We start from the raw sequence: 131,976 nt of genomic DNA, 5'->3' as shown, positions 1-131,976 counted from the left end.
TTACAAAGAATTACATGGATGGCAGAGTGGTTCGTACTCCTGCCTCACAGCACCAGGGACCTGGGTTCGATTGTGGCCTTGGTTACCTGTCTGTCTGGAGTTTGCGCATTCTCCTCGTGTCTGTGTGGGTTTCCTCCGGGTGCTCCAGTTTCCTCCCACTCTCCAAAGATGTGTGGGTTAGGTGGTTGCCCCTTTCTGTCCCAAGATGTGTAGGTTAGGGAGATAAGCAGGGTAAATATGTGGGGTTACGGAATATGCCTGGGTGGGATGGTCTGAAAGGCCTCCTTCTGCACTGTAGAGATTCTATGAATACATGAGATACACAAAACACAAACAGGCCAGTCTAATTTTTAAATTCATTTTTAACGGGGTGTGGGCGTCGCCGACTGGGACAGCATTTATTGCCCATCCCCAACTGCCCTCCATTTCACAGGGCATTTGAGAGTCAACCACATTGCTGTGGGTTACATGTAGGCCAGACCAGTTAAGGCCAGCAGATTTCCATCCTTAAAGGACATCAGTGAACCAGATGGGCTTTTACGACAATCAACAATGGTTTCATGGTCATCATCAGACTTTTAATTGAATTTAAATTTCACCATCTGCTGTGGTGATTCGAACCTAGGTCCCCAGAACATTATCCTGGGTCTCTGGATTGCTAGTCCAGTGATAGTTCCACTGTGCCACTGCCTCCGCCGCCACCCCTCACCCCCCCACCCCTGCCCTGATCTGTACTGGAATTTCTAATCCACACAAATCTCCTCTCATTCTGCTCACCTCAACTCAACTTTTTAATCCCTTTTCTCTCATGTTCTCATCTGGTTTCCTTTTTAAAGCATCTAAAGTATTTGTCTCAACCACTTCCAGTCGCAGTGAGTTCCATATTCTAACAAGAAATAAATATCTCCTCCTGTTTGATTTATTCATCTCTGTTGTCTGTTCATGGTTCCCAGTATTGGAAACACCAACAAGTGGAAACATTCCATTCACATCCTCCGACTTATCCCATTCAGAAAGCCCATATCAGAAGAGACAACTCTTGGTTTGAGCTTGTGTGTAAATCCTCCCTTTCTAACCCCCTGTTTAAGAAAAAGTGTCCAAAATCCATCACGATAGAAAATCGCAATATTATCTCAGGTACAAGTAATTCAGAAAGCTATTATTTATTATGAGGGGAATTGAGTAAAAGCAGTGAAGTTATGTTTCAGTTGCACAGGGCATTGGTTAGACATATCTGGAGCAGTGTGTACATTATCGGTTTCCTTATTTAAGGAAAAATATGAGTGCATATTATTCTTTAACTGCTTTATGAGAAGCAGTTCATAGTAGGTTTAGTAGACTAACACCTGGAATAGGTGGATTGTCTGATGAGGAGCAGTGAGACAGTCTCTGCTCGAGTTTAGCTTCTGCTCGACTTCAAAAGAGTAAGAGGCAACTTAATTTAAACCTTCAAGATTCTGAAAACTCTTGACAGGGTGGATATGGAGAGAAGGGTAAAAGCAAATTACTGCGGATGCTGGAGTCTGAAACCAAAAGAGAAAATGCTGGAAAATCTCAGCAGGTCTGGTAGCATCTGTGGGGGAGAGAAAAGAGCTGAAGCTTCGAGTCCAGATGACCTTTTGTCAAAGCATAAAAAAGGCATAGAAAGTGGGAGATGTTTACACTGTGAGGGAATGAAAGATGGGTCCAAGCCACAGGAACCAGGGGAAAGGATGCTAATGGCAGTCCATAGAGAGAATAGAAAGCGTGAATGGCCAAACAGCAGAGAAGCTGAAGAAGTTGTGATGGATGAAGATGGGGGGGGGGGGGGGGGGGTGGATTGGAGGGAGGCAAAATTGAGAAAAAGGGGGAAAGGGGAAGCAAAGGGGGAGAAAAGGTGCTGCCTGACCTGCTGAGACTTTCCAGCATTTTCTCTTTTGGATCTGGAGAGGATGTTTACTCTCAGGGGAGAATCGAGGGAGTCGCTGTTTTAAAAAACAGCATTGCCCATTGAAAACAGAGATGAGAAGTTTTTCTCTCAGAGGGTCATGAATCTTTGAATTCACGTTCTTCAAAAGTGGAAGTAGAGTCTGATTTCAATTAGATAAATCTCTTGGGGCGACAGGGATCAGGGTATTGAATTTGATAATCAGCCATGACAATAATGAATGGCGGCGCATGCTCGAAGGGCCGAACGGCCGACTCCCAGCTTCTATTTTCTGTGTATGTTTCTATGTAAGAAGTCTCACCAGGTTTACTTGGTAGCAAATACAAAATAAACCTGTTGGACTTTAACCTGGTGCTGTGAGACTTCTTACTGTGTTCACCCGAGTCCAACGCCGGCATCTCCACATCATGTTTCTATGTAAACATGAGGAGCCTGGGGCTGAAGTGTAACCAAAAGCTGTGTAACCGCTTTAGGTAACTATACAGGGATTGCAACCTCTCACACTGAATATGGACATGGCCCATGGACTCATCGAGGCTGCAAACAGCAGCTGCAGCCTGGGTGGGTGAAGCTGTTGAGAAACCTATTGCTCATTGTGCTATAAAACCGGGAGCTAGGACCTGGAGGGGAAGCAGAAACGTGAAGCCCCGCCCACTCGCTGTTGCGTCACCAAGACACCGCGCATGCGCTCTCCTCCCTGCTGAATCAAGATGGCGGCCGTTAACCTGAGCCTCGGCTCGGGAAAAAGACCGGAAGCTGCAAACACAGACCGACGGGCTCATTTTCGAGATTTGAGGCCTTGACCAGGTATTTAGGAACCCTCTACGTCCATCCGCCGGTTCCATTACTCCCTCTATGTTTCCGCATCCTTACCGGCTGCTGATGAGACAGAGGAACTTCGCTCCGATTGCTATCACCCACATTGCGCGTGCTGCAAACGCCGTTGCTTAATGCGCATGCTCCAGACTGTAACATTACTGCGCATGCGAACTACTTCCCGTGCGTTGTATGGGGACGCCTCAGCCCCGCCCCTCATTCACTCCGATTGGCTGGAGGACCAGCCGCTCCTGTTGGGTCCTCCAGACCCGCCCCTCATTCACTCCGATTGGATGGAGGACCAGCCTCTCTTGCTTGATCCTCCAGCCCCGCCCCCTCTTCCTATTGGTCCGAAGCAGCCGTCAATCTGTCCCCGGGGCATTGTGATGTGGAGCATGCGCAGTGTCATTGCTGTCCTTGGCGCTTGTTTGTCCCGGAGAAGCGGAGTCAGCGTTAGGCGGTGGCTGGGAGGATTTGGAAACACTTTGTGGATCCGCAAACCCTTCAGAATCATTGTCAGCTCCCTGGTTTGCAGCTGCGGGGCTTCTCCCTCCCTCCCTCCCTCCCTCCCGGGAACAGGCCCAGGTTAACGGCCCCATCCTGGCTCAGCCACCGTCTTTTACCAGGACCTCCTCACTGTCTGGAACAAGGTCGCCTTGCGACGCAGCTCTCCCCCGTCAGGAGTAGCAGCTCTCGTGCGAGAGCCGCTGCTCAGGAATCCGCTCCTCCAGCCGTATGACTTCAGGTGGCTGGCGGAGAGGAGGGCTGTGGACGCCGGGGTGACCTGAATTGGGGACGTGCTCGATGGCGGAGGGGTGGGCTGGATGAGTCCCCGTGTGCTGGCTGAGCCCCGCCCACCCCCACGTGGGCTCGGGTTCCGCCCCCTCATTGTCCACATGCGGCAGATTGACCAATGGCAACGCCTGGAGGACCGGATGAACGCTGGTCCTCCAGCCAATCAGAGTCCGGGCCCTGTGTCAATGGCCGCGCGGAGTTTCCTGTGGATATGAATGTGGGGGTTCGATCAGTGAGTTTGCTGATGGTCCAAAAATTGGTGATGTGGTAAATAGCGAGGAGGAAAACCTTAGATTACAGGATGATGTGGACGAGCTGGTTAGGTGGGCAGAACAGTGGCAAATGTGATTTAACCCTGAAATGTCTGAGGTGATGCATTTTGGAAGGACTAACAAGGCAAAGGAACTCGGCCTTTTGGCTGAGATCGGGTGTAGTGTGGTCGGCAGCCCATGGTCGGCCGCACTTGGTCGGGGTCATTGGGTTGCGCTGGGGCTTCATGTGTTTCATATGAAGCAATTTTTTAAAGCGTCATCTCGGCCTTTTGGCTGAGGTGCAGATGGGTTCAAGTCTTGGAGGAGGAGCCTCCCCCTTCTCCAATCAGCTTGGCTCATGTGGATCGGGCCCGGGACAGGGTGGTTTGGTCGCTCGCCCTGTCTTGTCGGCCTGGATCTGGGGTGTCTCAACTTGTTGGGACTCTGAATTGGATTTGATTTGATTGAATTGGAAAAGTATTAAAAAAAAGGAACAGATAATGAACAATAGGACGCCAGGAAGTACAGAAGACCAGAGGGACCTTGGGGTGCATGTCCATTGGACCCCGAAGACAGCAGGACAGATTGATGAACTGGTTAAGAAGGGATATGGGATACTTGTCTTTTTTAGCCAAGGCATCAAATATTTCAGCAGGCAGGTTATGATTGAGTGTATAAAATGCTGGAGTACTGTTTGCAGTTCGGGTCGCCACACTTTAGGAAGGATGTGATTGCACTGGAGAAGGTGCAGAGGAGATTCACCAGGATGTTGCCTGGGCTGGAACGTGTCAGTCATGAAGAGAGGCTGGTTAGGCTCGAATTGGTCTCCCTAAAGCAGAGAAGGCTGAGGGGGGGGCCTGATTGAGATGTACAAAAATATGATCCCTCAGTCCACTGACCTTTAGTAGCTGGGTCAATATCCAGGGACATAGATTTAAGTGAGGGGCAGGAAATTTAGAGGGGATTTGAGGGAAAAGATTTTCACCCAGAGGGTGGTGGGAATCTGGAACTCACTGCCTGAAAGGGTGAGAGAGGTGGGAACGCTCAACATTAAGAAGCATTTAGATAAGTACTTGAAGTGCCATAACATATAAGGCTGCTACTGACCAAGTGGTGAAAGGTGGGATTAGAACAGATTGGTGCTTGAGAGCTAGCACAAATACGATGGGTCAAAGGGCCTCTTGCTGTGCTTTAAAACTCTGAGGACAGAATTATGACAGTGTGGTTATGTGATAAATATTGGATGGATCTATAATAAAGTACATTTATTATTATTTCTTGTCTTGTAATGTAGTACTGTAGCTACGTTATATATTTCTAGTCAGAGTCATTACAGCAGAGGAGGAGTCCATTGGACAATTCGAGGCCCTGCTGACTCTCTGTCGAGCAATTCTGTCAGTCTGGAGAGGGTCCCATTCTGTACTCCTGCAGCACCCATCCAATCTCATTGAGAAATTACTGATCATCTCTGCTTGACTACCCTCACAGGCAGCAAGTTCAGGAGCATGACTAATCACTACCCCCATATCTTAACCAACTTACAGATTTAGGGGAATGAGTGGGGAAAGAATGTTCTATCGAAACTAGAATTATCTGTTCTGAATTTTGATCCCGTAGTGACTCTGATGTCTGCTGCAAACTCCTTTTATAGGATATCAGAAGGTTAGGATCCATTGACAGAATCCCAAACCATATGCCACATCAAGATTTGACAGTCGCTCAATTCATCTGGACCTGAATACCATCGGCCTTTGCATCTAGAAGGAGAAATGTTTCTCTGTTCTGTCTGCTTCAGAAGGCGTTAAACGTCAGTGTGACTGGAAATGCACCAACGCACACACACCCGAGTGAGAGTGTTCCAGTGCACTGACTGTGGAAAGAGCTTTAACCAGTTATATAGCCTGAAAATACATCACAGCATTCACAGTGGGCAGAGACTGTACCTGTGTTCTGTGTGAGGTTTAACTGATTGTTTAACCTGGAGAGTCACAAGGACACCCGCACCATGGAGAAACCGTGGAAATGTGGGGACTGTGGGAAGGGATTCAGATTCCCATCTCGGCTGGAAATTCATCGACGTATTCACACTGAGGAGTGGCCATTCACCTGCTCTGTGTGTGGCATGGGATTCACTTATTTCTCCAAGTTGTTGAACCACAAAGTCACTCTCACCAATGAGAGACCCTTTAAATGCTCCGACTGTGGGAGCAGCTTCAAAAGGTCGCAGGAACTGCTGAGACACGAGCGAATTCACACTGAGGAGAAACCGTTCAGCTGCTCTCAATGCTCAAAGAGATTTAGATCAACATCCAACCTGCAGGAACACCAGCGAGTTCACACCAGTGAGAGACCCTTTAAATGCTCCGACTGTGGGAGTGAATTCAAAAGGTCTCAGGATCTGAGGGACCACCAGCACATTCACACCGAGGAGAGGCCGTTCAGCTGCTCTCACTGCACAAAGAGGTTTAGAACATCATCCCACCTGCAGAGACACCAGCGAATTCACACTGGGGAGAAACCATTCACCTGCTCTGTGTGTGGGAAGGGATTCACTGATTCATTCAACCTGCGGGAACACCAGCGAACTCACATTGGGGAGAGGCCATTTATCTGCTGTGTGTGTGGAAAGGGATTCACCCGGGCATCCAGCCTGCTGACACAGCAGCGGGTTCACACTGGGGAGGGGCTGTTTACCTGCTCTCACTGTGGGAAGGGATTCACTCAGTTATCCAGACTGCAGGTACACGTTCGAGTTCACACTGGGGAGAGACCATTCACCTGTTCTGTATGTGGAAAGGGATTCACTCAGTCAACATCCCTGCAGAGACACCAGCGAGTTCACAAGTGATGACAGGAGTTGGATTCTGCTGTTATTGTTGCTGTTAACCACATCCAGGACTGAACCATGTTCATTCTGACACTTGGTGAAGTGGGAGGGTCGGAGGGTTTCTTTCTGCTGGACTGGCCGGTCTCACAACTTTGCTTCCAATGGGCTGATGCTCTTTGAGCCTGGGAGAGCACATTTCCACTGAAATGATCCACAAAAGCTGATGGAGGACATTTATTTTATCCTGGATAGTAAATAGTGTTTTTCCTACCACTACAGGTAGATCAAAAATAAATACAGAAAGAACTGAAAAAACACAGCAGGTCTGGCAGCATCTGTGGAGAGAGAAACAGAGATAATGTTTCACGTCCAATGAAACTCTACTTCAGAACTAAAGAGAGGGAGAAATGTGATGGGTTTGATGCTGCTGAGAAAGGGGGGAGGGGCAGGGAGAACAAAAGGGAAAGTCAGGAATTGGTTAGGGGGTGGGTGAGATTAAATGACAAAAATATCCCGGAACCCAAGGCAAAGGGAGGGGTAATGTTTGTGGTAAAGAAACAAAGCATTGGTCCACAGTAAGTGTTAATGGCAGAATAAAGGACAGCTCTGTCTGGAAGCAAAAAACATGAAAACAAGGTGTAGACTGGCACTCGGCAAAACAAAACAAATCGAAATGTAGGAGAGAGTTCAGGGTGTGAAGTTGTTGACCTAAATGTTGAATCCAGAAGGCTGTAAAGTGCCTCATCGGAAGATGAGGGGCTGTTTGTCCAGCTTGTGTTGGGCTTCTCCGGAACATTGCAGCAGGCCGAGGACAGAAATGTGAGTGTGAGAGCAAGGTGGTGAATTCTAATGGCAAGCGGAAGGTCAGGGTGATGCTTGTGGGCTGAGCGGAGGTGTTCCACAAAGAGGGCAGGGAACAGGCTACAGATGAATTAAAGAGAAACCATTTGTGTCCAGAACATTGTGAACATCCTTTTACTCTGGTTGTCTTTGATCCTCAAGTCATTTTCTGTTTGTTTTAACCATGTTCTGTTTCATTAATAAACTTTTATCAGTAAAAATATTTGATTTTTCTGGACTTTTCCTGATGAGATTGATGCACTTTAGGGAAAGTGGGTGAGAGGGGTTGGCAGGCTCTTTAACAGAAAGTCATCCCTCTAAGGAATTGGCAAAGGAGCCAGAGGGGGAGATGAGATTTTATTTTTTGACACTGAGTTGTTCTGATCTGCCTGAAAGCAGATTCAATAGTTTACCTCCAAAGGGTAAAGACTTGAGTGGGAAGAATTTGGGGAAAAAACAGTGCAGTTGGATGAATCAGAGAGTTCTTTCAAAGAGATAACAGGAGGACGATGGGCTGAATGGAGTCCTCCTGTAGCCTGTCAATCTCATCCTCCAGCTTTTGTGCGTGTTAAAAGGGGCAGATTTCATTGCAGCCTCTTCCCTGTATATGTATTTAAAGAGACGAGTTTCTCTTTAGCTCTGAGTGACCGATATAACAATTGGTTGGAGGCCCATTTCTCACTCAGTCCTCCAGCACCTTCCTGTCTCTCGATTACTGCAACATACATTGCAGTTTTCCAACTGGGCCGCAGGCCTCATTATTCTCAGCTAAATTCAGCCCTCAGCTCCGTCGCCTGGCTGTCATTGACAAGAGCAATAGAGAGACAGAAAGGTGCCCCAGGCTCAAATGGGAAGTCAAAACACAGGGCTTTGAATGAATTATTAGGATCTCTGTAATGATCAATAATTTAGAGAAATGAATTCTAAACTCAATGAGTAAATCAAAGAATCACATGACAAAACTTCAAGTTTTATGACTTCTCCTCCAACAAACTGGAAGCAACAATGACTAAACACTTTTTTGTCGGGAACATAACCCTTAAACTGTAAAATTGAACTTTGCCCTTTTACTCTTAACACCATCAAATGTCGCACTCAATGGGTATATTTTATTCCATCTTGGAATGTTCACACTCAATTCTCCAAGAATGAGCCCAAAGTGATTCTTTACTCCCCAAGAGTTTATTTCCATTGTTTTCCTTTTCCAATCTGGCAACCTTTTAATCCCAGAACTGTCCTTCACAGTGATGGTTCTCCTGGACATTTTCCCACGAACACAAGCAAGGTGAATCTTCCAGCCTTGTTTCACAATTCTCAGAAATTTGTGACCAACATTCGACATTGGAGCAGAAGTTGGCCATTTGGCCCTTTGAGTCTGCTCCACCGTTTATTTACATCATGGCTGATCTGTTTGTGTTGCGTTGTGGGAAATTTACCACTTCGGAGTCAGACTTGGAGGTTCAACAAAACAGTTTTATTTCGGACAAAGCTTTGGGAGAAAGCATTGGTACTCCGCAGTACTTGGCAGCGACCTTCTCAACTACACAATGGTAGTTGAGCATCTTTATACCTTTTAGACAATAGATAGTACAGACATTAGCCGTTAACACATCGTTACAAGTTGAGTAGGCAGATACGGACATCGACAATTAACACATCGTTCCAAGCAGACAGGTACGGACATGGACAGTTAACACATCATTATACATAGAATGGATACATTTATGCAGTTATGTCCTCTATCAATGACTGGTTTCGATATATACATTTATGTATTCATGTCTCCATCAGTGGCGGATTTTATCAAGCTCATTGTTCTGGGTCTGCTCTTATCTCAAGTCTTAAAGTGCCCCAGGTCTGACCAGCTTCCTGCAGCAATTCAGATACTGCAGGTTTTAACTCTTTGTGTAACTGTCTGTGCCCAAAGCCAGTGCCTTTTAATGTCCCTTCCCAGAGTCCATTTTGTGTGCCAGGTAACCATTTTGTGTCCATCATTTTAATTTCACCATAACAGTTGCGTTCCACATTCTCGTTCCACACCCGATATTTTTGATGCCCTTATCCAACAACAGTTGGTATAAAGGCAAAATTCTGCTGTTGTTGGAATCTGAAACAAAAACAGAAAATGCTGGACAATCTCAGCAAGTCTGATATCATCTGTAAAGAGAGAATAGACACAACATTTTGAGTCAGGATGACTTTTTGTCAGAGGTGAAGACAAGGAAAATTGGACAAAATTTATCCTGTGAGGGTCAAGAATTGGGAAGCAATCTATTAAACCTCCTCTGAACCACTCTCAATGCATTTGTATCATTTCTTAAATAGGAGACAAAACTGCAGCCCCTATTCAAGATGCAGTTTCAGCAACGCCCTGTATAACTGAAGCAGAACATCTTTACTTCTCTGTTCAATTTCTCTCGTAATAAAAGATTGCATTCCATTTGTAAGAACTTTGATTTATTTGAACTAAGATTTATGGGGGTTCTCTTGTTTACAATAATCTCCCTAATCGTAAATCACACCAGGTTCCAGTGTCTCAACCATGTGGCTAGACAGAACAATTTAAATGGTGAATTCAGAAAGTTAATTAACCATTAAAAATGTAACAAGTCAGAATGATAAAAGGCAAAGTATCGATTAACAGTTAATAGAGAAAGCTTAACATTAACAATTGAACAGACTTCTCTCCATCCCTCTCAGACCAGGACATGAAGTGATGGCTCTGAAAACGTGGATAACTTGTAAAACCAACAGCTCTCCACACCTCTCTGTAAACATCTCTCCCTCCACCTCTCTCTACCAAATTGCCTTCTCAAGACCACTTTTTTATACTTTAAAAATGTCAAAAGCCCATCTTAGCCAATTCCCATAAATCTTCAATTATAAACTAAAATAGACACGAGTTTTCAGATGATTTGAAAAGAAATGAACTGTCTGCTGAAAGGGTTAACTTTTCTACAGAACCTAAAGGGATGGGGAGTGAGCAGAAAAAAATTGGCACACAATAATCCCACTTTACACAAGTATAAAAATCAAAACAAACTCGATTGTAAACTTCAGCTCTTAATTTTTTTGTTATATTCCACAACCTAATTATTTTTATTTGATCAGTTTTTGTTAGGGATGGGTAACTTCTGTTCTTTATAAACTGGTTCACTCATTTTGTTGATTCTCCATGAACTCGGAGAATCAGAACCCAGACTTTATCATCCTTATCCTTTTTCTCCCTTTGCCACCACTCCCTCTGTTTTGCGGGAGGGTCGTGGGGATTCCAATCAGAACTAATCATTTTATCATAAAAGTTAAATACTGCAGATTCTGGAATCTGAAACAAAAACAGAAAATGCTGGAAAATGTCAGCAGGTCTGACAGCGTCTGTGGAGAGAGAATAGAGCCAATGTTTCAGATATGGATGACCCTTTACAAGAGCTGTTATGAAGTGTCTTCCAGACTCGAAACGTTGGCTCTATTCTCTAATAATTTTATCGATAAGTTTCTTGTTCTTAGTTTCCAAATAGCAGGTAAGAGATCTGTCCAGTCCCCACTCAAGTTCTGATTTTTCACTGGCCATGCTTGGGTCAGTTTATAACCATTAGAATCTACTCTGAGGTCTGCTTTTCAGTCCAGTGCTATTTGGAGTATACCGTTACTTCACCGACTAACGGGTCACAAGTCCCTCAAAGTTCTTATCACAAATTTGGGATAAAATAATTTAAATAATGCCTGAGAACGCTTATTAACTTCTTAACCAACTATCTGCCACTGTTTGTTGATTGGTCAGACCTCCTCTTCACAGATTCGGGTATCTCAGCCGCTGAACACCAGCCGGTCCTGGAACAAGTTTAATTCTAACTCATTCTGAGTAAATATTCTCACCAGCTCCTCTGTCGGGGCCCTGCTAAGCAGCTTTAATGGTCCGTGATTGCAGTAACTGAGCAGTCACAGGAATGTGGTCAAGATAGTCCAGTCCCATAATGCCTCACATTCAATCTGCAGTCCTTCAATTATAACAGAATATGTGGCTGTCTGTAGCTGCCTCGGCCATGGTCAACCCCAACACTGCCTTCTTGAACTGTTATAATGCCTGAGGTGTAAGTACACCCACAGTGCTGTTAGGGAGCGATTTCCAGCTACACATTCCAGACTTTCACGAGACTGTAGGTGGATTCCAGATTGATATATTCCATTCAACCACACCCAAGGTGAGTTATTGCAATTTCTTTATTGTCCAGGATAATATATTCACAATATCTTTAAAACAGAAATTAAACATTCCCATTTGATTTCAGGTATTAACATATTCTGTTAGTTTGTTCTTTATTGTCAATGTCAGGCTGGGGTTGTTCCCCTTGGAGCAAAGGAGGTTGAGGGGAGATTTGATCGAGGTGGACAAGATTCTGACAGGTTTAGATAAGGTGGACAAAGAAAAGCTGTTCCCATTAGCTGATGGGACAAGGACGAGGAGGACACAGATTTAAGGTTCTGGATCAGAGATGCAGGGGGGATGTGAGGAAGAATATTTTGATGCAGCGAATGGTAATGACCTGGAACTCGCTGCCTACGAGGGAGGAGGAAGTGGAGACAATAAACAATTACAAAGGAAATTGGATGGACATTTGTGGGGTTTCAAACAGAAATGCTGACTAATTATCTCTTAACCTCCAAATAACCTGTCACTCTGTGATCCTTGTGAAATCTGAATCCAGGTATTCACAAAAGGCTCAAAGAGCATCGGCCCCCTGGACGAAAAGTCATGAGACCGGCCAGTCCAGCAGAAAGAAACCCTCTGACCCTCCCCATTGATCAACTGTGAGAATGAACAAAATGCAGTCCTGGATGTAATTGAGAGCAGAAACAATCACAGCAGAATCCAACCCCTGGAATCACTCGTGAACTTGTTGATGTTTCAGCAGCTGAGATGAAACTATGAATCGCTTCCCACACTGAGAGCAAGTGAACGGCCTCTCCCCAGTGTGAACTCGCTGGTGTCTCTGCAAGTCTGAAGACTGAATGAATCCCTTCCCACACTGAGAGCAGGTGAACGGCCTCTCCCCAGTATGAACTCGCTGGTGTCTCCGCCATTCAGAATACAAAGCGAATTCCTTTCCACACTGAATGCAGATATACGGCCTCTCCCCAGTGTGAACTCGCTGGTGTGAATGCAGGTGGGATGATTGACTGTAATTCTTCCCACACTGAGAGCAGGTGAACGGCCTCTCCCCAGTGTGAACTCGCTGGTGTGTCTGCAGGCTGGATAACCGAGTGAATCCCTTCCCGCACTGAGAGCAGGTGAATGGTTTCTCCCCAGTGTGAACTCGCTGGTGTTGCTGCAGGTGGCCTGACTCAGTGAATCCCTTCCCACACTGAGAGCAGATGAATGGTCTCTCCCCAGTGTGGCTGCGCCGATGAGCTTCCAGCTCTGATGGGGCTCTGTATCTCTTCCCACAGTCTGCACATTTCCATGGTTTCTCCATGGCTCAGATGGACAATCAGTTAAAGCTCCATCCACACACAGAACACGGGTAGAGTCTCTTCCCTTTGGGAATGGTGTGATATTTATTCAGGCTGTGTAACTGGTTAAACCTCTTTATTCAGTGCACTGGAATACTCTCACTTGAGTGTGGCAGTGTGTTGGTGCTTTTCCAGACTTACTGGTGTTTGAAATCTTTTCAAATCGGCAGACTGGATAACCATTCCTCCTTCTAGACTCAAGGCCGATGATATTCAGGTCCAAAGGAATTTGACTCTGTCAGATCTGGACATGACGTTTGAGATTATGGCCTGTGATTCCTCTTTCAATATCCTGTAATATCCTCCTCCTAGATTCAAAGGCCGATGTTAAGGTCCCGATGAATTGGGAGACTCTGTCAAATGTTGACTTTTGTCTGTAAATCCTCACCTTCTGATATCCTGTAAAAGGAGTTTACAAAAGAAATCAGAGTCAGTACAGGATAGAAATTCAGAACAGACAATTCTAGTTTCTATTGAATATTCTTTCCTTTCTCATTCCCCAAAAGCTGTAAATCTCCATCCCACACACTCTCCCTCAATTCTCACTCTGCTGTATCTAATATTCACCCTCCCAATTCTCCTGAAGGGACCAATTCTTGCTGACCAACAGATCCATGCTCACCGATTTTATGTGTTAACTGGACTAAAAAACCCATGTAATACACAGTATTGTGTTACTGGATATATGGGGGATGAGTGGAAGAACTTGATTTCAGCAGCATGTGGAAGTGGAGGTAGATGGCACCAGAAGGTAATAAACTGGCAAATTTACTTGCAATGGGGATATGGAGGGGTAACGGGACTGACTGAATGTAACCAGGACTTGAAAATTATGAGAGGCCGAGAAAGGGTAAAAAGGACTGACATGTTTCCCACAGTCGAGGAGCGATTAACAGGGAACATAGGCATAACACTGAAAATGTCAGAGGTCAAGAGTCTGATGAAGGGTCAACCAGACTTTAAATGTTGGCTCCATTCTCTCGCCACTGATGCTGTCAGACCTGCTGAGATTTTTCAGCATTTTCTGTGTGTTTTTTTCAGATTGCAGCATCCGCACTATTTTGCTTTTTTGCATAGATTTAAAGTGACTGGTAGATGGTTTACAGGGGGCAAGAGGAAAAACCTTTTCTCCCAGAGGGAGGTCAGCATCTCAAATGCAGCCGAAGTTGAGATGAAGCTGAAACGAGATTCGGCATGGACTTGTATTACTGAATGAACTCCTTCTGTGCTGTAATGACCAAGACTGGAAATGTATAACATATCTACAGTATTATATTACAAAACCAGACATAATAATAAATGTATTTCATTACAGAACCATAAATAATACATCTAATCTGTCCCATAAACAACACTAGACATATCTCTGTCCTATATTAATTTATTGTCCCCTTAAATGTCAGTCATCTCCTGGGGAAACCAGCGCTTTAATTCGGAAAGAGACCATGCTTTGAGCCAGACAAATAAATGTGTCAAGCTGCGGGAGCAAAGGATGTCAATGTCTTTGAAAGAGAGAGACCTGGGCCAACCTTTCCAGAGTCTGCAGCGTCCCTGGATTCACTTCGTTTCCCTTCAGTTGCTGCAACTCCCCAATTTCCCCCCAGAATGAGAAAAGAAATGGAAAGGGGGAGAAAAGAAAGTGTTTTACTCACAGATGCTGAAGACAGGAGGAAGTTTGAGTCTGTCTGTACTCAATCTTCATTCACAGAGAGAGCAGCAGCTTTCCGGGTGAACAAGCTCACTGTCCTGTTTCCGCGTTCAGACAATGGGGAAGGTCTGGTTGGCGGCAGGAGAAACTTACTTCCGGTCCTCCAAGTCTTCCCATTGGTCAATACCTCAGCATTGACGTCGGGGGGGAGTGGGCCGATCTCCGCACATGCGCAATTGCCCCTCTCCCTTGGACATGCGCAGTCCCTGGTAGTGGGGGGGAGATCACCGAGCGGCTTCTCGCTCTGGCCGGAGCCGCCAGCCGGTTGCCTGGAAACCTTGGCTCGAGGAGGTGCTGGGGGAGGGGAACATGGGTGGGGGCGGGGTTCCCGCGTCCGCTCGCCGAGCCTGCGCACTGGAACCCCAGGACGTCATCGCGGAGCAGGCTGATGTCTATTGGTTGATTCAGGCAGGGCTCCGTTGTGACGTCACCGTGCGGATGTTGTCCAATGAGCTTCAGAGTGAAACTCCCTCCTCTGCACCATCTGGGAGGAAATCAATGTTTTCCCCCTTTCCATTTCTTTTCTCATTCTGGGGGAAATTGGGAACTTGCAGCAACTGAAGGTAAAGGAAGTGAATCCAGTCTGTACATTCCACACATTGTTACTCCAGTCATATAGACATATATCTGTCTGGCCGCCTGCATGGAGATTTCCAGCTCTCTGTGTCCAGGGCAGGCGATTCCCTTCTTTTTGAGGTCTGCCCATTTTGATCTGTCCCACATTTAATTTAATTTGGTCCACTTGTTTTGCCAAAAAGATTAACAGAATAGTTAGTGATTTCTTTCAAGTTTAATTGTTTTGCCAAAAAGATTCAACAGAATGTTTATTTGTCCTCAGTTGATTTGATTTAGTTTAATTGTTTTACCGAAAAGATTGACAGGAAGCAGTGAGCATGGATCTGTCAATCAGCCTCAATCAGCACCTTCAGGAGAATTGGGAGGGTGAATATTAGATACAGCAGAGTGAGAATGGAGGGAGAGTGTGTGGGATGGAGATTTACAGCCTTTGTGGAATGAGAGGGGAAAGAATGTTCCTTAGAAACTAGAATTATCTGTTCTGAATTTCTATCTTGTACTGAGTGATTACTTTTGTAAACTCCTTTTACAGGATATCAGGTGACAGAAATCTCAAAGCAAACGTCCCGTCCTCACTCAATTCATCAGGATCTGATTATCATTGGCCTTTGAATCCAGAAGAAGAAATGCTTCTCTGTACCGTCTGCTTCAGAAAGTTTTAAACATCAATGGGAGTGGCAAATCACCGAGACACACACATACTCGAATGAGAGTGTTCCAGTGCACTGACTGTGGAAAGAGCTTTAACTAGTTACACAGCCTGAAAAAATATTACAGCATTCACAGCGGGAGAGACTCTACTCGTGTTCTGTGTGTGGATAAGGTCTCAACTTTGAATCAAAATAATTCTGTGATTTCTTTTACTCATTCGTGGGACATGGGCGTCGCTGGCTGGCCAGCATTTATTACCCATCCCTAGTTGCGGCACGGTAGCACAGTGGTTAGCACTGCTCCAGGGACCTGGGTTCGATTCCCGGCTTGGGTCACCGTCTGTGTGGAGTTTGCACATTCTCCTCGTGTCTGCGTGGGTTTCCTCCGGGTACTCCGGTTTCCTCCCACAGTCCAAAGATGTGCGGGTTAGGTTGATTGGCCATGCTAAAATTGCCCTTAGTGTCCTGAGATGCGTAGGTTAGAGGGATTAGTGGGTAAAATATGCATGGGTATGGGGATAGGGCCTGGGTGGGATTGTGGTCAGTGCAGACTCGATGGGCCGAATGGCCTCCTTCTGTGCTGTAGGGTTTCTATGTTTCTATGGTTTCTATGAGTCAGAAGGTTTTTGTTTTAGTTTAGTTCGGGCACCATGATCGGTACATCATAGAGTACATATGGAGAAGGAAAGGAGAGGGATTCAATGTAGAAGTATTGAACAATCTGGAATCAGTGCTTATAAGAACATAAGAACTAGGAGCAAGAGTAGGCCATCTGGCCCCTCGAGCCTGCTCTGCCATTCAATAAGATCACGGCTGATCTTTTCGTGGACTGAGCTCCACTTACCTGCTTGCTTACCATAACCCTTAATTCCTTTACTGTTCAAAAATTTATCTATCTTTGCCTTAAAAACATTCAATGAGGTATTTATTTTGTTTGAGACTCTCCCACTCGTGAAAATATCTCACCATCTACCTTGTCAAGCCCCCTCAGGATCTTATATGTTTCAATCACCCCTTTGTCTTCAAAACTTCAAGGAACACAGACCGTGACAATTTCCTCCCTCTTGATAGGACAACCCTCCCATCCAGGAATTAGCCTGGTGAATTTCCTTTTGGACTATGTTGAATATTACTGTATCCTTGTTTATGGAAGGGGATGAAAACTGTATGCACGATTCCAGGTGAGGCATCACCAACACACTGTACAGTTGCAACAAAACCTCCCTGTTTTTAAACTCCAACCCCTTTGCAATAAAAGCCAAAATGCCATTTTCCTTCTTACCTCATGTGGGACCTGCCTGCCAGCTTTTTGTGATTCATGCACAAGAACACCAAGATCCCGCTGTACTTCACTCACCGGCAGCCCCTTTCCATTTAGATCATCATCCTGTTGATTCCTCTGACTGAAATACATGACCTCACACTTTAAACTCCATTTGCCATGTTTTGGAGACAGAGGGGTGACTTTATTGCATCTTCCCCAACTCTTGACTCATCTTTCCCAGGCCCTATCCCTGTAGCCCCACATTTTCACCCCACTAATCCACCTAATCTACATCTATAGGGACACAAAGGGGCAATTTAGCATGGCCAATCAATCTAACCCACACATCTTTGGACTGTGGGAAGAATCTGGAGCACTCAGAAATCCACACAGACATGGAGAGAATGTGCATACTCCACACAGACTGTCACCCAAGGCCGGGATTGAACCTGGGTCCCTGGCACTGTGAAGCAGCAGTGCTAACCACTGTGCTGCCGTGGCGCCCTTTTTAAATAAACTACAAGTACAGATTTCTCTTGATCTACCCTCCTTCTCACATCCTCAAACAATTCAAGGAAATTTGTCAAACATGATTTACCTTTCATAGAACAATGTTGACGAGGTTTGATTATATTCAGCTTTCCTAAATGATTAGCTATTTGCTCTTTGGTTATTGACTCCAGCGTCTTGCCAATAATAGATGTTAAATTAACTGACCTATAGTTCCCTGCCTTCTGCCTTCTCCCTTTTTGACCAAGGTCATCACATTGGCTGATTGCCAATCTTCTGATACTCTCCCGGAATCTAGGGAGTTACGAAAAATTTCAACAAAATTCTCCACAATCTCTTCAGCAACCTCCATTAAAAGCCTAGCGTGCAGTTCATTGGATCCTGGTGACTTGTCCACCCTTAGCCACTGAAGGGAAAGGAAGTGAGCCCAGTCTGTATATTTCAGACATTTTTGGTCCAGTCAGAGGGTAGTTCCAGCTGATTGGAAAACGGCTACTGTTACGCCGCTGTTTAAAAAAGGAAGTAGACAAAAGGCGGGTAACTACAGGCCGGTTAGCTTAACGTCTGTAGTTGGGAAAATGCTGGAATCCATCATTAAAGAAGGAATAGCAGGCCATCTGGATAAGAATGGTTCGATCAAGCAGACGCAGCATGGATTCATGAGAGGAAAGTCGTGTTTGACGAACTTACTGGATTTTTATGAAGATGTGACTAGTGCGGTTGACGGAGTGGAACCAGTAGATGTGGTGTTTTTGGATTTCCAAAGGGCATTCGATAAGGTGCCTCACAAAAGGTTGCTGCAGAAGATTGGGGCACACGGAGTTGGGGGTAGGGTGTTAGCGTGGATTGGGGATTGGCTATCTAACAGGAAGCAGAGAGTTGGAATAAATGGGTGCTTTTCTGGTTGGCAGATGGTGACTAGTGGCGTGCCGCAGGGATCGGTACTGGGGCCTCAACTGTTTACTATTTACATAGATGATCTGGAGGAGGGGTCTGAGTGTAGGGTAACAAAGTTTGCTGATGACACGAAGATGAGTGGGAAAGTGAATTGCGTGGAGGAAGTGGAGGGTCTGCAGAGAGATTTGAATAGGCTGAGTGAGTGGGCGAGGATCTGGCAGATGGAGTATAACGTTAGCAAATGCGAGGTTATCCACTTTGGAAGAAATAATAGTAAATTGGTTTATTATTTAAATGGAAAAAAATTACAACATGCTACTGTGCAGAGGGACCTGGGGGTCCTTGTGCATGAGTCGCAAAAACTCAGTCTGCAAGTACAACAGGTGATCAAGAAGGCAAATGGGATGTTGGTATTTATCACCAGGGGGATAGAATATAAAAGCAGAGAAGTCTTGCTGCATCTGTACAAGGCATTGGTGAGGCCGCAGCTGGAATACTGTGTGCAGTTTTGGTCCCCTTACTTGCGAAAGGATATATTGGCCTTGGAGGGAGTGCAGAGAAGGTTCACCAGGTTGATACCGGAGTTGAGGGGTGTAAATTATGAGGAGAGATTGAGCAGATTGGGTTTGTATTCGTTGGAGTTTAGAAGGTTGAGGGGTGATCGTACAGAGGCATATAAAATAATGAAGGGGCTGGATAGGGTAGAAGTGGAGAGATTCTTTCCACTTAGAAAGGAAGCTGGAACTAGAGGGCACAGCCTCAAAATAAAGGGGGGTCAGTTTAGGACAGAGTTGAGGAGGAACTTCTTCTCTCAGAGGTGGTGAATCTCTGGAATTCTCTGCCCACTGAAGTGGTGGAGGCTATCTCGTTGAATATGTTTAAATCACGGAGAGATGGATTCCTGATCGGTAAGGGAATTAGGGGTTATAGGGACCAGGCGGGTAAGTGGAACTGATCCACTTCAGATCAGCCATGATCGTATTGAATGGCGGGGCAGGCTCGAGGGGCTAGATGGCCTACTCCTGCTCCTATTTCTTATGTTCTTATGTTCTTATAAGCTGCAGGAAAGGATGTCCCGAGGCATGGTACATTGGGGAGACAATGCAGATGTTACGACAACGGGTGAATGAACACCGCTCGACAATCACCAGGCAGGAGTGTTCTCTTCCTGTCGGGAAACACTTCAGCAGTCACGGGCACTCAGCCTCTGATCTTCGGGAAAGCGTTCTCCAAGGCGGCCTTCACAATACACGATAACGCAGAATCGCTGCGCAAAAACTGATAGCCAAGTTCCGCACACATGAGGACGGCCTAAACCGGGATCTTGGGTTCATGTCACACTATCTGTAACCCCCACGACTTGCCTGGACTTGCAAAATCTCAGTAACTGTCCTGGCTGGAGACAATACACATCTCTTTAACCTGTGCTTAACCCTCTCTCCACTCACATTGTCTATACCTGTAAAGACTTGATTACCTGTAAAGACTCGCATTCCAACCATCATCTTGTAAATTGAGTCTGTCTCGATGTATGCCTTGTTTGTGAACAGAACTCTTCACTCACCTGAAGAAGAAGGAACACTCCGAAATCTTGTGCTACCAAATAAACCTGTAGGACTTTAACCTGGTGTTGTCAGACTTCTTACTGGGTTCAATCGCACAGTCACTGGTTCCTCTCTCTGTCCCTGATGCTGATTATTCACTCTTTTACAGAATGATACAGCACAAATAGAAACCATTAGGCTCATTATCTCTGTACTGGCTCTCTGGAAGATCTATCCAATTAATTCCACAGCCAGAACAATGTATATCTGCTGTAGTATTCTGAGGCCTTAATGGAAAAGGTTTTCCAGTCGGATAGTTCTCAGACAAAATCAGTCCTGTGGAAAGATTGATTGCCTAATTCATTGAGAAGATATAAAGTGCCCATTAAGCACATAAAGTGCCTGGCAGAGTTTAATTGTATATTTCTGCAGACCCCAAATACGGCAGTGACATTATCCTAAAGGGCCAATGGTTGAATTATGGAATTACAAAGAAAAAGCGTTCACGTCCTGAATCTTCATAATTATTACTTGGCTGGGATGTTTCAGTATGAAAGAATCCTACGTCTCAGTCAGGCAAAAGGGGTCATGTCCGATGGACCTGTTAAAGACAAATAACTATTACATTGCACTGGGGTTTATGTGATCATGTGTTGGTTTTATGAACAAGGTTTGTATCAGAGTGGAGCTGTGTGTTTGATTCTCCACAACAATTGTAGTATCCTTACTAAATATCCACCATAATCGCAACAGTTAGCCCAGAACTCTGAGGTTATTGCGGTCACAGCCGTTCAAACTGTTACCGACATAATCATCAAATATTCTGAAAGCTACGTTGGTTGTAATTCCCTCAGAAAACCTACCCCTCTGGGGGAGGAAACACAACTTCTCCACAGCAGAAAGGAAACCACTGCTCACCACTCCAAACTCTGAATGATTGGGAATGTTACTGGATGTCCAGGACAAATTGCTATTTGCCAGGTGAAGGTGGATCAGCAGCAGGAGTTAGTGAAGGGAGTGACGGTAATAACCAAGCAGACTGACTCACCAGGAAAGCTGCTCTCGAGGAGATTCCATGGGATCCACCCAAAACACAATCGTTGGGACTGGTACGACAGACTCCAGTTAAATGTCATTTAAAAACTTGTCAGGACACTGACCTAAGATGACTGTGGGTAAAAAGGGTTGGCACCATAGAGAAAACTTTCCCTCATCATTCACAGCAAGTAAGGACTCACTCATCTGACACAATGAAGTTTTCTTTCACAAATATGGTTTAACTTTGACTTCAGTCACAACTCGATGGCTTAGAAAGGAATTAGTATATTTGATGGATCAAAGCAAGGCGTATTTCTTGTTTTTTGACTCCTCAATATTATACAACATGATCACAATATCAGTGGCTGAGGAGACATCAGAATGTCCATCAGCACCTGAAGCTGTGCCTCATGTGTTCAAACTAATCAGATTCTGCAAAATGCATTGTCCCAATTAACTTGTTCCACATTATTGATGTTCCCTGGGAAACACTGCAGCTTGATTATACAGGCCCACTCTCCACACTAAGAGGAGACTGGTAGATCCTGCTAATTACAGCGATGTTTACCTGGTGGATTGAAACCTTTCCTGTTTGTAAAAATGATGCAGACACAATAGCTAAAATCCTGGATGAGGCTTCCTGAAATGGATGGAGAATGACAATAGTTCTCATTTCACAGCAGAAATAGTGTAATCGCTCTCCAAAAGGAAAAATCCAGAAGAATAATTTTGAAAAAAAGTTGATTAATTTCATATTTATCCAGTTGAGTTAGGATGGTTATTACTGTCAGAAACAAAACCTGACTCTCAGAATGAACATTGTTCAGTCCAACTGGGTGGCATGGTGGCACTGTGGCTAGCACTGCTGCCTCACAGCGCCAGGGGCCCGGGTGTGATTCCCGGCTTGGGTCACTGTCTTATGGAGTCAGCACGTTCTCCCCGTGTCTGCGTGGGTTTCCTCCGGGTGCTCTGGTTTCCTCCCACATTCCGAAAGATGTGCTGGTTCGGTGCATTGTCCATGCTAAATTCTCCCAAATTCAGTGTACCTGAACAGGCAAATTTAGCAACCATACCTTCAATTCCTTCATCTGAGTCATTGATATAAATGGTAAAAAGGTTGAGGTCCCAGCATTGATCCCTGTGGCACACCGCTCGTCACATCCAGTCAACTAGAAAAAGACCCATTTATGCCAATCCTGTTTCCTGTTAACTCGCCAATCTTCTTTCCGTGCCAATATGTTACCATTCCCCCCGCCCCACTAGGAGTTTTCATTTTCCACAATAACCTTATAAATGCATTCTGGAAATCTCAGTACATTCACCTTTCTGCACCTTTGGTTCCCCTTTATCCACAGCACATGTGACTCACTCAAAGAACTGAAAAAATAGGTTGAATATGATTTCCCTTTCTCAAAACCATGTTGACTCTCCTTCATAGCCTGGATTTTTCTCACTGCCATGCTGTAACATATTTAATAATAGCTTCTAACATTTTTCCTATGGCATGTTAAGTTAACTGTCCTGTAGTTTCCTGCTTTTTGTCTCTCTCCTTCTTTGAATAAAGGAGCTGCATTTGCTACTTTCTAATCTAATGGAACTTCCACCAAAACTGGGGAATTTTGGAAAATTAAAACAATGCATCAACTATCTCACCAGTCATTTCTACCCCTCTTCAGCTAAAGAACAGCCATGTGGCCTCGAAATGTCAACTCTGTTTCTCCCTCCACAGGTACTGCCAGACCTGCTGAGTCTTTCCAGCATTTTCTGTTTTTATTTCAGATTTTCAGTATCTGCAATACTTTGCTTTTATCTGACGAGCTGCTTCTTTTCAGAGCCGAGAATGAAGTCCATCAGGGTCCGGGATTTGTCAGCCGACAGCTCCAACTATTTGCTCAGTACCACTTCATAAGTGACAGCAGTTTTCCTGAGTTCCTCTCTCCCTTCCACACCCTGATGAGATATTACTTCTATCCTCGATACTATCGGGTAGAGTACTAAACTATAGTGAAGACTGATACAAAGTACCTGTTGAATTCATCTGCCATCTCCTCACTTTCCATTATTAATTCCCCAGAGTCACTTTCTCTTGGACCAACATTCACTTGGATAACTCTTTTTATTTAAATATCCAGAGAAATGTTTACAGAACAAAGAGAATTACAGCACAGGAACAGGCCCTTCTGCCCTCCATGGTCTTGCACCGACCATGCTGCCTGACTGAACTAAAACCTCCTACCCTTCCAGGGACCATATCCCTCTATTCCCATCCTATTCATGTAAAGTCAAGACGCCCCTTAAAACTCACTACCGTATCCACTTCCACTACCTCCCCCGGCAACGGGTTCCAGGCACCCACTACTCTCTGTGTAAAAAATCTGCCTCGTACATCTCCTTTAAATCTTGCCCCGCACACCTTAAACCTGTGCCCCCTAGTAATTGACTCTTCCACCTTAGGAAAAAGCTTCTGACTATCCACTCTGTCCATGACTCTCATAATCTTGTAGACTTCTATCAGGTCGCCCCTCAACCTCCGTCATTCCAGTGAGAACAAACCAAGTTTCTCCAACCTCTCCTCATAGCTAATGCCCTCCATACCAGGCAACATTCTGGTAAATCTTTTCTGTACCCCCTCCAAAGCCTCCACATCCTTCTGGTAGTGTGGCGACCAGAATTGAACACTATATTCCAAGTGCGGCCTAACTAAGGTTCGATAAAGCTGCAACATGACTTGCCAATTTTTAAACTCAATACCCCGGCCGATGAAGGCAAGCATGCCGTATGCCTTCTTGACTACCTTCTCCACCTGCATTGCCACTTTCAATGACCTGTGTACCTGTACACCCAGATCCCTTTGCCCATCAATACTCTTAAGGGTTCTGCCATTTACTGTATATTTCCTATCTGTATTAGACCTTCCAAAATGCATTACCTCACATTTGTCCGGATTAAACTTCATCTGCCATTTCTCCGCCCAAGTCTCCAACTGATCTATATCCTGCTGTATCCTCTGATGGTCCTCATCGCTATCTGCAAATCCACCAACCTTTGTGTCGTCCGCAAACTTACTAATCAATCCAGTTACATTTTCCTCCAAATCATTTATATATATTACAAACAGCAAAGGTCCCAGCACTGATCCCTGAGGAACACCACTTGTCACAGCCCTCTATTCAGAAACACTTCCACTGCTACCCTCTGTCTTCTTTGACCGAGCCAGTTTTGTATTCACCTCGCTAGCTCACCTCTGATCCCATGCGACTTCACTTTCTGCACCAGTCTGCCGTGAGGGACCTTGTCAAAGGCCTTACTGAAGTCCATGTAGACACCATCCACTGCCCTACCCTCATCAATCATCTTCATCACTTCCTCGAAAAACTCGATCAAGTTCGAAAAATATTCACATCGTGAATATTTTTAATAACTCTAATACAAGTCAGTTCCTTTTGAAGGGCTCTCCCCTGTTTCCTCTATCCTCACCTCCAACAACAAGTGTGAGGAGCTCATGGAAGTACTTTGTCACTAAGATTGAGATAATCCAATCAGCTGTCTCTGTTGCTTTGCTCCATTCCATTAGCCCAATGGGCCAAACTGTCTCTAAACATCCCTCTTGTCTGAGCCCCGAACTCCCACTTTTCTCCATCCAGTCTCCACACACACCAGTGGGTTCATACTGAAGAGAGAGGATTTAAATGCTGAGACTGTGACAGGAGCTTTAAAAACCCACATTCACTGATGGTTCACCAGTGTATTCAGTCCGTTCCACTCCACTCATCTGCTCTCAGTGCAGGGAGAGGTTCAAGCGATTGTCCATCCTGCAGCAACAGCAGAGAGTTCACACCAGGGAGAGGTCATTCACCTGCTCCATGTGTGGGAAGCAATTCACTGATTCATTCGTTTTGTTAACACACCAGTGAGTTCACACTGATGGAATGTGTTTCAAATGTCTGGATTGTGGGAAATGTTTTAAAATTTCTATGAATCTGATGTGCTATCAGCAGGTTCACACTGACAGCAGACCATCCAGAGTCTCTCACTATGGGACTGGGTTCAGCTGGACATGTGAACTCAGTGTCCACCAGTGCACTCACTCTGGGAGAGGCTGTTCACTTGCTCCATGTTTAGCAAGAGATTTACTCAGTCATCCCACTTCACTGCACATCAACTTGTTCACACTGATAAGGAACTTTTTCAAACTTCTGACTGTGAGCAGAGATTTAAATGCAAAATGTATCTGCTGATACACAAACACATTCACAGGCTGTTCACCTGCTCCATGTGAGAAGAGATTCATTCGGTTACCTCACATCCTGACACACCAGCAAGTTCATAAGTTACTACAGGGGCTGGATTCTGCTGTTATTGCTGCTGCTGTGAATCACATTCAGGACTGGACTATGTTCATTCTGATATTTGGAGTTTGTTTCTGATTATGTTAATAATCCCTGTAACTGGGCTGGAGTTTAATATTCTAAATAAATGTGAAATAAAACAGTGATATTTGAATACATAGTTGCAGATGTTCATCTTTCCCAGCTGAATGTTTAACATTGCCGGCTGGAGCTCAGAAGGGGCAATCTGGGGGAGGTTCACACAGCAGGAACAGAACTGCAGTCTGTTCCTGCCATAGGGTCACACTGAGAGGGACAAACAGCACTTTGGACTTTCTCATCTCTCTTCACTGACAGCAAAGTGGGTTAATCCTGAGGTGTGTCAGAAATGTGTCCCAACTGCTCTTTTCTATAGTCCAGAGCTCCTAAACATGGAACAGAAGACTCTTTTATAACTATGTTTCGAGTCAGGTGAACAATTGTGAAAGAAAATCAAAATATTACAGATGCTGGAAATCGGAAATAAAAACAAAGCAGGTTTGGTAGCATCTCTGCAGAAACAGAGCTAATGTTTTGGAACTGAAGAGTCATATTGGACTGGAAACATTGACTCTGTCTTTACAAATACCGTCACAGCTGCTGAGAGTTTGCAACAATTTTGAACAACGGTGAAGGCTGAAAACATGCTGTCAAATCAAAGTTTAGTGTGAAACTGGGACGTGTTCCTGACTGAAAGTGAAAGAGCAAGTTTAAATTCCCAGACTGACAAATGATTGTGCACACTATTTCAAGGAAGGTGTTAATTAATTTAAAATAAGCCTGTTTAAATATATTTTCATAGAAAATAGGAACAGGAGTAAGCCATTCTCGGCCAGGCCAGTCATTATGATCATGGACCACAAAAGATGTATTTGTATTTGATAATATCAAGTGGCAATGGCGGTGCCATTACCCAGCGTGCACCGAGAGGGTGACGATACCCTATCTTCAATACTGGAGATCATTGCGCAGACTCAGTGCCTCTCTGACTGGTGCATGCGCAGTGCGGTGTAGGCAGTGGTCGGATGGGGTGGTGTCGGAGCAGCAGGGAGAGTAGAAACTGATTGGAGACACCGAGTGAGTGAGGTTAAATGGAGCCTGAGAGTCAAAAGGGAGGACTCATAAGCACCCGGTATAGGAAGCGGAGCTTTCATAAACATCGGATATTAGCTTCAAACCACAAATAAGACGCCCGAGGCCCTGCCTGACCGATTTTGCAGCCTCCATCTTTCGAGAACAATGGGCAGCGTGACCGCCATATTTATTGGGGGCAATGGACAGCAGGGCGGTGGCCATCTTTATAGGGGGCAATGGGCAACAGGGCGCATGTGCAGCCGCCACCTCGATTGGAGGCAGTGGGCATTGATTCCAGAAGTTAGTTCCTGGCCTCCAGAATTGGTCTCTTTTTCATTAAGCCACAGAAACATTGAATTATTACACTACAGAAAATGACTAACCCATCATGCATTTGCTGGTTCTCTACAAGGGAATCAGCTCATCCCACTACCCTGTCTTTTCACTAACAAGACCAACAGAAAATATTTCCCATCCCCAAAACGGGCGGCACGGTAGCACAGTGGTTAGCACTGCTGCTTCACAGCTCCAGGGACCTGGGTTCGATTCCTGGCTTGGGTCACTGTCTGTGCGGAGTTTGCACATTCTCCTCGTGTCTGTGTGGGTTTCCTCTGGGTGTTCTGGTTTCCTTCCACAGTCCAAAGATGTGCCGGTTAGGTTGATTGGCTATGCTAAAATAAAATTGCCCCTGAGTGTCCTGGGATGCGTAGATTAGAGGGATTAGCGGGTAAAATATGTAGGGATATGGGGGTAGGGCCTGGGTGGGATTGTGGTTGGTGCAGACTCGATGGGCCGAATGGCCTCTTTCTGCACTGTAGGGTTTCTCTGAAATTACCTGTGGAGAAGATTATGTTTTATCTTCTTGAACAGCTGCAGTCCATGTGGTGAAGGTGCTCCCCTTTAGGTCAAGAGTTACAGGCTATTCACCCAGTGATGATGAAGGGACAGTGATACATCTCCAAATCAATAATTACAATGTGTATTTATACAGCATCTTTCATGTACTGGAGCATTCTGAGGCGTTTCTCAGGTGTGTTATAAAGCAACATTTGACATAGAGTCATGTGAGCAGACATGAGGGTGGATGGGTAAAGGCTTGGTTAAAGAGGTAGTTTTAATGAGTATCTTAAAGGAAGGATGACACAGAGGGGGAGCAGGGGGGGGAGTATGACACAGAGGGGGAGTATCTTAAAGGAAGGATGACACAGAGGGGGAGCAGTTTAGGGGGAAATTCCGAAGATTATGGCCTTGGTAACGGGGAGTGCGGACACGTATGATGGAGTGATTAAAACTGTGAATGCTGAGGAAGCCGGAATGAAAGGAATGCTGAGATATTGGAGGGTTGTGAGGCGAGAGGAGGTTACAGAGATGGGGAGGGGTGAAACCATGGAGGGACTTGAGAACAAGGATGAGAAATTTAAAATGTTGATTCATAAACAGGAGCCTTTGTGGTGGGTGAACAAGGTTTGGAATGAGTAAACACGTGGGCAGCAGGATTGTGATGACCTCAAGTTAATAGACAGGTTGAGTGAGGGAGACCGGCCAGGGGTGTGTTAGAATCATTAAGTCTAATGGTAACAAGCACTCAGAACCTGCATGGATCAGCTGGCTGGGGTATTCGCAGACATCATCAACCTCTCTTTACAACAATCTGAGGTCCTATCTGCTTCAAGAAGATGACCATCATCTCAGTACGAAAGAAAAGCCAAGCAGCGTGCTTAATGGCTCTCGTCCGGTGGGTCTAACATCCATCATTATGAAGTGCTTCAAAAGGTTAGCCTCTCGGACTGCCTGGATCCGATACAGTTCGCCTACCGCCCAACAAGTCCACAGCAGACGCCAATTCCCTGGCCTTGCACTCAACCCTGGAACATCTAGATTACAAAGATAGCAATGTCAGACTCCTATTTATTGACTACAGTTCAGCCTTCAACATCATTATTCCCACGAAACTCATCTCCAAACTCCGTGGCCTGGGTCTCGGCACCTTCCTCTGTGACTGGATGCTGAACTTCCTAACCCACAGACCACAATCAGTAAGGATAGACAACAACACCTCTTCCACGATCATCCTCAACACCGATGCCCCACAAGGCTGTGTTCTCAGCCCCGACTATACTCCTTATACACCTATGACTGTGCGGCTAAATTTCCCTCCAACTCGATTTTCAAGTTTGCTGATGACACCACCGTAGTGGGTCGGATCTCCAACAATGACAAGACAGAATACAGGAATGAGATAGAGAATCTGGTGAACTGGTGCAGTAACAATAATCTCCCCCTCATTGTAAACAGAAATGAAGGAGATTGCCATCGACATAAGGAAACATAGTGGAGAACGTGTCCTGTCTACATCAACGGGGATGAAGTAGAAATGGTCGAAAGCTTCATGTTTTTAGGTGCCCAGATCATTAACAACCTGTCCTGGTCCCCCCAAGCCAACACTATAGTTAAGAAAGCCCACCAACACCTCTACTTTCTCAGAAGACGAAGGAAAATCTCGCGGGATCCAGGGTGAGGTAGCTAAATGGATACAAAATTGGCTTGATGACAGAAGCCAGAGGGTAGTTGTAGAGGGTTGTTTTTCAAACTGGAGACCTGTGACCAGCAGAGTGCCTCAGGGATCGGTGCTGGGTCCACTGTTATTTGTCATTTATATGAATGATTTGGATGAGAATATAGGAGGCATGGTTAGTAAGTTTGCAGATGACACCAAGATTGGTGGCATAGTGGACAGTGAAGAAGGTTATCCAGGATTGCAACGGGATCTTGATCAATTGGGTCAGTGGGCTGACGAATGGCAGATGGAGTTTAATTTAGATAAATGCGACGGATAGGGTTAAAGAGAATCCTAAGGCGTTCTATAGGTATGTCAAGAACAGAAGGTTGGTTAGGGCAAGTTTAGGGCCAGTTATAGATGGCAGAGGGAAGTTATGTGTGGAACCGGAGGAGATTGGTGAAGCATTGAACCAATATTTCTCTTCGGTGTTCACGCAAGGGGACATGAATATAGCTGAGGAGGACACTGGGTTGCAAGGGAGTAGAATAGACAGTATTACAGTTGATAAGGAGGATGTGCAGGATATTCTGGAGGGTCTGAAAATAGATAAATCCCCTGGTCCGGATGGGATTTATCCAAGGATTCTCTGGGAGGCAAGAGAAGTGATTGCAGAGCCTCTGGCTCTGATCTTCAGGTCGTCGTTGGCCTCTGGTATAGTACCAGAAGATTGGAGGTTAGCGAATGTTGTCCCATTGTTTAAGAAGGGGAACAGAGACTTCCCCGGGAATTATAGACCGGTGAGTCTCACTTCTGTTGTCGGCAAGATGTTGGAAAAAATTATAAGGGATAGGATTTATAGTTATTTGGAGAGTAATGAATTGATAGGTGATAGTCAGCATGGTTTTGTGGCAGGTAGGTCGTGCCTTACTAACCTTATTGAGTTTTTTGAGAAAGTGACCAAGGAGGTGGATGGGGGCAAGGCAGTGGACGTGGTATATATGGATTTTAGTAAGGCGTTTGATAAGGTTCACCATGGTAGGCTTCTGCAGAAAATGCAGATGTATGGGATTGGGGGTGATCTAGGAAATTGGATCAGGAATTGGCTAGCGGATAGGAAACAGAGGGTGGTGGTTGATAGTAAATATTCATCATGGAGTGCGGTTACAAGTGGTGTACCTCAGGGATCTGTTTTGGGGCCACTGCTGTTTGTAATATTTATTAATGATCTGGATGAGGGTATAGTTGGGTGGATTAGCAAATTTGCTGATGACACCAAAGTCGGTGGTGTGGTAGACAGTGAGGAAGGGTGTCGTAGTTTGCAGGAAGACTTAGACAGGTTGCAAAGTTGGGCCGAGAGGTGGCGGATGGAGTTTAATGCGGAGAAGTGTGAGGTAATTCACTTTGGTAGGAATAACAGATGTGTTGAGTATAGGGCTAACGGGAGGACTTTGAATAGTGTGGAGGAGCAGAGGGATCTAGGTGTATGTGTGCATAGATCCCTGAAAGTTGGGAATCAAGTAGATAAGGTTGTTAAGAAGGCATATGGTGTCTTGGCGTTTATTGGTAGGGGGATTGAATTTAGGAGTCGTAGCGTTATGTTGCAACTGTACACAACTCTGGTGCGGCCGCACTTGGAGTACTGTGTGCAGTTCTGGTCCCCACATTACAGGAAGGATGTGGAGGCTTTGGAGAGGGTGCAGAGGAGGTTTACCAGGATGTTGCCTGGTATGGAGGGGAGATCCTATGAGGAGAGGCTGAGGGATTTGGGATTGTTTTCGCTGGAAAGGCGGCGGCTAAGAGGGGATCTTATTGAAACATATAAGATGATTAGAGGTTTAGATAGGGTGGATAGTGATAGCCTTTTTCCTCTGATGGAGAAATCCAGCACGAGGGGGCATGGCTTTAAATTGAGGGGGGGTAGTTATAGAACCGATGTCAGGGGTAGGTTCTTTACCCAGAGGGTGGTGAGGGATTGGAATGCCCTGCCAGCATCAGTAGTAAATGCGCCTAGTTTGGGGGCGTTTAAGAGATCCGTAGATAGGTTCATGGACGAAAAGAAATTGGTTTAGGTTGGAGGGTCACAGTTTTTTTTTTTTTTTTTTAACTGGTCGGTGCAACATCGTGGGCCGAAGGGCCTGTTCTGCGCTGTAATGTTCTATGTTCTATGTTCTATGTATTGCATTTTGGTAGATTGAACCAGGGCAGGACTTACTCAGTTAATGGTAGGCCACTGGGGAGAGTTACAGGACAAAGAGATCTAGGGGTACATGTTCATAGCTCCTTGAAACTGGAGTCACAGGTGGACAGAATGGTGAAGAAGGCATTCAGCATTCTTGGTTTCATTGGTCAGAACATTGAATACAGGAGTTGTTGAAGTTGTACAAGACATTGGTAAGGCCACACTTGGAATACTGTGTTCAGTTCTGGTCACCCTATTATAGAAAGGATATTATTAAACTAGAAGAGTGCAGAAGAGATTTACTGGGATGCTACCGGGACTTGATGGATTGAGTTATAAGGAGAGGCTGGGACTTTTTTTCGCTGGAGCATAGAAAGCTGAGGGGTGATCTTATAGAGCTCTATAAAATAATGAGGGGCATCGATCAGCTAGATAGTCAATATCTTTTCCCAAAGGTAGGGGAGTCTAAAACTAGAGGGCATGGGTTTAAGGTGAGAGGGGAGAGATACAAAAGGATCCAGAGGGGCAACGTGTCTGGAACAAGCTGCCAGAGGTAGTAGTAGAGGTGGGTACCATTTTGTCTTTTAAAAAACGTTGCAGACAGTTACATGGGTAAGATGGGTATAGAGGGATAAGGGCCAAATGTGAGCAATTGGGACTAGCTTAGGGGTTTTTTAAAAAAGCGCAGCATGGACAAGTTGGGCCGAAGGGCCTGTTTCCATGCTGTAAACCTCTATGACTCTATGAAATTTGGCATGTTAGCTATGACTCGCACCAACTTTTACAGATGCACCATAGAAAGCATTAGCATCAGCTTGGTATGGCTCCTGCTCTGCCCAAAGACCGCAAGGAACTACAGAATGTCGTGAATGTAGTCCAATCCATCACTCAAACCAGCCTCCCATCCATTGACTCTGTCTACACTTCCCGCAGCCTTGCTAAAGCAGCCAGTATAATTAAGGACTCCACGCACCCCGGACATTCTCTCTTCCACCTTCTTACGTCAGGAAAAAGATACAAAAGTCTGAGGTCACGTACCAACCGACTCGAGGACAGCTTCTTCCCTGCTGCCATCAGACTTTTGAATGGACCTACGTTGCATTAAGTTGATCTTTCTCTACACCCTAGCTATGACTGTAGCACTACAGTCTCATTTCCTTCTCTATAAATGGTATGCTTTGTCTGTATAGTATGCAGGAAACAATACTTTTCACTGTATACTAATGCATGTGACAATAATAAATCAAATCAACTCAAAACAAAGGAATGGGTGACGGTTTCAGCAGCAGATGAACTGAGAGGAGACTGGAGTTGGGTGATGTTACTGAGGTGGAACTGGTCTTGGTAATGATGTGGATTTGTGGTCAGATTCTCAGGTTGGGTGAAATATTTTGCTATGTGAACAGTCTGGCTCAGTCTCAGACAGTTTCCGAGGAGAGGGATGGAGTCAATGGGTGGAATTTGTAGCAGAGAGCGGTGACAATAACTGCAGTTTTCCCAGGATTAAAATGGAGGAAAATTCTAGCCCAGAGCTGGAGAGATCTTTCAGGGAATCAAAGGATTCAGGAAGGGGGTGGGAAATTGGCGCTAAAACTAGCTCAATTTCACAACTTGCATTTCTGTTTTTGTGAGTTCTCTCTCACTCCCTTTTTTCTGTTTTAAATCAATTTCACAGGGCATTAGAAGGGGAAGATTTGCAGTCAGGGAAACTGAAACCAAACATCACATCAGGATCTGAATATCATCGGGTTTTTAACATGCAAGAAAACAGCAATGTTCACAGTGTAGATAAACCGTGGAAATCTGGGGACTGTGAGCAGGGATTCAGATCCCCGTCTGAGCTGGAAACTCATCAGCCCTGTCACACTGGGGAGAGGCCATTCACCTGCCCTGAGTGTGGGAAGGGATTCACTTGGTCATCCAACCTGTTGAGGCACCAGCGTGTTCATAATGGGCAGAAGCCATTCACCTGTCCCGAGTGTGGGAAGGGATTCACTCGATCATCTGGGCTGCAACAACACCACCGAGTTCACACTGGGGAGAGGCCATTCACCTGCTCCAAGTGTGGGAAGGGATTTACTGATTCATCCACTCTGCTGAAACATCAGCAAGTTCACACTGATGAGAGACCATTTAAATGCCTGGACTGTGGGAAGTGCTATAAAAGTTCTCAGAACCTAATGCGACATCAGCTTGTTCACACTGACGAGAGACCCTTCAGATGCTCTCACTGTGAGACTGGGTTCAGACAATCATCTGAACTCACTGCACATCAGCGAATTCACACTGGGGAGAAGCTGTTCATCTGTTTCAAATGTGGGAAGAGATTCACTCGATCATCAGGGCTTCGACAACACCATCGAGTTCACACAGGGGAGAGAACATTCACTTGCTCCAAATGTGGGAAGGGATTCAGCGATTCGTCCACTCTGCTGAAACACCAGCAAGTTCACACTGACGAGAGACCTTTTAAATGTGCTGACTGTGAGAAATGCTATAAAGGTTCTGTGGACCTGATGCGCCATCAGCTTGTTCACACTGACGAGAGACCGTTCAGGTGCTCTCACTGCGGGACTGGGTTTAGACAATTATGTCAACTGACTGCACACCAGCGGGTTCACACTGGGGAGAAGCCATTCATCTGTTTGCAGTGTGAGAAAGGATTCACTCAATCAGCCACCCTGCAGAGACACCAGCGAATTCACACTGGGGAGAGACCATTCACCTGCTTCGTGTGTGGGAAGAGATTCACTCGCTCATCCACCCTGATGAGTCACCAGCGAGTTCACAAATAATCAGTGACTGGATTTTACTGTAAATCACATCCAGGAATGAATTATGTTCATTGACGTCCATTTATTTAAACGGATGAAGTGAGTGGTAATTACAAAAGGAGACAGAATGGCTGTGTGAATTTAAACTCTGAGGATTTTTTATGCATTTGTGGGACATGGGCGTCACTGCATGGCCGGCATTTATTGCCCATCCCTAGTTACCATCGAACTGAGTGGCTCACTGGGCCATTTCAGAGGGCAGTTGATCGTCAACCACATTGCTGTGCCTCTGGAGTCACATGTAGGCCAGACAGGTAAGGACAGCAGATTTCCTTCCCCAAACGGACATTCATGGGGTGGTACAGTGGTTAGCACTGTTGCCTCACAGCGCCAGGGACTGGAGTTCGATTCCCAGCTTGGGTCACTGTCTGTGTGGAGTTTGCACGTTCTCTGTGTGTCTGCGTGGGTTTCCTCCGGGTGCTCCGGTTTCCTCCCACAGTCTGATAGACATGCTGGTTAGGGTGCATTGACTCGAACAAATGCCGGAGTGTGGCAACCAGGGGAATTTCACAGTAACCTCACTGCACTGTTAATATAAGCCTACTTGTGACTAATAAATAAACTTTACTTTTTGCTTTACTGAACCAAATGGTTTTTTTCTGACAATTGACAATGGTTTCATGGTCAGCAGTAGATTCTTAATCCTGATTTTTTTTTTATTGAATTCAATTATTTTTATTGAATTAAATGTACGAGGCAAGTTTTTTTTTTACCAAGAGTGGCAGGTGCCTGGAACTCGCTGCTGGGGGAGGTAGTGGAAGCAGATATGATAGTGACTTTTAAGGGACACCTGGACAAATGCATGAATAAAATGGGAATAGAGGGATATGGTCCCCGGAGGCCTTTTTAGTTCAGACGGGCAGCATAATCAGTGCAGGCTTGGAGGGCCAAAGAGCCTGTTCCTGTGCTATAATTTTCTTTTTTCTTGTTCTTTGTTCAAATTACACCACTTGCTGTGGTGGGATTTGAACCCGGTCCCCAGAACATAAGCTGAGTTTATGGATTAAGTCCAGGGATAATAGCATTGGGCCATCACCTCTCATCTGGAACAAAACTGTTTTCACTACTAAGGCTCTGCTGTGATGTAATAGTCTCTATGACATCATCGCAGCAGGACTGGATGACATCATCAGAGTCCATTGTTTCTGAATGATCCACATCAATAACAACAGGAAATACTCATCAAGCTGAGCACATTATCTAGGCTGACACTGCAGTCTGACACTGAGGGACTGCTGCACTCTGACACACACTGTCCTTCACATGGAGCTTGTGGAGCTCTGGCCACAATCTTCCAATCCTTATAGAGTCGTAGTGACAAAGGACAGAGAATGTAAATGTTACATCCCTGTTCAAAAACACAGCAATTACAGAACAATCAGCTTAACATCAGCAGTGGGGAAAAGCCAATAATCTGGGACACAATCAACTGACACTTGGAAAAGTATGGATTATAATTTCCAGTATTTTCTGTTTTTAAATACTGAAAACTTCCCTAGATCTCAAGGCTGGGAGAGACATTCTAGAAAGTATAGGGAGCTGGGACTTGTCCATGATAAGAAACAATACTTTTCATTTTATGCTAATACTTGTGACAATAATAAGTCAAATTTTAAAAAAATGAGTGTAACTGAAGGTCTGAGACTGAAATAATCTGGAGTTAAAAGGAGAAAAGAACCAAAAAACAGAAGTCAGTAACAAGACATCAATTAATCTCTTATCCTGGAGAAATCAAGGATTTAACACACCGTGTGTTTGGAACAAAGCTGATTTATTTAACAGATTTCAGAATATTAAATTCCAGGTCAGTTAGAGATTAACATCAGAAGAAATAAATGTTAATTGTCTGATTGAAGATGGTCGAGAGGAGATTGATAGAGGTATTCAAGATCCTGAGGAATTGGGCAGGTGAAATAGTGAGAAAATGTTCCCACCAAGAGAACATCAAGAACTAGAGGGCACAGACCTACGTTAATGGGGAAAACAGAGTCAAAGTGATGCAAGGAAAATTATTTTCACCTCGTGAGTGGTTGGAGTCTGGAATAAACGTCCTGTGAGAGCAGTGGAGGCAGGTTTGATCAAGGTACTCAAAAGAGAATTGGATTGTTATCTGAAAAGAAAGAGTGTGCAAGGTTACAGAAGTATGGCAGGGGAATGGGATAAGGCTCTTTCAGTGAGCCAGTGCAGACTTGATGGGCTGAATGGCCTCTTTCTGTACTGTGAAGAATCGGTGACGAGAGTTCCTGAATGATGGGGAAAGATCACAGACAGTGGTTCTTAAAGGGAAATGGCAACCCCAAAAACACAATCAGCTCTCGATCGAGAATATTAAACTCCAGCCCAGCTACAGGGATTATTATCAGCAGAAACAAACCTCAAATGTCAGAATGAATGTGGCTCACTCCTGGATGTGATTAACAGCAGCAGGTACAGCAGAATCCACTCCCTGCATTCACTCGTGAAGTCGCTGGTGTGTCACCAGGTGGGAGGAGGTAGTGAATCCCTTCCCACACTCTGAGCAGGTGAATGGTCTCTCCCCAGTGTGAAGTCGCTGATGTGCTTTGAGGCTGGATGAATGTCTGAAGCTCTTTCCACAGTCAGTGCAGCTGAATGGCCTCTCCTCAGTGTGAACTCGCTGGTGTGTCACAAGGTTGGATGAATTAATGAATCGCTTCCCACACACGGAGCAGGTGAACGGCCTCTCTCCAGTGTGAACTCTCCTGTGTAATTGTAGGTTATACATCTGGACGAATCCCTTCCCACACACAGAGCAAGTGTATGGTCTCTCTCCAGTGTGAACTCGCTGGTGTAATGTTAGGCAGGATGATTGAGTAAATTCCTTCCAACACACGGGACACGTGAAGGGTCTCTCCCCTGTGTGGGTGCGTCGATGAGTTTCCAGTTTGGATGGGCAAGTGAATGCTTTCCCACAGTCTCCACATATCCACGGTTTCTCTATGATGTCAGTATCATCATGTCTCTCCATATTGAGTGATTAGTTGAAGCCTCGTCCACACACAGAACACATGCACAGATTCACATTGCTATGAATGGTGTGATGTTTTCTCAGGCTGTGTAACTGGTTAAAGCTCTTTCCACAGTCAGTTCACTGGAAAGCTCTCACTCGGGTGTGTGTCTGTCTCAGTGCTTTTCCAGTCACACTGATGTTTGAAATCTTTTCCCGCACTCCACATTCAAAGGCTGATCGTGTTCAGGTGCTGGTGAATTGAGCGACTGTTAAATCTTGATTCAATTTTTCTGACTGTAAATCTTCCCCATCAAATATCCTGCAAAAGAAGAAGTTTACAAAACTACTGTCAGTCCAGGATAGAAATTCTGATCAGACAAGTCTAATTTCTAAGGAACAACTTTTCTGCTCTTGTTCCCCAAAACAGTAAATCTGTCCCATACACTCTCCCTCTTCCCTGAGCAGAGGGCGGCATGGTGGCGCAGTGGTTAGCCCTGTGCCTCACAGCCCCAGTGACCCGATTTGATTCCCAGCTTGGGTCACTGTCTGTGTGGAGTTTGCATGTTCTCCCGTGTCTGCATGGGTTTCCTGCAGGTGCTCTGGTTTCCTCCCACAGTCCAAACATGTGCGGGTTAGATAGATTGGCTATGCTAAATTACCCCTGAGTATCAGGGGGGCTAGCTAGGATAAATGCATGTGGTAATGGGGATAGGGCCTGGGTGGGATTGTGGTCAGTGCAGACTCAATGGGCCAAATGGCCTCCCTCTGCACTGTAGAATTCTATGAGATCCAAATGAAATGCGTATTTTTCATGCATCCTTACAACTAATTTGTACAAATCACTCCAAGGCCTGTTCCTATCTCTGGAATCACCTCTAACACTGTGCTGATTCTGGTTTCCTGCACATTCCCTATTTTAATCACTCCACCATTAGTGACTAGACCTTCAGTGCACAAGGATGACTTCTCAAAGAATTCCTACAGTGCAGAAGGAAACCATTTAGCCCATCAAGTCTACACTGACTCTGAATATTTTACCCCTGATCTGTACCCCACTAATCCCCCTTACCCGCACATCTTTGGACACGAAGGGGCAATATAGCATGGCCAATTCCCCTAAACGTCACATCTTTGGGCGGTGGGAGGAAACGGGAGCACCCAGAGGAAACCCACAGTCACAGGGATAACGTGCAAACTCCGCACAGACAGTGACCCAAGGCTGGGATCGAACCTGGGTCCCTGGAGCTGTGAGGCAGCAGTGCTAACCACCCTGATATTAATGGTGTTATATAAATAGAAGTTGTTGTTGGCTGTAACCCTAACTTCCGGTTTTACAACAACACATCGATTTTGTTATGAAATCAAACTCTGATTTTTTTTGTTCCCTGTGGGTTATTCATTTGGTTTCAACCTCAACAAATACGGTGGCTGCGCATGCGTTGTTCCAATTTACCTCAATAAAGATGGCGGATGCGCATGCGCTTTGCAGTACACGGACCTTCATAAAGATGGCGGATTTGAACTCCGGCCTGAAACCATCAGAAGGTCTGAGGAATTTGCTTTGCAAATTGAGGGACTGTGGCCGACACCGGGTGTTTATAAAGCCTCACCATCCACCCGCAAACTCCATTTATGTTTCCGGTTTTATTTCAGGCTCTGGATCTGCACTCGGTCTTTGTAAAAATCTCCATTGAAAACCCGCTCGCTCGAGCTCCTGACCGTCTGCCGCAGGCACTGCGCATGCTCCAGCTCCAACCAGGATGGGGCCGTTAACCTGGGCCTGTTCCCGGGAGGGAGGGAGGGAGAAGCCCCGCAGCTGCAAACCAGGGAGCTGACAATGATTCTGAAGGGTTTGCGGATCCTCCCCAATCTCCAACCGCCGGCTCCAGCGCTTCACCCGGTGCTGAAATATTTGCTCCAGCCCCGCCCTTCCTTCACTCCGTTTGGTTGGAGGACCAGCCGCTCCTGCTCGGTCCTCCAGCCCCGCCCCCTCTTCCTATTGGTCCGGAGCTGCCGTCAATCAATGCCCGGGCATTGTGATGTGGAGCATGCGCAGTGTCATTGCTGTCCTTGGCGCTTGTTTGTCCCGGAGAAGCGGAGTCAGCGTTAGGCGGTGGCTGGGAGGATTTGGAAACACTTTGTGGATCCGCAAACCCTTCAGAATCATTGTCAGCTCCCTGGTTTGCAGCTGCGGGGCTTCTCCCTCCCTCCCTCCCGGGAACAGGCCCAGGTTAACGGCCCCATCCTAGCTCAGCCACTGGAGAATGGTTCACATCAGAGGATGGGGGAGGGGGACAATAAATAAGAGGTTACACTTTGGCCTCAAATCAATGAGGACTCTGATCTCTGGGAAGGAAGGAAACCCTGGGAGGTGGGCGGGGAGGATTCACAAACACCCGCTGGAGGCCCCAACGCCCCCAATAAGACCCATTGGTTTTATTGTCAGTCTGCAGACAGCAGCTGGAGAACTGAACCCAGACAGAGGAGAGGGAGGGAGAAAACTGGGAGTGGGGGAAAGGAATGGTGAGATGGGTTTGGATTTAAGCCAAGGGAGGAGGGAGAATTTGTGGGACAGGAATTTATTGATTTGGGGGAATGAGAGAGGAAGAAATGTTCCAGAGAATTAGAATTGTCTGTTCAAAATTTCTATCCTGGACTGACAGTGATTAATTTTGTAAACTCCTTTTACAGGTGAGGTGAAGAAACATCACATCAAAATCAGACAGAGTCTCGATTCACTTGGACTTAAATATCCTCAGACTTTGAATGTGGAAGGAGAAATGTTTGTCTTCTGTCTGGAGGAGAAGATTTCAAACATCAGTGTGACTGAAAAAGCACCAAGATACCCGCACACCCGAGTGAGAGTGTTTCAGTGAGTTGACTGTGGAAAGAGCTTTATCCAGTTACGCAGCCTTAAAAAACATCACACCATTCACAGCAAGGAGAAACTGTACACGTGTTCTGTGTGTGGATGAGGCTTCAACTGATCATTTAACCTGGAGAAACATAAGGACACCAGCACCATGGAGAAACCGTGGAAATGTGGGGACTGTGGGAAAGGATTCAGTTACCCTTCCCTGCTGGAAAACCATCGGCGCAGTCACACTGGTGAGAGACCGTTCACCTGTTCTGTCTGTGGGGAGGGATTCATTCAGTCATCTGGCCTTTGGTCTCACCAGAGAATTCACACTGAGGAAAAGCCATTCACCTGCACCTCCTGTGGGAAGAGGTTCAGGCATTCTTCAGCACTCACTGTGCACCAACGCACTCACACCGGGGAGAGACCATTCATCTGCTCCGTGTGTGGGAAGGGATTCACTCAGTCATTCCACCTGCTGTCACACCAGCGAGTTCATACTGGGGAGAGGCCGTTCACCTGCTCCGACTGTGGGAAGGGATTCACTGGGTCATCCCACTTACTGTCACACCAGCGAGTTCACATTGAGGAGAAGCCATTCAGCTGCACTGACTGTGGACGGAGTTTCAGACAGGCATCCTCCCTCATTGCACACCAGCGAATTCACACTGGGGAGAGACCGTTTACTTGCTTTTTGTGTGGAAAGGGATTCACAGTTTTACCCAGTCTGCTGAGACACCAGAAAATTCACACTGAAGAGAAGCCATTCCGCTGCACTGACTGTGGAAAGAATTTCAGGCAGTCATCCAACCTCACTGCTCACCGACGCACTCACACTGCAGAAAGACCATTCACATGCTCCGTGTGTGGGAAGGGATTCAATCGGTCATCCAACCTCTCTGCTCACCAGCGAGTTCACACAGGGGAGAGGCCATTCACTTGCTCCGTGTGTGGGAAGGGATTCGCAAAGTCTTTCAACCTGCTGGCTCACCAACGCACTCACACTAAGAGGCCATTCAACTGCTCTGTGTGTGGGAAGGGATTCACTCAGTCACAATGGCTCCTGAGACATCAACAAGTTCACAAGTGACTGCAGGGGTTGGATTTTGCTGTTTTTGCTGCTGTTCAGTATTGACAGTCTGACAATATTTTATTTCTGCTGATGTTAACAAACCCTATAACTAGCTGGAATTTAATATTCTGGAAGTGTCACTGATTTTCAGGGCTGCAATGTCACTTTTTAAAAGCACCACCAGTGATCTTCCCCCTTAATTGAAGAACTCTCAACAGGAACCTGTTTAGAATAAAGTTAAGAACTTTTGCTTCAATTCTAATTTGATCTTTGGGCAAAATCTACAATTCATTCTCTGAAAGATCCATCTGCAGGGCACAAAGTATTTATTTTCAATGCTTGTATTGAGATTTTCTGGAAAGCTACTCTTTGATTTTTAAGGGCTATTTTTTGGTTTCCAGGGCATCGTTTTCCATTCTCAGTAACTCCTTTATTAGTGATGTAGTCACGTAGTAACATTACCTTTTGTGTTTCTGTTAGTTTACTTCTTTGAATAAGATAGCACAAATACTGAAGACTGTGTATATATTAAAACTTTTAAATTGGAATCTATGAATGATATGTTTTGTTAATTTACTTTAAAAATACTCCCATACTCTCTTTCCAAAATGAGAATTCTAACTATTTGACACAAGGGAACTGAATCAGATGTTTATTGGTTCAGACAGTGGAGCAGGAAAAATCTCTCCCGATTCTGATCTTCATTGTGTGTGGATTTACATCAATAACCCATCAATAACCTCACTACACCAGCTGAGATCAGCTCTGACCGGGGATTTTGTATGTTGTCTGTGAATGTTAAACTGCAAATAAAAGCAGTTTAGAATATGAACCTGGATGAATGTATCTCAATTTCTAATGTGACGACCCAAGTGATTGTAAGTACGTTCACAATATCTGGTTACTCAAATTCCTGAGCTGTAAACCCCACCTTCTGAGATATATAAAAATAATCGAGACTTGTTCAGCAGAATGGGGAAAGGTCTGCCGATGGTTGGATCATTCCTTTTGAGGCTCACACTGCTATGAAACTAGTTCTGTAGCAGGAAGACACAACTCCTCCACACATCACAGATCGGCTGCTGAGTCTTTTCTCAAAATAGGTGGCAAAGCTGTTCCTCCAGTTTGAGACTCTGTCTCTGCAGATGTAGCAACATCGGGAGAGACAGAATCTGTGATTGGAGGAGATGGTCCTCACAGTTTCTGTCTCTCCCATGTACAGGATGATTTATTTCTTCCAGTAGTTCCTCCCAAGACAGAATTTCTGCGGGCCTTTTGGCAAGTCATGTTGCAGTTTTATAGAACCTTAGTTCGGCCACACTTGGAATATAGTGTTCAGTTCTGGTCGCCGCACTACCAGAAGGATGTGGAGGCTTTGGAGAGGGTGGAGAGGGTACAGAAAAGATCTACCAGAATGTTGCCTGGCATGGAGGGCATTAGCTATGAGGAGAGGTTGGAGAAACTTGGTTTGTTCTCACTGGAACGACACAGGTTGAGGGCGATCTGATAGAAGTCTACAAGATTGTGAGGGGCTGGGCAGAGTGGATAGTCAGAAGCTTTTTCCCAGGGCAGAAGAGTCAATTACTAGGGGGCATAGGTTTAAGGTGCAAGGGGCAAGGTTTAAAGGAGGCAGGTTTTTTACCCAGAGGGTGGTGGGTGCCTGGAACTCGCTGCCGGGGGAAGTAGTGGAAGCAGATATGATAGTGACTTTTAAGGGGCATCTTGACAAATACATGAATAGGATGGGAATGGAGGGATATGGTCCCCAGAAGGGTAGGGGGTTTCAGTTCAGTCGGGCAGCGTGGTTGGTGCAGGCTTGGAGGGCCGAAGGGGGTGTTCCTGTGCTGTAATTTTCTTTGTTTTCTTTTGAGAGTGAATTCACCATCCACAGCCGTTCATTTTGAACCCTGGTTTGAAATATTCTCACTCTGGGTTTAAGGCTTCCTGGCGTAATACACACATTTAGATCTTACCACCAAACACCAATTCATATCCTCATCCGAGTCCCAGATTTAAATGTGGTTGTCCAAACTAGAAAACATATATAATTTGACTCTTTTTAAACCTGATTCACCACACCCTGCCACACTAACTACAAGAGATTGTGTTTGGGACAAGTTGTTCCGTTAAAGTCTGTGTTGTTCTCAATGATGACAGTTTTAACCTTCTCCATAACCTGTCCTAACCCTTCTGCCCTCAAGGGGGCTCTGTTTTTCTGATGGTGACATTCCCTGTTTACCCAGTCAGCCCTTGAATTGTTTGTGAATCCAGTCACATGTCGGTTAGACTGGATCAGGGCGGCAGATTTCCTTCCTTAAAGGGCATTAGAGAACCAGGTGTGTTTTTACAACAATTAATTCATGCTCATCAATATTTTTATTGAAACGTGGTGGGATTCAAACCCAGGTCCCAAAATCATTATAATAAATAGAGAAAATGCTGGATAAACTCAGCAGGTCGGTTCTTTTCAGAACTCCAGCATCTGCTGGATTTTGCTTTACCTCCAAATCATTCCCCTGGATTACTCCTGCTCTGGCTCTAATTCCAGTCAGCTCAGACAACAAAAACAGGTTTCACAAAATCACAAACATTTAAAAAAGGAGGTAGACAAAAGGCAGGTAACTATAGGCTGGTTAGCTTAACTTCTGTCGGAGGGAAAACGCTTGGATCTATCATCAGGGAAAAAATAGCGAGACATCTGGATATAAATTGTCCCATTGGTAAGACGCAGCATGGGTTCATGAAGGGCAGGTCATGTTTGACTAATTTGGTGGAATTCTTTGAGAACATTACATGTGCAGTGGACAATGGGGAACCTGTGGATGTGGTGTATCTGGATTTCCAGAAGGCATTTGACAAGGTGCCGCACCAAAGACTGCTACATAAGATAAAGGTGCACAGTGTTACGGGTAATGTATTAGCATGGATAGAGGATTGGTTAACTAACAGAAAGCAAAGAGTGGGGGTAAATGGGTGTTTTTCTGGTTGGCGATCAGTGACTAGTGGTGTGCCTCAGGGATCAGTGTTGGGACCGCAATTGTTTACGATTTACATCGATGATTTGGAGGTGGGGACCAAGTGTAGTGTGTCAAAATTCACAGATGACACTAAGAGCAAAGTGTGCAGAGGACGCTGAAAGTCTGCAAAGGGATATAGATAATCTAAGTGAGTGGGCGAGGGTCTGGCAGATGGAGCACAATGTTGGTAAATGTGAGGTCATCCATTTTGGTAGGAATAACAGCAAAATTGACTATTATTTAAATGGGAAAAAATTGCAGCATGCTGCTGTGCAGAGGGACCTGGGTGTCCTTGTGCAGGAATCTCAAAGAGTTGGTTTGCAGGTGCAACAGGTAATTAAGAAGGCAAATGGAATTTTGTCCTTCATTGCTAGAGGGATGGAGTTTAAAAACAGCAAGATTATTGCAGCTGTAGAAGGTGCTGGTGAGGCCACACCTGGAGTACTGTGTACAGTTTTGGTCTCCTTACTTAAGAAATGATATACTGGCACTGGAGGGGGTGCAGAGGAGATTCACGAGGTTGATTCCGGAGTTGAGAGGGTTGGCTTATGAGGAGAAACTGAATAGACTGGGCCTATACTCATTGGATTTCAGAAGAATGAGGGGAGATCTTATAGAAACATATAAGATTATGAAGGGAATAGATAAGATAGAAGCAGGGAAGTTGTTTCCACTGGCGGGTGAAACTAGAACTAGGGGGCATAACCTCAAAATAAGGGGAAGCAGATTTAGGACTGAGTTGAGGAGGAACTTCTTCACACAATGGGTTGCGAATCTGTGGAATTCCCTGCCCAGTGAAGCAGTTGAGGCGACCTCATTGAATGTTTTTAAGGCAAGGATAGATAAATTATTAAACAGTAAAGGAATTAAGGGTTATGGTGAGCGGGTGTGTAAGTGGAGCTGAGTCCACAAAAAGATCAGCCATGAGGGCTCGAGGGGCCAGATGGCCTACTCCTGCTCCTAGTTCTTATGTTCTTCCCACAATCCCCACATTTCCATGGCATCTCCCTGTGACTGCAATTATGTTCCAAAAGGCCAGATGATTGGTTGAAGCTTTCACCATACCTGACTAAACCTCTGACTAACCTGACTAAAACGGAGGATAAAGTATTGGTGTCTGGAAGGGCGAAAAGAATACACTTGGCTTCCTTGTAGATCTGTGGCACCAAGTTCAAGACTCCTTCATGAATCATCCTCTTGGCCTCTCGCCTGTCAACTGTCCATGAGAATCTTATATGTTTCAGAATGTTCACTGCTCATTCTTCCAAACCCAATGAGTATAGGTGCAACCCTTCCCCAAAAGACGAGTTGGATTCTGCGGCATCACTTGCCCCGAGGTCAAAGGACCGTTGTGTGGTCCACCCCCTGGCCTGCTACGATTCCTGTGGTGGGTGGGATGGGAGAATTCTCCCCTACACCTTCACAACCTTTCCTCAAAAGGCAACACCTTCATCTTAGGAATGGGTCTGGTGAACTTTCTCTGAACTCATTCCAATTAAAGCATGTCATTCCATAAGTAGGGAGACCAGAACTGTACACAGTATTCCAGCTGCTATCTCAGCAATGTCCTGTGTAGGTGCAGCAAGTTCCATTTTTCAAACTCCACCCCCTTGCAGTAAAGTCCAACACTCCATTTGCCGCCTTCTTTACTTGCTGTACCTTCATCCTATTTTTTCACGATTCATGTACAAGGACACCCAGATTCCTCTCTACGGCAGTATTCTTCAGTTTCTGTATATTTAAACAATTTTTTGCTTCTCTATTCTTCCTGCCAAAGTGGAAAAGCTCCCACTTTCCCGCACTATACTCCATCTGCCATTTTTCTGTCCATTCAGGTAACTTATCTGTGCCCCTTACAGATTTTTTGTAATAACCTCACAACTTGCTTTTCTACCTATCTTTGTATCATCAATTCTGGCTTCATCCAAGTCATTGATCAAGGTGGCTGTTTTTCTCTCTCTCAGTTGTGGGTGATATTTGTCTCTATTCTCCTGGAAACTGAATGAATCTTGTTCCAAACTGGGTTCAATATCAGACATTTCAGGGAGTCAGGAATCATTCGCCCCTGAACCTACACTGGTAAAACCCCAGGCAGTTCCTCAGTAAGGATTTTTCTGGTTCCTCACCATATATTAGTCAGGATACTGAAACCCAGCTTTTTTACAGTCCACTCCTAGAGGCCCCACTCCCTGAGCCGACAAAATTCAGCAGTGTCAGTGCTGAAGTTTCACAGTGGGAGTGATTCCCAGAGTAACTGTCAATCAGATCACCATTGATGTCCAGGTTTGTGTATTTTTAGTTATCCTGATGTCTAACACACACACACATCAATAAAACAGGGAATTCCTGCAAACAAACTGCAGCTTCTTCTCTATCTGGACAGACAATGTTTGTTGAATAATTGTCCCAGCGGTTAACAAGCTCCTGTGAACTCATCCAACTCGTATTTTAATACTGACTTTAACAAATATATTTTAAACAGGTTTATTTTAAATGAGTTAAAACCAGCCTTAAAATGGTATATATAGTATAACAACCATAGTACTTTTCAGACTGGAAACTTTAACCTGCTGTTTCACTTTGATTTAGGAGCAGATCCCAGTTTTACACCAGTCTCTGATTCATGTATCCAGCATTCACCGTCATTCTAAAAGCAGAAGTTGCTGCAAAATCTCAGTAAGTCTGACAGAATCTGTAAAGACAGGAACAGTTAATGTTTCCAGTTGAATGTGACTCTTCTTCAGTGTCAAAACATTAGTTCTGTTTCTCTCTCCAGAGATGCTGTCAGACCTGCTGAGTTTTTACAGCACTTCTTGTTTTTATTTCCGAGTTCAGGACTCAGACAAGACAATCCACAATACAAATCTTACAACTGGGCCAGGGTTTTATTAACATCAGCAGAAACAGACACCGATGAAAATGGTTGGGACCTCGATGTGATGAACAGCAAAATTCAGTCCTTGCAGTCACTCGTGAACATGATGGTGTTTCAGCAGGTGAGGTGACTGAGTGAATCCCTTCCCACACACGGAGCAGGTGAATGGCCTGTCCCCAGTGTGAATTCGCTGGTGCTTTACCAGGTTGGATGATTGACTGAATCCCTTGCCACAATCAGAGCAGGTGAATGGTCTCTCCCCAGTGTGAACTCGCTGGTGCCTCCGCAGGCTGGATGAACAAGTGAATCCCTCCCCACACTGAGGGCAGCTGAATGGCGTCTCCCCAGTGTGAACTCGCTGGTGTTTCCGCAGGTTGGATAACTGAGTGAATCCCTTCCCACAATGAGAGCAGCTGAATGGCCTCTCCCCAGTGTGAACTCGCTGGTGTGTCTGCAGGTGGGATGAACAAGTGAATCCCTTCCCACACTGAGGACATGTAAATGGTCTCTCTGCCGTGTGAACTCGCTGGTGCCTCCGCAGGTGGGATGAACAAGTGAATCCCTTCCCACACTGAGAGCAGGTGAACAGCCTCTCCCCAGTGTGAACTCGCTGGTGTGTCAGCAGGCTGCATAAATGACTGAATCCCTCCCCACACTGAGTGCAAGTGAATGGCCTCTCCCCAGTGTGACTGCGCCGATGAGCTTCCAGCTGAGATTGGGATCTGTATCTCTTCCACACATTTCCATGGTTTCTCCATGGTGCAGGTGTCCTGACCTCTGTCTTGGGTGGACAATCAGTTGAAGCCTCGTCCACACACACAGCACGGGTACAGTCTCTCCCCGCTGTGAATGGTGTGATATTTATTCAGGCGGTGTAACTAGTTAAAGCTCTTTAGTCCGAGCACTAGAACACTCTCACTCGAGTGTGGCAGTGTGTTGGTGCTTTTCCCGTCACACTGATGGTCGAACTCTTTTCAAATCGACAAACTGGACAATCATTTCTCCTTCGAGATTCAAAGTCCGATGATATTCAGCTCCCAAGGAATATGACTCTGTCAGATCTAGACGTGAAGTTTGAGATTTCGGTCTGTGATTCCTCTTTCAATATCCTGTAAAATGAATTTACAAAAGTCATCAGTGTCAGTACAGGATAGAAAGTCAGAACAGACAATTCTAGTTTCTATGGAACATTCTTTCCTATTTCAGTCCCAAAAAGCTGTAAATCTCCATCCCACACACTCTCCCTCCATTCTCACTCTGCTGTATCTAATATTCACCCTCCCAATTCTCCTGAAGGTGCTGATTGAGGCTGATTCACAGATCCATGCTCACTGCTTCCTGTCCTGGATGTGGAGATGCCGGCGTTGGACTGGGGTAAGCACAGTAAGAAGTCTCACAACACCAGGTTAAAGTCCAACAGGTTTATTTGGTAGCAAATACCATAAGCTTTCGGAGCACTGCTCCTTCGTCAGATGGAGTGAAAATCTGTTCTCCAAAAGTGCACAGAGACACAACATCAAGTTACAGAATACTAATTAGAATGTAAATCTCTACAGCCAGCCAGGTCTTAAAGGTACAGATAATGTGGGTGGAGGGAACATTAAACACAGGTTAAAGAGATGCGTATTGTCTCCAGACAGAACAGCTTGTAAGATTCTGCAAGATCAGGAGGCAAGCTGTGGGGGTTACTGATAATGTGACATAAATCCAACATTCCGGTTTAGGCCGTCCTCATGTGTGCGGAACTTGGCTATCAGTTTCTGCTCAGCGACTCTGCGCTGTCGTGTGTCGTGAAGGCCGCCTTGGAGAACGCTTACCTGAAGATCCAAGGCTGAATGCCCGTGACTGCTGAAGTGCTCCCCCACAGGAAGAGAACAGTCTTGCCTGGTGATTGTCGAGCGGTGTTCATTCATCCGTTGTCGTAGCATCTGCATGGTTTCCCCAATGTACCATGCCTCGGGACATCCTTTCCTGCAGCGTATCAGGTAGACAACGTTGGCCGAGTTGCAAGAGTATGTACCGTGTACCTGGTGGATGGTGTTCTCACGTGAGATGATGGCATCCGTGTCGATGATCCGGCCCGTCTTGCAGAGGTTGCTGTGGCAGGGTTGTGTGGTGTCATGGTCACTGTTCTCCTGAAGGCTGGGTAGTTTGCTGCGGACAATGGTCTGTTGGAGAACAGGTAGACTGTTCTCTACCTGTTGGGGAGCACTTGAGCGGTCACGGACATTCGGCCTCTGATATTTGGCTAAGCGTTCTCCAAGGCGGCCTTCACGACACATGACAGCGCAGAGTCGCTGAGCAGAAACTGATAGCCAAGTTCCGCACACATGAGGACGGCCTCAACCGGGATATTGGGTTCATGTCACACTATTTGTAATCCCCACAGCCTGCCTGGACCTGCAGAGTTTCACTGGCTGTCCTGTCTGGAGACAATACACATCTCTTTAGCCTGTCTTGATGCTCTCTCCACTCACATTGTTTGTATCTTAAAGACTTGATTAGCTGTAAGTATTCGCATTCCAACCATTATTCATATAAATTGAGTTTGTGTCTTTATATGCCCTGTTTGTGAACAGAATTCCCACTCACCTGAAGAAGGGGCTTGGGGCTCCGAAAGCTTGTGAGGCTTTTGCTACCAAATAAACCTGTTGGACTTTAACCAGGTGTTGTTAAACTTCTTCCCGAGATTAAAGTCATGATGTGGAGTTGCCGGCGTTGGGCGGGGTAAAGACAGTAAGAAGTTTAACAACACCAGGTTAAAGTCCAACAGGTTTATTTGGTAGTGTGGCTTGTGTGGCTTTTGCAACCAAATAAACCTGTTGGACTTTAACCTGGTGTTGTTAAACTTCTTCCCGAGATTAAAGCCTGGGAGCTGTAAACCCGGGACCTGCAGGGTCCCATTCGGGCCGTGCGGCCTACAGCGGGTGTTTGTGAAGCCAGAGCTCCCTCCCTACCACGACTCCCGGCTCCATTTCTCCCGCAGCCCCACCGACTCACCCGCTGAAAAAAGCGGCTCCCGCATTCATAGGGCTCCGGGCAAAGTGACACTGCGCACGCTCCAGATATAGCATCGCGCCTGCGCAATGGGCTCCTGTGGAATGAATAGGACACGTTCATACCCGCAGGGGCACCTGGGAATTAACGGCGTCATTGTCAAAGTCAATAATAGAAAATTATCTTGTGCAATTAGGATCAAATAATTTTTAAAAATGCATTCCTCGGAATTTGTGCGCTGCCATTCTCCATTTCTAAAACTGATTTAAACCAGTGCTCTCCTTTGGGAATACCCTGAGTTTTTAAAACCTTTCCCACTGGTTTCATAGAACATAGAACATAGAAAGCCACAGCACAAACAGGCCCTTCGGCCCACAAGTTGCGCCGATCACATCCCCACCTCTAGGCCTATCTATAGCCCTCAATCCCATTAAATCCCATGTACTCATCCAGAAGTCTCTTAAAAGACCCCAACGAGTTTGCCTCCACCACCACCGACGTCAGCCGATTCCACTCACCCACCACCCTCTGAGTGAAAAACTTACCCCTGACATCTCCTCTGTACCTACCCCCCAGCACCTTAAACCTGTGTCCTCTCGTAGCAACCATTTCAGCCCTTGGAAATAGCCTCTGAGAGTCTACCCTATCCAGACCTCTCAACATCTTGTAAACCTCTATCAGGTCACCTCTCATCCTTCGTCTCTCCAGGGAGAAGAGACCAAGCTCCCTCAACCTATCCTCATAAGGCATGCCCCCCAATCCAGGCAACATCCTTGTAAATCTCCTCTGCACCCTTTCAATGGCTTCAACATCTTTCCTGTAATGAGGTGACCAGAACTGCGCGCAGTACTCCAAGTGGGGTCTAACCAGGGTCCTATAAAGCTGCAGCATTATCTCCCGACTCCTAAACTCAATCCCTCGATTAATGAAGGCCAGTACGCCGTACGCCTTCTTGACCGCATCCTCCACCTGCGAAGCCGATTTAAGAGTCCTATGGACCCGGACCCCAAGGTCCTTCTGATCCTCTACACTGCTAAGAATGGTACCCTTCATATTATACTGCTGCTTCATCCCATTGGATCTGCCAAAATGGATCACCACACACTTATCCGGGTTGAAGTCCATCTGCCACTTCTCCGCCACTGTTTCCTCCCCCCTCTCTCTCTGCTCTCCTGAAGGTGCTCACACTGGTTGGGTAAAGCCCACAGAGACTGGTTTCTTTCACTTTCTTTCTCCTGATGCTGAATATTCTGTTTTATGGAATGATACATCACAGATGGAAACCATTTGGCTCGTCCTGCCCAGTCGGGCTGTCTTTAAGATCGATCCAATTAATCCCACAGCCCTGCCGGCAGAGTGAGAACAATGTATATATACTGCAGCAATGCAAGAGGTGAATGGAAAATGTTTTCCAGTTGCATACCTCTCAGACACACTCACCCCTAGAAAGATAAATTGGCCTGTGTACTAAGCAGATATTAATGTTCCACTTAAAATTAAAACAGAAGGTGCTGGAAAAATGCAGCAGTCACCGGGGCCGAGTTTATGGTCAAAATGATGGTGCTGAGTTGCCATTAGAAAATAACCAGCAATCCAACAAGCCACTCACAATATTGAATCAAACAAAATTGATCAAAGATTGAGCCAAAGTATTCTGTTTTCCAACATGATGCTATGATTTTTTGTGATGGTTTTAATGTTCTCACAATTACCTGGTGTAGTCCGGGTTTATTTTATACTCATTCCAACTCATCGCTGTTCATGAGCACATTAACCCCACTCTGATTCCCCATCCCATCAGAGACAACTCAGTCACTGACTGGAAATTAGAGCTTTTAATGAGAGCTCTGACAACCGAGAATGCACAGTAGGCAGAATGAACCCGAGCTAACAAACCCCAGACAGTGAACATTATCTCCCAGACCCGAATATAAAGTAGTGAACATTCTCCCCGCAGACCTGAATATAAAATAGCAAACATTATCCCCTCGACCCAATATAAAACAGTGAACATTATCCCCCCAGACCTGAATATAAAACAGTGAACATTGTACCTCCCAGACCCAAATATAAAACAATGAACATTATCCCCCAGACCCGAATATAAAACAGTGAACATTATCCCCCCAGACCCGAATATAAAACAGTGAACATTATTCCCCCGACCCAAATATAAAACAATGAACACTATCCCCCCAGACCCAAATATAAAACAGTGAACATTATTCCCCCGACCCGAATATAAAACAATGAACATTCTCCCCCCCACAGACCTGAATATAAAACAGTGAACATTATCCCCCAGACCCAAATATAAAACAGTGAACATTATCCCCCCCCAACCCGAATATAAAACAGTGAACATTATCCCCCAGACCCGAATATAAAACAGTGAACATTATCCCCCAGACCCGAATATAAAACAGTGAACATTATCCCCCCCCCACCCGAATATAAAACAGTGAACATTATCCCCCCCCAGACCCGAATATAAAACAGTGAACATTATCCTCCCCAGACCCGAATATAAAACAGTGAACATTATCCCCCCCCCAGACCCGAATATAAAACAGTGAACATTATCCCCCCCAGACCCGAATATAAAACAGTGAACATTATCCCCCAGACCCGAATATAAAACAGTGAACATTATCCCCCCCCAGACCCGAATATAAAACAGTGAACATTATCCCCCCCAGACCCGAATATAAAACAGTGAACATTATCCCCCCCAGACCCGAATATAAAACAGTGAACATTATCCCCCCCAGACCCGAATATAAAACAGTGAATATTATCCCCCAGACCCGAATATAAAACAGTGAACATTATCCCCCCCCAGACCCGAATATAAAACAGTGAACATTATCCCCCCCAGACCCGAATATAAAACAGTGAACATTATCCCCCCCAGACCCGAATATAAAAGTGAACATTATCACCCCAGACCCGAATATAAAACAGTGAACATTATCCCCCAGACCCGAATATAAAACAGTGAACATTATCCCCCCCAGACCCGAATATAAAACAGTGAACATTATCCCCCAGACCCGAATATAAAACAGTGAACATTATCCCCCCCAGACCCGAATATAAAACAGTGAACATTATCCCCCAGACCCGAATATAAAACAGTGAACATTATCCCCCCCAGACCCGAATATAAAACAGTGAACATTATCCCCCAGACCCGAATATAAAACAGTGAACATTATCCCCCAGACCCGAATATAAAACAGTGAATATTATCCCCCCAGACCCGAATATAAAACAGTGAACATTATCCCCCCCAGACCCGAATATAAAACAGTGAACATTATCCCCCCCAGACCCAAATATAAAACAGTGAACATTATCCCCCCCAGACCCGAATATAAAACAGTGAACATTATCCCCTCCACACTTGAATACAAAATTGTCCTGATGGATTCAGACAGCATTATCACAATATTCCAAATGTGTTTTTTCCAGGAATAGATTCAGCGGCTGCATCACTGGAGGCCAGAGATACTCTCCTCAAACTCGGCTCATGTGAGGAATCCCTCCAATGAGGCACAGGAATGCGAAAACCAGAGTCACGTGACCACCAAGTCTGTAACTGAACAAACTACCGCAACGTTGAAGATGTGTTTCAGTGTGAAATGATTTGTTTAACCTGTTGCTTCAGATTTGAGAGAAAATGTCCCTTTCTGGGGTAATTTGACCTTGACCCAGGCACTTATCAGATCTGAAAGTGATGGCCTTTAGCACAATCACAAGGCTGCACAATACAGAGGGAACACTATTCTGTTTCATTCTGCGACTATGTCGTGGTTACACAAGTAATACTTTCCACTAATTAGCTGCCAGCACCATGCAGATTCTACGGCAACGGATGAATGAACACCGCTCAACAATCACCAGGCAAGACTGTTCTCTTCCTGTGGGGGAGCACTTCAGCGGTCACGGGCATTCAGCCTCTGATCTTCGGGTAAGCATTCTCCAAGGCGGCCTTCACGACACACGACAGCGCAGAGTCACTGAGCAGAAACTGATAGCCAAGTTCCGCACACATGAGGACGGCCTAAACCGGGATGTTGGGTTTATGTCACACTATCAGTAACCCCCACAGCTTGCCTGGACTTGCAAAATCTCACTGGCTGTCCTGTCTGGAGACAATACACATCTCTTTAACCTGTGCTTTATGCTCCCTCCATCTCTTTAACCTGTGCTTAATGCTCCCTCCACTCACGTTGTCTGTATCTTTAAGACCTGGTTGGCTGTAGAGATTCACATTCTAATCAGTATTCTGTAACTTGATTTTGTGTCTCTGTGCCCTGTTTGAGAGCAGATTTCCACTCCATCTGACGAAGGGGCAGCGCTCCGAAAGCCAATTGTATTTGCTACCAAATAAACCTGTTGGACTTTAACCTGGTGCTGTTAAATCTCTTACTATGAATATCTTTGCCAGTGCAGTGCCGGGTCCTGTTGAGAGTTCCTGAATTTAAAAAAATCACAGATGGTGCTTTTAAAAAGGGACACAGCAGCCCTGAAAATCAGTGACATTTCAGAACATTAAACTTCAGCCAGTTGTAGCGATTGTTAATGTCAGCAGAAACAAACCAAATATTGTCAGACTATCAATCCTGGATGTGATTAACAGCTGCAGTAACTGCAAAATCCAACTCCTGCAGGCAATTGTGAACTTGCAGATGTGTCAGCAAGTGGGATGACTGAGTGTATCCCTTCCCACACACAGAGCAGGTGAATGGCCTCTCCCCAGTGTGGCTGAGCTCATGTAAATGCAGGCTGCCAGACTGAGTGAATCCCTTCCCACACATGGAGCAAGTGAATGGTCTCTCCCCAGTGTGTGTGTTGATGTGCAGTGAGGATTGATAACTGCCTGAAACTCTTTCCACAGTATGTGCAAACAAATGGCTTCTCCTCAGTGTGAATTCGCTGATGTGACAGGAGGCCGGATGAATTGGTGAATTCCCTCCCACACGTGGAACAGGTGAACGGCCTTTCCCCAGTGTGAACTCGCTTGTGTGCACTGAGGTTGGATGAAGACCTGAACCTCTTTCCACAGGAAGTGCAGCTGAACGGTCTCTCCTCTGTGTGAACCCGCTGGTGTGACAGCAGGTTAGATGACAGAGTGAATCTCTTATCACAGACAGAACAGGTGAATGGCTTCTCTCCTGTGTGAATTCGCTGGTGTGACCAAAGACCGGATGGCCCAGCAAACTCCTTCCCACACAAGGAGCAGGTGAACAATGTCTCCCCAGTGTGAACTCGCTGATGTGCACTGAGGTTGGATGAACATGAGAACCCCTTTCCACAGGTGGAGCAGCTGAACGGCCTCTCCTCAGTGTGAATTCGCTGGTGTAACAGCAGGTGGGATGAGGTAGTGAATCCTTTCCCACACACAGAACAGATGAATGGCCTCTCTCCAGTGTGACTGTGTCTATGGTTTTCCAGCAAGTACGGATAATTGAATCCTTTACCACAATCATCACATTTCCATGGTTTCTCCATTTTCCCAGCCCCAATGTGACCATGTCGATGGGTTTCCAACCGGGATGGATAATTGAATCCTTTACCACAATCCTCATATTTCCACGGTTTGTCCACGGTGCTGGTATCCTTCTGTCTCTCCAGGCTGGATGATTAGTTGAAGCCTCATCCACATACAGACCATGTGTATGGTTTCTCCCCACTGTGAATGGTGTAATGTTTTTCAGGCTGTATAACTGTTTAAAGCTCTATCCACAGTCAGTTCACTGGAGCACTCTCACTCGGGTGTGTGTGTGTGTGTCTCAGTTCTCTTTCTGTCACATTGAATTGTGAAATTTTCTGCCACTGACAAAACAGGGAATGAATTCTCTAGTAGTAGGTGGGATAGGTAATGGGCGTCTCTGCCCAGGTGGCAAGGCGAGATCAGAGAGGGAAATACGGGAGGATGGGGTAGGTGGGTGGGGGTTCAGTTGCTCACTCCCCGGAGTTAGAGAGAGAGAGAGGAGGTTGGAGGAGCAGGAGGGAGGACGATGGACAGGGCACTGAGGAGGGCCGGTGCCCCAGTCAGGAGGGGGGGTGCCGGTGTTGGGGGCAGCAGCAGTGGGTAGGGGGACTTTGCTCCTTCAGCGCTCTTGGGCACAACAGTTTAAGTCCAGGGTGTCTTCACCCCCACCCCTGCAGATGGAAAACAGTCTTAATATTCCTCCCCCCTCCCTTTCAGGCACCGACCTTCTGATGATGAGGGCACCAGCCCAGCCACTCAGTCCCTTGATGTTGAAATGTTTAAGTCCTCCTTCCTGTAGATGGAAAAAACAACAAAGAGAAACTCTCTCTGTGTCTTCTCTCCCTCCAGGGAGAGAGCACCCTCCAGTAGTCGGACGGCAGGCAGGCAGGCCGGACGGCAGCAAGCAGGCAGGCAGGCCGGATGGCAGGCAGGCAGGCAGGCCGGATGGCAGGCAGGCCAGACAGCAGGCATGCAGGCAGGCCGGACGGCAGATAGGCCGGATGGCAGGCAGGCGATAGCTCTCTTCCTTCCCCCTTCTTTCCTTCCTTCCTTCTTCCTGGAAGTCAACAATTCGGCAGAAACAACAAAACCGGGTGTCTCCAGTGAGAAAGCTCCGCAACTCCCAGATGTTGGAGACAGGAGGAAGTTTGAGTCTGTCTGAAGCTCAATCTTCATTCACACAAAGCTCGCGCTCTGATTGGCCAAACTCCTTCCGGTCCTCCAACTCGTTCGTCAACCCCAAAGAAGGTCAGGGGGTGGGCTCTCCCCTGCAATGCGCAGCTTCCCTCTCCCTTGGACATGTGCAGTCCTGGGCCGGGGGGAGGGGGAGGTCACCGAGCGGCTTCGATGTGGTGTAGGGGGAGGGGAACAATGGGTGGGGGTGGGGCTCCCGGGTCCGCGCGCCCGGGCCTGCGCACTGGAACCCGGAGACGTCACCGCGGAGCAGAGAGATTCCTATTGGCTGATTCAAGGATGGCTCCATCGTGACATCACAAAGGGGAAGTTGGCCATGTAATTTAAACAATGCCTGAGATCACTTCACTTCTTGGTCAGACCCCCTTTTCAGTCCAGTGCTACTTGGAGTTTACCGTCAATTCAACAACTATTGGGTTACAAGTCCCTCACAGGTCTGATCACAAATTTATGATAAAATATTTTAAACAATGCATGAGAACGCTTCTGAACTAACTACCGACCACTGTTTGTTGATTGGTCAGACCCCCTTTTTACAGATTCAGGAATCTCAGCCACTGAACACCAGCCGGTCCTGGAATAAGTTTAATTCTAACTCATTCTGAGTAAATATGCTCCTCTGTCGGGGCTTTGCTAAGCAGCTTTAATGGTTCACGATTGCAGAAACTGAGCAGTCACAGGAATGTGGTCAAGATAGTCCAGTCCCATAATGCCTCACATTCAATCTGCAGTCCTTCAATTATAACAGAATATGTGGCTGTATGTAGCTGCCTCGGCCATGGTCAACCCCAACACTGCCTTCCTGAACTGCTATAATGCCTAAGGTGTAAGTACACCCACAGTGCTGTTAGGGAGGGATTTCCAGCTACACATTCCACACTTCCTCTCGACTGTGGGTGGATACGAGATTGATACATTTCATTCAACTGCACCCAAGCTGAGTTATTCAAATCCCTTTATTGTACGGGACAATATATTCACGATTTCTTTAAAACAGAAATTAAACATTCCCATTTGATTTCAGGTATTAACATATTCTGTTAGTTTGTTCGTTATTGTCAATGTCAGGCTGGGGTTGTTCCCCTGGGAGCAAAGGAGGCTGAGGGGAGATTTGACAGAGGTGGACAAGATTCTAACAGGTTTAGATAAGGTGGACAAAGCAAAGCTGTTCCCATTAGCTGACGGGACAAGGATGAGGGGGGTCACAGATTTATGGTTTTGGGTCAGAGGGGAAGGGGGGGGATGTGAGGAAGAATATTTTGATGCAGTGAATGGTAATGAGCTGGAACTCGCTTCCTCCGATGGTGGAGGAAGTGGAGACAATAAACAATTACAAAGGAAATTGGATGGACATTTGGGAGGTTTCAAACAGAAATGCTGATTAAATATCTCTGAACTTCCTAACACCCGGTCACTCTGTGATCCTTGTGAAATCTGAAAGCAGATATTCACAACAAGACTCAAACAGCATCAGCCCACTGGAGGCAAAGTCATGAGACCGGCCAGTCCAGCAGAAAGAAACCCTCCGACCCTCCCCATTGACCAACTGTGAGAATGAACAAAATGCAGTCCTGGATGTAATTGAGAGCAGAAACAATAACAGCAGAATCCAACCCCTGGAATCACTCATGAGCGTTTTGGTGTCTCAGCAGGTGGGATGAAACTCTGAATCCCTTCCCACACTGAGAGCAGGTGAATGGTCTCTCCCCAGTGTGAACTCGCTGGTGTATCCGCAGGCTGGATAACTGAGCGAATCTCTTCCCACACTGAGAGCAGGTGAACGGCCTCTCCCCAGTGTGAACTCGCTGGTGCGTCTGCAGGTCAGATAATTGACTGAACCCCTTCCCACACTGAGAGCAGGTGAACGGTCTCTCCCCAGTGTGAACTCGCTGGTGTCTCTGCAGATTAGATAATTGACTGAACCCCTTCTCACACTGAGAGCAGGTGAAGGGCCTCTCCCCAGTGTGAACTCGCTGGTGTCTCTGCAGGCTGGATAACTGACAGAATCCCTTCCCACACTGAGAGCAGGTGAACAGCCTCTCTCCAGTGTGAACTCGCTGGTGTGTCTGCAGGTGGGATAACTGACTGAATCCCTTCCCACACTGAGAGCAAGTAAATGGTCTCTCCCCAGTGTGGCTGCGCCGATGAGCTTCCAGCTCTGATGGGGTTCTGTATCTCTTCCCACAGTCCCCACATTTCCATGGTTTCTCCATGGTGTAGGTGTCCTTTCCTCTCTCTTCAGTTGAAGAGTCGTCCACACACAGATCAGTCCCCCCTCCACCCCCTGCTGTGAATGGTGTGATATTTATTCAGACTGTGTAACTGGTTCAAGCTCAGTGCACTGGAACACACTCACTCCAGTGTGGCAGTGTGTTAACATAGAACATATGTGGAAAAGTGTTGGCACTTTTCCAGTCACACTGATGTTTGAAATCTTTTCAAGTCATCAGACCGGACAACCATTTCTCCTCGATTCAAAGGCCGATGATATTCAGCTCCCAAAGAATGTGACTCTGTCAGATCTAGATGTGACGTTTGAGATTTCGGCCTGTGATTCCTCTTTCAGTATCCTGTAAAACAAGTTTACAGAGGTCATCAGTGTCAGTGCAGGATAGAAATTCAGAACACACAATTCTAGTTTCTATGGAACATTCTTTCCTCTCTCCAGACTCAAAACATTGGCTCTATTCTCTCTCTACCTGGGGGATAGTGTGGGAAATGATGCTGCGGTCGATCAGCCAATTCTCAATGAATGGTTGAGGCAGTTCGATGGGCTGAATGGCCAACTGCAGCTCCTGTTTCTTATGATTTGTGTGTGGTGGACAGGAAGCAGTGAGCATGGATCTGTCAATCAGTCGCAATCAGCACCTTCAGGAGAATTGGGAGGGTGAATATTAGATACAGCAGAGTGAGAATGGAGGGAGAGTGTGTGGGATGGAGATTCACAGCTTTTGGGGAATGAGAGAGGAAAGAATGTTCATTAGAATCATAGAATTCCTACATCTTATCAACCGTCCCTGAGCCTTCACAATGAATCTCTCTTCTCAAGACACTCTTATCTCTGACTTGTCTGTTCTGCTCGCAGTCTCACAAAGCAGCTGCGTGTGTGTTGATACAAGGGGCCCTGCGAGGCAAGTTTAATGCTCCATGACTGTGTCTTTAATGACTGAATAACGATAGGAATATGGTCAAGTCAGCTAAATCACATGATGCTTTATATTACGGTTAGTAACTGTCCATTTTGTTAACACAGCACATTTGGATATATAAATACATATAAAAGCAAAATATTGCAAATGCTGGAATCTGAAACAAAAACAGAAAATGTTGGAAAATGTCAGCAGGTCTGACAGCATCTGTGGAGAGAGAGTAGAGCCAACATTTAAAGTCTGGATGACCCTTCATCAGAGTTCTGACAAAGGGTCATCCAGACTCGAAATGTTCATCTATTCTCTCTCTATAAATATATATAGGACAGCTGCCTCAGCCTTGGCCCACTCTAACACATGCACGAAGCAGTGCTGACTATGTGGAAATGCTCAGATTAAAGTTTCCTGCCTTCTCTTTAACAGTGAGTGAAAATGTTTATCGGCTTGCAGACCTTCAAAGGAGTCAGTGTCTGCTATTTCAGCATGAACAGGCTAATCTTCACCTGCGTAGGCCCCAGAACATTCTGCTTTTCGGCCTTCACCAGAGGGTGAACAAGACCAGATTTCTCCATAACAAATACCAAAGGCGAGATATGGGGATATGCGATGCAAATAAAAGATTAGCAGAAGTCAATTTTTCATCGAATGTGAAAGGGCAAAAAGCTAGGATTTAATTGGCGAATATGTCCGTCAATGAAGGATTAGAAACATTCCTGGTTTCTGATTTGCTGTAATTGACTATTTTTGCCAAGTTATTTTTCTGTAACATCAGAACCACTTGCGGGACAGCTGCACAGGGTTTCTCCTTGTGCACAAGTCATTAAAGGCCCCACATTGGATTATGTGTGGTGTCCAATGCTGTTTGTACTCTAGTCGACTAAGAATGCCTAAAGTTGCTGGTACCCAGGATCTCTGACAACTATCCCTAACCAGACCTTGACTATCCAAAGGTTGTAAGAAGTCTGACAACACCAGGTTAAAGTCCAACAGGTTTATTTGGTAGCACGAGCTTTCGGAGCATTGCTCCTTCAGCAGGTAAGTGAGCCTTCCTACTCAGGAAATGAAAGGGAGGGAGGAAAACTACAGTCACTTATGAAGTGGTACTGAGCAAATAGTCAGAGCTGTTTGGTAGTTTATTTGGCTATCAAATAAACATGGTGGACTTTAACCTGGTGTTGTTAGACATCTTACTGTGTTTACCCCAGTCCAACGCCAGCATCTCCACATCATATCCAAAGGTTGGTCAGAATCCTCTCCAGTAACTTACCCACCACTGTTGTCAGGTTCACCGGCCTATAATTACCAGGCTTCTCTTTGCAACCCTTCTTAAACAACGGAACAACATTAGCCACACTCGTCTTCCTATTGGCTGATTCGTGGCGTCACAATGCGGAAGTTGGCCACTGAGCTTCAGAGTGAAACTTCCTCCTCTGGGCAACATCTGGGAGGAAATCAATGTTTCCCCCTTTCCATTTCTTTTCTCATTCTGGGGGAGATTGGGGACTTGCAGCAACTGAAGGGAATGAAGTGAATTCGGTCTGTACATTCCACACATTGTTAGTCCAGTCAGATAGACATATATCTGTCTGGCAGTCTGCATGGAGATTTCCAGCTCTCTGTGTCCAGAACAGGAAGCAGTGAGCATGGATCTGTCAATCAGCCTCAATCAGCACCTTCAGGAGAATTGGGAGAGTGAATATTAGATACAGCAGAGTGAGAATGGAGGGAGAGTGTGTGGGATGGAGATTCACAGCTTTTGGGGACTGAAATAGGAAAGAATGTTCCATAGAAACTGGAACTGTCTGTTCTGAATTTCTATCCTGTGCTGACAGTGATGACTTTTGTCAATTCCTTTTGCAGGATATCAGAAGGTGAAAATTTAAAGACGAATATCAAACCAAACTTCACATCAAAATCTAACATAGTCACTCAATTAATTGGGAGCTGAATATCATCGACCTTTGAATCTGGAATGGAAATGTTTCCCTGCTCTGTCTGCTTCAGGAGATTATAAACATCAGTGTGACTGGAAAAGCACCGAGACACACACACACTGAAACATGCACACACCTGAGTGACTGTGGAAAGAACTTTAACCAGTTAAACAGCCTGAAAATACATTGCAGCAGAGAGACCGCACCCATGTTATGTTGTAACTGAACTGATTGTCAAGCCTGGAGAGTCACAAGGACACCCGCACCATGGAGAAATTGTGTAAATGTGGGGACTGTGGGAAAGGATTCAGGTTCCCATCTGCACTGGAAACTCATCGGCGCAGTCACACTGGAGAGAGACATTCACCTGCTCTGTGTGTGGGAAGGGATTCACTCAGTTATCCCATTTACAAACACACCAGGGAGTTCACACTGGGGAGAGGCCATTCACCTGCTGTGTGTGTGGGAAGGGATTCACTCAGTTGCCCAACCTGTTGAGCCACAAGGTCACTCACACCCAGGAGAGACCCTTTAAATGCTCTGACTGTGGGAGTGGCTTCAAAAGCTCTCGGGAACTGATGGTCCACCAACCCATTCACACTGACGAGAGACCGTTTAGCTGCTCTCACTGCACAAAGAGGTTTAGGAGGTCATCCACACGGCGGAGACACCAGTGAGTTCACACCGGGGAGAGACTGTTCACCTGCTCTGTGTGTGGGAAGGGATTCAATCGGTCATCCAACCTGCAGAGACACCAACAAGTTCACAAGTGATTACAGGGGTTGGATTCTTTCCCGCTCAATCTTAGAAACATAGAAACCCTACAGTGCAGAAGGAGGCCATTCGGCCCATCGAGTCTGCACTGACCACAATCCCACCCAGGCCCTACCCCCACATCTTTCTCCCTCTGTCAATCTTTCTCTCTCTCTCTCTCTGTCAATCTTTCTCTCTCAATCTTTCTCTCTCTCTGTCAATCTTTCTCTCTCTCTCTCAATCTTTCTCTCTCTCTCTGTCAATCTTTCTCTCTCTCTCTGTCAATCTTTCTCTCTCTCTCTGTCAATCTTTCTCTCTCTCTCTCAATCTTTCTCTCTCTCTCTCAATCTTTCTCTCTCTCTCTCAATCTTTCTCTCTCTCTCTGTCAATCTTTCTCTCTCTCTCTCAATCTTTCTCTCTCTCTCTCTCAATCTTTCTCTCTCTCTCAATCATGCTCTTTCCCTGCCCCCCCCCCCACTCCTTTCCCCCCTTGCTCTTTTGAGAATGTGTATAAGATAGATTGAGAAGAGGAAAGGGTTAAAATTGGGATGCGTAACTAGAAATCAGTTGAGGGATAAACTGGTTTTGGAAAGGGCCTGAGGCGAGGGCGACAAGCGAAACTAATGATCACGTGAAAGAAACTGCTGATACGTAATTGTGGTTCTGGCTTCGGAGGGCAGGGCCTTATCAATTGGCCTTTTGTCCTTGAAAGTAATCTAATCAGAAACTTTAATAGCCATGTCCTTACGTGGATATTGTCTTTTGTTCTTGAAAGTAATCTAATCAAAATGTAACAATACAGCTATGCCCTTATTGGCTAACAGAAGTATGTGGATGTATCTCCGCCGGGTATAACTGAAAACTGTTTTGTAAGCCAGACAGAGACTCACAAACCCATGCTGGATGTGCATGGTCTTGCGATCTCTCCTCCGATACAATAAAGAAGGCTTTTGGAGAAACCTGTGTCTCTTCAGTTTTTGATCCGACTTCCGAAACACGAAATCTACACTTTCTCCCTCTCTGCTCTTCCCCCCCCTGCTCTCCCCCCCGCTCTTTCCCCCCCTGCTCTCCCCCCCCCCCTCCCGCAGGGTGGATGAATCTATGACTCCCTTCCCACACTGTGAGCAGGTGACTAGCCTCTCCTCAGTGTGAATTCGCTGGTGTCTCAGCAGATTTGATGAATGATTGAATCCCTTCCCACAAGTGCAGCATATGAACGGTCTCTCCCCGGTGTGACTGCGTCGATGAGATTCCACCTCAGATGGGGCTCTGAATCCGTCCCCACAGTCTCCACATTTCCATGGTTTCTCCATGGTGTCGGAGTCCTTGTGTCTCTCCACAATCAGTGCACTGGAACACTCTGATACGGGTGTGAGAATCTCAGCGCTTTTCCACTCACACTGATGTTAAAAAGGCTGATGATTTTCACGTCCTTATGAATCAAGTGACTCTTTTGAGATTTCCATTTTCCAAACCTCTCCTTCCAATATCCACTGAAAGGAGTTTACAAAAATCATCACTGTCAGCACATGATAGAAATTCAAAACAGACAATTGTAGTTTCTATGGAACATTCTTTAAATCTCCACCCACGCCCCTCACACATACACTCTCTCTCTCATTCCATTTAGCATTCTGCAGCACGGTAGCACAGTGGTTAGCACCATCAGCTCCAAGTTCCCCTCCAACTCACACACCATCCTGACTTGTCTGACATCCAGGACTAAGAGAACAGAAATTTCACCCATATAAATACTGGGAAGTCTGAACCCATTGTCTTCAGTCCCCACCACAAACTCCACTCCCTGTCGGAGCCGGAACCAGGCTGTTCACAACCATGGTGAAATATTTCACTCCAGGATGAGCTTCCAGCCACATCATCATCAAGACTGCCTATTTCCACCTCAGTGACATCGTCCGACGCCACCCCAGTCTCAACTCATAAGACCATAAGACACAGTAACAGAATTAGGCCACTCGGCCCATCGAGTCTGCTCCGCCATTCAATCATGGCTGATATTTTTCTCATCCTCACTCTCCTGCCTTTTCCCCATAACCCCTGATCCCCTCATTAATCAAGAACCTATCTATCTCTATCTTAAAGACACTCAATGACCTGGCCTCCACAGCCTTCTGTGGCAAAGAGTTCCACAGATTCACCACTCTCTGGCTGAAGAAATTCCTCCTCATCTCTGTTTTAAAGGATCATCCTTTTCGTCTGAGATTGTGCCCTCTATTTCTAGCTGTTCCTACTCGTGGAAACATTCTCTCCACGTCTACTCTATCCAGGCCTCGCAGTATCCTGTAAGTTTCAATCTCATCCTTCTAAACTCTAATGAGTACAGACCCAGAGTCCTCAACCGTTCCTCATAGGACAAGCTCTTCATTCCAGGGATCATTCTTGTGAACCTCCTCTGGACCTTTTCCAAAGCCAGCACATCCTTCCTTAGATATGGGGACCAAAACTGCTCACAACATTCCAAATGAAGGCTGACCAGAGCCTTATACAGCCTCAGAAATACATCCCTGCTCTTGTATTCTGGGCCTATCGACATGAATGCTAACATTGCATTTGCCTTCCTAACTGCCGACTGAACCTGCACGTTAACTTTAAGAGAATCTTGAACAATGACTTCCAAGTCCCTTTGTGTTTCTGATTTCCTCAGCATTTCCCCATTTAGAAAATAGTCTATGCCTCCATTCCTCCTTCCAAAGTGCATAACCTCACACTTTTCCACATTGTATTCCATCTGCCGCTTCTTTGCCCACTCTCCTAACCTGTCCCAAGTCCTTCTGCCGCCCCCCTGCTTCCTCGATACTACCTCTCCCTCTACATATCTTTGTATCATCTGCAAACTTAGCAACAGTGCCTTCAGTTCCTTCCTCCAAATCGTTAATGTATATTGTGAAAAGTTGTGGTCCCAACACTGACCCCTGAGGCACACCACTGGTCACCGGCTGCCATCCTGAGAAAGACCCCTTTATCCCCACTCTCTGCCTTCTGCCAGCCAATCCTCTATCCATGCCAGGATCTTACCCTTATCACCATAGGCACTTAACTTATTTAACAGTTTCCTCTGCAGCACCTTGTCAAAGGCCTTCTGGAAATCTAAATAAATCAGGTCCACTAGTTCTCCTTTATCTAACTTCTTTGTTACCAGATATGATCTAAGGAGATCCATCAAAGATGCCAAAAGACAATACCGGACCAAGCTAGAGTCCCAGGCTAGCCACACCAACCCCCGCTGACTGTGGCAAGGTCTGCAAGACATAACAGGCGACAAGATGAAGGCATGTAAAATCGCCGGCTCCAACGCTCCTCTCCCTGATGAGCTCAATGCATTCGTTTTGAGCAAGAGGTCAGCGAGAGCATGCTCTCCACCCTGGAAGCCCTGGATGAACCTGTATCTGGGGTCTCCATTGCAGATGTCAGAGCAGCTTTCTTGAAGATCAACCCACAGAAAGCAACTGGCCCGGATGGGATACCCGGACGTGCATTCAGATCCTGCGTGGATCAGCTGGCAGGAGTATTCACAGACATCTTCAACCTCTCTTTACAACAATCTGAGGTCCCTATCTGCTTCAAGAAAGATGACCATCATCCTGGTACCTAAGAAAAACCAAGCAGCGTGTCTTAATGACTATCGGCCGGTGGCTCTGACATCCATCATTATGAAGTGCTTCGAAAGGTCAGTCATGGCACAAATCAATTCCAGCCTCCCGGACTATCTGGATCCACGACAGTTTGCCTGCCGCCGCAACAGGTCCACAGCAGACGCCATTTCCCTGGCCCTGTACGCAACCTTGGAACAGCTAGATAACAAGGACACCTATGTCAGACTCCTATTTGTTGACTACAGCTCAGCCTTCAACACTATTAGTCCCACGAAACTCATCTCCAAACTCCGTGACCTGGGTCTCGGCACCTCCCTCTGCAACTGGATCCTGAACTTCCTAACTCACAGACCACAAACAGTAAGGATAGGCAACAACACCTCCTCCACGATCATCCTCAACACCGGTGCACCACGAGGCTGTGTTCTCAGCCCCCTAACATACTCCTTCTACACCTATGACTGTGCGGCTAAATTTCCCTCCAATTCGATTTTCAAGTTTGCTGATGACACCACAGCACTGGGTCGGATTTCAAACAATGATGAGACAGAGTACAGGAATGAGATAGAGAACCTGGTGAACTGGTGCGGCAACAATAATCCCTCCCTCAATGTCAACAAAACAAAGGAGATTGTCATCGACTTGAGGAAGCATAAAGAAGAACATGCCCATGTCGACATCAATGGGGACGAAGTAGAAAGGGTCGAGAGCTTCAGGTTTTTAGGTATCCAGATCACCAAAAACATGTCCTGGTCTCCCCATGTCGACACTCTTGTTAAGAAAGCTCACCAACGCCTCTACTTTCTCAGAAGACTATGGAAATTTGGCATGTCAGCTACGACTCTCACCAACCTTTACAAATGCACCATAGAAAGCATTCTTTCCGGTTGTAGCACAGCTTGGTATGGCTCCTGCTCTGCCCAAGACTGCAAGGATCTACAAAAGGTTGTGAATGTAGCCCAATCCATCATGCGAACCAGCCTCCCATCCATTGACTCTGTCTACACTTCCCGCTGCCTCGGCAAAGCAGCCAGCATAATTAAGGACCCCAAGCACCCCGGACATTCTCTCTTCCACCTTCTTCCCTCGGGATAAAGATACAAAAGTCTGAGGTTACGTACCACCGACTCAAGAATAGCTTCTTCTCTGCTGCTGTCAGTCTTTTGAATGGACTTACCTTGCATTCAGTTGATCTTTCTCGACACTCTCGCTCTGACTGTAACACTACATTCTGCACTCTCTCATTTCCTTCTCTATGAATGGTATGTTTTCTCTGTATAGCGTGCAAGAAACAACACTTTTCACTTTATGTTAACACATGTGACAATAATAAATCAAATCAAAAGCTCCTCAAAGAACTCTAACAGATTTGTCAGACATGACCTCCCCTTGACAAAGCCGTGCTGACTCAGTCCTACTTTATCCTGCACTTCCAAGTACTCTGCGATCTCAGCTTTAATAATGGACTCGGAAATCTTGGCAATGACCGAAGTCAGGCGAATTTGGAACCCTCACCCATTCCATTGTGACCTCACACTCCGACCCATTCCATTGTGACGTCACACCCTCACCCATTCCATTGTGACATCACACTCCGACCCATTCCATTGTGGCGTCACACTCTCACCCATTCCATTGTGGCGTCACACTCTCACACATTCCATTGTGACGTCACACCCTCACACATTCCATTGTGACATCACTCTCCGATCACAATCCCTGCCGGCCTCCCACATGCAGCCTCAATGGCGGTGATGCACTATCAATCAAGTAAAGACTAGTTTGTTTGCAAGAACAAATAGGCTTTTATTCGCAAAAGACTTGGAGCACACACCCATGCTGATGAACTGGTCCAGCAACTGAGGCAGGAGGGTGGGGAGCAGTCACCTTCATACCTGGACAGGGGGGGGGGGGGGGGAGGAGTCTCATGTAGGGCTGGCAGGGGCATGCCCAGACATGTCACACACACACAGGCAATAAGCTTAACAGTGGTTTACCAGAGGCAGCAGTCAGCCCGGGTCTAACACTACAAGCTGCCGCTCCATTTGGTACAAAGGGGGGGACCGGGAAGTTCATTTCCGGGGTTTGGGTTTGAACAACATGTTTACAAAGTCTCTCCACCCACCCGCCACATTTATCATTCCCCGCGCGCCGCCCTCTACCTCGTATTGATCTCGCTTCCAAATTAAAACCGTCCGTCTGTCCGTCGCCATTACTCGCACTGCGCATGCTTCAGGTCCCGCCCCTCATTCACTCCGATTGGTTGGAGGACCAGCCGCTCCCGCTCGGTCCTCCAGCCCCGCCCCCTCGTCCTATTGGTCCGGAGCTGCCGTCAATCAGTCCCCGGGCATTGTGATGTGGAGCATGCGCAGTGTCAGTGCTGTCCTTGGCGCTTGTTTGTCCCGGAGAAGCGGAGTCAGCGTTAGGCGGTGGCTGGGAGGATTTGGAAACACTTTGTGGATCCGCAAACCCTTCAGAATCATTGTCAGCTCCCTGGTTTGCAGCTGCGGGGCTTCTCCCTCCCGGGAACAGGCCCAGGTTAACGGCCCCATCCTGGCTCAGCCACTGGAGGATGGTTCACATCAGAGGATGGGGGAGGGGGACAATAAATAAGAGGTTACACTTTGGCCTCAAATCAATGAGGACTCTGATCTCTGGGAAGGAAGGAAACCCTGGGAGGTGGGCGGGGAGGATTCACAAACACCCGCTGGAGGCCCCAACACCCCCAATAAGACCCATTGGTTTTATTGTCAGTCTGCAGACAGGAGCTGGAGAACTGAACCCAATCAGAGGAGAGGGAGGGAGAAAACTGGGAGTGGAGGAAAGAAATGATGCAGATGGTGAGATGGGTTTAAGCCCAGGGAGAAGGGAGAGTGTGTGGGACGGGGATTTACAGATTTTGGGGAACAAGAGAGGAAAAAATGTTCCGGAGAAACTAGAATTGTCTGTTCAGGATTTCTATTCCGGACTGACAGTGATGACTTTTCCAAATTTTTTTTTACAGGATATTGGAAGTGGAGGATTGGTAGACAGAAAACTCAAACGAACATCATGACTGGCAAAGTCACTTTGTTCATTCAGAGCTGAAGATCATTGGTCTTTGAATGTGGGAGGAGAAATGTTTGACTCTTCTGTCTGTCGGCAAAGATTTTAAACATCAGTGTGACCGGAAAAGCATTGAAACAAACACACACCCGATTGAGAGTGTTCCAGTGAACTGACTGTGGAAAGAGCTTTAACCAGTCCACAGCCTGAAGAAACATCACACAGTTCACAGCAGGGTGAAACTACATGTATGTTGTGTGTGTGGACGAGGTTTCAACTGATCATCCAACCTGGAGAAACACAAGGGCACCAGCACCATGGAGAAACCGTGGAAATGTGTGGATTGTGGGAAAGGATTCAGTTTCCCATCACAACTGGAAGTTCATTGGTGCAGTCACACTGGGGAGAGACCATTCACCTCCTCCGTTTGTGGGAAGGGATTCACCCATTCATACAACCTTCTGACTCACCAAAGGGTTCACACTGGGGAGAGGCCGTTCACCTGCCCTGTGTGTGGGAAGGGATTCACTCGCTCATCCCACATTGTGACACACCAACTTGTTCACACTGATGAGAGAATGTTTCCATGTTCTGACTGTGGGAAGAGTTTTAAATGCAAAAAAGATCTGCTGACACACCAACGTATTCACACGGGAGAGACCATTCACCTGCTCTGTGTGTGGGAAAGGATTCATTCAGTCATCCCACCTGCAGACACATCAACTTGTTCACTCTGACAACAAACTTTTTAATTGTTCCGACTGCGAAGAGCTTTAAAAACAAAAAGGATCTGCTGACGCACCAATATACTCACACTGGGGAGAGGCCATTCACCTGCTGTGTGTGTGGGAAGGGATTCAGCCGTCCATCTGCCCTACTGAACCGCCAGAGAATTCACACTGGGGAGAGGCCTTCACCTGCTCAGACTGTGGGAAGGGATTCATTAATTCATCCAACCTTCTGACACACCAGCAGGTTCACAGTGAGGAGAGGCCATTCACTTGCTCCGTGTGTGGGAAGGGATTCACTCTTTCATCCAACTTATTGAACCACCAGCGGGTTCACACTGGGGAGAGGCCGTTCACCTGCTCCATGTGTGGGAAGGGATTCAGTCAGTCATCCAACCTGCTGACACATCAGAGAGTTCACAGTGCGGAGAGACCATTTACCTGCTCTGTCTGTGGGAAGGGATTTTCTCATTTATCTTATCTTCTGAAACACCAGCGAGTTCACACTGGGGAGAGGCCGTTCACCTGTAATGTCTGTGGAAAGGGATTTATTCAGTCATCCCACCTGCTAACACACCGGCGAGTTCACAAGGGACTGCAAGGTTTGGATTCTACACTTATCGATGCTGTTAATCATATCCAGGACTGAATCATGTTCACTCTGACTTTTTTCTTCTGTTGAGGTTTGATATTCTGAATAAATGTGAAATAGACATTTGATTGAATCATTGTTGTAGATTTTTGTCTTTTCCATTTGAGTGTTTAACGTCACCAGGCTGGAGCTCAGAAAGGGCAATCTGAGGGAGGATACAGTAGGAACAGAACTTCATTCTAGACACAGTCCTTCAGGGTCACGCTGAGAGGGACAAACAGCACTTTGGTCTTTTTCGTCACTTTTCACTGACAGCAAAGTCCCCGTGTGGGTGAATCCTGAGGTGTGAAAAAAATGTGTCCCAGCCGCTCTTTTCCATGGTTCCGAGCTCCCAGACATGGAACAGAAGCTCCTTTACAACTGTAAAGTCAGGAAGAACAATGGTGAATGCTGGAAACGTGCTGTCAAAGATTGGTGTAAAACTGGGATCTATTCCTGACTGAGAGTGAAACGGCAGGTTTAGGTTTCCAGACTAAAAATGCAAAAAAGTCTAAAACATTTTAATGTGTGTGTGTGTCAGTCCTGGTTTATTGAACAGAAACTGGCTTCAAATAAATTGGTTGAAGTCTGCATCAAAGTAGCAGCTGGAGAAGTTCAAAGGAGCCTGTTAACTGCTGGGACAATTAGACAACAATTTGATTCCCAGATAGAGAAGGAGCTGCAGTGTGTGTCCAAGAATTCTCAGTTTTGTTGATGTGTGCTTCCCATACACTATCCTTCTAAATAAACCTCACTCCTATCAGCCTTTAACCATTATAAACAGAACAGAGAGAAGCTGAGCAGCATCAGAGTCCTGACTGACCATTTAAGAATGAGTGATGTGTTCAGCTGAAGTTTCCTGTTGGTAGTTTTCTGGGTGATCTCCTTATTTTGATCATTCTCAGTGACCCCTGGGTGTGAACCTGCTCTCCTCTCTTTTAGACATTCACTCACTTAACATCTCCTCTCTCTCAGAAACTCAATCACTTAACCTCTCTCATCTCTCTAACACTCACTGAATGTCTCTCTCTCTCTCTCCAGGCATTCACTCACACTTACCTCACCTTCCACCTCCCTTACACTCTAACCTCGCTCCTGTCTCACATTCACTTAACCTCTCTCCTCTCGGATACTGTGTTCGTCACTTAATGTCTCTCTATCTTTCTTTCAAACACTCACTCATTTAACCTTCCTATTTCAGATAATGCTTAAACTTATTCATTGTTTTCTCTCTCTCATTACCTCTCTCTGAAAAAGCACAAACAGACTTCATCTCTCTTCGCTGTCTGAGAAAACATCTAATTGATGGAGATTCAATCCTCTCTGTTTCTCTCTCCCACTTCCTCTGACAGGCCCTGACTCACTTTAAATCTCCTCTTTTCTAATAACCCTGTTTGGGAAAACTCATTTGTTCTCTAATTCCTCCTCATTTCTCCCAGTGATGACCCTCAGTCCATCTCCCAATTCAGTGAATCTGTTAAAAGTCCAAATAATCTCCTTTCTTTATTGTTTAAAACAGGAATGGAGCTGAATGTAATGCTGAGACCAGTAGCAATCTGTGTGGTTGTTCTTGATGCTGTCAGAGTGAGTTCACCCTCACAGACAGGAAGACTGTTCACAGTGATAACATCAAACTGACGCCGGCTGTTTCATTCTCAGGTAACACAACTTCCTGTTTCTCTGCTGCCGGTTCAAAAACGCACATCTCACTTCTGAGCAGAAAATAAATCCAGGGACAACAATCTGTTGAGAACATCTGTCAATGCGGCCTATATCTGTCCACAGAGTCAGGGCAGAATCTCACAGGTCACATTGTGGTGACATTTACAAATGAGTCAGTTATTTCTGTTCAGAGTTTCCATTCACAGATATAGCCAGCTGTGTCTGTGGATCAGTTTCTAAATCATAGAAACCCTACAGTGCAGGAGGAGGCCATTCGGCCCATCAAGTCTGCACCGACCACAATCCCACCCAGGCCCTACCCCCATATCCCTACATATATTTACCCGCTAATCCCTCTAACCTACACATCTCAGAACACTAAGGGGCAAATTTAGCATGGCCAATCAGCCTAACCCACACATCTTTGGAGGAAGGAAGGAGCACCCGGAGGAAACCTACGCAGACACGAGGAGAGTGTGCAAACTCCACACAGACAGCGACCCGAGCCAGGAATCGAGCTCAGGTCCCTGGAGCTGTGAAGCAGCAGTGCTAACCACTGTGCTACCGTGCCACCCACTGAGTTCCCTCTGCTCTGATGTGGAGATGCCGACTCTGCTCCCCATAGCTGGGAACTGATAGCCTGCTCCCTTAAATTCTATATCATTCTCTCTGTATTGCTTGTTTCCTCTGTTTCTCAGCTTTTATCTTTGATTGCGTCATCTTTCTGCTTTTTAAAATCTTTCTCAATTTTTCTCTCAGTCTTTCTGTCTCTCCTTTCCTCTGTATCTCTCTCAGGCTCTGTGTGTTCCTATTTGATCAAGATGTTCAAAATCATGAAGAGTTTCTGATTGATTATAGAGGGAAAAACAGGGAGAAAAGCAGAAAAACCCGGCAGGTCCGGCGGCATCTGTTCAGAGAGTTAACATTTTGAGTCCATGTAATTCTTCAGGGCAGGAAAAACATGCGTTATCCATCTTAGATTAGGGAATGTGATGGGGAGATTTAATAGAGGTGTTTAAAATGACAAATGATTTATGATAGTGTCAATGGAGAGAAATTATCTCCCAGGAGCAGGAGGGTTTGTCGATGGAGAGAATCAATTTCCTCGGTGCAGGAGGGTCTGTAAGCAGAGGACACAGAGATTTAATATAATTGACAACAGAACTGAAGGGGGTGATAAGGAGAATTTTTTGCACAATAACTTGATATGATCTGGAATGCACAAATTGACACGTGCTAGAAGCAGGTTTAATAATAGCTTTCAAAGGGAATTGGATAAATACTTGCAGAAGGTAAATTGGCAGAGTTATGGTGAATGGGATTAATTGGACAGTTCACTCATCTTTGTGACATTCTGAATGTTTCTCTCCTAAGGTTTTAATGTTTGATCTTTTCGGTCATAATGTGTCTCAAACAGAAGATTAAAATATTGTGTTTGATGAGCATCAGATCTCTTTCCTGTGTGTCTGTGTAACTTGCGAACTGGTGATAACCATGAGGAGGAACTGATTATTTTCAGTTCCTCTAACGGACACACCTCAGATATCAGAAATCCCTGGAGTTTCCCATGTCCTCATTATTCTCGCCTCGAGTATAACAGCTCTCAGTCAGGCCGAGTCAGTCACATGTGTCTCTGTCATGATGTTTCCACTTGTATTTTATCACTCACCTCCCAGTGACACTCACTATAACACAGACACCTTAAAATATCATTGTTCCCTTACACTTTGTCCTCCTATTTTAATCAAATGTTTGTTGGGCCTCTTGTCTCCCTTAATGTCAGATTATCTGCAGTTAAAATGACCTCAGAGACACTGAAACCGACCTTTGTGATTTTTATACCAGACTCCAATCAGCCCCAGGAGCTGCAGTTGTAAAATACAGCAGAATTGGAATAACAGATAGGTTATTGTCTGATAATGACAGTGGGGCAGAGTAACACACACCGGAATTTAAATACATTATATCAATAGACCATGACTCACTCACACTATCAAATGAAGCCGAAACTTTGGTTCTGGTGCACTAGATACTGACTGTATTATCATTACATTGGATCTAATGCTGTGTTCACTAACATACTGCAACATGACTTATTATTTGAACAAACATTGTATTTGTTACACTCAGAGTAAGTCAGTGCTTTGCTGTGTTGTCTCTGTGCTCCATCCCCACTCTGATTGTATTGGAGCCTGTGTGTGTCATTGTTACACTGAGACTCTCTCACTATTATTATTGGACAAACAGCAAGTCACCGTCACAATGTCCGGCTGATTGACGGCAGCGCGGACCAATGGGAAGAGGGGGCAGTGCTGGAGGACCGATCTGGAGCGGTCGGTCCTCCAACCAATAGGAGCGAACGAGGGGCGGGGCCAGCTTTGACTCGAGTGTGAGTAATGGCGATGGAAAACATTTATTTTGGGCCGGAAATCTGTTCGAGGTGATTGGCGGTACGGAGAAAGCAATGGATCGTCCAGGTGGGTGGAAACGCTGTGTAAGCATGTTGTGAGAGTCGCAAAATGCGGAAGAGAGCCTCCCGGACCCAGTTTGTACCGAGCAGGGCTGAAGCTCCTCATGTTCGTTTCGGGTTAACGTTCGCCATCTTTATTGGGGCAATATGCAGCAGTGCGCATGTGCGGCCGACATGTCTGTAGAGGGCAATATTGTCAATCAGCGGGAGGCGCTTGTTCCCCAGTGTTCAGAATGGAGACAACTTGTCCATCAAACTGCATCAACCCTCTGAGTCCCAATGTCTTATTGATGAGGCAGAGCGGTGACAGAGAAGGAAATAGAAAGGGAAATAAAAACAATAAATGCTGGAAAATCTCAGCAGATCTGACATCATCCGTGGAGAGAGAATAGAACCAACGTTTTGAGACTGGATAACCCATAGTCAGAGCTTGTACACGTGTAAACAGAGCATGAAAACTTTGACACCTCCATGTACCCTTGTACACCTCAATCAATCTACTTTGCTCCAAGGAGAACAACCCCAAGTTATCCAGCCTAACATTGAGATGTATAAAATTCTGAGGGGCACAGATAGGGGGGATAGAAAGGAACTTTTCTCTTTAGTAGAGAGGTCAATAACCAGGAGCCTGGATTTAAGTTCAGGGGCAGGAGGATTATAGAAGATGTGAGGGAAAGCTTTTTCACTCAGATGGTGGTGGGAATCTGGAACTCACTGCATGAAAGGGTGGTAGAGGTGGGAATCATCATAACATTTAAGAAGAATTTAGGTAAGCTCTTGAAATGCCATAGCACGTAAGGTTACGCACCAAGTGTGGAAAATGGGATTAGAATAGAACGGTGCTTGATGGCCGGCACAAACACCATGGGCCGAAGGGCCTCTTTCCATGCTGTAAAACTCTATGATCACCCACGTTGGCAGCAAGTTCAATATCATCAGTCACAACCCCCCTGTATCTTCACTAACTGAATCAATCCATTTGAAACATTTTTAGTCGAGAATGTCGCTATATTTCTGTTAGACTGGCAGTCTGCATGGAGATTTTCAGCTGTGTGTGTCCAGGACAGGAAGCAGTGAGCATGGATCTGTCAATCAGCCTCAATCAGCACCTTCAGGAGAATTGGGAGGGTGAATATTAGATACAGCAGAGTGAGAATGGAGGGAGAGTGTGTGGAATGGAGATTTACAGCTTTTGGGGAATGAGAGTGGAAAGAATGTTCCACAGAAACTAGAATTGTCTGTTCTGAATTTCTATCCTGTACTGACTGTGATGAATTTTGTAAATTGTTTTTACAGGATATTAGAAGAGGAATCACACCGATAAATCTTAACGATCACATCTCGATCTGACAGAGTCACTCGATTCCTTGGAAACTAAATATCCTCAGCCTCTGAATGGGAAGGAGAAATGTTTGACTGCAAGATTTTAAGCAGCAGTGTGACTGGAAAAACACCGGGACACAAACACACACCTGAGTGAGAGTGTTCCAGTGCATTGAGTGTGGAAAGAGCTTTAACCAGTTACACAGCCTGAAAATACATCGCAGCATTCACAGCAGGGAGAGACCATACCGTGTTCTCTGTGTGGACAAGGTTTCAAATGATACAAGGAGACTGAAAATATGGAAAAACCATGGAAATGTGAGGACTGTGGGAAGAGATACAAAGCGCCCTCTCTACTGGAAGCTCATCGGCACAGCCACACTGGGGAGAGGCCGTTCACCTGCTGGGTGTGTGGGAAGGGATTCATTGATTCATCCACTCTGCAGAGACACCAGCAAGTTCACACTGGTGAGAGTGCATTCACCTGCTGTCAGTGTGGGAAGGGATTTACTCAGATATCAAGCCTGCAGACACACCAGCGAGTTCACACTGGGGAGAGGCCATTCACCTGCTCTCAGTGTGGGAAGGGATTCAGTAAGTCATCCAACCTACAGAAACACCAGCGAGTTCACACAGGAGAGAGGCCATTCGGCTGCTCTGCATGTGGGAAAAGATTCACTCAGTTATCTCAGCTGCGGGCACACCAGCGAGTTCACACTGGGGAGAGACCATTCACCTGCTCTCAGTGTGGGAAGGGATTCACTCAATTGTACAGCCTGCAGACACACCAGCGCAATCACACTGGGGAGAGGCCATACAGTTGCTTTCAGTGTGGGAAGGGATTCATTCATTTATCAAACCTGCAGACACACCAGCGAGTTCACACTGGGGAGAAGCCATTCACCTGCTCTCAGTGTGGAAAGGGATTCACTCAGTTATCTAATCTGCGGAGACACCAGCGAGTTCACTCTGGAGAGAGGCCGTTCACCTGCCCCGTGTGTGGGAAGAGATTCACTCGGTTATCCACCCTGCAATCACACCAGCGAGTTCACACCGGGGAGAGATTGTTCATCTGCTCTCAGTGTGGGAAGGGATTCTGTGATTCATCCACCCTGCTGAAACACCAACAAGTTCACAAGTGAATATGGGGATTAAATTCTGCTGTTATTGTTTCTGCTCTCAATTACACCCAGGACTGCATTTTGTTCATTCTCACAGTTGGTCAATGGGGAGGGTCGGAGGGTTTCTTTCTGCTGGACTGGCCGGTCTCACGACTTTGCCTCCAGTGGGCTGATGCTCTTTGAGTCTTGTTGTGAATACCTTGTTTTAAATTTCACAAGGATCACAGAGTGACAGGGTGTGAGGAAGTTCAGAGATATTTAGTCAGCATTTCTGTTTGAAACGCCCCAAATGCCCATCCAATTTCCTTTGTAATTGTTTATTGTCTCCACTTCCTCCACCCTCGTAGGCAGCGAGTTCCAGGTCATTACCATTCGCTGCATCAAAATATTTTTCCTCATATCCCCCCACCGCATCTCTGACCCAAAACCTTAAATCTGTGTCCCCCCTCGTCCTTGTCCCATCAGCTAATAGGAACAGCTTTTCTTTGTCCACCTTATCTAAACCTGTCAGAATCTTGTCCACCTCTATCAAATCTCCCCTCAACCTCTTTTGCTCCAAGGGGAACAACCTCAGCCTGACATCGACAATAAAGAACAAACTAACAGAATATGTTAATACCTGAAATCAAATGGGAATGTTTAATTTCTGTTTTAAAGATACTGTGAAGATATTGTCCTGGACAATAAAGGAATTTGAATAACTCACCTTGAGCGTGGTTAAACGTGTTATGACCCAGGTCAGAAACTCCAAAGTGTTTTACAAAGTCAGCGGAGCCAGAAGTTTTGCACTTTGATTTTGGCATGGGTGAGCATAAATATTTCACTCCAGGTACGATTCAAGTGAGCCACTAGGAAGCTTTTATCAAACAAAGTGTATTTAAGAACACAGTTAAAGTATAAGAAGAAAAATTAGCATAACTTTTACCAATTGCAATAAAAAGCAACCATGATCTTGTATCAACCAGTACAGCTAAGTATACAGTTGCAAATCAAATAATCCCTTCAAACATACACCCCGTTCTAGGCTTTGCCCAGAAAGCAGGTATGCTCACATGATGCTGGATTTGGCAGCTTTTTAACACCTGTTGTGAATTAGTCCTTTAAATGTTGAATTCAAACTTTGACTTCCCAGTCTGCAGTCCAAAGAGCTTGTTACGAAAGAAAACTAAAATCTTTCTCCTGTTTAAAAAAAATGTCCAAAGAGAGCACTGACCTTTCAATCAGGCTCCACCCAACAATTCCAAAAGGGTCATAAAACTCCAGGTCACTGTATTAGCCCAGGCTGAAAATCAACAAGATGCCCATTATATTGCTTCATTATATTCATAGAATAGAATCCCGATAGCACAGAAGGAGGCCATTTGGCCCATCAAGCCTGCACTGACAACAATCCCAGCCTATATCCGTAACCCCACATATTTACCCTGCTAATCCCCCAGAAACTAGGGTCAATTTAGCACAGCCAATCAACCTAACCCACACAGCTTTGGACTGCAGGAGGAAACCGGAGCATCCGGAGGAAACTCATGCAGACACGGGGAGAATGTGCAAACTCCACACAGACAGTAACCCAAGCCAGGAATCAAACCTGGATCCCTGGTGCTGTGAGGCAGCAGTGCTAACCACTGCGCCACCGTGCCGCCATATTGTACTTTGTATTAGTGGAGTTGTAAATCAGTGAAGGCCAGCATAATACTTGGTCTGCGACACACTCCGCCATCCATGAACTTTGTTTTAAAGAAATCCACATTTGAAAGCCCGGTCATTGCCTGAAATATCAGACAATAACGGGGAGATAAGAAAGACAGACACTCACTTTGATCTTTTCGTCAGCACATCTAAGAGTTAAGAATGTGTGACATGATTTTGGGATACCGGAGTGAGTGTACAGATGTGATTTGTTACATGTGAAAAATAACAAGCCTAAATTCATGGTGAGATGGAGTGAAGAGCGGGTCCCAAACACACACAGCTACTTGAGACACAGCAGGAGATGAAATGGTTAATGTGGCCAGGGGATTGAGACAACATTGTGACATCATCAAGGCATTGACACACACTCCAGAGAGAAACTGAGTTCAAAACAATCAGGATCCAATTAAACACACTGCACAGGGACAGAAAGTGAGGAAAATTACAGTAAAATGGATAATATTCTAGATTGGGACAATTAAGGGCTTGGGGGAAATAACACAGAGTAAGAACTGTCCACAACTTGGATAGGGGTAAAGAGAGAGCTGGAGAATCTTTTACATCCATGCTTGATCTGTTGCTTGAAGCATCTGTCCTTATGTACGAGTAACCTAGAACTCACGGTGCTCCTTCAGGAGAAGAAAAGATCGAGTAGACGTTACCCCAGGCGGGACCAGAACAGAACTGGAAAATAACGGAGTGAAGTTGAGTGAGGGGTCAGAGAGAGAGCATGTTTAACAGCTCTCTTGAAAGCCCAGCATGTTAAAGAGCCTGCCAACCCCTCACCCACTTTCCCTAAAGTGCATCAATCTCTGCAGGAAATGTCCAGAAAAATCAAATATTTTTACTGATAAAAGTTTATTAATGAAACAGAACATGGTTAAAACAAACAGAAAATGACTTGAGGATCAAAGACAACCAGAGTAAAAGGATGTTCACAATGTTCTGGACACAAATGGTTTCTCTTCAGCTCCTCTGTACCCTGTTCCTGTGACTCCCCGCTTTGGACACAGGGACACTGAACCCCGGGGGTCACCCCACCATCAGCCTCGGTCACCCCCTCCCATGTCCTGATTGGTTGGAGGCCCATTTCCCACTCCAGTACCTTCCCATCTCTCTAACAGTGCAGTTTCCCAACTGGGGCGCAGGCCCCGTTATTCTCAGCTAAATTCAGCCCTCAGCTCCGTCGCCTGGCTGTCATTGACACGAGCAATAGAGACAGAAAGGGAAGTCGAAACTTGTGTCTCTAAGCCAACGTTTCAACATTTGTGAGTTAAATCCATGTTATTTACACTGGGGGTTTTTATGATGAGATTAATTGAAGTGTTCGGCGAGTCAGCAAGCTCGAGAAGCACTGATTCCAGATTGTTCAATACTTCTGTCTTGAATCACAAAAGCTTCTCACTTTATCCCCTTCCTGAACTGAATTCCATCATCCTGAGCAGCTGTGGGTGTCACCCCTCTGTGTAAACTCCTGCCCCTTTTTATAAGGCTCTCTCATTCCTTATTGTGGGTCAATTCTTTAATGGTTGAGGATCGCTCTGTGATGTAGTGAGTGTTTATCCGGTCAATCAATGTTTCTGATGTCAGTCAGAATGTCCATCGTTACTTTTCACCTGTTTCTTACTCTGTGTTTTATAAAAATAAAGTTTATAAACTTTTACAGAATGGTCAGCTTTAAGGTTTCTGTAGGTGGTGATGAGGTCAGCCAAAGGTCAAAGCCTCTCTCTTTTCTCCTTCCTGTTTAACTAAGGGGTTGTGTGGAATATTCCATTCAGGGGGAGGTGTTGGGATAGTGGGAATGTCTCTGGCCGAGTAATGCAGAAACCCAGCAAAGGATCTGGGGACAGGCAGCTGGTGGGATTTGAATTCAGTGAATCAATCTGGAATTATATAAAGTTAGTCTCAGTAACGGTGACCATGAAACTATCGACTGTTGTAAAAACCCGTCCAGTTCACCCGATTAATACCCCCTATTAGGGAGGGAAATCTGCCATCCTTACCCGGTCTGGCCGACATGTGAATCCAGACCCACACAGCGATGTGGGTGACTCTTAACTGTCCCTCTGAAATGGCTGAGCAAGTCACTCCGTTCAAGGGCAATTAGGAGATGAGCAACGTGCGCTGGGGCTTTGCCAGCAGTGTCCACATCCCAGGAAAGAATAAAGAATATTCCACGGAAAGTGATGGGTGATTTGAAATGAATTGAAAGTAGGTCAGGAGGTGCTCGTATCGTCCAGAGCTGCTTTTCAATGGATCCTCCTGTTTAAAATAAAAACACATCACTGTGCCCCTTTCCCAGACACACTGACCTTGGAATATCACAATGCTGTTTTTAAACATTCCTATGTTAAAGAATTAGTTATTTAGAATTGTGAAACAGACAGAAATTAAATGTTCCGTTTTTCCTGGGATCCTCCTGTGCCTGGCACCGGTGTCCTGAACAAGGTTATTAACATTCTCTGGGTTAAAGGTTCCTCCTGGTTCTTGCTGTCTGTTGTGTCCTTTGTCACAGTCGGTACCAGGACATTTCTATTGAAAGGTTGTTGAGAAATTCCAGTGAATTCCAGCCCCTTGTGTAACGTTCCATTTGGTGTGCGTCAGATTCAGAGATGTCCACGTGTGTGTGAAAAGGGTTCTGGGTAAGGGTTTTAACCCTTCTTTCCCCGTTAGTAACAATGAGCCCTGTATTCAATTCTAAAGTATAAAGTCCTCATTCGATATCAATTCTACCTGTTATCTACATTTCACCAACCAGTCTATATTTTCATCACAGGACTGCAGTGGGAGCACCGTCAACATCTTACTGACTTGATCGATTTTATCGAGGAGGTGATGAAGGTGATCGATGAGGGTAGAGCAGTGGATGTTGTGAACATGGATTTTAGTGAGGCTTTCGACAAGGTCCCTCATGGTCGGCTCATCCAGAAGATTAAGATGCATGGGATTCACGGTGACTTGGCCGCTTGGATTCAGAATTGACTTGCCCATAGAAGTCAGAGAGTAGTGATGGAGGGTGTTTTTCTGGCTAGAGGTCCGTGACTAGTGGTGTTCTGCAGGGATCTGTACTGGGACCTGCGCTGTTTGTGATATATATCAATGACTTGGATGAAAACGTGGATGGGTGGGTTAGTAAGCTTGCAGACGACACAAAACTAGATGGAGTTGTAGATAGTGTAGAAGGTTGTCAAAGGATACAGTGGGATGTAGATCAGCTGCAGATAGAGCGGAGAAATGGCAGATGGATTTTAATCCAGACAAGTGAGAGGTGCTGCACTTTGGAAGATCAAATATTAAGGATAAGTATCCAGTTAATGTACAGAGGGATCTTGGGATTCAAGAAAGTTCAAAGGAGATGTGAGGGGCAAGTTTTTTTTACAGAGAGTGGTAAGTGTCTGGAACACGCTGCTAGGAGTGGTGGTGGAGGCAGATACGATAGGGGCGATTAAGGGGGTTTTAAATAAGCACATGAATATGCAAGGAATAGAGGAATATGGACTAAGGGCAGGCAGAAAGAAATAGTTTAATTTGGCATCATGTTCGACACAACATGGTGGGCTGAAGGGTCTGTTCCTGTGCTATGCTGTTCTACGTTCTATTTGTGATCTCCATTTAGAAAAAGGAAATAGAGACACTGGAGAAGGGGCAAGAAAGATTCACAAGAATAATCCCAGAACTGTCATCACTTGTGAACTCACTGGTGTTTCACCAAGTTTGCTGACTGAGTGAATCCCTTCCCAGTCAGAGCAGGTGACCAGCCTCTGCCTGGTGTGAACTCACTGGTGGGACATTCGTTCCCGAGAGCTTTTGAAGCCACGCCCACATTTAAAGGGTCTCTCCTGGGTGTGATGATGTTGTGTCTGGGCAGGCTGGATAACCGAGTAAATCCTTTCGCACACACCGAGCAGGTGAATGGTTTCTCCCCGGTGTGAACTCACTGGTGTTTCAGCAGTGTTGATGATATTCTAAACCTCCTTGAACAGTGAGAGCAGCTGAACGGCCTCTCCCCGGTGTGAATGTGCTCGGGGATCATCAGTTCCTGAGAGCTTCTGAAGCCGGCCTCTCAGGCAGAGCATTTAAAGGGAGTCTCCTTGGAGTGAGTGCCTTTGTGTTTCTGCAGGCTGGATGACTGAGTGAATCCTTTCCCACACACAGAGCAGGTGAACGGTCTCTCCCCAGTGTGAACTCGCTGGTGGGACACCAGTTCTCCAGAGCTTTTGAATCCGCTCCCACAGAACATTTAAAACGGTCTCTCTTTGGTGTGAGTGAGATTGTGCCTGCGCAGGTTCGATGAATGAGTGAATCTCTTCCCACACACAGAGCAGGTGAACGGCCTCTCCCCAGTGTGAACGCGCTGGTGCGTCAGCAGATGGGATGACTGAGTGAATCCCTTCCCACAATTGGAACAGGTGAACAGTCTCTCCCCAGTGTGAACTCGCTGGTGTTTCAGCAAGTTGGAAGACTGATTGAATCCTTTCCCACAATTGGAGCAGGTGAACGGTTTCTCCCCGTTGTGAACTCGCTGGTGTATCCGCAGGTTGTATGCTTTTCTAAACCACTTTGTGCAGTGAGAGCAGCTGAACGGTCTCTCCTCAGTGTGAATGCGCTGGTGGGACACCAGATCCTGAGAGCTTTTAAAACCACTTCCACAGTCACAGCACTTAAAGGGTCTCTCATTGGTATGAGTGAGATTGTGTTCCCGCAGGCTGGATGACTGAATGAATCCCTTCCCACACACAGAGCAGATGAATGGTCTCTCCCCGGTGTGAACTCGCTGGTGTTTCCGCAGGTTGTATGATGTTCTAAACCTCTTTGAGCAGTGAGAGCAGCTGAACGGTCTCTCCTCAGTGTGAATGCGCTGGTGCATCATCAGTACCTGAGAGCTTTTGAATCCGCTCCCACAGTCAGAGCATTTAAACGGTCTCTCATTGGTGTGAGCGAGATTGTGTGTCTGCAGGCTGGATAACTGACTGAATCCCTTCCCACACACAGAGCAGGTGAATGGTCTCTCCCCAGTGTGACTGCGTTGATGAATTTCCAGTGCAGATGGGTATCTGAATCCCTTTCCACAGTCCCCACATTTCCATGGTTTCTCCATGGTGCGGGTGTCCTTGTGACTCTCCAGGTTAAACAATCAGTTAAATCTCACACAGAACACGGGTACAGTCTCTCCCCGCTGTGAATGCTGCAATGTATTTTCAGGCTGTGTAACTGGTTAAAGCTCTTTCCACACTCAGTGCACTGGAACACTCTCACTCGGGTGTGTGTATCTCACTGCATTTCTAGTCACAGCGATGTTTACAATCCTTTGAAGCCAAGAGGCCAAACAAACATTTCTCCTGCTAGATTCAAAGGCCGATGATATTCAGGTCCCAAGAAGTCGAGTCACTCTGTCAGATCTCGATGTGATGTTGGAGATTTCTGTCTGATTTCTCCTTGTCTAATATCCTGTAAGCCAATTTAGAAAAAACATCGCAATTCAGAATACGATCCAAATTTAAATCTACATTTCTAGTTTCTATGGAGCATTCATTAGAGACACAGTCATGAAGCATTAAACTAGCCGAGCAGGGCCTCCCGTATCAGCACACAGGCAGCTGCTTTGTGAGACTGCCAGCAGTACGGACAAGTCAGAGATAAGGGTGTCCTCAGAAGTGGGATTCATTGTGAAAGCTCAGGGACGGTTGATAAGATGCAGCAATTCTATGATTCTAATGAACATTCTTTCCTCTCCCATTCCCCAAAAGCTGTGAACCTCCATCCCACACACTCTCCCTCCATTCTCACTCTGCTGTATCTAATATTCACCCTCCCAATTCTCCTGAAGGTGCTGATTGAGGCTGATTGACAGATCCATGCTCACTGCTTCCTGTCCAGCACAGAAATCAGAACAAATAGGAGCTGCAGTCAGCATTCGGCCCATCGAGTCTGCTCAACCATTCATTCAGATTATTGGTTGATCTACCTCTGCATTATTTTCCCCACACTGTCCCCCACATCCATCGATATCTTCAATATCTAGAAACCTATCAATCCCTCTCTTGAAAATTTTTGATGACTGAGGCTCTATAGTCCTCTGTGGTAGAGAATCCAAAACATCACCACATCCTTGAGTGAAGAAATCCTTCCTCACCTGAGCTTTCTCTCCATTTTCCAGCCTGTTCCCAATAATTATTGACTCCCTTGTCATTCAAACACTGTCTAACTCATCCTTGAATATATTCAATCCCTCCACTGGTCCCTATGGAAGAGAAATCTTGATACTAACAATTCTCTGAGGGAAGAGATTGTTGGAAATATATAATACAGCTGTAGTCCAAAATTACACAGCCAGATATAATAAGTGTATTTTATTACAGAGCTATAAATAATATATCTAATCTGTACCATATAACAGGGGAGCTGATAGCCTCGTGGTATTATCGCTAGACTATTAATCCAGAAATTTAGCTGATGTTCTGGGGACCCAGGTTCGAATCCTGCCACGGCAGATGGTGGAACTTGAATTTAAAAACAAAATCTAGAACTAAGAATCTACTGATGACCATGAAACAATTGTCGATTGACCAAAAAACCCATCTGGTTCATTAATGTGCTTTAGGGAAGGAAATCTGCCGTCCTTACCCAGTCTGGCCTACATGTGACTCCAGAGCCACAGCAATGTGGTTGACTCTCAACCATCCTCCGAAATGGCCGAGCGAGCCATTCAGTTCAAGGGGAATTAGGGATGGGCAATAAATGCTGGCCCAGCCGGCAATGCCCGTGTCCCAAGGATGAATTAAAAAAACATCAGACACGTCTCTGTCCGATATTAGTTTACTGTCCCCTTTAATATATTTCAGAAATTAGATGGGCGCATGAAGGAAATAAAGTTGCAGGGGAAAGGGAATATAGAAAGGGAATGGGACTGACTGGATTGTTCTACAGAGAGTCAGCATGGATTCGAGTTACTGAATGGACTCCTCCTGCACTGTAATGACTCGATGAATGAAAATATATAACATAGCTTCAGTGTTAGATTACAAAACGAGAAATAATAATAAATGTACTTTGTTACAGAACCATAAATAATATATCAAATCTACAATATAACAACACTAAGCATATCTCTGTCCTATATTAATTTATTGTTCTTTTAAATGTCAGCCATCTCCTCAGGAAACCAGCCCTTTAATTGTGAACATTAGGAAAGGGACTTTTTAGCCAGAAATCAATGTGTCAAGCTGGGGGAGCAAAGGATGTCAATGTCTTTAAGAGAAATTGCAGTGTTAATATAAGCCTTACTTGTGACTAATAAATAAACTTTAAACTTTAGGGGCGGCACAGTAGCACAGTGGTTAGCACTGCTGCTTCACAGCTCCAGGGACCTGGGTTCGATTCCCGGCTTGGGTCACTGCCTGTGTGGAGTTTGCACATTCTCCTCGTGTCTGCGTGGGTTTCCTCCGGGTGCTCCGGTTTCCTCCCACAGTCCAAAGATGTGCGGGTTAGGTTGATTGGCCAGGTTAAAAATTGCCCCTTAGAGTTCTGAGATGCGTGGATTAGCGGGTAAATATGTGGGGGTAGGGCCTGGGTGGGATTGTGGTCGGTGCAGACTCGATGGGCCGAATGGCCTCCTTCTGCACTGTAGGGTCTCTATGAGTTCTATAATATAAACTACCCAATTCTCCTGAAGGTGCTAATTAATGCTGATCGACACTCACCATTTCATGTTCCTGACAGATCATAAGAAATAGTTAGAAATTCAGCCCACCAAGCTGTTCAATTGAATTTTTTTTATTCATTCATGGGACATGGATGTTGCTGGCTGGCCAGCATTTATTACCCATCCCCAGTAGCCCTTGGAGGGCAGTTGAGAGTCAACCACATTGTTGTGGCTTTGGAGTCACATGTAGGCCAGACCAATTAAGGATGGCAGATTTCATTCCCTGAAGGACATGAGTGAACCAGATAGGTTTTTCCGACAATCGAAAGGGTTTCATGGTCATCAGTAATTTCTTAATTCCAGATATTTTTTATTGAATTCAAATTCCACCAGCTGCTATGGGGTGGGATTGTTGTTGGTGCAGACTCGATGGGCTGAATGGCCTCCCTCTGTACTGTAGGATTACTATGATTCTATGGCAGGATTCAAACCCGGGTCCCCAGAACATTAGCTGAGTTTCTGATTAATAGTCCAGCAATAATACCACAAGGCCATCGTCTCCCCATCAAGATCATGGCTGATTTGATGTAATCTTAACTCCACTTTTCTTCCTGTCACCCTTGACTCCCTTTTCAATCAAAAATCTCTGTGTTTTGAGTATATTTAATGATGCAGCCTTCACTGCTCTCTGGGGAAGAGAATTGCAAAGACTAACGGCCCTCTGAGGGAAGACATTTCTCCTCATCGCCATCTGAAATGGGGGACCCTTTATTTTGACAATCTGCCGACTAATTCTAGAATCCCCAACATTGGAAACATCCTCTCTTCATCTATACTAATCACTACCTCACAATCTGATGTCAATACTATGATCACCTCTAAACTCCAGTCAGTACAGGCCCAAACTTATCTCACAAAACAACGCCTTCATCCCAGGTATCAGCCTGCAGATCCTTCTCTGAACTGACAATGACAGAGAGGTGATCAGGGAGGGCAGAGGTGAAACAAAGCAATGGATGGACATGGATTCAGATCCACAGTAACGGAGTCACACCAGCCCCAGAGACGTGGAACCAGAGCACAGATAACAGAGCACAGCACAAAAACTCAAAATTATAGGTAAATGTTCAATAATACTCACTTCTGAAACAATTTCACTGTTTTCTAATTTAAAACCTGCGGCTGGAAAGATGTCAGAAGCACTGGAATCAGAGAAAAATTGCAATCTTCAAATATTCTAACTCCCTGCAAAAGGAGATTACAAGAGTCATGTTAATTGTGGCTTGAAATTAAGAGATAACATTTTTTGGGGGTTTGAGATTGCTTGAAAATCCTCTTCTAACCAAGGAGATTCCAAAATCACAGAATCTCTGCAGTGCAGAAGGAGGCCTTTTAGGCCATTTAGTCTGCACCAAGTTTCTAACAGAGCACCTTTACTCAGACCCTATCCCTGTAACCTGATGTACGTACATCACTAATCCTCCCCTTTCCTTCCCCCTCATCTTGGGACACAAAGACACAATTTAGCACTGTCGATCAACCTAACCTGCACATCTTTGGAGTGTGGGAGGAAACCAGAGCACCCAGAGGAAACCCACATGGACAGAGGGAGAATGTGTAAACTCCATACAGACAATCACCCGAGGCTGGAATTGAACCGTGTCTCTGGCGCTATGAGACAGAAGTGCTAACCACTGTGTCACCCCCAACAGTCATTTGTCAGTCCCGAATATAAATCCATAACATTCTCCCCTCCTGTTTTCTAGCATAAGATTACTTAAGATGGAATATACTTACATTGGAAGCAATTCAGACAATGTTCACTCGCTGATTTTGGGCATGAAGGGGTCTGTTTTATGAGGAAAGGTTAGGCAGGGTACATCTATGCTCATTGGATTTTAAATAAATGAGATGTGATCTTACTGAAACATATGAGATTCTGAAGGTGCTTGACAGAGTCAACGCTGAAAGGGTTTACCCCTCAACAGGGAATCTGGAACTGCGAGAACAACTTAAAAATAATGATCTAAGACAGAGATGAGGAGAAATTGCTTCTCTCAGAGGTTCAGTAAGCTGTGAAATTCTCTCCCTCATTGAACAGTAGAGGCCGGCTCATTGAGTATATTCAAAGCTGTGTTATATACAATTTTACCGACCAGGGAGTGATGAGATAGAGAGGTTGGGGCTGGAGGAAAATTGAGTTAAGCCATGTCTTTACTGAATGGCAGAGCAGCCTCGATGGGTCTAGATGCCCCCTCCTGCTCCTAATTTTGATCATGTTTTTATTCTGTTATTCGAATGGCCGCACATTCCCCCTGCAGCACCTTCCCCCGGGAAAGGCAGCATCCATGAACCCGGCCTGTCAGTCAATGACTCAAACATTGTCTCTCCTGGTCACCCAAATCCTGAAGCTCCGCCCACTGATCGCGCATGCGCTCTGCTCCCCGCTGAACAAAAATGGCGGCTGCGGCACTGGGCCTGATCCCGGATAAAATCCCCGGAGCTGCAAACCCGGGACCGGAAGGCTCTAATTCAGGCCTTGCGGCCTGCAGCAGATGTTTATGAAACCTCTGTTCCCTCCCCACCCCGGCTCCCGGTTCCATTCCTCCTTGCGCCCCACCGATTCTTACCCGTTGAAAAAAGTGTCTCCCGCAGGGCTCCGAGCAAAGTGACACTGCGCCAGATACAGCGCTGCGCCTGCGCACTGGGCTCCTGTGGATGAATAGGGCACTTTCACACCCGCAGCGAATGCTGGGTAATAACCGCCATTGAAACCTCATACAGTTAATTCAAAATAACATTGTTAGCATTTGAGGTAAATTAATGAAATATTGAGAATTGGTGATCTGCTGTGCTCCATTTCTCAAAGTTCTGCTGCAGGACCATGCAATAACTTCAAAGCTTTTACATCGTTTCCCTCTCACTCCTCCCTTTATGGTGCTGATTCTGGCTGGGTTCAATCGCAGTCACTGGTTCTTCTCTCTGTCCCTGATACTGAATATTCACTCTTTTAGAGAATGAAACAGCATAAATAGAAACCATTTGGCCCATTATGTCTCTGCTGGCTCTCTGGAAGATCTATCCAACTAATTCCACAGCCCAGCTGGTAGAGTCAGAACAATGCGGGAGGGTCGTGGGGATTCCAATCAGACCGAATCATTTTATCATAAAAGTGAAATACTGTGGATGCTGGAATCTGAAAAAAACCCAGAAAATGCTGGAAAATCTCAGCGGGTCTGACAGCATCTGTGGAGAGAGAATAGAGCCAATATTTTGAGTCCAGATGTCTCTTCATAAGAGCTCTTACGAAGTGTCATTCAGACTCGAAACGTTGGCTCTATTCTCTAATTATTTTATTGATATGTTTCTTGTTCTTAGTTTCCAAATGGCAGGTAAGAGACCTGTCCAGTCCCCACTTGAGCTCTGATTTTTCACTGAACATGCTTGGGGAGGATTATAACCATTAGAATCTACTCTCAGAGGTCTACTTTTCAGTCCAGTGCTACTTGGAGTATACCGTCACTTCACCGACTATCGGGTCACAAGTCCCTCACAGTTCTTATCACAAATTTATGATAAAATAATTTAAACAATGCCTGAGAACGCTTCTTCACTTCTTAATCGACTACCTACCATGGTTTGTTGATTGGTCAGACCCTCTTTTTACAAATTCGGGTATATCAGCTGCTGAACACCAGCCGGTGTTCTGGAATAAGTTTAGTTCTAACTCATTCTGAGAAAATATTTTCACCATGTCCTCTATCAGGGCCCTGCTAAGCAGTTTTAATGGTCCGTGATTGCAGAAACTGAGCAGTCACAGGAATGTGGTCAAGATAGTCCAGTCCCATAATACCTCACATTCAATCTGCAGTCCTTCAATTATAACAGAATATGTGGCTGTATGTAGCTGCCTCGGCCATGGTCAACCCCAACACTGCCTTCTTGAACTGCTTCAATGCCTGAGGTGTAAGTACACCCACAGTGCTGTTAGGGAGGGTTTTCCAGCTACACATTCCATACTTTCACCAGAATGAAGGTGGATACCAGATTGATATATTCTATTCAACCACACCCAAGGTGAGTTGTTCAAATTCCTTTATTGTCTAGGACAATATATTCACAATATCTTTAAATCAGAAATTAAACATTCCCATTTGATTTCAGGTATTAACATATTCTGTTAGTTTGTTCCTTATTGTCAATGTCAGACTGGGATTCTCCTTGGAGCAAAGGAGGTTGAGGGAGATTTGATAGAGGTGGACAAAATTCTGACAGGTTGAGATAAGGTGGACAAAGGAAAGCTGTTCCCATTAGCTGATGGGACAAGGACGAGGGAGACACAGATTTATGGTTTTGGGTCAGAGATGCAGGGGGGGATGTGAGGAAGAATATTTTGATGCAGTGAATGGTAATGTTCTGGAACTCGAGCGTGGAGGAAGTGGAGACAACAAACTATTGCAAAGGAAATTGGATTGGCATCTGGGGGAGTTTCAAATAGAAATGCTGACTGAACATGTCTGAACTTCCTCACACTCTGTCACTCTGTGATCCGTGTGAATTCTGAAACCAGGTATTCGCAACAAGACTCAGCCACTGGAGGCAAAGTCATGAGACCAGCCAGTCCAGCAGAAAGAAACCCTCCGACCCTCCCCATTGACCAACTGTGAGAATGAACTAAATGCAGTCCTGGATGTAATTGAGAGCAGAAACAATGACAGCAGAATCCAACCCCTGGAATCACTTGTGAATTGGTTGGTGTCTCAGCAAGGTGGATGAAGCTCTGAAACTCTTCCCACACTGAGAGCAGGTGAACGGTCTCTCCCCAGTGTGAACTCGCTGGTGTCTCCGCAGGGCGGATGACTGAGTGAATCCCTCCCCACACTGAGATGAGGTGAATGGTTTCTCCCCGGTGTGAACTCGCTGGTATCCTCGCAGGCTGGATAAGTCAGTGAATCCCTTCCCACACACAGAGCAGGTGAACGGTCTCTCCCCAGTGTGAACTCGCTGGTGTGTTTGCAAGTGGGATGTCTGAGTGAATCTCTTCCCACACTGAGAGCAGGTGAACGGTCTCTCGCCAGAATGAACTTGCTGATGTGTCTGCAGGCTGGATAACCAAGTGAATCCCTCCCCACAGTGAGAGCAGGTGAAAGGCCTCTCCCCAGTGTGAACTCGCTGGTGTGTCCGCAGATTCGATAACTGACTGAATCCCTTGCCACAGACACAGCAAGTGAATGGTCTCTCTCCAGTGTGACTGCGTCGATGAGCTTGCAGCTGAGATGGGGATATGAATCCCTTCCCACAGTCCCCACATTTCCACGCTTTCTACATGGTGTGGGTATCCTTGTGACTCTCCAGGTTAAACAATCAGTTAAATCTCACACAGAACACGGGTACAATCTCTCCCCGCTGTGAATGCTGCGATGTATTTTCAGGCAGTGTAACTGGTTAAAGCTCTTACCACTCTCAGTGCATTGGAACACTCTCACTCGGGTGTATCTGTGCCTTGGTGCTTTTCCAGTCACACAAATGATTAAAGTTTTTGAAGCAGACAGAACAGGGAAACATTTCTCCTTTGAGAATCAAAGATCGATATATTCAGATCCCGATGAATTGAGTGAGGATGTCAGATGTTGATGTGACATTAGGTTTGAGATTTATGTCTGTAAATCCTCCCCTTCCAATATCCTGTAAAAGGAGTTTACAAAAGTGATCAGTGTCATTACAGGATAGAAATTCAGAACAATTCTAGTTTCTATGGAACATTCTTTCCTCTCTCATTCCCCAAAAGCTGTGAATCTCCATCCCACACACTCTCCCTCCATTCTCACTCTGCTGTATCTAATATTCACCCTCCCAATTCTCCTGAAGGTGCTGATTGAGGCTGATTGACAGATCCATGCTCACTGCTTCCTGTCCTGGACACACACAGCTGGAAATCTCCATGCAGGATGCCGGCCTAACAGAAATATGGCTACATTCCTCGACTAAAAATGTTTTAAATGGATTGTTTCAGTTAGTGAAGATACAGGGGAGGTTGTGACTGATGATGATACTGAACTTGCTGCCAACGTGGGTGATCATAGAGTTTTACAGCATGGAAAGAGGCCCTTCGGCCCATCGGGTTTGTGCCGGCCATCAAGGACCGTTCTATTCCAATCCCATTTTCCATTCTTTGTGCGTAACCTTGTATGCCATGGCATTTCAAAAGCTGAACTAAATTCTTCTTATATGTTGTGAAGGTTCCCACCTCTACTATTCTTTCAGGCACTGAGTTCCAGATTCCCACCACCCTCTGGGTCAAAAGATTTCTCCTCACTTCTCCTATAAACCTCCTGCTCCTGAAATTAAATCCAAGTCCCTGGTTATTGACCCCTCGACTAAAGAGAAAAGTTCCTTCCTATGCCCCCTATCTGTGCCCCTCAGAATTTTATACACCTCAATCAGGTCCCCCTCACCCTTCTCTGCTCCAAGAAAAGCAATGCCAGCCTATCCAGCCTCTCCTCATAGCTGAAACACTCCAGCCCAGCCAACACCCTGGGGAATTTCCTCTGCACCTTCTCCAGTGCAATTACATCCTTCCTCTCGTGTGGCAACCAGAACTGCACACAGTACTCCAGCTGTGGCCTATCCAGTGTTTTATACAGCTCCATCATAACCTCCCTGCCCTTATATTCAATGATGTGGAGATGCCGGCGTTGGACTGGGTGAACACAGTAAGAGTTTTAACAACAACAGGTTTATTTGGTAGCCAATGCCATTAGTTTCAGAGTGCTGCTCCTTCGTCAGATGGAGTGGATATCTGCTCTCAAACAGGGCCATGATGTGGAGATGCCGGCGTTGGACTGGGGTGAACACAGTAAGAAGTCTCACAACACCAGGTTAAAGTCCAACAGGTTTATTTGGTAGCAAATACCATAAACTTTTGGAACGCTGCTCCTTCGTCAGATGGAGTGGAAACAGGGCATACAGAGGCACAAAATCAAGTTACAGAATACTGATTAGAATGTGAATCTCTACAGCCATATATTCAATGCCTCGGTTAATAAAGGCAAGTATTCCATGTGCCTTCTGAACCACCTTATGTAACTGTCCTACTGTCTTCAGAGATCTATGGACATTCACACCAAGGTCCCTCTGATCCTCTGTACTTCCTAGGACCTGACCATTCATTGTGCATTCCGTTACCTTGCTCGTCCTCCAAAAATTAACTAAACTTTTCAGGGTCGAATTCCACTTGCCACTATTCTGCCCATTTAACTAAAGTTTTAAGGTTTATTTACCAGTGTCACAAGTAGGCTTACATTAACACTGCAGTGAAGTTACTGTGAAAATCCCTGAGTCGCCACACTCCAGCGCCTGTTTGGGTACACTGAGGGAGAATTTAGCATGACCACTGCACCTAATCAACACGGCTTTTGGACTGTGGGAGGAAACCGGAGCACACGGAGGAAACCCACGCAGACTTGGGGAGAATGTGCAGACTCCACACAGAGGGTGACCCAAGCCGGGAATCAAACTCGGGTCCCGGGCACTGTGAGGCAGCAGTGCCTCCGTGCCACCCTGTCGATATCATCCTGTCATCTAAGGCTTTGCTCCTCGGTTTTTAGCACATCATCAATTTTTGTGTCATCTGCAAACTTACTTATCATACCTCCTATATTCACCTCCAGATCATTAACGTACACTACAAGTAACAAACAACCCAGCACCAATCCCTGCGGAACATCACTAAACACAGGCATCCTGTCACAAACACAATTTTGAGTCCAGTTTGGCAAATTGCCCTGGATCCCATGGGCTTTTACCTTCTTCGTCAGCCTCCCATGTCAAAAGCCTTAATGAAGTCCATGTTGACGACATCAACTGAACTCCCCTCATCTGCACACCGAGTCACCTCCTCAAAAATTCAACCAGGTTTGTAAGGCATGATCTCTCTTTGCCAAAACCATGCTGCCCATCCTTGATTAATCCTTACCTCCCCAAGTGGAAATTAATTCTGTCCCCCAGAATTTTTTCCAATCGTTTCCCTATTGCTGAATTTAGACTCACTGGCCAGTAATTTGTTGTTTTTTTCCCTACTTCTCTTCTTGACTAGTGGTACCATATCAGTTGTCCTCCAGTCCTCTGGCACCGCTCCTGTCCCGAGGCAGATACATTAGGGAGACCATGCAGACGCTACGACAACGAATGAATGAACACCGCTCGACAATCACCAGGCAGGAGTGTACCCTTAAGTTGAGAAACACTTCAGCAGTCACGGGCATTCAGCCTCTGATCTTCGGGTAAGCGTTCTCCAAGGCGGCCTTCATGACACATAACAACGCAGAATCGCTGAGCAGAAACTGATAGCCAAGTTCCACACACATGAGGATGACCTCAACCGGGATCTTGGGTTCATGTCACACTATCTGTAACCCCCACGACTTGCCTGGGCTTGCAAAATCTCACTAACTGTCCTGGCTGGAGACAATACACATCTCTTTAACCTGTGCTTGGCCCTCTCTCCACTCACATTGTCTGTACCTTTAAGACTTGATTACCTGTAAAGACTCGCATTCCAACCATTATTTTGTAAATTGAGTTTGTGTCTTGATTAATATGCCCTGTTTGTGAACAGAACTCCCATTCACCTGATTAAAGGACAGCGCTCTGAAAGCTAGTGGCTTGTGCTACCAAATAAACCTATTGGACTTTAACCTGGTGTTCTGAGACTTCTTACTGTGTTTACCCCAGTCCAACGTCAGCATCTCCACATCATAACTGAAGCATAACATCCTCTTTCCTATGTTCAATTTCCCTCGTAATAAAGGACAGCATTCCATTTGTAAAAACTTTGATTTATTTAAATGAAGATTTATAGGGTTCACTTGTTTACAATAACCTCCCTAATCGTAAATCACACCAGGTTCCAGTGACTTAACCAAATGGCAAGAAAGAACGCTTTAAATGGTGAATTCAGAAAGTTTATTAATGATTAAAAATTTAACAAGAGAGAAGGATGAAAAAAGCAAAGAATCTATTACCAGTAAAAGGAGAAAGCTTAACTTAAACAATTGAACAAACTTCTCTCCATCCTTCTCAGACCAGGGCAAAAAGTGACCGCTCCAAAAACATGGATAACTTGTAAAATCAACAGCTTTCAACACCTCTCTGTCGGGCACAGTGGTTAGCACTGCTGCCTCACAGCGCCAGGGACCCGGCTTGGGTCACTGTCTGTGCAGAGTCTGCATATTCTCCCCCAGTCTGTGTGGGTTTTCTCCCACAGACCGAAGGACTTGCTGGTTAGGTACATTGAGCATGCTGAATTCTCCCTCAGTTTACCCTAACAGGCGCCAGAGTGTGGTGACTGGGGGATTTTCAGAGTAACTTCATTGCAGTGTGAATGTGTGACACGAATAAATAAACTTTAAAAAACCATGAACTTTTAAAAACTTCAACCAAATTGGTTTCTTGAATCCCCTTTTTTATACTTTCAAAATGTAGAAAGCCCAGCTCAGCCAATTGTTGGGAATTAGCCAATTGGTCGATAACTTGTCAATAATGAAACTGGTTTAGTTTTTAGTGAGTTACACACATTGTCTGAATTTTAAGACAATTCTTTCTCTCAAACGATATCTCTTAGCTTGGGGTAGCCTGAGTGTTGACCAATAATTGGTTGACATCAGTCATTCAATGTTGAGACATCTTGAACAGGAACTGATTCATTCCCTCCAGTCAAGGTTAACAAAGTATTAAAGTTTATTTATTAGTGTCACCAGTAGGCTTACGTTAACACTGCAATGAAGTTACTGTGAAAATCCCTTAGTTGCCGCACTCTGGCGTCTGATCGGTTACACTGATTGAGAATTTAACACGGCTAATGTACCTAACCAGCACGTCTTTCGGACTGTGGGAGGAAACTGGAGCACCCGGAGGAAACCCACGCAGACACGGGGGAGAACGTGCAGACTCCTCATAGTCACCCAAGCCGGGAATCGAGTCCAGGTCACTGGCACTGTGACGCAGCAGTGCTAACCACTGTGGCACCGCGCCACGCTAACAAGTCTTGTTATCTGTTTTTTTCTATTCTGTTGCTGCCAGAAGGTAACATTTTATAATTCCCACAGAATTTTAAACATTCTTTATATCTTTATAATTCTAAACGTTATAAACTTTTGTGTTCAAATTTACATTTCGAGCCTAACAACTGTATTAATGAATCATTTATTCTTCAATTGTCACACAATTCAGGCTGTCCATTTAACTAATCTCCTGCTTTACAATTGTGGGAACTTCATTCCACAAATAAGGTAGTCAAATGTGTTGTTAAAAGCAGGATGTTCTTTATATAAATAAATAACAACGTTTAAAAATCATTGGCAAACAAAAGGAAACAGGAGCATTGGAACCAGCCTGGACTTGCAGACTGAAACCCCGCCCAAAGCCCGCACGTGCTCAGAAGGGAGAGAGGTTGTGAAGAACACTCTGGAACACTTCTCCTCTCCTTAAATTTCAATCCCCCATCAGGACAGAAATACAACAAAGTAATGTCTTTAACAATACGGAAGTCTGTCAGGAGCTTTGTGGTTGCATTGCAACCTGTACAATACCACTGGTAAATCTTGTAATGGTGTTTCTGGAATGGGAGGTGAAGAGGTAGTTTGAGAATCTGTACATGAACATTCCTCTTCCACTCCCACAGCAGAGTCAACTGGCAAAGCTGGAACCATTTCCTGGTGATCTGTGCTTCCAACCATTATCAATGCACATTTACAACGACCCCTCAAAGGCCACATTGAGTCTGGACCACGGCCTATCAGGCCACTCCTAAGGATGAAGTGGGAATGTACCCAGTGTGTTGTGCCTGATTCAATCGACAAACAATTTATTGAGTTACGCCAGCGGGGAGAAGCCACAGGGGCTGACCATGTGCAACTCCACCCAACACAGAATATCATCAATTCTTATCCAGTTACTCAGCGCATCAGAATGGCGATAGATTACAGACATTATAGGTTCAATAAAATTAGTATCTGGGCATTATGGGGCTTTGTGATCATCTCATGGACAGGTGCCCCCATCATGATGCTTTCCAGACCCCCCTTGGTGGGGTCTTTCTTGGGCTTTCTTTGTACATAGACTCCCTTAGTTAGAAATGGGGTGGATTAAAAGTTCTCAAATGGACGTCAGCACCCTTCCTTTGTTTTAATCTAATGACCACATGGTCTGGGAACATTTCTATTTAACACTCTCTCTTTTTAAACTCTTTTCTTCAGTATCCAATTCCAGAATTTTCCCTTTCTTTGTGTTATTTGCGTCAGGAATAAATCTTTGGACCTGACAGGAAGTTTAACCCAAGATCAATCCAACACAGGATTGGTCAGAATCATTTCACATGTGTCAAATTTTAAATAACCATTACAAATTAAAACTCTCATTCTCTCATGAGTGAGTTTTATCCGGATTAAAATTCCCACATGTTTAGTAAAATATCCTGGAATCCTGTCTCTGGCCAGTAAATATGGCTCCAGGTTCACAACTTCAGAACAAAAAAAGTTTTATTGATCACACTTCCTTTGTTAAAAATCTGTTTGATTTAAATCACAGACAGAAAACCTCAAAGCTTGAAGCATTCAACACACAAATATCATCCATACACAAACAGAGAAACTTAGCATGTGCTTTACAATAACAGTAACCAAAATTAATTACTTAAGCATTCTTGTGATCCTGTTTGTAAACTTCCAAAAACTCAATGCCCCGGCCGATGAAGGCAAGCATGCCGTATGCCTTCTTGATTATCTTCTCCACCTCATTGCCACTTTCAATAACCTGTGCACCTGTACACCCAGATCCCTCTGCCTATGAATACTCTGAAGGGTTCTCCATTTACTGTATATTTCCCATCTGTATTAGACCTTCCAAAATGCATTACCTCACATTTGTCCAGATTAAACTTCATCTGCCATCTCTCCGCCCAAGTCTCCAACTGATCTATATCCTGCTGTATCCTTTGCCAGTCCCCATCGCTATCCGCAATTCCACCAACCTTTGTGTCATCCACAAACTTACCAATCAAACCAGTTACATTTTCCTCCAAATCATTTATATATATTACAAACAGCAAAAGTCCCAGCACTGATCCCTGAGGAATGTCACTTGTCACAGCCCTCCATTCAGAAATGTACCTTTGCACTGCCAACCTCTGTTTTCTTCTGACTAAATATCTCTAAACGTCCTAACACACTGTCACTCTGTGATCCTTGTGACATTTGAAATCAGGTATTCGCAAAAAGACACAAATAGCATCAGCCCACTGGAGGCTGAGACCAGCCAGTCCAGCACAAAGAAACCCTCTGACCCTTCCCATTGACCAACTGTGAGAATGAACAAAATGCAGTCCTGGATGCAACTGACAGCAGAAACAATAACAGCAGAATCCAACCACTGTCATCACTCGTGAACTTGTTGATGTCTCAGCAGCCGGGATGAAACGCTGAAACCCTTCCCACACACAGAGCAGGTGAATGGCCTCTCCCCAGTGTGAATGCGTTGGTGTCTCCGCAGGTCGGATGACCGAGTGAATCCCTTTCCACACTGAGAGCAGGTGAATGGTTTCTCTACAGTGTGAATTCGCTGGTGTGTCTGCAAGTTGGATAACTGAGTGAATCCCTTCTCACACTGAGAGCAGGTGAATGGCCACTCCCCAGTGTGAACTCGCTGGTGTGTCAGCAGGCTGGATAACTGAGTGAATCCCTTCCCACACTGGGAGCAGGTGAATGGCCTCTCCCCAGTGTGAACTCGCTGGTGTGCCCGCAGGTTGGATACCCGAGTGAATCCCTTCCCACACTGAGAGCAGGTGAATGGTCTCTCCCCAGTGTGAACTTGCTGGTGTGTCTGTAGGAGGGATAACCGAGGGAATCCCTTCCCACACTGAGAGCAGGTGAATGGTCTTTCCCCAGTGTGAACTTGCTGGTGTGTCTGCAGAAGGGATAACCGAGTGAATCCCTTCCCACACTGAGAGCAGGTGAATGACCTCTCTCCAGTGTGAACTCGCTGGTGTCTCTGCAGGTTGGATAACTGAGTGAACCCCTTCCCACAGTGAGAGCAGATAAATGGTTTCTCCCCAGTATGAACTCGCTGGTGTCTCTGCAGGTCGGATAACTGAATGAATCCCTTCCCACATTGAGAGCAGGTGAATGGTCTCTCCCCAGTGTGAACTCGCTGGTGTGACTGCAGGTCGGATAACTGAATGAATCCCTTCCCACATTGAGAGCAGGTGAATGGTCTCTCCCTGGTGTGGATGCGCCGATGAGCTTCCAGCTCTGATGGGGCTCTGTATCCCTTTCCACAGTCCACACATTTCCATGGTTTCTCCATGGTGCAGGTGTCCTTGCCTCTCTCTTGGGTGGACAATTAGTTGAAACTTCGTCCACACACAGAACAAGATTACAGTCTCTACCCGCTGTGAATGGTGTGATATTTATTCAGACTGTGTAACTGGTTAAAGCTCTTTAGTCAGTGCATTGGAACACTCTCACTCAAGTGTGACAGTGTGTCGATGCTTTTTCACTCACACTGACATTTCAAATCTTTTCAAATCGACAGACTGGACAATCATTTCTCCTTCTGGATTCAAAGTCCGATGATATTGAGGTCCCAAGGAATATGACTCTGTCAGATCGAGACGTGACGTTTGAGATTTCAGCCTGTGATTCCTTTTTCAATATCCTGTAAAATGAGTTTCCAAAAGTCATCAGTGTCAGTACAGGATAGAAATTCAGAACAGACAATTTCTATGGAACATTCTTTCCTCTCTCATTCCCCAAAAGCTGTAAATCTCCATCCCACACACTCTCTCCCCATTCTCAGCAGGTCTGGCAGCAGCTGTATGGAGAGAAAAGAACTGATGTTTCAGAGCTTTGACAAAGGGTCATCTAGACAAGAAACATCAGCTCTTTTCTCTCCTTACAGATGCTGCCAGACCTGCTGAGATTTTCCAGCATTTTCTCTCTTGGTTTCAGATTCCAGCATCCGCAGTAATTTGCTTTTATAAGGCTGCAGATACCTCCTCCCAAGTAACATGCGTGTGCCCAAGACATCACCACTTGTTTCCCTTATTTCCTTAGCACCCATGGTGCTCTCCGCAGTAAACACAGAGGAGAAGTATTCATTAAAAATCTCACCCATCTCCTGTGGCTCCACACACAGATGGCCATACTGATTTTTAAGGGGATCTATTCTCTCTCTGGCCACCCTTTTACTCTTAATATAGCTATAGAACATCTTGGAATTTTCTTTAATCTTACCTGCCAGATCCATATCATACCCTCATTTTGTCCTCCAGATTTCCCTCTTCAGTATTTTCTTATACTTTTTATAGTCAGAGTGATTCATTTGTCCCCGATTCCTAAACCCAATGTATGCTTCCTTCTTTTACCTGACCAGAGCCTCAATGTCCCTTGTCTGCCAGAGATCCCTAAATTTACCATTCTTTCCCTGCATCTTAACAGGAATATACTGCCCCTGGACTCTTGATATCACACTTTTAAAACCTCCCATTTGCCAGTCATTCCTTTCCCTTCAAACAAATTCACCTAATCGACATCTGCTAGATCCTGCCTAATGCCCACAAAAGTGGCCCTGCTCCAGTTTAGGGCCTTGACCTGTGGACCTGTCCTATCTTTTTCAAGAACTATTTTGAAACTATTGGTGCTCCCAATACTGACACTTCAGTCACTTGCTCCACCTCATTTCTTAACTGTCTAATAGAAAGTGAGTCCAGGAATTGATAATGAAAAATAAGGAGCTGGGAGATGAATTGAACAAGTATTTTGCCTCGGTGTTCACAATAGAGGATACAGTTAAAACTCAGAAACAGCTGGAAATCAGAATTGCAATTAATTAATAATAATGAATAATAAAATACAGTGTAGGAGGAGGCCATTCAGCCCATCGAGCCTGCACCGACAACAATCCCATCCAGGCCCTATCCACATATTTACCTGTTAATCCCCCTGATACCAAGTGACAATTTATCATGGCCAATCTGTCTAACCGGCACATCTTTGGACTGTGGAAGGAAACCGGAACACCCGGAGGAAACCCACACAGACACGGGGAGAATGTAGAAACTCTGCACAGACAGCGACCTGAGGCTGGAATTGAACCCGGGTCCCTGGCGCTGTTAGGCAGCTGCACTAACCACTGTGCCACCGGGCCACATGTCAGTGCCATCGCCCGACTCCAGCCCAGTCTCAGCTCATCTGGAACCCTCACCCATTCCATTGTGACATCACACCCTCACCCATTCCATTGTGACATCACACCCTCACCCATTCCATTGTGACGTCACACTCTCACCCATTCCATTGTGACGTCACACCCTCACCCATTCCATTGTGACATCACACCCTCACCCATTCCATTGTGATGTCACACTCTCACCCATTCCATTGTGACGTCACACTCCCACCCATTCCATTGTGACGTCACACTCTCACCCATTCCATTGTGACGTCAGGGCTTCACTCTCCGATCACAATCCCTGCCGGCCTCCCACATGCAGCCTCAATGGCGGCAGTCAGCCCGGGTCTAACACTACAAGCTGCCGCTCCATTTGGTACAAAGCGGGGGAACCGGGAAGTTCATTTCCGGGGTTTGGGTTTGAACAACATGTTTACAAAGCCTCTCCACCCACCCGCCACATTTATCATTCCCCGCGCGCCGCCCTCTACCTCGTATTGATCTCGCTTCCAAGATAAAACCGGCCATCCGTCGCCATTACCCGCACTGCGCATGCTTCAGGTCCCGCCCCTCATTCACTCCGATTGCTTGGAGGACCAGCCGCTCCCGCTCGGTCCTCCAGCCCCGCCCCCTCCTCCTATTGGTCCGGAGCTGCCGTCAATCAGTTCCCGGGCATTGTGATGTGGAGCATGCGCACTGTCATTGCTGTCCTTGGCGCTTGTTTGTCCCGGAGAAGCGGAGTCAGCGTTAGGCGGTGGCTGGGAGGATTTGGAAACACTTTGTGGATCCGCAAACCCTTCAGAATCATTGTCAGCTCCCTGGTTTGCAGCTGCGGGGCTTCTCCCTCCCTCCCTCCCGGGAACAGGCCCAGGTTAACGGCCCCATCCTGGCTCAGCCACTGGAGGATGGTTCACATCAGAGGATGGGGGAGGGGGACAATAAATAAGAGGTTACACTTTGGCCTCAAATCAATGAGGATTCTGATCTCTGGGAAGGAAGGAAACCCTGGGAGGTGGGCGGGGAGGATTCACAAACACCCGCTGGAGGCTCCAACACCACCAATCAGGTCCATTGGTTTTATTGTCAGTCTGCAGACAGGAGCTGGAGAACTGAACCCAGTAAGAGTTTTAACAACACCAGGTTAAAGTCCAACAGGTTTATTTGGTAGCAAATACCATTAGCTTTCGGAGCGCTGCTCCTTCATCAGATGGAGTGGAAATGTGCTCTCAAACAGGGCACAGAGACACAAAATCAAGTTACAGAATACTGATTAGAATGCGAATCCCTACAGCCAACCAGGTCTTAAAGATACAGACAATGTGGGTGGAAGGAGCATTAAGCACAGGTTAAAGAGATGTGGCTGTCCTGTCTGGAGACAATACACATCTCTACCCACAGACACATCATGTCTGTGCTAGCTTATTTTCAAACAGTTGTACAATTAGTCCTAATATCATTCCCCTTCATAAAAACATGCATTATTTCTCCTTTCAAATGATTGCTCAATTCTCTTTATGAAAAATCTGAGTTAACAAAAAACAACATCGGAAGAGTTGCAGAAGCCTCTGCAGTATTCATGGTCATTTTTTAAATTAACAAAGTTTCTTTGACTCAATAACATGAAGAGTCAGGTGGGAATTCTCATACAGTTTTGGAAATAAAACTATTTGCAGTCATGCAGTCGATTTTGTACCTTTTCAAGGAACATAAAATCCTACAGTGCAGAAGAAGGCCATTCAGCCCATCGAGTCTGGACCGACCACAATCCCACCCACGCCCTATCCCCATATCCCCATGCATTAATCCTAGCTAGTCCCCTTGACAATTTTTAGCATGGCCAATCCACTTAACCCGCATATCTTTGGACTGTGGGAGGAAACCAGAGCACCCAGAGGACACCCACGCAGACACAGGGAGAACGTGCAAACTCCACACAGATCGTGACCCAAGCTGGGAATAGAACCCGGTTCCCAGGCACTGTGAGACAGCAGTGCTAACCACTGTGCTGCCCCTCAATGTTGGTCTTGGAAACAGGGCAGAATGTCAGTTCTGGAATGTAAGTGGTCAGTTATCCTATTGACAGCAGCACAGCCACACCAGAAAGAGACCATTCAGATATGTTATGTGTGCAAATGGATTTATTCAATTTCCCATTCTGTTAACATATTTAAAAGTTCAAAGGATTTGATCAATCATGAGTTCATTCTGATTGTCAAGTCCATGTATGTGTGTGTGTGTGGAGAGGGGGTGGATGGTAAATCATCAGCTTGTTACACCAGCTGACACTCCAAGGAGTTCATCTTCAGGTGTAGATGTTTGTTCTGCTATCAATTAAACTCAGATGTGGAGATGCCGGCGTTGGACTGGGATAAGCACCGTAAGAAGTCTCACAACACCAGGTTAAAGTCCAACAGGTTTATTTGCTACCAAATAAACCTGTTGGACTTTAACCTGGTGTTGTGAGACTTCTTACATTAATTAAATTCAGGACGGAGCTGGCTGCTATATTAGTTATTTTCATTTTCATCATAGAAATCATAGAAACCCCACAGTGCAGAAGGAGGCCATTCGGCCCATCGAGTCTGCACTGACCACAATCCCACCCAGGCCCTACCCCCACATATTTACCCACTAATCCCTCCAACCTACGCATCCCAGGATTCTAAGGGGCAATTTTTAACCTGGCCAATCAAGCTAACCTGCACATCTTTGGACTGTGGGAGGAAACCGGAGCGCCCGGAGGAAACTCACGCAGACACGAGGAGAATGTGCAAACTCCACACAGACAGTGACCCGAGCCGGGAATCGAACCCGGGACCCTGGAGCTGTGAAGCAGCAGTGCTAACTACTGCACCATTTTATACCTTGGTGCTTTGGCTTCACTCGTAATTGAATCACAAAACATGATTTTTTTTAATGCAATAACATACATCAATGGTGGCTATCTTACCCAGCATTCACAGTGAATCAGAATATGATCCAGCCGCTCAATAGACTTTGCGCATGCGCAGTGGATGTTGCTGCCGCAGTAGCAGCAAGGGGGTTATATCGGCTCCGGGTTTCCAGGGAAACGGATTATTCTGGAGGGTAATGGAGGCGGCGGGGTGGGTGGAGAGGCTTCATAAGCACCCAGTGGAGACAGGAAAACCCGAATAATAACTGCTCGGTGTCGCGTTCGTACCATTCGGGGCCGCGACCGCAGATGCCTGATTTGGAGGCCCCGAGTTGACGGAGGCCATCTTTGTCGGGGCGATGGGCAATAGTGCGCATGCGCGGTGCTCCCTGTCAGCAGGAGGAGAGAATGTTGTGAATTTCTATCCTGGACTGACAGGGATGGACTTTGGAAACTCCATTTACAGGGAGTTAGAAGGGGAGGATTTACACACAGAAAACGCAACCCAAGAGAAATGTTTCTCACTTAATTTCTATTCTTGACTGACAGTGATGATCTTTTTTTACAGGAAATTTGACGACAAAATTAGAAGGGAAACTTAAACCAGACATCAGACCAAAACCTGCCAGAGTCACTCCATTCATCAGAACCTGATTGTAAGTGTGTCTGTAGAAAAAGATTCAAACATCTGTGTGGCTGGAAATAGGAAACAATAATGTCATGGAAGGATTTGCAAAAAAAGATGCAATGTTTTAAATTGAGTTGTTTAACCGGGAGCCTGTGTGGGTCAGTGTTTTAAAGTTTATTTATTAGTATCACAAGTAGGCTTAGCCTACATTAACACTGCAAGTTGCTGTAAAATTCCCCTAGTTGTCACACTCCACCACTTGTTCGGGTCAATGCACCTAACCAGCAAGCCTTTCTGACTGTGGGAGGAAACCCATGCAGACATGGGGAGAACGTGCAGACTCCATACACACAGTCACCCAAGCCATGAATTGAACCCACTGTGAGGCAGCAGTGCTAACCACTGCAGCCCCATGGTGATGGGTGAGTGTGTGGGACTTGATGCAGAGGACAGGGGTTTATATACAGCAAAGTTTTTCATGGGTTAAATGAGGGACGCTGACAGTCAAGTCTAAAGAAAATAAAGGAATGAATGAAAGTTCTAGAAACATCAGCTGAGACAGGGATTTAGCGAAACTCAAGTTGGTAATGAATAGATGAGGTTGTCCGGTCAAGTCAGGAGGGAATGCATGAAATTTTCAGAAACAATACTAATATTCTGATGCAGCGAATGGTAATGACCTGAAACTCTATGTTCTAAAAAACTCAATCAAATTTGTGAGACATGATTTTCCACTCACAAAGCTATGCTGTCCCTAATCAGTCCTTGCGTCTCTAAATGCCTGTAGATCCTGTCTCTCAAAATACCTTCGAGCAACTTAGCCACTGCAGATGTGAGGCTCACCCACCGGCCTGTAGTTCCCAGGCTTTTCCCTGCAGCCCTTCTTAAACAAAGGCACAACATTTGCCACCCTCCAATCTTCAGGCACCTCACCTGTGACTATCGATGATTCAAATATCTCTGCTGGGGGACCCACGATTTCCACCCTAGCCTTCCACAATGTCCTGGGATACACTTCATCTGGTCCCAGGGAATTATCTCCCTTGATGCACTTGACGATTTCCAGCACCTCCTTCTCTGGTTACATGTGCACTCCTCAAGACATCACTATTCATTTCCCCAAGTTCCCTAACATCCATGCTTTTCTCAACAACGGATTTCTCAAAGGATTGTGAATGAAGCCCAGTCCATTGCGCAAACCTGCCTCCCATCCATTGACTCTTTACACATCCGGCTGCTTCGGAAAAGCAGCCAGCATAATCAACCCGCACACCCCGGACATTCACACTTCCACCTTTTTCCATTGGGGAAATGAAACAAAAGTCTGAGCTCACATACCAACCAACTCAAGAACAGCTTCTTCCCTGTTGCCGTCAGACTTTTGAGTGGACCTACCTCGCACTAAGTTGATCTTTCTGTCCACCTGAGCTATGACTGTAACACTACATCCTGCACCCTCTCCTTTCCTTCTCTATGAACTGTATGCTTTGTCTTGATAGTGTGCAAGAAACAATTCTTTTCACTGTATACTAGTACACATGACAATAATAAATCAAATCAAGTGCATCCTTGGATCTTGTGGGAGTTTGGGGAACTTGGGGATGAAATTGCAGAGGGCCTTGCAGAGATATTTGCTTCATCCCTTTCCACTGGTGAAGTTCTGGAAGACTAGAGTGTGGCTAATGTTGTTCCATTGTTTAAGAAGGGCTGCAAAGAGAAGCCTGGTAATTACAGGCCGGTGAGCCTGACACCAGTGGCAGGTAAGTTACTGGAGAGGATTCTGGCCAACCTTTGGATAGTCAAGGTCCGGTTAGGGAGAGTTGTCAGAGATCCTGGGTACCAGTACCTTTAGGCATTCTTAGTCGACTTGAGTACAAACAGCACTGGACACCACGCACAATCCAATGTGGGGCCTTTAATGACTTGTGCACAAGGGGAAACCCTGTGCAGCTGTCCCGCAAGTGGTTCTGATGTTACAGAAAAATAACTTGGCAATAATAGTCAATTACAGCAAATCAGAAACCAGGAATGTTTCTAATCCTTCATTGACGGACATATTCGCCAATTAAATCCTCGCTTTTCACCCTTTCGCATTCAAAATTAATTTCTGCAAATCTTTTATTTGCATAGCATATCCCCATATCTCACCTTTGGTATTTGTTATGGAGAAATCTGGTCTTGCTCACCCTCTGGTGAAGGCCGAAAAGCAGAATGTTCTGGGGCCTACGTAGGTGAAGATTAGCCTGTTCATGCTGAAATAGCAGACACTGACTCCTTTGAAGGTCTGCAAGCCGATAAACATTTTCACTCGCTGTTAAAGAGAAGGCAGGAAACTTTAATCTGAGCATTTCCACATAGTCAGCCCTGCTTCGTGCATGTATTAGAGTGGGCCAAGGCTGAGGCAGCTGTCGTATATATATTTATAGAGTGAGAATAGACTAACATTTCGAGTCTGGATGACCCTTTGTCAGAACTCTGATGAAGGGTCATCCAGACTTTAAATGTTGGCTCCATTCTCTCTCCACAGATGCTGTCAGACCTGCTGACATTTTCCAGCACTTTCTGTTTTTGTTTCAGATTCCAGCATCCGCAATATTTTGCTTTTATATGTATTTATGTATCCAAATGTGCTGTGTTAACAAAATGGACAGTTACTAACCGAAATATAAAGCATCCTGGATTTAGCTGACTTGACCATATTCCTATAGTTATTCAGTCATTAAAGACACAGTCATGGAGCATTAAACTTGCCGAGCAGGGCCCCTTGTACCAACACACAGGCAGCTGCTTTGTGAGACTGCGAGCAGCACAGACAAGTCAGAGATAAGAGTGTCTTGAGAAGAGAGATTCATTGTGAAGGCTCAGAGACGGTTGATAAGATGTAAGAATTCTATGATTCTAATGAACATTCTTTCCTCTCTCGTTCCCCAAAAGCTGTGAATCTTCATTCCACACACTCTCCCTCCATTCTCACTCTGCTGTATCTAATATTCACCCTCCCAATTCTCCTGAAGGTGCTGATTGAGGCTGATTGACAGATCCATGCTCACTGCTTCCTGTCCACCACACACAAATCATAAGAAACAGGAGCTGCAGTTGGCCATTCAGCCCATCGAACTGCCTCAACCATTCATTGAGAATTGGCTGATCGACTGCAGCATCATTTCCCACGCTATCCCCAAGATAGAGAGAGAATAGAGCCAATGTTTCGAGTCTGGAGAGAGGAAAGAATGTTCCATAGAAACTAGAATTGTGTGTTCTGAATTTCTATCCTGTACTGACACTGATGACTTTTGTAAACTTGTTTTACAGGATACTGAAAGAGGAATCACAGGCCGAAATCTCAAACGTCCCATCTAGATCTGACAGAGTCATATTCCTTGGGAGCTGAATATCATCGGCCATTGAATCTAGAAGGAGAAATTGTTGTCCAGTTTGTCAATTTGAAAAGATTTCAAGTGTCAGTGTGACTGGAAAAGCACCAACACACGGCCACACTCGAGTGAGGGTGTTCCAGTGCACTGACTGAAGAGCTTTAACCAGTTACACAGCCTGAATAAATATCACAACATTCACAGCGGGGAGAGACGGTACCCGTGTTCTGTGTGTGGGCAAGGCTTCAACTGATTGTCCACTCAAGAAAGAGGCAAGGACACCTGCACCATGGAGAAACCATGGAAATGTGGGGACTGTGGGAAGAGATACAGATCCCCATCAGAGCTGGAAGCTCATCGGCGCAGTCACACTGGGGAGAGACCATTCACCTGCTCTCAGTGTGGGAAGGGATTCACTCGGTTATTCCAGCTGCAGATACACCAGCGTGTTCACACAGGGGAGAGGCCCTTCACCTGCTCTCAGTGTGGGAAGGGATTCACTCAGTCATGCACCCTGCAGACACACCAGCGAGTTCACACTGGGGAGAGGCCCTTCACCTGCTCTCAGTGTGGGAAGGGTTTCAGTCGGTTATCCAATCTTCAGACACACCGACGACTTCACGCTGGTGAGAGGCCGTTCACCTGCTCTCAGTGTGGGAAGGGTTTCAGTCAGTTATGTCACCTGCAGACGCACCAGCGAGTTCACACAGGGGAGAGACCATTCACCTGCTCTCAGTGTGGGAAGGGGTTCAGTCGGTTATCCAACCTTCAGACACACCAGCGACTTCACTCCGGTGAGAGGCCATTCACCTGCTCTCAGTGTGAGAAGGGATTCAGTCATTCATCCAATCTGCGCACACACCAGCGAGTTCACACTGGGATGAGGCCATTCACCTGCTCTCAGTGTGGGAAGGGATTCACTCGGTCATCCAACCTGCGGGCACATAAGCGCGTTCACACTGGAGAGAGACCGTTCACCTGCTCTCAGTGTGGGAAGAGGTTCACTTGGTCATCCGTCCTGCTGAGACACCAGCGAGTTCACACTGGGGAGAGGCCATTCACCTGCTCTCAGTGTGGGACGGGATTCACAGTTTCATCCCAGCTGCTGAGACACCAACAAGTTCACGAGTGATTCCAGGGGTTGGATTCTGCTGTTATTGTTTCCGCTCTCAATTACATCCAGGACTGCATTTTGTTCATTCTCACAGTTGGTCAATGGGGAGGGTCGGAGGGTTTCTTTCTGCTGGACTGGCCGGTCTCACGACTTTGTCTCCAGTGGGCTGATGTTCTTTGAGTCTTGTTCCGAATACCTGGTTTCAGATTTCACAAGGATCACAGAGTGACAGGGTGTTTGGAAGTTCAGAGATATTTAGTCAGCATTTCTGTTTGAAACCTCCCAGTGCCCATCCAATTTCCTTTGTAATTGTTTATTGTCTCCACTTCCTCCACCCTCGGAGGCAGCAAGTTCCAGATGAGATCCAGATCCAGAATGGGCGGCACGTTAGCACAGTGGTTTGCACTGCTGCTTCACAGCCCCAGGGACCTGGATTCGATTCCTGGCTTGGGTCACTGTCTGTGCGGAGTTTGCACATTCTCCTCGTGTCTGCGTGGGTTTCCTCTGGGTGCTCCGGTTTCCTCCCACAGTCCAAAGATGTGCAGGTTAGGTTGATTGGCCATGCTAAAATTGCCCCTTAGTGTCCTGGGATGGGTAGATTAGAGGGATTAGCGGGTAAAATATGTAGGGATATGGGGGTAGGGCCTGGGTGGGATTGTGGTCAGTGCAGACTCGATGGGCCGAATGGCCTCTTTCTGTACTGTATGGTTTCTATGATTTCTATGATCATTACCATTCGCTGCACCAAAATATTCTTCCTCACGACCCCCCTGCATCTCTGACCCAAAACCTTAAATCTGCACCCCCCTCATCCTTGTCCCATCAGCTAATGGGAACAGCTTTTCTTTATCCACCTTATCTAAACCTGTCAGAATCTTGTCCACCTCTATCAAATCTCCCCTCAACCTCCTTTGCTCCAAGGGGAACAACCCCAGCCTGACATCAACAATAAAGAACAAACTAACAGAATATGTTACTGTCTGAAAGCAAATGGGAATGTTTAATTTCTGTTTTAAAGATATTGTGAATATATTGTCCTGGACAATAAAGAAATTGGAATAACTCACCTTGGGTGTGGTTGAATGGAATATATCAATCTGATATCCACCTACAGTCTCGTGAAAGACTGGAACGTGTAGCTGGAAATCCCTCCCTAACAGCACTGTGGGTGTACTTACACCTCAGGCATTGTAGCAGTTCAGGAAGGCAGTGTTGGGGTTGACCACGGCCGAGGCAGCTACATACAGCCACATATTCTGTTATAATTGAAGGACAGCAGATTGAATGTGAGGCATTATGGGACTGGACTATCTTGACCACATTCCTGTGACTCATTGTTCCACAGGAGCAGGCTGAGGGTAAGGGAGCTTGTGTGTGCACGAATTTATTTAATTATTTTTTCAGTTAAATTAGTGAAAGAAATCGGAGGTTTTTTTTTCTAAACAGGAAATAGGCCCAGCAGCAGCCTGGGAAGGTTTTGGAGGGTTTAAAAGTAGGCCGCACCTTTGAGCGGGCAGCGTCGTTAGCGGGCAGCGGAGTGAGCAGGGGACAGAGTGAGAGCTAAAAGGGCTTTGGCTCACAGGGCTTCGGCGAAGGCGAGGAAGGTTGTTTGTTTGTTTTTCTTCGGTTACACCCCCTTTTTGTTTCATCCCCAAAACTAAAAAGGACATGGCTGATATGAGTGGGAGGCCAGTATACTGCATTCGGTGTGGGATGTGGGAGTTCCTGGAGACAAGTTGCCTCCCGGAAGTCCATATCTATGCCAGATGCGTAGAACTGCATCTCCTGAAGGATCGTGTAAGGGAGCTGGAGCTGAGGCTCGATAAACTCAGTTTAGTTAGGGAAAATGAGCGAGTAATAGATAAAAGTTACAGTCAGGTAGTGACACCAGGGTCTCGGAAGGAAGACACGTGGGTCACAGTTAGGAGGGGTAATAGTCAGAAGGGTGATGTGCCAGAAAGTACCCCAGTGGCAGTCTCCCATAAAAGAAAGGAATGGGCAACAGATGGGAGAAGGGAAGGGAGTAAGCAGTCTGTGGAGGGATCCCCTGTGGTTGTCCCCCTCCAAAATAGGTATATTGTTTTGGATTCTGTGGAGGGGGATGACCCTCCAGGGGTAAGCCACGAGGACCAGATCGCCTCCACGGAGACAGGCTCAGGGGTCCAGAAGGGAAAGAAGGGTTTTAGGAGAGCGATAGTTGTGGGGGACGCAATGGTTAGAGGCATGGACAGGCGCTTCTGTGGGACTGAACGAGAATCCAGGATGGTAGTCTGCCTCCCTGGTGCTGGGGTACTGGATGTCTCCGAGAGGGTAGGAAGCATATTTAAAAAGGAAGGGAGTCAAACGGATGTGATTGTACACATTGGGGGAAATGATGTAGGTAGGAAGAGCAGCGGGGTCATACGAGAGAAATTCAGGGAGTTGGGTGCTAGGCTAAAAAGTAAGGCCTCCAGGGTAGCAATCTCTGGACTGCTCCCGGTGCCGAGTGCAAGTGAGGCTCGGAACAGGGAGATTCTACAGTTGAACACGTGGCTAAAGGACTGGTGCAAGAGGGAGGGTTTTAAATTCATAGATAACTGCGAAATCTTCAAGTCAGGATGGCAACTGTACAGAAAGGATGGGTTACACCTTAACTGGAAGGGAGCAAATATCCTGGCTGGGAGTTTTGCTAGAGTGTTTCGGCAGGATTTAAACTAGTGTGGCAGGGGGGTGGGGAACAAAACAGGAGGTCAGTAAATACTGAGGCTGGGGTCGAGCTGGGGGCCAGGGCAAGGCTAGCTAAGAAGAGGAGCACTCTGGAGGAGGAGGACCTGACTGGGCCTGGAGGTCTGGAGTGCATCTGCTTCAATGCGAGGAGTGTAACGGGTAAAACAGACGAACTTAGGGCCTTAATGCTTGTGCGGAATTTGGATGTGGTTGCGGTGACGGAAACTTGGTTAAAAGAAGGACAGGACTGGCAACTGAATATTCCGGGGTATAAGTGTTTTAGGCGAGACAGAGGAGGGGCTAAAAAAGGTGGGGGAGTAGCGATATTAGTTAAGGAGCATATTACCGCGGTGCAGAGGGTAGACAACTTAGAGGGGTCATGTACTGAGTAGGAGACAGAGGGTAGTGGTCGAAGGGTCTTTTTCCGGCTGGAGGTCTGTGACCAGTGGTATTCCGCAGGGCTCTGTACTGGGACCTCTGCTATTTGTGATATATATAAATGATTTGGAAGAAGGTGTAACTGGTGTAATCAGCAAGTTTGCGGATGACACGAAGATGGCTGGAATTGCGGATAGCGAAGAGCATTGTCGGGCAATACAGCAGGATATAGATAGGCTGGAAAATTGGGCGGAGAGGTGGCAGATGGAATTTAATCCGGATAAATGCGAAGTGATGCATTTTGGAAGAAATAATGTCGGGAGGAGTTATACAATAAATGGCAGAGTCATCGGGAGTATAGAAACACAGAGGGACCTAGGTGTGCAAGTCCACAAATCCTTGAAGGTGGCAACACAGGTGGAGAAGGTGGTGAAGAAGGCATATGGTATGCTTGTCTTTATAGGACGGGGTATAGAGTATAAAAGCTGGAGTCTGATGATGCAGCTGTATAGAACGCTGGTTAGGCCACATTTGGAGTACTGCGTCCAGTTCTGGTCGCCGCACTACCAGAAGGACGTGGAGGCATTGGAGAGAGTGCAGAGAAGGTTTACCAGGATGTTGCCTGGTATGGAGGGTCTTAGCTATGAGGAGAGATTGGGTAGACTGGGGTTCTTCTCCTTGGAAAGACGGAGAATGAGGGGAGATCTAATAGAGGTATACAAGATTATGAAGGGTATAGATAGGGTGAACAGTGGGAAGCTTTTTCCCAGGTCGGAGGTGACGATCACGAGGGGTCACGGGCTCAAGCTGAGAGGGGCGAAGTATAACTCAGACATCAGAGGGACGTTTTTTACACAGAGGGTGGTGGGGGCCTGGAATGCGCTGCCAAGTAAGGTGGTGGAGGCAGGCACGCTGACATCGTTTAAGACTTACCTGGATAGTCACATGAGCAGCCTGGGAATGGAGGGATACAAACGATTGGTCTAGTTGGACCAAGGAGCGGCACAGGCTTGGAGGGCCGAAGGGCCTGTTTCCTGTGCTGTACTGTTCTTTGTTCTTGACTGCTCAGTTTCTGCAATCACGGACCATTAAAGCTGCTTAGCAGGGCCCTGACAGAGGACCTGGTAAGAATATTTACTCAGAATGAGTTAGAATTAAACTTCTTCCAGCAACAGCTGGTGTTCTATGGCTGAGATACTTGAATCTGTAAAAATGGGGCCTGACAAATCTACAAACAGTGATAAGCAGTTGGTTAAGAAGCTAAGAAGTGTTCGCAGGCATTGTTTAAATTATTTTATCATAAATTTGTGATGAGAACTGTGAGGAACTTGTGATCCAATAGTCAGCGAAGTGATGGAATACTCCAAGTAGCACTGGACTGAAAAGCAGACATCAGAGTAGATACTAATGGTTATAATCTTACCCAAGCATGGCCAGTGAAAAATCAGAACTCGAGTGCGGACCGGTCTCTTACCTGCCATTTGGAAACTAAGAACAAGAAATTTATTGATAAAGTGATTAGGGAATAGAGCCAACGTTTCAAGTCTGGATAATACTTCATCACAGCTCATATGAAGGGTCATCCAGTCTTGAAACATTGGCTCTATTCTCTCTCCACAGGTGCTGTCAGATCTGCTGAGATTTCCCAGCATTTTGTGTTTTTGTTTCAGCGTCTGCAGTATTTAACTTTTATGATAAAATGATTAGTTCTGATTGGAATTCCCCCAACCCTCCTGCAAAACAGTGGGAGTGGTGGCAAAAGGACTAAAATGGTCAGGATGATAAAGTCTGGGTTCTGATTCTCCGAGCCCATGTAGAATAAACAAAATGAGTGAACCAGTTTATAAAGAACAGAAGTTACCCATCCCTAACAAAAACTGATCAAATGAAAATAATTATGTTGAGGAAAATAACAAAAAATTAATAGATGAAGCTTAAAATCAAGTTTGTTTGGTTGATAGAGAAGTTTTTTAAACTTGTACAAAGTGACGTAATTGTGTGCCAAGTTTTTCCCGCTCACTCCCCACCCCTTTAGGTTCTGTAGAAAAGTGAATCCTTTCAGCAGACATTTGATTTGTTTTTAAATCACTCAGAAACTCATCTGTCTATTTTAGTTTATAATTGAGGATTTATGGGATCCAGTTAAATGTGGAAATTTACGCATAGCCTGGAGGAATTTGGAATAACTGAGAATTTTATCGTGTTGTCACCTCAACCCCAGGTAAAGAACAAAGATTTTTCCGGTGGCAACTTGTTTGCGATTTTGCCTATGAATCAGGTCTTGGAAGTTGGCTAAAAACGGTTAGAATGAAGGATCTTGTATCTTATTCAAGGAGTTGTGAGCTTGTAGTGCTCTGTCGCTTTAAGAAGCTATAGCTGAGAGAGAGAGAATGCTGATGATTCATTGCTTGAAATTTACAAGCTGTGAGAACCTGCATGTTTCATTTGTTTTATGGATGTTTGTAGATGCGTTTTATCATTGTTTTGGGCTACATTTGTTAAGGTTTATCTTTCTGGGAAATTAACCTTATCTTGAGTCTTTGATTAAAGGCATTTCTGGAAGTTTAAAAGCAGAACCACAAGAACGCTTAAGAAATTCATTCTGGTTATTGTTGTTGTAAAGCACATGCTAAGTTTCTCTGCTTGTGTATGGATGATATTTATGGATTCAATGCTTCAAGCTTTGAGGCTTTCTGTCTGTGATTTAAATCAAACAGATTTTAAAAAAGTAAGTGTGATTAATAAAGCTTTTTTTCATAAGTTATGAACCTGGAACCATATTTACTGGCCAGAGACAGGATTCCAGGATAGTTTACTAAACATGCAGGAATTTCAATCCAGATACAATTCACACGTGAGAATGAGAATTTTAATTTGTAATGGTTATTTAAAATTTGGGACATGTGAAATGATTCTGACCAATCCTGTGTTGGATTGATCTTGAGTTAAACTTCCTGTCGGATCCAAAGATTTATTCCTGACGCAATTAACACAATGAAAAGGAAAATTCTGGAATTGGATACTGAAGGAAAGTGTTGAAAAGGAGAAATTATGAAATAGAAATGATTCCCAGACCATGTGGTCATTAGATTAAAACAAAGAAAGGGCGCTGACCTCCATGGTGGCACAGTGACAGTGACGGCATGGTGGCACAGTTTTTAGCACTGCTGCGTCACAGCGCCAGGGACCCGGGTTCGATTCCCGGCTTGGGTCTCTGTCTGTGTGGAGTTTGCATATTCTCCCCGTGTCTGCTTGGGTTTCCTTCGGCTGCTCTGGTTTCCTCTCTCAGTCTGAAAGACGTGCTGGTTAGGGTGCATTGACCTGAACAGGCACCGGAGTGTGGCAACTGGGGGAATTTCACAGTAGCTTCATTGCAGCGTTAATGCAAGCCTTACTTGTGACAAATAAATAAACTTTAAAAAAAACTAATTTTGAGAACTTTTAATCCACCCCTTTTCAAACGAAGGGAATCTCAGTACAAAGAAAGCCCAAGGATGGTAGGTAAGGAGTTTTGGAAAGCATCATGATGGGTGCAACTATCTGTACATGAGATAGAACATAGAACAGTACAGCACAGAACAGGCCCTTCAGCCCACGATGTTGTGCCAAACCTTTTCCGAAACCAAAATCAAGCTATCCCACTCCCTATCATCCTGGTGTGCTCCATGTGCCTATCCAATAACCACTTAAATGTTCCTAAAGTGTCTGACTCCACTATCACAGCAGGCAGTCCATTCCACACCCCAACCACTCTCTGAGTAAAGAACCTACCTCATACATCCCTCCTATATCTCCCACCATGAACCTTATAGTTATGCCTCTTAGTAACAGCTACATCCACCCGAGGAAATAGTCTCTGAACATCCACTCTATCTCTCCCCCTCATCATCTTATAAAGCTCCATGAAGTCGCCTCTCAATCTCCTCCACTCTAAAGAGAAAAGCCCTAGCTCCCTCAACCTTTCCTCATAAGACCTACCCTCCAAACCAGGCAGCATCCTGGTAAATTTCCTTTGCACTCTTTCCAGTGCCAAATTTCCCTCTATCCCACACCTCCTTACTTTCTTCATGAGCTGACCATGGGGGACCTTATCAAACGCCTTACTAAAATCCATGTATATGACATCAACTGCTCCACCTTCATTGACACACTTAGTTACCTCCTCAAAAAATTCAATCAAATTTGTGAGGCAAGACTTACCCTTCACGAATCCGTGTTGACTATCCCGGATTAAGCTGCATCTTTCTAAATGGTCGTAAATCCTATCCCTCAGGACCTTTTCCATTAACTTACCAACCACCGAAGTAAGACAAACCGGTCTATAATTACCAGGGTCATTCCTATTTCCTTTCTTGAACATTCGCCACTCTCCAGTTCTCTGGCACTATCCCCGTGGACAGTGAGGACCCAAAGTTCAAAGCCAAAGGCTCTGCAATCTCATCCCTTGCCTCCCAAAGAATCCTAGGAAATATCTCATCTGGCCCAGGGGATTTATCGACCTTCAGGTTTTTCAAAATTGCTAATACATCTTCCCTCAGAACATCTGCCTCCTCCAGCCTATCAGCCTGTATCACACTCTCATCCTCAAAAACATGGCCCTTCTCCTTGGTGAACACTGAAGAAAAGTATTCATTCATCGCCTCTCCTATCTCTTCTGACTCCATGCACAAGTTCCCACTACTGTCCTTGACCGGCCCTAACCTCACCCTGGTCATTCTTTTATTCCTCACATAAGAGTAAAAAGCCTTGGGGTTTTCCTTGATCCGACCCACAAGGACTTCTCATGCTCCCTCCTAGCTCTCCTGAGCCCTTTTTTCAGCTCATTCCTTGCTAACTTGTAACCCTCAATGGACCCAACTGAACCTTGCTTTCTCATCCTTACATACGCTTCCTTCTTCCTCTTGACAAGACATTCAACCTCTTTTGTGAACCATGGTTCCCTCACTCGGCCATTTCCTCCCTGCCTGACAGGGACATACCTATCAAGGACATGCAGTATTTGTTCCTTGAACAAGCTCCATTTTTCATTTGTGCCTTTCCCTGACAGTTTCTGTTCCCGTCTTATGCTCCCTAATTCTTGCCTAATCCCATCATAATTACCCCTCCCCCAATTATAAACCTTGCCCTGCCGTACAGCCCTATCCCTCTCCATTGCAATAAAGAAAGACACCAAATTGTGGTCACTATCTCCAAAGTGCTCTCCCACAACCAAATCTAACACTTGGTCCAGTTCATTTCCCAGTACCAAATCCAATGTGGATGATATTGAACTGCGCTCGCAGGAAGTCTTACTCATGTTTGCAGCCAATCGTGAAACAAACAACAGCACCGGTCAGGCAGCCAAACCTCTCTCCATCTCCAGCTGGAGAAATTGGACTCTGAACAGTTGATCAGAATAAGGACTCACTGACGGAATTTATGATGGAAACCAATCCAACCCCGCACTTTGCATTGTCTTCGGGAGCTCCTGTCCGTCGCATTGTAAAATAGTAATTGCTTAACGTTGCAAAGCCAATGCGCAGAGCGGACTGGCCAAGCCAGAATCCATCTCCTAATCGCCCCCAAAACCAATTCAAATTGAATCTAATTCATGGTCCTCGCAAAAGATCCAGGCTGACATGAAAGAGCATCGCACCTGATCTTGGGCTCCATTTGATGCTTGATCCGAGTCCAAAGACCGAGATGCCGGCTTTTTGTTTTAGTTATATCCAATCAAAAACCGAATTGGTCCACTCAAAAGTCGCTGCAAGAGAGACGTTGCAGATCGAAGCCGACAACACAGGGCCCATTCCTCCAGTCTTGGGCTTGATTAACAACATCCTAGCTGATTGGAGCAGGTATTATATTCCTTCCAGCGCTTGACCTGAGCTTCATCTTAGCAAAAGGCCCAGATGGCATTTTTCAAAAATTGATTCAAAAGAAACCTCGATGTAACCTTATTGATTTCTATCAAGTGCAGGGTTAGCAAATTACACTTGATGTTAGACAAAGGATAGAATCTGGATAGATACAGCCACTGTGCGCAGTGCTGTTCTCAGCCGCATCAAAAAACACACACCCAGCGGAAAACACATTAACCTCGGACTAAACATTCACCCATTTTTTTTCCAGTCATGACCGAGAAAATTAACTGCAGATTCCGATCAGACCGGCAGATCCGTCATCAAATCAGTTTACAGGTTAAACCAGTTTCTGATCAGTTGTAAATTCCCACAAACTCAGGGCTGGATATTCAGATCAGCTCCGGGAGAGATGTTTCTGTCCCTCAGACCAGACCCACTGACGTCAAAGGGCTGCATGGTGACGCCGCACATGCCCGCATTCTGACGTCACAGTGCCGGATACTCTGATGTCACAATGTCTGTTGCTCTGACGTCACAATGCGGGATGTTCTGACTCTTGCGCACGCTCCTCCCCCACACCCTATCGATGCTGGAGCTCCCTCACTATTTCACTCCCTGATCAAAAGTCCCAGAGATCCAGCCCTGGTCGCGAGAGTATAACTGGTGTTGGGCTCAGATTCATGTCCAATAGCTTTGCTTTCCCAGGAGCTTTTCCTGTCCTGAGATCTTCCTACAACTGTTTTACAAGTGTCGATAGGTTCCGACATGAAGCTCAGCTTCGCTTCAGTGATCATCTCCCTGGATTTCTTACTCTTCCCTCAGTGTAAGTGTGGTCGCTATTTCTGACAGCGATATTTCACACATTAGCAATGCTACGTTCTGTTAAATAGTATTCTGTTTTGTTGTGTTATCTTGTATTATGCATTCAATTGTACTTCATTGTGCAACATTGTATTGCACTATGAGATTTTAATTTTATGATATTATTGCGTATCTACATATCCTTCCCAGATGCCGCTGGTAGTGAAGAGGTATCACAGTCTCCAGAGTCTGTGGTGGTTACTGAGATAGACCTGGCATCGTTGAACTGTTCCACTACAGCAGCTGGACTGGTCCTACAATGGTACAGACAATACCCGGACCGAACCGTGCAGCACCTGGTGAGCGGTACCAGCGATCAGGGCAGGATCAGGGCTCGGAACATTGTTGCAGAGAAACGAAGCGTTCTGAATGTTGGTGGCACTCGGGTGACAGACACTGCTACCTATTTCTGTGCAGTCGAGGCACAGTGTTGTAAAGATCAATACGAGTCGTACAAAAACCTATAGAGGAGCAGTCCTGACAGTTTGTCGCCTGTGCGTCATCAAAGAGATAGACATTTTATAAACTTTATTGTAGTAAATCCAGTGAACAACACAGCCCTCCAAATCTAAGCAAATCATTTCCTTCGCAAGCCGTACCGGGAGATATCAGCAGAAGTAGTCGTGTTTCATAAGTCATTTGCATCTGTTTGCGATTTTCTGGGTTCTGTGGTGTAATGGGTATTACTCTTGACTTTGAATCCAGCGATCTGAGTTCAAATCTCCGCAGCACCTTGCTTTTCTTTGTCAATGCCGATGATTACTTTGCTGAAGGACATTCCGCTTAAAGTTTTCACCAAGTGCGAATCGAGAGGACAATTTGCCAGCCTATTCCACTGCTATTACAATGCACATTGCTGGGCCTCTGTCGACAGATGCCTGCAACATCAGTGTTTCTCTTTTTCATTTTCGCTCCTCTTTAACGCTCTGTCGATAGAAAGGAGCAGTTGGTGTCAAACAGCAACAACCCTCACCGACCAAGAATGTGTATGTGTGAGATCTGAGTGAAAGACCTCCTGCCTTATACCGGCGCCTGTTGGTTTCATGATGTAACGGTGAGCACGTTGGACTTTCAGTCCAGCAGTCTGAGTCCGAATCTCGGTGGAACCACGATTCTCATCGTCCCAACTCCTGTTTATCTTCATAGAAATCATAGAAACCCTACAGTGCAGAAAGAGACCATTCGGCCCATCGAGTCTGCACCGACCACAATCCCACCCAGGCCCTACCCCCACATATTTACCCACTAATCCCTCTAACCTAGACATCTCAGGACACTAAGGGGCAATTTTTAGTATGACCAATCAACCTAACCCGCACATCTTTGGACTGTGGGAGGAAACCGGAGCACCCGCAGGAAACCTACGCAGACACGAGGAAAATGTGCAAACTCCACACAGACAGTGACCCAAGCCGGGAATCAAACCCAGGTCCCTGGAGCTGTGAAGCAGCAGTGCATCTTGGGACTCCTGTTTATCCTGTTCATGTTGAGTGAGGTTTTGAGAGTTTTTGTACAGGTTCAGCCCAGCTCTGTGTCTCTGTGGGTCTCAGTGCGCAGTAATAAACCCCGGCGTCTGCCAGCTCTGTTTTAGACATTTTCAGCGGGACGGTACGGGTTGTATCATTGAGCTCTGCTGATAAACGGTCCCCTGGGAATCTCTCTTTGTTCCCGGTATATTTGCTTCTCCTCAGCAGGTACTCCATGGATCCGCTGGGTACCAGAATAGGTAATAATTGTCAGTGCTTGGAGTTGTATAATTACAGAATAACTGAACATCATCTCCTTCACTCACTGTGACTGCAGCCGGTATCTGTGAAACTGGATCTCCTCCACATTGTCCTGTAAGAGCCAAGAGTCATGCTAAATTAAACGATGTCAGTTCACTTTGTTTAATGGCCGGATTCGGCCCGTCACCCTGGCCAATAATCTGAAAAACGAATCACAGCATCTAAACAGGAATATAAATCCCGCAACACGCAGGTTGCAACGGGAACGTGTTTGTCGCGGTTAAATGACACTCCGTTAAATGAACACCTTCTAAGGAGATCAGATCCTCGCCTTCGTTTCACGTTATTTGATGGGGAAACTAAACTGTCCGTGGGTTTTAGATCTCGGGTTTGTCAACGCTTTCATCCAGATTTTATCAAGTTTGTCAAAGTCCCTCAGCGGCTCCGGTGGGGCCTGCAATCCCACCTTAACTCTTCACTCTCATTCAGCTGAGGTATTTTGCCTCCTCTCTTGGTGAGACAAAGATGATTCTAATTGATATTAGAATCAGTATATATTTTTATCAGTGCGTTAATCGAACTGCTCAATTGAATGCAGTGAATGGTAAATATGTGAAACGCAGAGTTTGTAACTTGTGAACCTACCGGTTAGTAGAGCTGCAGCTGTGAGGAATAAGCTCAGAGTCACAGGAGACATGTTTGCAGAGAGGTCGAGGGGGATGTGAGCCGAGAGGGTTGAAGTTAACATTTTAATTGTCAAGAGCTGGTGAGAAGTTGAGTTACATCCGGGCCGTTGTTGATTGGTTCATTCCTGACAACGTCATTCATTGACATCCAACCTTAGAATTCCATTGTCTTCAAATGACCCAATCAGCGCACGGCTCCCTTGGCTCTCAGCGTGGGGAGAAACAAACTAAGGAGTTTGTTCCCCCCTCGGGGACCTGGAAAGGGATGAGACCCAAACTTGTCCATTTAATCGCTTCAACCTGTAAGGCGGAGTGAGAACAGGAAGTCGGTTAATTTTATTAATTTTTTAACTGTTCTCTTCCTTTTATTCCTGTATTGTCTTTCTTATCCGCCTCCTACTCTTTCCCCTTTCCTTATCTTTTCTCCTCCTTTGCTTCCCTTTCTCCCCGTTTTCACCTCTCTCCCACCAATTTTACCTCTCTCCCACCAATATCCCTCCTCCCCCCTTATCTTCATCTGTCACAGCTTACCCTCTGATTTCAGCTTCTCTGCCGTCTGGCCATTCACACCTACTATTTCCTCTATGGACTGCAATTAGCAGCCTTTCCCTTTGTTTTTGTGGCTATGACTCATATTTCATTCCCTCACCCTACAGTATAAATATCTCCCACTTTCTATGCATTTTAGCTTTGACAAAGGGTCATCCGGACTCGAAACGTCAGCTCTTTTCTCTCCTTATAGGTGCTGCCAAAGCAGCAGAGATATTCCAGCATTTTTCTTTTGGTTTCAGCATCCGCAGTAATTTGCTTTTATTTTAAATTAGTTAATGTTGTTCCTGAATCATAGCTGGAGCCCAAATTAAAAGAGCTGATCTCGAACTGTGAAAGCTCACCATAGCTGATGCAAGAGGCCACTGAGTCCTGAGAGAATTGAATACAACAATGTGGTAAATAGCCAAACAGCATCTTTTAAATGGGATGAATGGAGGGCTAGAATTGGCTATTTAATAGATTTACGCAGAATGAGAGTGGGTGGACTCCGCATGTAGACCCTGACCTTAGGATCTCGATCACTTGCAATATTCGCAGCATACTTATACAAAAAAAATTGTGTTCACGGTAAAGGGGTGGTTCGTCCAAACTATGTTTCTGCATTTGTTCCTTCAATCAAATTTTCTTCAGTAAAGACACGCGCTCCGATAATGAACTTAATGCAATGTCCTTCTGTCCTCTCCTGGTGGCAAAAAAGGACTACAATATGCAACTTTAAAACAACCTGTTTCATTTCTGGAAGCAAGATTGATTCCAACAACTGCTGATCATTCTCCTCAGTATGAAGTATATTTTTAATTTCTCTTCTTTTTGATTGCGCCTGGTGGTATTCACATCTGAGAAAGTACCTGCACCAGTGTTCAACTGGTCTCCAACACTGAGATTTGGACGCAGGACTAAACGGCAGCTTTGCTTAGTTGCAGCCTAAAGTTGGTTAACATAATGATTTTTTTAAAATGTCGGGTTGCGCAGAAATCGGTTTTGGCAAACTGCTTGATCATCACCATCAATCGGGTATTTTGTCAGAATTAACACTGGCTATGTTTCATGATGTTAGATCCAGTTTCCACTATTCCCCCCAACCCCCATCTTGTATTAGAAATAGATTTTATGTCATCCATTCTACTTCTACCTGAACTCCTGAAGATAGAGGTGGAGTGACACAATGATCCGCTCTAAAAGGATTGTTGGAACATCGGATGATCAATGAGTTGCAACAATGAAAATCGGATTTAATACCACCAGGCGCAATCAAAAAGAAGAGAAATTGAAAATATACTTCATACTGAGGAGAATGTATGATCAGCAGTTGTTGGAATCAATCTTGATTCCAAAAATGAAACAGGTTGTTTTCAAGTTGTATATTGGAGTGCTTTTTTCCACCAGGAGAGGGCAGAAAGGCACTGCATTAAGTTCATTATCGGAGCGCGTGTTTTTATTGAAGAAATTTTGATTGAAGGAACAAATCCAGAAACATAGTGTTAACACTGATAACAAACTTATTATTTTTTGAAATATTCTTATGAATTGTCAATGTTGCCACTCCTGTAGTTATGTAACATACATTCGATGGCTAGACCAGTTCCCATTGCACAAGTTCCCAAATTATCGAACGATATTTTAGGACTAACATCAGGACCTTCTTCTTGTCAGACCGGGACTGGTCACAGTGTGGAATGAAACTTCAGAAAGAACGAGAGAGCAAAATGCACTACAATCGTTGGATCGTAGAACAGAAGGAAAGTTGTAAGCTCTCCCGCAATAAAAGAGCTATAACAAGAAGGAGGAAACAGCTGTTCTCATTCATAACTATCTTGTGAACTGCAACTTGTCGAAGATCCAAGTGAAGGATTGCACCCTGGAATTACCAGTATTCACCAGTAGAGAGCAGTGTGTCCCGTGAGAAATATTTAATCTGAGCGTGTCAGGTGTGTACTCAGAGGCTGTGTGGGCCTGTGTCAGTGTGAAACGCTCAGTATGAGTGGCTAAAGTAGAACCCGCCTAATGTTGTCAGTTCAACATAAACACGGCACTGAACTGAACCCGAAGAAAATACTTGGTTCCGGGTTAATTTTCATCTCCTGGTTCAAAGCTGATCTCGGTGTTGTGTGTGAACTGAGAGTGGTCAGGATTTGCATCGACGTTTTGTTGTTTTTCACTCTGATCTGCACGGGGGTGACCGGAGAAGCTGAGTTGCTGCAGCTCCCTCCACGGATGGTTATCAGTGAAGCGAGAAATATATCCATGAACTGCACTATTTCCATTACGTTTGACATCGTGCGTTGGTATAAACAGCTCCCGAATCAGTCGCCCCAGCATCTGGTGATGGCCACAAGCGGAACCGATCAACACGGGAGGATCACTGCTTCGATCGGAGAAGGCAACAAACTCAGCATCCTGACTGTGAGAGACGTACAGGTTTCAGACACTGCCACCTATTTCTGCACCATGAGGCACACTGTAATAAACACAGGGAGGTCCCGTACCAAAACCTGCACCGTTTTCAAAAACCGCTCCGCAGAAATATCAGTGTTTCAACAAGCGCGGTATTAAATTCCAATGGTAAGGGGGGTGAGAGCAAAACATTTCTTGAATCAGAAAATTTTAAAAAGCTTAAAATGAAGAGAGTTGGGAATGTATTCAAAGAAAATGGAAGAGGTTACATGCAAATCCGAATGAAAGAAAGACAAAGCGAAAAAGTGCAGTAAGAATACGTAAAGAGCTCAAAAAATCCGGAAGCAATGCAAAGAAGAAAGTCAAAAATAGCGAATGTGATGTGATGCATTTTGGCAGGAAAGAAGCGTATTAAATAAAAGGTGCGAGATTGCAGAAGTCTGAGATTCAAAGGGATTTGCCTGTCCTCGTGCGTGAATCACAAATGTTCTCTTACAGGTACAACAAGCAATGAGAATATTGTCGTTCAGCTCAGTTGCTGGATATCTGGTTAGTGATGCAAAGCATCAATATCTGTACCCGGTGAGGTCATTCATGAAGCTGCCGCCATCTCAACCTCGACCGCTCTCCTGAGGCGATGTGCGATCCTCAGGTTAAATCGCCTCCAGCCTCTGCGGCTATGGCGACTTTGCCTTTATTGTCACCGTCTCACGGCGTGAGAGCGCCCTCTGCTGAGCACTAACTGGAACACTTACTCTGGGGCTTTTGTATCAGATCCGCTATCGCAGTGTGGGGTTTAAGTCACATAAATATACCTCACGGTCAGTCATCAGCGTGTTGCCGATCATTAACTCGGTAATCTTGACAGTTTTATTTAATGAAGCTGGAAGCGGTCGCTGATGTCGGTGTGTTTGTACAGTTTCCCTCCCATAATACGAAGCATGTCGTGTGGAGGCTGCCCGGGGCTCTGACTATAACCAGTACACATAAGGGTTAGAAGTGCTCGTCTTCATGTTGCAGGTAACTGTGACATTACTTTCCTCTTCAGTTGTTATTTTGGCATCCGACTGCTGCACCGTGTCTTGGTGACACCATTCTAACATAAAATAAGGGCAAACATAAAAGTAATGTTTAAATAAAAGTAATTTTATGCCTAGTCCCAGTGGGACTAGGCATAAAATGGTTCGGCACAGACAAGAAGGACCAAAAGGCCTGTTTCTGAGCTGTAATTTTCTATGGTTCTAATCAGTACGAGCCGAATATTCCTCAACAAAATCGTCATCAGAACGATCATTATTATTTGTCAGCAATAACATTTGGTTTTGCGGAAAGGAAATACATAAACACGTCGAAGATAGGAGCAGGAGTAGTCCATTCAGCCCTTGGATCCTGCCCAGCCATTCATTTTGATCAATGTTTGATCATACAATTCAATAACCGGATCCCATTTGCCCCATATCCTTTGATCCCCTTTGCGCCAAGAGCTACTTACTGAGCAGTGGGATAATGATGAGGATCGGAATGAGATAGTTCACCATGATCCTTCCTGAGTCTGTAACTCTGCAGTGAAAGAAATCCTCTGTCAGAGACAGAAATACAGTTGCCCGTCCCACTACATTGCTCATCCAACCAATGAGAGGAGTGCAGCAATCTGCCCAATCACACAATCGGGTCAGAGTGAGAGCAGCAAACGGGCGCGGATACGGAGTGAAGTGTGCGATGACTCTCAGCTGCACTCGGAGCGAATGGAGCGGAAATAGCGATGGTTAAATCTACAGAAGTCTCTGACCATTCTGCACCTGCTCACTGTTCAAGTCTCTAACAATAAATAGAGCGACTGGGACATGAAGCAACGAGAATCATAGAATTTTTGAGCAGCGAATGAGGCCATTCGTCCTATCTATGTCTCTTTGGAAGAGTTCTCCAAATCATCATTCATCCCTGCAAGTGACAGGATTCTTTGTTCAAAGAACAAAGAACAAAGAACAGTACAGCACAGGAAACAGGCCCTTCGGCCCTCCAAACCTGTGCCGCTCCTTGGTCCAACTAGACCAATCGTTTGTATCCCTCCATTCCCAGGCTGCTCATGTGACTATCCAGGTAAGTCTTAAACGATGTCAGCGTGCCTGCCTCCACCACCCTACTTGGCAGCGCATTCCAGGCCCCCACCACCCTCTGTGTAAAAAACGTCCGTCTGATGTCTGAGTTATACTTCGCCCCTCTCAGCTTGAGCCCGTGACCCCTCGTGATCGTCACCTCCGACCTGGGAAAAAGCTTCCCACTGTTCACCCTATCTATACCCTTCATAATCTTGTATACCTCTATTAAATCTCCCCTCATTCTCCGTCTTTCCAAGGAGAACAACCCCAGTCTACCCAATCTCTCCTCATAGCTAAGACCCTCCATACCAGGCAACATCCTGGTAAACCTTCTCTGCACTCTCTCCAATGCCTCCACGTCCTTCTGGTAGTGCGGCGACCAGAACTGGACGCAGTACTCCAAATGTGGCCTAACCAGCGTTCTATACAGCTGCATCATCAGACTCCAGCTTTTATACTCTATACCCCGTCCTATAGAGGCAAGCATACCATATGCCTTCTTCACCACCTTCTCCACCTGTGTTGCCACGTTCAAGGATTTGTGGACTTGCACACCTAGGTCCCTCTGTGTTTCTATACTCCTGATGACTCTGCCATTTATTGTATAACTCCTCCCTACATTATTTCTTCCAAAATGCATCACTTCGCATTTATCCGGATTAAATTCCATCTGCCACCTCTCCGCCCAATTTTCCAGCCTATCTATATCCTGCTGTATTGCCCGACAATGCTCTTCGCTATCCGCAATTCCAGCCATCTTCGTGTCATCCGCAAACTTGCTGATTACACCAGTTACACCTTCTTCCAAATCATTTATATATATCACAAATAGCAGAGGTCCCAGTACAGAGCCCTGCGGAACACCACTGGTCACAGACCTCCAGCCGGAAAAAGACCCTTCAACCACTACCCTCTGTCTCCTATGGCCAAGCCAGTTCTCCACCCATCTAGCCACTTCTCCTTGTACCCCATGAGCCTTAACCTTCTTAACCAACCTGCCATGTGGGACTTTGTCAAATGCCTTACTGAAATCCATATAGACGACATCCACGGCCCTTCCTTCATCAACCGTTTTTGTCACTTCCTCAAAAAACTCCACCAAATTTGTAAGGCACGACCTCCCTCTTACAAAACCATGCTGTCTGTCACTAATGAGATTGTTCCGTTCTAAATGCACATACATCCTGTCTCTAAGAATCCTCTCCAACAACTTTCCTACCACGGATGTCAAGCTCACCGGCCTATAATTTCCTGGGTTATCCCTGCTACCCTTCTTAAACAACGGGACCACATTCACTATCCTCCAATCCTCAGGGACCTCACCCGTGTCCAAAGAAGTGACAAAGATTTCCGTCAGAGGCCCAGCAATTTCACCTCTCGTCTCCCTGAGCAGTCGAGGATAGGTGCCATCAGGCCCTGGGGCTTTGTCAGTTTTAATGTTCCCTAAAAAACCTAACACTTCCTCTCTTGTAATGGAGATTTTCTCTAACGGGTCAACACCTCCCTCCGAGACACTCCCGGTTAACACGCCCCTCTCCTTCGTGAATACCGATGCAAAGTATTCATTTAGGATCTCCCCTATTCCCTTGGGTTCTAAACATAATTCCCCTCCTTTGTCCCTGAGAGGTCCGATTTTCTCCCTGACAACTCTTTTGTTCCTAACGTATGAATAGAATGCCTTAGGATTCTCCTTAATCCTGCCTGCCAAGAACATCTCGTGACCTCTTTTTGCCCTTCTAACTCCCCGTTTGAGATCTTTCCTACTCTCTCTGTATTCCTCCAGAGCTCCATCTGTTTTCAGTTGCCTGGACTTGACGTCCGCCGCCCTTTTCATTTTAATCAGATCCTCAATTTCCCTGGTTATCCACGGCTCTCGAATCCTACCTTTCCTATCTTTCCTTTTTACAGGCACATGCCTATCCTGCAGCCTTATCAATAGTTCCTTAAAAGACTCCCACATGCCAGACGCGGACTTACCCTCGAACATCCTCTCCCAATCAACATCCACCAATTCCTGCCTAATCCGGCTATAGTCAGCCTTCCCCCAATTTAGCACCCTGCCCGTAGGACAGCACTCATCCTTGTCCATTACTATCCTAAAGTTAATAGAGTTGTGGTCACTATTTGCCACATGTTCCCCTACCGAAACTTTGACGACCTGACCGGGCTCATTTCCCAGAACTAGGTCCAGTATAGCCCCCTCTCTAGTCGGGCTATCTACATACTGTTCCAAAGAACCTTCCAGTACGCATTTTACAAATTCCTCCCCGTCCGGTCCCCCAGCTCTAAGCACTTTCCAGTCTGTGCCAGGGAAATTAAAGTCCCCCACTACAACAGCCCTATGTTTTCTGCACCTATCCAGAATCTCCTGACATATCCTTTCCTCCACTTCCCGTGAGCTGTTGGGTGGTCTGTTACATACAATTTCCTTCTAAATATTTATGTTTAATATTCTGCCACCATTTTAGGCAGTGTGTTTCCAGCTTTGAACAACTGGCAGTGCAACAAGTGAACACGATCATTCAATGCCTTTCCTTCTCTTAGACTGGCGTATTTGGATTAGCGAATATTCTACTGATTGAAACAGTTTTGCGTTATCTATTGCTCACTGCTTCCTGTCCTGGACACAGAGACCATAACAAATAGGAGCTGCAGTCGGCCATTTGGCCCATCGAGCCTTTTAAACTATTCAGGGAGATAATTCGTTCATCTACCTCAGCATTATTCTCCCCACACTGAACCCATATCCCTTGATATCCTCAATATCTAGAAACCAATCAATCGCCCTCTTGAAAATAGTTGATGACTGAGGTTTCACTGTCCTCAGGGGTTGAGAATTCCAAAGCTTTACCACATCCTTGTCTGTTCCCCATAATCCTTGACACCCTTGTCAGTCAAAGATCTGTCTAACTGGAATATATTCAATGATCCTCAGCCTCCACTGGTCCCTTTGGAAGAGAAATCCAAAAGACTCACAACCCTCTGAGGAAAGAGATGTCTGGAAATATATAACGTAGCTACAGTTCCATATTACAAGATATTCAGATCCCAAGGAATATGACTCTGTCTAGACGTGACGGTTGAGATTTTTGCCTGTGATTCCTCGTTCAAAATCCTGTGAAATGAGTTTGCAAAAGTCATCACAGTCAGTATAGGATAGAAATTCAGAGCAGACAATTCTAGTTTCTCTGGAACATTCTTTCCTATTTCATTCCCAAAAAGTTGTAAATCTCCATCCATATCTATGGATTCTATTTAAAAATGAAAGTGGATGGGCACTTGATGGAAATAAACTTTCAGGAGAATGGGATATAGAGTGGGAATGGGACTGGAATGTTATACAGAGAGTGGGCATGGACTCGAGTTACCGAATGGATTCCTTCTGTGCTGTAACAACTTTATGACTGGAAATGTATAACATCGCTGCTGCATTATATTACAATGCAAGAAATAATAATAAATATATTTTATTACAGAAACATAAATAATGTAACTAATCTGTGTACCATATAATAACACGAGACATATCTCTGTCCTATATTCATTTACTGTCCCCTTAAATGTCAGCCATCTCCTGGGGAAAGCTGCCTTTTAATTATGAACATTCGGAAAGAGACCATCCTTGTAGACAGACTGAGTGTAAGTCTAACTGAGTCTAACCACTGAGCTATGGAGCCAATCTTTAGCAATTGCGTTGCAATAAATGTATAATAATCCTGGAACAGACTACATTTTCAGATGGAAATAGATATGTCTGAGCGGGAGAGCAGGGAGTTAAAATATGTGGCTTGTAAGGGACCGAATTTGACATGTGCCAGTTACTTCAAACGATCAATGTTTGCCGTGTGCCTGCCGTTAAATATTCTTTTTCTGAGTTTATATTTGTTGTTACATCTCTGACTTTTCCACCTCTGATAAAATTCATCCAGCTTGAAGATTAACCTTGTTTCTCCCTTCACAGATGATGTGAGGCCTAATTTCATTTAATGAAGAATTAAACAAACAAAATGTTCACCCCGTGAGTGGGAATCAATCCCGGGCACGGGGCCGAATCCTGACCACTAGACCTCCAGAAGAGCTCATAAGAGAGATTTGCAATTAGACCATAATCATCGCTTTTCCCATGGCCGCATTTCAGGTCATTGTCTAAACTTTGCCAGATAGTCACACGGTTATTCTATCATCTTATAAGCAATTACAGCAAATACGTGGCAATCCACCGAACATGCACACCTGGACACTGTGGGAGGAAACTGGACACCCGGCGGAAACTCACACGCACACGGGGACAATGTGCAAATGCCGCACAATGACTGAAGGCTGGAATTGAAGCCAGGTCCCTGGCGCTGTGAAGCAACCGCGCCGCCCACTATTCCACAATCACTCACACTGACAGCATTGATTACAAGACAAAGATGTCCGTGGAGACATTGGAAACAACGAAGGCTCCCGGTACTGGCAATCTTTCAGCACTTTTACTGAAACGTTGCGCTTTAGAACTTGCCGCGCTCCGAGCCAAGCAGTTTCAGTACAACTGCATCACTGGCTTCCACCTGGCAACCGGCAAATCAAGCCAAACCAATTACCACCAGTTTGCTCTCGGTCATCACGAATGTGACAGAAGGGGTCAACAGACATGGTTTCAATAAACATTGACTTCGCAGTAACCAGCTAACAGTTAATCAGAGATGTCTGAACGATGCAACAAATAGAAATCTTCTCCCGTCAGCCTTTGTTCACACATGGACAAAAGAGATGTGCTCCAGAGGTGTGGCGAATGTGACTGCCTGTGATATCAAGGCACTTAAAGTGCTTTTCTAAATCGTTCTTCCGTGTTCTTAATGTTGGTGTTCCCGCCTCTAACAACTTTTCAGGCAGTGGTTTCCAGATTGCCATCACTCTCTGACCCTCTCTTAATATCTTTCTTCATACCTTAAATCTCTGCCGCCTGGTTGTTCATCCTTCTACTATGGGGAAACGACTACTCCTATCTGCCAATCCATGTCCCTCAAAATCTTGAACACTCAATCATGTCGGCTCTCAGCATTCTCTGCTCAGGCGAAATCAGCCCCGAGGTATTCCGTCCCTTTTCACAGCTGAAAATCTCCAGCGCCGTGTCCAGAATTAAAACCACCAGTAGCAGC

At 45.6% G+C, this 131,976-nt stretch overlaps 6 protein-coding genes across 8 annotated transcripts; 3 read left to right on the top strand and 3 right to left on the bottom strand.

The window, feature by feature from the left end:
* Window positions 1–11,739: 11,739 nt before the first annotated feature.
* On the bottom strand, window positions 11,740–89,023 carry LOC144484462 (uncharacterized). The gene is made up of 6 exons (XM_078202998.1): window positions 88,983–89,023; window positions 87,494–87,597; window positions 82,988–84,158; window positions 58,215–58,484; window positions 47,001–47,586; window positions 11,740–12,873 (listed from the first exon to the last, which is right to left on the bottom strand). Exons 3-6 carry the CDS (start codon window positions 83,806–83,808, stop codon window positions 12,340–12,342), a joined length of 2,211 nt encoding a protein of 736 aa, XP_078059124.1. The 5' UTR covers window positions 83,809–84,158; window positions 87,494–87,597; window positions 88,983–89,023; the 3' UTR covers window positions 11,740–12,339.
* On the top strand, window positions 21,050–34,096 carry LOC144484433 (uncharacterized). Its single transcript, XM_078202966.1, has 4 exons — window positions 21,050–21,139; window positions 24,937–25,001; window positions 32,950–33,429; window positions 33,496–34,096. Exons 1-4 carry the CDS (start codon window positions 21,050–21,052, stop codon window positions 34,067–34,069), a joined length of 1,209 nt encoding a protein of 402 aa, XP_078059092.1. The 3' UTR covers window positions 34,070–34,096.
* LOC144484459 (uncharacterized) lies at window positions 35,861–39,006 on the bottom strand. Of its 3 annotated transcripts, none has more exons than XM_078202995.1 (2): window positions 38,530–39,006; window positions 35,861–37,395 (listed from the first exon to the last, which is right to left on the bottom strand). In XM_078202995.1, exon 2 carries the CDS (start codon window positions 37,092–37,094, stop codon window positions 36,561–36,563), a length of 534 nt encoding a protein of 177 aa, XP_078059121.1. In that variant the 5' UTR covers window positions 37,095–37,395; window positions 38,530–39,006; the 3' UTR covers window positions 35,861–36,560. The 3 variants fall into 3 exon arrangements, with proteins under 3 accessions (XP_078059121.1, XP_078059122.1, XP_078059120.1); XM_078202996.1 differs by having other exon boundaries at window positions 38,575–39,006; XM_078202994.1 differs by having other exon boundaries at window positions 38,796–39,006.
* On the top strand, window positions 39,687–41,517 carry LOC144484452 (uncharacterized). Its single transcript, XM_078202984.1, has one exon. It carries the CDS (start codon window positions 40,100–40,102, stop codon window positions 41,021–41,023), a length of 924 nt encoding a protein of 307 aa, XP_078059110.1. The 5' UTR covers window positions 39,687–40,099; the 3' UTR covers window positions 41,024–41,517.
* LOC144484464 (uncharacterized) lies at window positions 74,463–110,645 on the top strand. Its single transcript, XM_078203001.1, has 3 exons — window positions 74,463–74,581; window positions 75,871–76,954; window positions 108,764–110,645. The coding sequence occupies exons 2-3, from the start codon at window positions 76,197–76,199 to the stop codon at window positions 109,602–109,604; spliced, it is 1,599 nt and encodes a 532-aa protein (XP_078059127.1). The 5' UTR covers window positions 74,463–74,581; window positions 75,871–76,196; the 3' UTR covers window positions 109,605–110,645.
* On the bottom strand, window positions 87,561–100,658 carry LOC144484432 (uncharacterized). Its single transcript, XM_078202965.1, has 6 exons — window positions 100,641–100,658; window positions 98,827–99,591; window positions 98,645–98,647; window positions 91,140–91,548; window positions 88,983–89,127; window positions 87,561–87,597 (listed from the first exon to the last, which is right to left on the bottom strand). The coding sequence occupies exons 1-6, from the start codon at window positions 100,656–100,658 to the stop codon at window positions 87,561–87,563; spliced, it is 1,377 nt and encodes a 458-aa protein (XP_078059091.1).
* Window positions 110,646–131,976: the final 21,331 nt, after the last annotated feature.

The sequence above is a fragment of the Mustelus asterias genome, unplaced genomic scaffold (assembly GCF_964213995.1).
Source record: "Mustelus asterias unplaced genomic scaffold, sMusAst1.hap1.1 HAP1_SCAFFOLD_107, whole genome shotgun sequence".
Taxonomy (NCBI): Eukaryota; Metazoa; Chordata; class Chondrichthyes; order Carcharhiniformes; family Triakidae; genus Mustelus; species Mustelus asterias.
This window is presented reverse-complemented; position numbering and strand designations above follow the sequence as displayed.

Bases quoted from the DNA above. Each gene is read 5' to 3' on its own strand.
- LOC144484452 (XM_078202984.1), top strand. From the start codon at position 40,100: ATGGAGAAACCGTGGAAATGTGGGGACTGTGGGAAAGGATTCAGTTAC.
- LOC144484432 (XM_078202965.1), bottom strand. The intron at 89,128-91,139 runs GTTTCAGAGCTT...TAACTGTATGAG, and splicing joins CTGCTCTCAGTGTGGGAAGA to GTTTCAATGGCGGTTATTAC. The intron at 87,598-88,982 runs GTAAGAATCGGT...CTCCTTTTGCAG, and splicing joins GGAGACACTTTTTTCAACGG to GGAGTTAGAATATTTGAAGA.
- LOC144484464 (XM_078203001.1), top strand. From the start codon at position 76,197: ATGGAAAAACCATGGAAATGTGAGGACTGTGGGAAGAGATACAAAGCG. The intron at 76,955-108,763 runs GGAGAGATTGTT...CACCTGCACCAT, and splicing joins CACCAGCGAGTTCACACCGG to GGAGAAACCATGGAAATGTG.
- LOC144484462 (XM_078202998.1), bottom strand. From the start codon at position 83,808: ATGGAGAAACCATGGAAATGTGGGGACTGTGGAAAGGGATTCAGATAC. The intron at 58,485-82,987 runs GCACAATCTCAC...TAATCTGCAGAG, and splicing joins CATTCATCGAACCTGCGCAG to ACACCAGCGAGTTCACACTG. The intron at 12,874-47,000 runs GTTCACGAGTGA...GCCCCATCAGAG, and splicing joins ACCTGCTGAAACACCATCAT to CTGGAAGCTCATCGGCGCAG.
- LOC144484459 (XM_078202995.1), bottom strand. From the start codon at position 37,094: ATGGAGAGACATGATGATACTGACATCATAGAGAAACCGTGGATATGT.
- LOC144484433 (XM_078202966.1), top strand. From the start codon at position 21,050: ATGATTGGGAATGTTACTGGATGTCCAGGACAAATTGCTATTTGCCAG. The intron at 21,140-24,936 runs GTAATAACCAAG...ATCTGCTCTCAG, and splicing joins AGTTAGTGAAGGGAGTGACG to TGCAGGGAGAGGTTCAAGCG. The intron at 25,002-32,949 runs GTCATTCACCTG...TCAATTTCACAG, and splicing joins AGAGTTCACACCAGGGAGAG to GGCATTAGAAGGGGAAGATT.